This window comes from Triturus cristatus, chromosome 3_1 (genome assembly GCF_964204655.1).
Source record: "Triturus cristatus chromosome 3_1, aTriCri1.1, whole genome shotgun sequence".
NCBI classification, from domain to species: domain Eukaryota; kingdom Metazoa; phylum Chordata; class Amphibia; order Caudata; family Salamandridae; genus Triturus; species Triturus cristatus.
The window spans coordinates 372,453,755-372,597,933 of record NC_140583.1 but is presented as its reverse complement, the minus strand read 5'-3'; positions in this window follow the sequence as shown (position 1 = coordinate 372,597,933).

Here is a 144,179-nt window from a genome sequence, read left to right as displayed (position 1 = left end):
GCACTTGCCTGCACATCTTTGTATTCGACGACCCAGCTGCTGCTACTGATTCCCTGGAACCATGTCAAGGTCTGTGGAGAGGTCACAGCCTTTCACCCTGGAGGAGAACCTGGCTTTGCTGGATGTGATCCTCCCACATACCCCCTGCTGTATGGCCGACCAGGGTATCAGGTGAGTGCAGAGTCTACTAGCACAGACTGTGTCCCTTGTTTGTGACTGTGACTTCTGGCATAGTGTCCAGGTGTGGCACACATGCTATGTACTGTAGAGGGAGTCCCAGGGGGGTAAATGCCTGATGTCTCCCAGCCAGTGCATGCTGTGGTGCATGTCTGCCGTCCTCACTTGCATTGCGTTTACTGTGACAATCACTGCATGGTGCATGCCACATTCTGCCTGTCTTGTCCTCCTGGGAATGTGGCCTCTACAGTCCTCATGTGATTATGTGGTCAGCCCAGTGTGACAGGTGACTGTACCCACAGATGTGTGTTAGTTCTGTGTACCTGTGCTGAGAGTGTCCACATGATGTGTTCGTACCCTGGACATCGGTGTGTGTGTAAGTCCCCTGTCATGTGGGTGGGTGCATATGTGGAGTGTGGCACCCGGGCTGCATGAGGGATGGATATACCCTGCCCATGTGATGTGAGCAGGGAGCAGTGCTGTGTGTCTGATGTGCAGGGCCAGCCCCACACCTGTGAGCCCCCCCCCGTCTAGTGGCACATGTGCAGAGTGAGGTTTGTCGCTGCATTTGGCAATGGCAGGTGAATGTCCTGTGCCTGTGTGTGTCTGTGTACTCTGCTGCGGTAGCGTCAGTGGCCTGAGGCATGTGACTGCTTAGAGGTGCTGCACATTATCCTGGTGTAGCTTGTGATGCACAGTGTGAGCCTGGATCATTGCTTGTGTAGTTGCCCTCATTCCACCCGTGTACTTTCAATGGCACGTACTGCTTTTGCCCTTCCCCAGAGGATCATGTCCCTATGACAATGGTGCAGTGCGTTGGATGCATACTATGCCTTGTTGTAAACAGCAAATTTGTTCTAATATGTCTCTCTGTGACATGTGCCTGGTGTATTGATGTAGTGTCACTTGTTCATCCTCACAGGTAGGCGCCTCTGCCAAGAAGCAGATATGGCTTACCGCCATCAGTGCCGTGAGGAGTGCGGATGGTCGCAAGCGGCGCCTGGCCCAGGTGAGGAAATGCTGGCAGGATATCCGGTGCTGGACGCGGAGGATCGCACGGGTCCTGCTGGGGGACTCACCTGAGACCCATAAGAACCGTGGGCGCCGCCGTCTGACCCACATCCACAAGCGTGTGCTGGCGGTGGTATTTCCAGACTTGAAGAGGCACTTACAGGAGAAGCAGCAGCAGGAAGGGGGTAGGTACATGTGTGTTTGTTGTGTGTCACCAGCATTAGTAAGTGCACAGTTGCATGGATACACTGCAAGGGTTTAAAGGTGCTGTGCAGATCCTGTTACCCACAGTATAGCGGTGTTCTCCTGCCTCCCTTCCCCTCCTTGCAATGTGTTCCCTGGTCTGTGTGTAGTCACTCCTTCACAAGGTAATGTAGGCTGGCGCTTTCTCCACGTGAACTATGCCTGTAGCATCATGTGTGGGGGTGGTGTGTAACAGGTTTTGGGACCTTGCCTGTGCCCTGTCCAGTTCAGTACATGTGGGTTCCATGTCAGTTGGCACTGATGCTGAGTCCAGACATGGGAGTTAGTCTCTCAAGTGTCATGCCTTACAGCACGCATGTCCTATGTTGTGGCCTGTGACATGATGTGCATGAGTGTGCGATACGCATAGTGCAGGGATGGTGGCGTGTGTTGCAGTCATTCCCATTCAGGACCATGGACTTGTGTGGCCACTACTGTCCCCTGGGGCATATTTTCATAGGTGTCATGTGTGTCATCACAAAACGTGGACACTCTCAGTGTCTACAGCATAGGTTGTGCTCTGTGCCATTGTCCCCTGGCACCATGTATATTGACGTAAAATGTAGTACAAGTGTCCACTGTACAGCCTGACCTGATTGACCTTGTTCATACTCACGGTGGCCAGTGCCTGTGTGTCTTGTTACAATCATCTGATGATGGCCATTTGTACATGATTATTTGGACAGGCGCACCTTGGGTATTTGGCGTCCAATCTTGCATTTATGCAGCCCCTGTGTATTTCACCCAGACTAAGAGATGTAAGTGCCACCTGTGTCTCAACAAATTGTCTCATGTAGGGGGTGGTTGGTGCGGGCCAAGCCTACATGTCAGAAACAGAATTCTCCTTGCTAGGTCTGGCCAGTGTGTGATGTTTGTCTGGACATACACTCAAGGTGCAGTGAGCCAGTCATGGTGGGCATGATTTTAGTATTACCTATGCAGCATGTGCCTCAAGTTCATGGATATGGTCCCTGCTCATCCCTATTTTCGGCAACGCTGTGTGGTGCAGATGCAGTGCTGTATTGTCCCCAGGGCCTGGCTCCTATGTCAAACTCCATTTCATGTCATTTGCTATTGTGTCATGCTCTCCATGGATTTTCAGTGGCATGGTGGGTCAACCAACTGTGTGTTGCATGCCCTACATCTGTACCTTGTTTTGTAGATGTTACTGATCTTTCTTTTCAGGCTATGCACTGTAACCTATGTAGATTGGACTCATGTGACATATGTATACAGGTGTGTGATTAATTGCTGTCTCTTCACCTTGCCCACAGCATCGTCGGGGGACACGGAGGGAGACATGAGCACAGACGGAGCGGAGGGACCGAGCCAGCGTTGACATCGTGGCTGGCACTTTGAGTGGTACTGAGGCGGAGGAGAGTGAGGCCGAGGACCTGTCCACTGGCACGACAGAATATGAGGCTGACGGGTCCGAGGATGATCTCTCCAAGTGGGCGGAGGCTGCATCAGCAGCTGACAGCGGCACAACATCTCACCCCGCCCCCTCCATTGCCATTAGCCGCCTTCCACTTGCTCGTGTCCCTTCCCAGCGCGCCCGGTCACCACATGTCTCCTTCCTGCCAGGCACCGCACCCCCTGCCCCTGTCTCCACTGCTTCCGCCAATGCCGAGTCTGTGGACATCCAGCGGCAGTTGCAGGTTGGTCAGGCTGCGATGCTTAATGTCCTCCATGGCCACAGCCAAGTGCTGAACAACATGGAGGCATACTTGGAGGACATTTTTTCATCGCAGGCTGACCAACGCAACTTGCTGAGGTCCATTGACTCAACACTGACTGCAGCAGTGGGTCTCCTGCAGCGCTACGTCCAACCCCCTACCCCTGACCCATCCACACTTCCCACACCCATGCCTGTCCCATGTACACCCAGACGTCAGCATGCACCCACCACAACAGACACAGGCACCACACCAGCAGGGAAGGTCGTACGTACACCTCCTGGCACGCACACACAGGGTGAAGTAGGCACACCCACTGGGTCGGGGGGCAAACGTAAGTCACGCAGACAGAGTGGGAGTCCGCATTCCACTAAATCCACTCCCTCCAAATCCCCTCCCCTCAGCTCTCCTGGCCACATATCCGGCAAGGACTCCTTCATGGCCGCTCTGTCCCTGAGCCCCACTGTGACACCACCCCGCAAGCGGTCAAGGGAGTCCCCGGTCAGGGTGGTTGAGTCCCCCCCCCTGTCCACACCCTCCCCCAGTGGCGCTGCGTCCCATCCCTCCACCCTCTCCCCCTCCTTGGGGCCTGTGGTTCCTTCGGGTGCAGGGGAGTCTCTGGAGGACCTTGCTAATGTGTGCAGCGACATCCTGGCCTCCGCCTTTGGCCCTGCCCCACCCCCTGTGGTGGAGTCCTCCATCCCTGCACCCACGACGCCTACCCTTCGCCCTCATGTCCCTGTGGTGCCTGGTCCTTCGCCCCCACATGATGCCCTCCCCGCTCTGGAAGACGAAGGATTCTGACTGTGCAGGCAAGCTAGGGGACACGCGTCCCACTGTGTCCCCCATCCAGCTGTGACTCATGGACTGCCCTATGGGCTTTGTAAATATTGAACTTTATCCACACACACTTTATTTGGAAATGCTGATTAAAGCCTTTGTTTTTCCTTAGAACACTACTGCTTTTGTGGTATTGCTGTTGGTGGGGGTGCTACATGATTTTGGGTGGTGATCATGTGTTGGGTGTGTGGGAAATGTAGTAGTGTGCTGGTCATAGGGGGTACCCTGGTATCTGTGTGCCATCACAAGGTGTTAGCTAGGTTTCTCTGTTCATGTAAGCAGTTACTGCATGGTGAAATTGTCCCAAGGTGTGTTCCTTCTTCTGTGTACCCTGACATCTTCCCTGCAGGGTGTTCCCAATATTTAGCGCTGAGCTGTGTCTACATTAGCTGGGTGTGTGATGGACCCCTTCAACTTTGGCCATGCATGCAGAGCGATGTCTCCACCTGCATCATTCGTGGCATCCTTGGTGATCACTGTACTTGTGTATGTAGTCTGTTGACATGACTTCATGTGGACATGTTCCCTTTTAGGCTGTATGCATGTGTGTACTCCCAGCCTCGCACACATGTGGTACATGTACTGCAGGGTCTTTGTGCACCTGACTGACAATTGTGGCAATTGGATCTGTGGGCACACCACCCTTTTTTTTCCATGGGCACTGCTGGGAGGACTCTGCACACACCCCTCCTGCATCTGGGCACTGCTGGGAGGACTCTGCACCCACCCCTCCTGTGTCTGGGCACTGCTGGGAGAACTCTGCACACACCCCTCCTGTGTCTGGGCACTGCTGGGAGGACTCTGCACCCACCCCTTCTGTGTCTGGGCACTGCTGGGAGGACTCTGCACACACCCCTCCTGTGTCTGGGCACTGCTGGGAGTGATAGGCACACACCCCTCCTGTGTCTGGGCACTGCTGGGAGTGATAGGCACACACCCCTCCTGTGTCTGGGCACTGCTGGGAGGACTCTGCACACACCCCTCCTGTGTCTGGGCACTGCTGGGAGTGATAGGCACACACCCCTCCTGTGTCTGGGCACTGCTGGGAGTGATAGGCACACACCCCTCCTGTGTCTGGGCACTGCTGGGAACACTCTGCACCCACCCCTCCTGTGTCTGGGCACTCCTGGGAGGACTCTGCACCCACCCCTCCTATGTCTGGGCACTGCTGGGAGGACTCTGCACCCACCCCTCCTGTGTCTGGGCACTGCTGGGAGTGATGGGCACACACCCCTCCTGTGTCTGGGCACTGCTGGGAGGACTCTGCACACACCCCTCCTGTGTCTGGGCACTGCTGGGAGGACTCTGCGCACACCCCTCTTATGACTGGGCACTGCTGGGAGGACTCTGCACACACCCCTCCTGTGTCTAGGCACTGCTGGGAGTGATAGGCACACACCCCTCCTGTGTCTGGGCACTGCTGGGAGTGATAGGCACACACCCCTCCTGTGTCTGGGCACTGCTGGGAGGACTCTGCACACACCCCTCCTGTGTCTGGGCACTGCTGGGAGTGATAGGCACACACCCCTCCTGTGTCTGGGCACTGCTGGGAGGACTCTGCACACACCCCTCCTGTGTCTGGGCACTGCTGGGGGTGATAGGCACACACCCCTCCTGTGTCTGGGCACTGCTGGGAGTGATAGGCACACACTCCTCCTATGTCTGGGCACTGCTGGGAGGACTCTGCACCCACCCTTCCTGTGTCTGGGCACTGCTGGGAGTGATAGGCACACACCCCTCCTGTGTCTGGGCACTGCTGGGAGGACTCTGCACACACCCCTCCTGTGTCTGGGCACTGCTGGGAGGACTCTGCACACACCCCTCCTGTCTCTGGATATGTACGCTTAGAACATACACGGGTGTGGGTTCGCTCCATGCATACGAGGTGGGGGTAGGGTCCGTACATACACTGTTGGGGTGGGGGTACGCTCCATACGTACGCGGGTGAGGGTACGGGTCGTACATACACTGTTGGGGTGGGGGTACGCTCCATACATATGCGGGTGTGGGTACGGGCCGTACATACACGGTTGGGGTGGGGGTACGGTCCGTACATACACTGTTGGAGTGGGGGTACGCTCCATACGTACGCGGGTGAGGGTATGGGTTGTACTTACACTGTTGGGGTGGGGGTACGCTCCATACGTACGCGGGTGAGGGTACGGGTCGTACATACACGGTTGGGGTGGGGGTACGCTCCATGCATACGCGGGTGAGGGTACGGGTCGTACTTACACTGTTGGGGTGGGGGTACGCTCCATACATACGCGGGTGAGGGTACGGGTCGTACATACACGGTTGGGGTGGGGGGTACGCTCCATGCATATGCGGGTGAGGGTACGGATCGTACTTATACTGTTGGGGTGGGGGTACACTCCATACGTCCGCGGGTGAGGGTACGGGTCGTACATGCACGGTTGGGGTGGAGGTACGGGTCGTACTTACACTGTTGGGGGGATATGCTCCATACGTACGCGGGTGAGGGTACGGGTCGTACATACACGGTTGGGGTGGGGGTACGCTCCATGCATACGTGGGTGAGGGTACGGGTTGTACTTACACTGTTGGGGTGGGGGGTACGCTCCATACGTACGCGGGTGAGGGTACGGGTCGTACATACACGGTTGGGGTGGGGGTACGTTCAATGCATACGCGGGTGAGGGTACGGGTCGTACTTACACTGTTGGGGTGGGGGGTACGCTCCATACGTACGCTGGTGAGGGTACGGGTCGTACATACACGGTTGGGGTGGGGGTACGCTCCATGCATACGCGGGTGAGGGTACGGGTCGTACTTACACTGTTGGGGTGGGGGGTACGCTCCATACGTACGCGGGTGAGGGTACTGGTCGTACATACACGGTTGGGGTGGGGGTACGCTCCATGCATATGCGGGTGAGGGTACGGGTCGTACTTACACTGTTGGGGTGGGGGGTACGCTCCATACATACGCGGGTGAGGGTACGGGTCGTACTTACACTGTTGGGGTGGGGGGTACAATCCATACGTACGCGGGTGAGTGTACGGGTCATACTTACACTGTTGGGGTGGGGGGTACGCTCCATACGTACGCGGGTGAGGGTACGGGTCGTACTTACACTGTTGGGGTGGGGGGTACGATCCATACGTACGCGGGTGAGTGTACGGGTCATACTTACACTGTTGGGGTGGGGGTACGCTCCATACGTACGCGGGTGAGGGTACGGGTCGTACTTACACTGTTGGGGTGGGGGGTACGATCCATACGTACGCGGGTGAGGGTACGGGTCATACTTACACTGTTGGGGTGGGCGTACGCTCCATGCATACGGGGGTGGGGGTACGGTCCATACATATCCGTACCCACGCTATGGAATGCTTGTGCTTGCCGTACCTAGGCCTTTGCCACGTGGGTAGAGCCGTCCCGCCATTGCTGGGGTGACGTAGGTGTGGGCGTGGTACGACTCGTACCCACGCTCTAAAGGCATGGGTACGGGACGTACCAGTATTGTTGTGTTGCCGGTTCGCGTCGTCAAGCACTTCCGTTGTGGCGGACGCTGGCTTTGCTGGACACGCCCCTACCCTCTCGTAGTGACCAGGGCCTGGGGGTCAGGTATGTCCAGGGCATGTGTGCTCTGTGACTTTGGTGGGGGTTTTGTGGCCTGCCCCTGCTCCTGCCCCCCCTTTCCCCCCTCCCTTTGTTGTTCTGACCTTCTGCGGCGTCTGCGTCGTAACCTGTAGAGGAGGTCGACTGCTATGAGGGCTGGGATGACACGTAGGTTCGGGTCCATGTCTGTCCGTCGCGTGCAGGTACTCCTTGTTCGCGTCGTCCTGATTTCCCGGCAGTTTTTGGCTGCCGGAAAATATTGTCCGTGCGGGATGACGTCGTTGCGAATCGTAATTCCTGGTTTGTGAACGGCAGGCTGCGTGCGTCCCGACGTCACGTCGGCGCTTTCCCGGATCACATTTGTATGTTTATTTTCGTCGGTCGGGGTTTTGTACGATTCGTACGGAAATGGTGTTTCCGTGCGAATCGTAATTCCATGTTTGTATATTTTTGAGCCCGGGTACGCGTCGGACGGAGAATATGCTCCGTCCGACGGTTCGTACCCGCTTTTTACCGGATCGTGATCGGCACCTTGTCTTCCGAAGAAGTGATAAGGATACTCTAGCTTTTTTATTTTCCCAAGGAATTTGTAAAGGCGAGAATCAATCTTCTTAAAAAAATCAAGATGGAGTGGAAATAAGGAGCATAGAGAGAGTATGAAGTAAAATGGGAGTGATCATCGTTTTAATTGTGTCTATCTGACCCCACCACGAGAGATAAAGGGAATTCCAAGATGAAAATAATTTGTCAATGCTAAATGAAGGCTCTACCATATTTAATTTAACCGAGGAAGAAATGGAGTTAGAGAATCATATTCCTAAGTATTGAATTTTTGATCTGTTCCAAGAAAACCTAGTGGAAGAAAAGGAATGTTGATAACAGGATTTCATCTGAGGGAGAATTTCTGTTTTAAATGAATTGATCTTGTAACGAGACTAGGGAGAATGAAGAGAATTCATGCAGCATGGGAAGAATAGATACTTCAGGGTTGGAGATAAAAGTAAAATGTCATCTGCATATGCAGAAAGTTTTAAATGGTGATCACCGTGAGGAAAACCGGATATAGAGTCATTATTACGGATCGATGACAAAAAGGATTCATGGGCTAGGATTAAGAGAAGGGAAGAAAGAGGACAACCATGACGGACTCCACCTTGTAAAGGAAAGTAGGAAGATGTACAAGCATTAACTTACACCCAGGCTCTAGGGGCAGAATATAATAAGGAAATAAGACAAATCATCTTTGGACCAACACCATGCCACTTCAGAGATTCCAAAAAAAAGGACCAATCTACCCTATAAAATGCTTTTTCAGCATCGACGGAAATTGCCGGTAAGGAGGTGGTTAGAGAAGGGATTGTTTCTAAAACTTTAAGAAATAGACAAGAGTTATCCGAGGTTAGTCTACCGTTGACAAAACCACACTGCTCCTTGCCAACCAAGTAAGGCAGAAGAGGTTCTAGACGTGGAGCAAGTAGTTTAGCGAATATTTTATGGTCTACATTGACCAAGGATATTGGGTAATAATTTTTACGAAACATGGGATCTCTACCCTCTTTATGAGTCAAACAAATCGTGGCTTCTTGAACAGTACCGTACGTCTTACCAGAGAGAAAACATGAATGAAAAAGATCTAAAAGTTTAGGGAGCATTATACTAAAAAATTTAAATAGAATTTGACTGTAAAGCCATCCAGACCGGGGGTCTTACCTTTCTCTAAAACTTATAGGGCATTGGAGATGTTTTAAGGGATAAATCTGTTTCAAGAGTAGAAAAGTTGAGATGACCATTAGAGGGGGCAGGAATTTTGCTGAGATAAGATTGAATAAGGGGACTAGAAGGAGGGGATTCTGAGGTGTATAAATATTTTTTAAATAGCATACATTTGTTGATCATGTCCTGATCTTTATGGATAAGATTTCCATCTGAGAAGTAAATAGAGTCAATTAGAGTGCAGTCTTTCCAGGATTTAAGGCAATTAGCCCGAAGTTTACCAATTTGATTACGTCCACCATAATAGTGAGTGCTGCTCCGGAGAAGTATAGATGATGTGTTATCAGTGGTAGTTTTATTAAAGTTTAATTTAGTACGGACAAGAGCTTGTATGATAGAGTCCAACGGAGAGGATTAAAATGTGTGCTCTAGGGATTTAATATTAGCTAGTGTATCTTTGTGTTGTTGAAGGAAATTTTTCTTTTTTTGGGAGACAAAATCTATGATAAAACCCCTAGCCGTAGCCTTAAAAGAATCCCATAATTTATGGGGAGGAGTACTATGATCATTGTTCAGATCAAAAAATTATTTAGCAAAATAGGAAAATGAAGAAGAGATAAGAGGGTCTAGAAGAAGGGAATTAATAAAACGCCAATGGGAAGATTTAGGATGTGGAGAGAGAAAGCCAAAGTCAGCCACAATCAGTGCGTGATCAGAAATAACAATAGGTTGGATAGAGGAAGAGATAAGGTTTTGAGATAAGGATTGTGAAAGAGAGATATACACTAGACAAGAAAAAGAATTATGAGGTTGGAGAGAAACATGAAGCATTAAAAGCAGAATCAACAATATGAGCACAACTGAGGAAACAATAAAGTCAAGTGTCAGGAGGAGGGCCAGCAATCCCCATCAAAGAAGTAGAATGAAACTGAATGAATTTTCTGAGATCCGCCGGGTCCTCAAATGTAGAAGTCTTGTTTAAGAAGGTGACCTTAGGTAGGCACAGGTGTAATAATTCATATTGTGCACCCAAGGAACGAAGAGCGGGACGAAGATCCAGGAATTCTTTTCGCCGCTTGGCGGTGGCTGTTGAAACATCCTTAGAAATACATACTTTTGTGCCTTGCCAGGACAGCTGTTTCTTGGATTTAGCTGCACTTTGAACTTGTAGGAGGTCTGTGAGCTGTGGAAATAAAACAATTATTCCACCAGGTCTAGAAGGAGCAAATAAGGAAAACAGACGTGGACCCAGTCTATGTGCTCGTTGAATGTTTGTTTTGGTCGAAGTAGGGAGACCCAAGAACTGTGGAAGAAAAGTAGTAAAGTGCGAATCAGGGTCATCCTCCTCGAGGCCTTCAGGAAGACCATAAATGTGCAGGTTATTATTCGGTCGATCTTCTTAGTTGTAGAACCTCTTTCCCGAAAGGTGAAGTTCTGGAAGATGAGTCCCATACATCGATAAGATGTTGTTCCACCATAGTGAGGCGGGAATCTATAGACAACCATTTGTTATCCATAGACTGTAGGCAAGAGTTAGTTTCCTCGATGAATGGTTTAGGGCACGAATTTCCTCCAAAACAATATCCAAAGAAACCAGAGAAACAGATTTAGGAGGAGAAGGAGGGTCATGTTTGATTCTCTTAACGGTAGCTGAAGGTAAATGTGCTTTAGACGCTATGGTCGGTAAAGCTGTGGGGCTAGAACAAGCCTTTTGCGTCTCAGAATGGTGTGCGTAATTATTTGGAGCTGAATATTGGGTAGAGCAAGATGCTGGTTCGTTGGACTTTCATCTTTTATTGCAGAGGAGTAAATATTTGATCCTACCCATAAAACAACACATCCAGAGACCAAGAAAGGGCTTATCTAATAACGCACAAAAAGATGAGGTAAAAAAACCTCACAAACTTCTAAAAATTCTGTTGAATAATTAGACCTCCCAATATAGAAAGTTACTCAATCGACGAGAAGGTGAAAAAAGTAGTGTACATATCCAAAATAGCATTACAGAGCACCATATGTTGAAGATTTGAGGAGAAGAGATGTAGAATGAAATACAAAATGGCGGCCGCAAAGCAGCTGATAAGTCACTTGTAGAAAACTGCTATTTATCTATTAGCATGCTGGGCGGCATAGATATCTTCTAGTAGGGAAGGAGTTCAGACGCAAGAAGGTGCTCAAAATCTGGCGAGATAAGCGCTGAAACCGCCGAAAATCAACCGTGAAGTCCAGTACGGTGCGGAGCTTCGTAGCTAGGTGGCCTTCTTAGGTTGCACCATGCACGTCTCTAACGGCATCTTTCTTTAAACTGTAAGATCAAGCAGTTACTAAGAGAGCCATCAAGTACAATGTGAGTTTAAATATAAAAATGTGTGTTTTTAAGCCCAGAAACAGAGCTTTGCAAGCTTGAGCACACACTTGTTTTACGGATATGAGAGATTCAATACACTCATATAAAGATTATTTATGTGCTTATTTTTTATCTTTTTAAAGGATATCATAATGGTATATTATTGTGCTGTAAAACTAGCAGTTGTTCCAGAGGCTCTCGCCTTGTCGTGTCTGCAGGTCATTTAAATACACTTAAAAAAAAGGTTTGGAAGCACTGCGAAAAGAGGTATTCCTGGGGTATCTGAAAGACAACATTACACCATATGGATGACAGCAGTGCACACCAGTCGCATATACAGTGTCGCAGAAGGCAAGCTATGGAGAGAAAGAAAAAGAGAAAGACCTCCCGGACTCTCAATCGCCCTCCTCTGCCGCAGCTTAGAGCAGCAGGTAAGACTTCAAGTAGCAGAGGGAGTAAACCTAGCACTGCTGCTTGAGAGCCCCAGACAGAAGCCCCGTGCAAAATGACCTCAGGTTGGATGGGCCTCACGCTGTTCCCTGAAATCGATAACTCAGCTAGAATGGGTCCATCAAGCATGTCTCCCTCATCAGGGGCATTTGGGCCCGGAGCACTTTTAAACTCTAGTATGCCGGTTCTCCAGGTGAGGCCCCTATGAACACCAAGGTGGGATCCCCCGCATCGCAGTGACATTGGGGTGATTTGGGTGCTACGCTCCTGTTTCGGGCACTGTATCTTTTTAGACGACATCTAGGCCATGATAACTTTGTACCATGCTCTTACATCCGTCTCTCATCATGCATCATCTTCACCATTTGCTTTCCCACTGCACCCCCATGCTGTCGCTCCTATCATCAACTACCTGCTTCAAATATTAACTGCACTTGTCACCCTGACACAACTGCACTGCTTTCTGTTCTGCTCCTCCCTTTCTCATTCTTTTGCACCTTTCTCTAATTTTGCTGCATCTTCATCTTTATCCATTCTCCTTACACCTCCCATTCAAATGCACCTCTCATCCATGCACTAGGTACCTCACTCATACATCTATTCAACTATTACTCTTACACTCACTCATTCACCCAGCAACACAACTAGCCATGTACAAACTCAGAAACCACTAAAGAAACATTTTCATTGAAAGGCCAGACCTCATTTCATTGCCAATGCTTATTGTGATCTCATTCCTTCACACTAACACTCTCTTGTAATATAAGTAATATTTTCTCTATATTACTGGTTTCGGTAATCTTTTTAAATGTTGTCTGGGATGAGTAGTAAACTAATTTAGCGTACACTGGTTTATTGTTATTATTTAAATTTTTTATGACATACTTCAAATTAAGTTTTAAGTGATTATACGTTTTAGCCCACATACTACACTTATTCATTTTTGCTAAAGCTATTTTTATTTACTCTGTTATTTCTATTTTATTGCAAGCCTTCATAGGGAATGCTCTTGTCAGCCGTTTCAACTTGTTCAGGCAAAAGGCGTACCTACTCTGTTTCATACAGAGGAGATATGAGATTTTAGGTTCGCATCGTAGTTTTGGCTTAAAATACGAATGTGCAATCATAACCTGCGCTGCAAACAACTTTTAATGGATGTATACCATAATGGTTTTAACGGATGTAGCAACTTTAGTTTGTGATGAGCAGTATGACATGTGTGCTAGTTCTTTACTGCAAGTCCCACCCATCCTGAGAGTCTTGTTTACTCGTGTGGTTTTGATCTTAAGATTCATACTACCACAGCTTTTCTTTGTCTCTTACGATGTGTCATGCGTTGCAGACCAAAGATGTGACTTTCTCTTTGTAAATATATTTCCACATTAAAAAGTGTAATCTTTTTATTGTTGTTTCCTTTATTTATCACATTTACTTTGATCTACGAAAAGCACATCCTTTGTAAAAAAACAATCAGATTAGGTGCCCCTGCGTGCTGTGATGTTATAAAATAGCTTACTATTTCCCAACAGACTGCTGCTCAATTTATTGACCTCAGAAGACGCCATAGCGCTCTCCTGGGATTCGACTAATGACCGCCATCTTAATTGCAGACTGCTGCAGCAGGCACTCATCTCAGCATTAGCAAAGATTATTTTCCCCACCTCTGTATTTTTTCCCATTTATGCCCATTATCACTATACGAGTTGTTCCTTTCTGCAAATTTTCTCCCTCTTCATGTCTGTTTATTTTTCTTTTTAAATCATGTGCCTCCTTCATATGTGATTTTCTGTCTCAGGTACTTGCCTCTCCAGAGATCCAATGTTAAGTCCCAGCTCAGTTAGAAACATTGGGGCTGATTTACAAGAAACTGATGCATCAGTAGAGATGCATCAGTTTCCCTGCGCCAGCCTGCGATACCCTTGCGCCACCATTGCATTGAGGCATTGTATTTACAATACGGCACATCATGGGGCAAAGATTGACAGATTAGTCAGACATTCTGGCGCATCTGTTGGCGCAAAAATCACGCATTGCAGGAGTTGTGTCGCAGGCACATCGCAACTCCAGCAATGCATGGGGAGGCATATTCTCAATACATTGCATCACTCCTTACGCCTGCTCCAAGCATGCGTGGAGTTTTGATACAGTAGGGTCCTAGAAGTGACGCAGTGAAATCTTGTAGAACGCCCCCCCACCTGCATACATTACACCTGACAAAGGTATAACGTGATGCAGGGCTTTACAACGTGACGCATCTCCTTAAGGGTGTTAGATGTGTTATGCTGTAAATGTGGCGCATTGTTTACACCACCACTGCATCCCAAAAAGTGACGAAATGGCAGCATAAAAGTGTCGCAAGGGGCTTGTAAATCTTCCCCGTTGTTTCCAGCCAAATCAGAAATTTCAAGAAATGTGGTACTGCGGGATGACATATTCCTGATAATTGATATTTCACCCAGATTGAAGCTTGTGAAATATCTAAGGGAAAGTAGGTTGTAAAATCGGAAATTACCACAGTGACTGGGTCTAGTATTCTCGATTTTAGCACCAGTTCTCCATTTCGAACCAAACTCCCATGGGAATACTTACAATGCCACAGTATTCCTGCATCCTGGAATTAATGATTCCTCATTTCAGGTTTGAGGGACCTGTCCTATGGCTAACATGCCTTCTCATACACGCTTTCTTTTTTCTTTTCCCCTGCTTGTCCCTATCTTTTGTCCACGCAGCATCTGCTTTTTAAGCATTCTATTTCTACTTTGACAACGAATTTGAAGCACACATGCATGCTCTGGTTGAATCATCTTTACTCGGTGCTACTGCAAGGCCATTATGCTTTTTTTCAATTTACACCGATTATCTCATCAAAGTAGTTTAATATAGTCGACGAATATGTATTTTAGCAAAATATTTAGTAACTTTTGTTGAGAGTAGACTTGTCTTCAGGAAACTGGAACAGGGGATACTCGTAATATCATGACCTGTAAAATGTTCCTCTGAGAAAAACAGCTCAATAGAAGCCCTCGCAGGCCCCATCCTTGCAGTCTCGCGCGCCACTTTCAAATGACCTCATTTTTCTGCTGCATTATTGATGAAGTCAGATGGGAGCGTAGTAAATACAGGAAGTGCGGCAATGAGGAGCGAGTTGCAGTCCTGATTGCCTGCCCGCATTCTAAAAGAGAATTTCTCACACCAGACCAATAAGTGGTCTATATATCATGGCCACTGCTGGCTGGTAAGACAAAGGCTCGAACTCTCTGCTCATAGTTCTGGTGCCTTGACATGGTAATTAGATACTATAGGGCTCCTGGGACGTTCGGCTGCATGTTCATTTCACAGTAAGAGGCATTAGTCTGCCCCAGCAGTACCATTCTCCACTGACCGCCATACCATGAGGCTTTCAGGAGCAGCCCTGAATCTGGTCTAATGTTCCATCTGTTGTACATATAATAAAGCATCTTTCGGTCGATGATATGAAGGTATGTGACTTCTAACCTATTAATGATATTGAATAAAGAACGGAAGGGCTCACGGTGCTATTATATGGGAGTGGTTTACCACTACATTACCATTTTGTAACGAAAAACAATCTCTTTGTTTTGAAAACAGTGTTATATTGTTTCAAATAAAATTACACAATTTTGAAAAATCCTCCTGAAAAGCAATATACTCCACTAAGTTTTGTTTTCATTCAACAGCGCTATAAACACTAAGTTATTCAGTAATGGTGGGGATATTTAGCAACATACAATTATTATCTAGTCATGACTGATGGAAGATACAGAGGTCCCATGTTGAAAATGTGTAAGAGTTTCGTGAAAAAAACCTGCATGACGGCCATTTTAAAAATCGCAGCTCTGCTGTGCTGAGTAAATAGAGGCGCGGTTTTCAAAAAGCGATCCTTCTCTGCTAGGGCTGGTAATAGGAGGCACAGAGAGGTGCCCAGGGAGAGGGTCCTCACTTACTCACACCTACTTGCACAGTGGCGTCCTCCGCAGCCCAGGAGCATGCAAATGATTATGCTACACACCAAGCTCTAATTGTACGTCTTTATTCCTCCACATACAATCACACACAATTCTCGGATTTGATAATAACTGTTAAAAAACACACCTTAACACCTCCTAGCCAGTGACGTAGTTCCTCTGTTGAGTCCGCCCAGAATGACAAGGGTTCTAGCACACATAATCTTATGATACAACATCTCCCCCCTTGATAAGTAAAAAGTACAAAAAATAGTTAAATTATATTTCTTTGATAAGTCGTTGAAGTGCTCGCACTAGTCGGCTAGATTGAGTGGCATGAAGTCATTGTGATGCACTCTGTTCATGGACCGATGGTAGAGGATCTTCTGCTTGATTTAGACTATCAGACGGGAGAACCTCATTGGTAAGTGCAGGATGTGATGATTGCAGGGGTAGGTGCTGAAAATGGTACTTGTCCTGTGTTCTGGACTGTCTGAGATGATGGGCTGTCACTATGTGTCCTTTGGACGTCACAGCTCTCAGAGGATCGACTGCAAACAGAGTGTCTGTTTTCTGTTTTCTGCTTTTGCTTCCATTTGACCAGGACTAAGTCACCTTTGTTGAATATGGTGTCTGACAGCAATCGGCATATTTCTTCATTGTAAACTTTTGAGAGGAGTCGGTGACCAGAAAATTGTCAGCACTCACTGTGTTGTCTACTGTCCATTGTGGCAGTTTGGTTCTGATGGCTATCATAAATAGCAGTGGGCGGGGATTCACATATTGTGGAGTCAGGAGTTGAACTAAAAACGCAGAGGGCTTGACATTCGGCTTGCATTAATTCAATCCTCTCCATTGGTGCTCGCTGAACGACCCTCTTGAGGTTATCCATGAATCGTTCCACAACACCATTTGCTTGGGGCAACAGAGGTGTACTCATGATGTTTGATATTCATCCTAACTAGAAAATCTCTGAATTCTCTGATGTTAAATGGCTAACAATTGTCAGATTTAAGAATCGACGGGATCCCCATGCTGCACGGATGTTATAAAGTCACTCAATTGCCTTGTCATGGGTTGTTGATGATTACTCCTCTACCATGGGAAACGTGAATACCTCATCAATGACTACCATGTGATGATGTCCGTTTCCTAGGGACCCAAAGAAATCAACTGCAACTCTTTCCCTGGCCTTGGTTCAATGGATGTTGTGTCAATCACGGGGAAAGGCAATTGCAAATATGGCACTCCTTTATTTCCCTCTTAACTCGCCCATCTAAGTGCAGGGACCATACTCTGTCTCTTAGGGCTCTTTTGCAAGCTACAATACCACAATGTCCTTCATGGACTGGTTCAATGACCCGTTGTCTTAGGCTCTTAGGTATGACAATCCTCGAACCTCTCAGTATAACACATTCCTTGGTCATGGAAAGATTATCTTATACATTTTTTTATTTATTTCGACATCGACAGCAAGACCTTGAACATTCCATTTCCAGGACTGAGTTGAAATGATGTCTTTGAGGATACGCGTGTTCTTGACAACATTGGTAGCAGTAATAATCTGTTCAGTGGATATGGCTGCTGGTGTACAGGACTTCAAAGTGAAGTTAATGTACTCCTCAGCTGTTTTGGACGTTGAACTGTGACAAATTACCAATACTTGGAAAAAGGTATCATCAGGGTTCTGGTCTTTACCCAGCTTGTGTAAAATGCACAGTTGTAGTCTCAAACCCTACCTCTCGATTTGAGAGGGCATCTTGGCTTTTGGATTCCCAAAAACAGTAAGCAGAACTTGATGGACTGTTATGATAGTGAAACGTTTTCCATATAGAAACACATGAAAATGTTTGCAGGCATACACTGCAGCAAGGCTGTCCTTCTCTGGCTGAGAATAGGTATGTTCTGTGTCAGACAAGCTTAGACTTAGAATGTGTCTCTGAGGAGTTGGGTGACCATTATGTTCAGTAAGGATTTCTCCCAACCCAATGGGCTCACTTCTACTGTCATCTCAGTCTGTAGATTGGGGTCAAAGTAGGCCATCTCGGTTGCATTCTTAATTGTATGCTTTATTCTTTTGAAGCTTTGATCACATAATCCGACCATTTGAATGGGACATTTTGTTTTGTTCGTTCTCTCAATAGACCACTTGCAGTGGCAAAATCACACCGGTGTCTTGAACAATAATTGGCCATGCATAAGAAGGATTGCAGCATAGTGACATCTTGCGGGGGGACAAGTAGCTGATAGAACTTTCACTTTATCAACAAGTAATTGGCATACTTAAGTAAGAGCCTTGTCATGTTCCTTTTCCGTTGAGCCAAATACCAATACAACATCACTGTAGTTAAAAGCATTTGTGACAAGTTGTATTATTTAACGTACATCATCCTGAAATATTTCTGCAGCTGACAATACACCGAAACTCAACTTTTTGTATCTGAGCAAACCAACATGAGTGGAAAAAGTAGTGATATACCTGTAATTCTCTTCCAACTCGTGTTGATGGTATCCCTTGTTCAGGTCAAAATGGGAGAAGACTTTGGCACCATTCTGCTGCATGATTGCCCTGTTGTTCAGCAGCACCACAGAGTCACTTTTCACTTGCAAGGAGCTGTTGAGAGAGAACTAGAAATGCTATTGAAACATGACATCATTGAGCGCTCCACTGGTCCTACATCATGGGTGTCGCCCATAGTGGTAGTGCCAAAAAAGGACAGTGAGGGTGCAGTGCACATCTGCTTTGATATGCGTCTGGCCAACACAGCAAACTAGGGAGAAAGACATCCTGGTCCACACATACCGGACATGATCATGCAGCAGAATGGTGCCAAAGTCTTCTCCCATTTTGACCTGAACAAGGGATACCATCAACACGAGTTGGAAGAGAATTACAGGTATATCACTACTTTTTCCACTCATGTTGGTTTGCTCAGATACAAAAAGTTGAGTTTCGGTGTATTGTCGGTTCAGTGACTAAATATCGAGGGACATAATATAGAATGCCCAAAATATCGACTCCAAAATATAGAAGTACAGAATATAGAATTCCTATCTACAAACAGGTAAGTACTAAAATATTGATTCCAAAATATAGAATGTTAAAATATACTTAGCTAAAATATCGAATTTTTAAAATGTATTAAAAATAATATAAAAGTAATTAAATATTAAAAACAATTAAATAAACATACTTAAAATAATATAAAAAAGCTTAAAATGTAAAAATAATAAATGTAATGTAAAAAAAAGTAGAGAATTTGTTGGATAGTGAGAGCGTAAAAATTACTATTCCCGCTCCAGTGTGTGCGACAGTAGGCAAAACGTTGGATAACGTAGGGGTAAAAATTACTATTCCCACTCCAAAGAGTGCAACAGTAGGGAAAGCGTTGGATAGCGGGAGGGTAAAAATTACTATTCCCACTCCATCGAGTGCAACAGTAGGTAAAGCGTTGGATAGCGGGAGGGTACAAATTACTATTCCCACTCCAGAGAGTGCCACAGGTGGGAAAGCATTGGATAGCAGGAAGGTAAACATTAGTATTCACACTCCAGTGAGTGCAACAGTAGGGAAAGCGTTGGATAGAGGGAGGGTAAAAATTACTATTCCCACTCCAAAGAGTGCAACAGTAGGGAAAGCGTTGGATAGCGGGAAGGTAAAAATTACTATTTCCACTCCAGTGAGTGCAACAGTAGGGAAAGCGCCGATAGCTCTGTGGGGGTCTCAACTTGCCGGAATCAGGCTGGGCAACACGTGAAGGGCATCTGCTGAGCCCTACAACTCCTCACCGCCATCCTTTAGCCCACCGAGCGCCGTGAGGGAAACGGCCGGCCACGCAACTCGGACTTCGTTTTCCAGGTGCCCCGGTGGCAGAGGCGCACCTGGGACGTCGCAGCCTGCGCCCAGAGGCGCCTACAAACACCGGAACGCCTCCTGTCCCGCGGGACGCGCGCGGGGAGCGCCGGGGCTAAGCCCGGGCAAAGGGCGGGCCCTCTGTGGCCCTCAGAGGCCTGAGGAGACTGGTCTGGGCCATAGACTCGAGTCCTTTAGCGCCGGACTTCACTTGCAAAGTGAGACCCTATTTGTTTTATCCTGTTATTTGTGTATAGTGCAATTTTTTCTTCTTTTTTGTTTATTAGCCTAATCATACTTGTACAGAATGTCTAAATCGAAAGTTGATAAACCCGCTCCTGTGTTAGGGACCATGGATAATTATTTGGTGAAAAAAGTGAACCGAATAAATAATGATCGTAGGGCCTCCTTGGGACTGGGGAGCACATTAGTGGTACAGGAAGATATGCCCCTGCTTATGGCTGACATAGATGGGCGCACTAACCTGGACATTAGAGATAGGGCTGAGATACCGGTTGTTGCCCAGGTGCATGCAGAGTCACAGGAAGACCTGCCGGATATAGTGGAGGTACCACCAGCCCCAAGGCCGGTGCGATCCTGTAGGAAAACACAAATAAAACGGGGTGGGAAGCATAATAAAAAAAAATAGACCCAATTCAGCCAGTCTGCAATGGCTCAAGATCCTCTACAACCGGCAGAAACAATGAGGGTGATGTTAATCTAAATCTTGAGCAATTTGCTCTACTGATTAACACTTTGGAAGTGAAGATAGAGGCTAAATTAGAGGAGATGTTAAGACCATTGACAACTAAGCTTGACATTTTGGCATTGGAAGTAGATAGACTAGGTGGTCTGTTAACTTCACACTAGGCATCAGCTACCACGGCCAGAGCTAAGGTTGTGGAAATGGGCAGGAAACTATGATAGGGAATGCACAGCAGATTCCACAGCAAGTTGCTGTAGCAGTATCTGTTCCCCCTGTGACACCGGCCATACCTGCTCTGCCTACACATCCCACAATAGCTCCGGAGGGTAGACCTGATCTCATGCACATAAGGAAATGCCGCTATCCTAACCTCCCACCTGATTGCGCACCGTATGTGGTGGTGCTGACAAATGTTCCATCTTGTGATGACCACTCAGCTTTATTATATGGGGAATCCCACGCCTCATTAAAAAATAAAACAGTTGCATGGCTTAGCAAAAACGGTGGTTTTCCAATTGCATATTTGGACCAAATAATAGCAGTAAGAAGGGTGAATTGGGTTGGGCCGTCTAGAAAAAAAAGTAGTGGGGATTGCATTGTTGTCAATTTTAAGCATCCTCAACACGTGGCAACAGTTTTACTAAGAGCATCCTCACTAATGTGCAATATGAACAGTATATGTGTTCGCCCATTGGGCTATTTTTATGCACACCTGAGTAAAGACCCGCCTCCTCAAAAGAAAATTAGGCCAGCAAATCCAACTCAGACCCCTGCCTTGGATGCACCATACGTGTACAATGTTGTTTATCAACGTGGGTATGGGCCTCCTGTAGAAACACAGAATAGATTTAATTTTGTTGGTCATTGTAGTAATGGGTTTAATGTGGATGTACAGAATAGATATGATATTCTGTCTGGCTTGGAGGCGTGCGACTGACGTGAGGCGTTTGTGGGCCAGGGTAATGTAATACCAGCCGAGACGGCACCCATTGAGATCACACAGGCTCAAGCAAGTTGTAATAATGTTATTTCTTGGAACATCGCGGGGCTGGCATCAAAGATGGCGGACGTCAATTGGATTATGTATATTAAGCAATTTATGATCATCTGCTTGCAGGAGACCTGGCTAGAGGATTGTGACTTTTTCCTTGAAGGGTACAAGGCCTTTTATGTTCCTGCAATAGCATCAAGTAGAGGCAGGCCTAAGGGGGGTTTGGTGACTTTTATTTCTGTCACACTCTCTTGTAAAATTCGTAGAATTTTAACAGCAAACTCTGGATTTATGGGTTTAGTATTGAATGGAGAAAATTGTCTGGCTGGTTTGGTGAACTTTTATAATGCTGTCAATGTTAACACAGGTCCTAACCAAATATCTGCACTAAATGTATTTATTAATTCTTCATTGAGGGAATGCCTCCATAACCTTATGATTATGGGAGATTTTAATGTTCATCCTTGTGGCGACCCCCTGTCGAAATGTTTAATGAATCTGCAGTGTGACCGCCTTGGCGGTTTGCATTTGGAACATACGTTGGAAGGGGAACTTTTTAATGATTTATTGAGCAGTTTAGATCTTTCTTTGGCTATGGCACTGAGGGATCCCACAAAGTGCTTTGATACCCCAAATTTTAAAGGTCATGGGAGGGGTACTTTCATTGACTACGTGTTACTCTCTTTGCCTATGCAGTCTTTTGTGGACCCTTTTACCATTGAACAAAGTGAATTCAGTGATCATAATCCACTCACTGTTCATTTGAAGGGTCCCTGGACAATTAAGGAAGACCGGAAATGTATTACTGGCAGGTTGAGCACAACCGATGGGAGACGGCGTCTTAGATGGTCAATGAATACTCCTGACCTATTATACAAAAATATCAGGGATAACTGCACGGAGGATATTAAGAACTGCATTCAAGAAGGGGCAGACCCGTATCAGGTTCTTAGTGCTTTTCAAAGCTTGTCGGAGAAGGTGTCTGACCTGATGATGGTCCCAGTAAAGAACACAGAGAATGGGGGACCGAGATGGTTCAATCACGTTTGTTCCAAGGCGGCACATAATCTAAGGATAGCCTTGGCAGCCAATCCTAGAATAAAAGCGAATGTAAAGTTGTGTCATAAAGATTATAAGTCTGCCATCGCCCTACGCAAGGATCTTTTAAGAGTGGAGGCTTGGGATGAGATTCTTGATCCCTCTATTTTAAAATGCAGCTCTAGATTCTGGGCGGTAGTAAAAAAAACATTTTTGGTCCAGGATCCGGGTGATGGTCTAGAATGCTGCATAAAAAAGGAAGAGTGGGAATCACATTTTAAACAATTGTATAGCTGTGTGGTGACTGAAAATGTTAACTTACTCGCTGGCAATAGTGGTGGAATTATTACGTTTGATAGGGGCGAGGTTTTGGAGGGTATAGAGGGACTCACAGCCAGGAAAGCTCCTGTCCCTGATGGAATCCCACCAGACTTATATAAGTCTGAACCTAGCTTTTGGGCACCCATTTTAGAGTTGGTCTTTAACGCAGCTGCTGAAATTGGCTGTCCCCTATCATGGGAAGTCTCAACGATTGTCCCTGTTTTTAAGAAGGGGGATAGGGGCAGTCCTCTTTGTTATAGGCCAATTTCACTAATAGACTCTATGGTGAAAGTAGTGGGGAGAATTCTGCTGCAGAGACTGACAAACTGGGCGCTGGAAAATAACATCATGTCCATCTCCCAGTATGGCTTCTGCAGTGGACGTTCTACTATAACTCAGTGCCTTAATCTTTTCTTAATACTAAGTAAATGCACTGTTGTTCAGAAGGGCACTGTCCATCTCGCCTTCATGGATCTGTCATCAGCCTTCGACTGTGTCAACAGGGGAAGGCTGTGGCAGTCCATGAGGGAGAAGAGTGTGGATAGTGGGATTGTTAATTTTCTGGTAGACCTACACAGTAACACCAGTGCAAATGTTAGGTATTCATCGGATCTGTGTACTACTGGTAACTTTGATATTAAGAAGGGTGTGCGCCAAGGTTGTATTCTCGCCCCCTTCCTTTTTAATTTTTATATTAATGAGTTAGATACAGTTTTGCAGAAGGTACAGGCCGACTGTCCTAGAGTTGGTAGGTGGGGTATTCCTGTTCTTTTATATGCAGATGATGCGGTTTTAATCTCTAGAACCGAGAAGGGTCTCCAAGCTTTATTAAATGCTTTTAAATCGTTTATGACACAAAGAGACCTAATGGTCAACAATTCTAAATCATTTATTATGCAAGTTGGCCTACAGCCAAGAAGGAACTTTGTATTTAAATTAGATGACGTATCTATCACCATTTCGAAATCGTTCTCGTATCTCGGGGTCCTATTTGATACCAAACTAAGTTGGGGCCCCCTCCTGGCCAAAAAGAAAGGGGAACTGGCAAGGGTCAACACTACCATTTTTAACTTTGCATCGAAATTGGGGAAGAAGCCCAACAATGCCATGATGAAACTCTATAATGCAAAATCAGTGGCAACTGCTGTTTATGGCAGTGAATTATGGGGTTATGTGGCTGGAGAACAGCTACAGGTGGCTGAAAATGCCTTTATGAAGCGTCTTCTATGTTTTCCAATTGGTACATATAATCTGGCAGTACATGAAGAATTGGGGGCACAATATTTATGTGACATTTTTTCCCTGCGCCCTTTGACTTGCTGGGTAAAACTGTGGTTGAACCAGGACATTCCATTAACCCGCTTGATTGTGAGTGATCTTATGTCCCATGATAAGGCAATGTGCATCCCCTGGTTAAAATATCTGACATCCTGTTTCTCTCGACTTGGTTGTCTGGAGTTGTTTGAAAAACCAAGTGGGATCGTAACAGGGGATGTGGAGGCAATTAAGCGTGCTTTTTATATGGGGAGAAAGGTTCAACAAGAAGGAGAGGAGCTCCTGAAACCCAGTATTAGGAAACCAGTCATGTTAAAAACATGCGAGACAATGGAGCCATATCTGACGGGCTCATTTAGCTCCCACGAGAAGTTCCTGCTGACAAGGTTCAGGTTAAATATCTTTCATCATCTGTTAATTAGACATAAAACAGATATTTTCAACAAGGTTGCAGCTCCCTGTGGCTGCGACGGAAAGTCTCCACAGGATATGCTGCATTTTATATTTTTATGTAAATTTTATGAATACCCACGCAAACGCTATCTGGTTGCTCTTTTAAAGAAACTTAATATTAATCAGATCAGACCGGCACTAATGTAATTACAACTTTTGTACAGTGACAGTGTTCTCCATGTAAGTGAATTCTTAAAACTGTCTGTTAAATTGAGAATCTGTATGGACCATTGAGGTTGCCTCTTTACTGTTTGACTGCCTCATCTAATTCAGGAACCTACTACACTATTTAACATTTGTTTTTTAACTGTGATGTTTATATGCATACTTTTATGGTTTCAATCAAAATCGAAATAAAGTTTCTCTACTACTATCTGAGCAAACCAACATGAGAGGAAAAAGTAGTGATATACCTGTAATTCTCTTCCAACTCGTGTTGATGGTATCCATTGTTCAGGTCACAATGGGAGAAGACTTTGGCACCATTTTGCTGCATGATCATGTCCGATATGTGTGGACCAGGATGTCTTTCTCTCTAGTTTGCTGTGTTGGCCAGACGCATATCAAAGCAGATGTGCACTGCACCCTCACTGTTCTTTTTTGGCATAAACACTATGGGCGACACCCATGATGTAGGACCAGTGGAGCGCTCAACGATGTCATGTTTCAATAGCATTTCTAGTTCTCTCTCAACAGCTCCTTGCAAGTGAAAAGTGACTCTGCGGTGCTGCTGAACAACAGGGCAAATGGTTCAGTGACTAAATATCGAGGGACAAAATATAGAATGCCCAAAATATCGACTCCAAAATATAGAAGTACAGAATATAGAATTCCTATCTACAAACAGGTAAGTACTAAAATATTGATTCCAAAATATAGAATGTTAAAATATAGTTAGCTAAAATATCGAATTTTTAAAATGTATTAAAAATAATATAAAAGTAATTACATATTAAAAACAATTAAATAAACATACTTAAAATAATATAAAAAAGCTTAAAATGTAAAAATAATAAATGTAATGTAAAAAAAAGTAGAGATTTTGTTGGATAGTGAGAGCGTAAAAATTACTATTCCCGCTCCAGTGTGTGCGACAGTAGGGAATACGTTGGATAACGTAGGGGTAAAAATTACTATTCCCACTCCAAAGAGTGCAACAGTAGGGAAAGCGTTGGATAGCGGGAGGGTAAAAATTACTATTCCCACTCCAGTGAGTGCAACAGTAGGTAAAGCGTTGGATAGCAGGATGGTAAAAATTACTATTCCCGCTCCAGAGAGTGCCACAGGTGGGAAAGCGTTGGATAGCAGGAAGGTAAACATTAGTATTCACACTCCAGTGAGTGCAACAGTAGGGAAAGCGTTGGATAGAGGGAGGGTAAAAATTACTATTCCCACTCCAAAGAGTGCAACAGTAGGGAAAGCGTTGGATAGCGGGAAGGTAAAAATTACTATTCCCACTCCAGTGAGTGCAACAGTAGGGAAAGCGTTCGATAGCGTAGGGGTAAAAATGTACTATTCCCACTCCAGTGAGTGCAACAGTAGGGAAAGCGTTGGATAGTGGGAGGGTAAAAATTACTATTCCCACTCCAGTGAGTGCAACAGTAGGGAAAGTGTTGGCTAGCGGGAGGGTAAAAATTACAATTAACATAACTATCAATTAATCAATTAATAAAAATTAATTACAATCAATAAAAAGTAATTACCAATGAATACAAAATTATTACCAATTAATAATTAATTATCAATCAATTAATTATCAATACATATCAATAAAAATTAATATTGAATTTACTATAATTAAATTACTTCCCACCCTATTCCCCTATAAACCCACAACCCGCTACGGAATTAAATTACGCAAAAATTAAATTACATAACATTCATTACTTTAAAAAAATTAAACATACATTACAAAAATAATACATAATTTTAACACATATACTACCATATATAACACTAAAAAAAAATGATATTAAGGAAATCTATATTTTTAAATTCGATATTATGGAAATCGATATTTCATACCCCAATTTCGATATTCTGTCCTATCTATATTTTGGTTATTCGATATTCTGTGCTATCTATATTTTAGAGTAGATATTCTGTCCTGTCTATACTTTGAATTCTATATTTTGGTTGTTTACCAGGGCAAATATCCTCATTGATGTGAGGTATCACTTTCATCGTCTTGAGTCTGCCTAGGCCGTTAAATAACAACAGGAACTGACTCACAACTTCAGATCGAGTGTGGAGGTTGTAGTTGAGGGATATTAGTCCCATATTGCCAACGATGGCAAAACTGAGTAGGCAGGCAGTGGATAAAGCTCTTTGAAAAAATGGATTGGTGCTTGCACTGATGCTGCTTTATCTTTCAATGTCGCATTGAATCACCATTGACTCTTGAATGGTTTAGAAGCAGCCCACGTGTATACTTTCCTGTTTGATGGTTTGAGATGTGGCATGGGTGACAGGCTGTTAAACATTTCAACAGGAATGATGTTAATTGACACACCATTGTCTATGTTAAATTTTATAGGGCAACGATTGTTTTTATTGTGATCTCTTAGGGCAATTTTCAAAAGAATTTTGTTTCGCTTCTTGTCCGATTTTGGTCTGGTCCTCCTTTGCAAGCAGCCACACCTATATGTACATGTCTTTCTGTGGTCGAAGCTATCATCGTACATCCATCCTCTTCATCAGCGCTCAATAGTGACATCGAAGTGCCTTGATAGGATGAACTTGATGGTGATCTACTTTGTATGGTTTCTATTTGTCGTAACTGATGTTGCTTGTTAGCCTTGTGGGTGGGGCGAGAATACTTCTGGAACTTGCTGACATCCATTTTCTCTTCTTGGCGTGATTAAGTTGATTTCTCTTTTGACTTGCAAACTGTTATGAAGTGGTTTTGTTTGCTGCAACCTTTTCAGTTTGTCCTATGGCAGTACATTTGCCTTCATGGGTAAATAAAAATCCACATCGGAAACACAACTTTTTCTTCTAAGGAGTCACTGACTTGCATGTATCTACCTTGTATTTGTGCTGGATTTTCACGATCAATGCCGGTTCGTTTATCGCTATTCCAGCTTCAATATCAGCGGCTTGTTGATCTGTCATTTCCTCGACTTTTGCAGCCATTAGTACTTTTTCTAAGCTGAGCGTCTTTCTCAACAATGCATCTTTTGAAAGAGGCTGAAAGAGAGTCATCGATGACTGGAAGCTGTATGGCTTCTTTATCATTAAATTTACTAAACATGCAGTGTTTGATAAGCATATCCAATCTTTCAACAAACTCATCCAGTTTCACCAGCTTGCTATCTTGCTTGATTGAAAATATACCTTTCATAGTTGACATTCTGTATCGCATTGAACTTGGACCCCAGTTCTTCTTTGATCTGATGGTACAATATTACGTCAGCTTGTGATATTTTCTTAATCACTTCTTTCACTCCATCACCAGCAAGATTCTTAATATACGTAATCATTTTCTTATCATCTACTTCTTCTAGGGCATCTATGAAATTATTAAACTTTATCCATGCAGTCCACCTGGTTTCAATATTCTGCAACTTCGTTGTGTCGAATGGTGGTTCAAAAACACAGCACCATCATACTATGGGCTCATTCTACTGCAGTTGAGAGTACATGCTGCTCAGGTGACTGAAGGTGTTCTTCTGGGCCGGTAACGTCTGCAAGCACTGACCTTGTACTTGGGTCATTGCTCTCATTCAGAGGTTGTAAGGTGCCATTATCTTTTTTAGGTTTAAATCCATTTTATTTGATTTTTGAAAAGAGAACATTGCAAGAACATCTCATCTACATCTGCTGGCCGGTGGGAAACAGTAGAAGGTGGGAGAAATATAGAAGGGAAAAATAGCACCAGAACGAGGGGAGAGGAGCACACTAAGTAAAGAGGAGGGAAGGTCAGCGAACTGTCGAAGTTGTGTCAGCAGCCCCCAAGACTGAAAGCAGTCACGATACCTTAGCTGTACCAAGAGGTCTCAGTCAACATTGCGTTCTGATTTTAATTCCCTGAATTCTTGGGAAAGGAACTATATACAGGATCCCCAGTTCTTATTAAAGGGAGGCACCTTCTGGTCTACGATTGCTGTCAATTTTTCAATGCAAAGAAATTCCCAAATTTTATAGAGTCAATCTAGCTGAGTGGGGATTTTAGGCATGCCCCAGTGTGATGATGTGACTCGTTTGATGGCACATAGGGCTAGAGTGATTACCTGTCCCTATGTGGACCTCAAAGGGTAAGCCACTGATTTGGTATGACCCAGTGGAGCATTGAAAAAAGTGTATACATTGGAGAGTAGGCATTTATCTGAATGTCAGGTGAGTGGCCACTTTTCAAAGGGCAATAAGGGTCAACAAGCATAGGGGTAGATGCCCTGTTGTGTAACCCAGTGGTGGATTGTGAAGTATTGCCAATGTGCTCTTCGGGGGAGGCCATAATTAATCTGGATCTGTGCAATGTCCCTTAGCCCTTCTTGGTTGAAGAAATCTCCCAATAATTTTCATTTGTCTTACTGCCCTTGTATGCAGTACCACGGCATATTGGAGAAAAGTCCAGTTCCCTATTATCAGGGGTTGGAGAGAGAAGCAACAGATAATTTTTGTGACAGCTGTACTCTATCCCAGGTGTCCTGTGTCCCTCTAAGTCCTGGGGAGATATACACCCTGGGCGGTCTATGAGCTTTAGGCAGCCAGGGAACCTTCCAGATATGGGCACCAAAGACCCCCTGGTCAATAAAGCATCAGTGCTTCTCTTAACCAGGCCTGGTCCATTCCACTAAGTAACAGAGCTGGACAGCTTGATAATATCTTATGAAACATGGGATGCCTAGGCCACCCAATGCTGGGGATAAATTTGCCTGCTTTTTTGCCATGCACTCATGAATACCTGCACAAATGAAATCCTCCATTAAATGCTGCAGTTTGCTCAAGACTTGTGGCGGGGGCTGCAAGGGCATTTTTTGCATGGATTAGAGTATATTGGGCAGAAGAGTCATTTTGACAGCCACGGGCTGCTCCAGCCATGAAAGATTGGAACATTTCCAAGGCAGGAGATCAAACCAGGCAGTAGATAGGAGTGCTGTATAGGTGCTTTCAGCGGTGCGTGGCAGTGTGGAGTGAATATGTAGGCCTTGGTATACCACCCATAAGTAGCCCATGTAAAAGGGAAGAGGCACATGAGTGTGAGTTGTTCTTATTCAGTCTTTGGAACAGTGAGATTATGTTAAGTGCCTGTGATTTCTGTAGGTTGGCTTTGAACCCTGAGGCTTTCCCAAAGGCATCCAGCTTACCCATAGTTGGAGGTGTTACACTTAACTTTTTTAGTGGGTTTACCATCAGACTTTTTGCTTTTTGGCCTCCTATTGTTGACCTTATTTTTGTTGGTTTTAGGACTCTGGGCACTTTACCACTGCTATTCACTGCTAAAGTGCATTTGCTCTCCAGGTAAATTGTGTTTATGGATTGGTGTTTCCATTATTGGCCTATTTGATTTACTTCTAAGTCCCTAGTAATGTGCTCAGGTGTGCCCAGGGCCTGTAAATCAAATGCTGCCTGTGGTTCCGCAGCACTGATTGTGCCACTCACACATGTAGCCTTTCAAAGAATTCTCAGACCTGCCACTGCAGTGTCTGCACGTAGGTTTTAATGCCATTTCGACCTGGCAAGTGCATCCACTAGCCAGACCGTAACCTTCCCTTTTCTTAAATGTAAGACACCCCCAGGCAGGCCCAAGATACACCCATTGGCAGGGTGCAGTGTCTGTGAAAGGTAGGACATGTGTTGGTGTGTGTTGCATGTCCTGATAGTGAAATACTGTGTATTTTGTTTTCACTGTTGAAAGGGTATTTCTTCCATGGGTTAACCTACGGGCTGCTTGGAAACACCTCACCATGGTAGCCTGCCATTGGGAGCTGATAGAGAAATGGAGTTTATTATGCTTGAACTCAGGATTTTAAAATACATCTTTTTTAGTAAGGTTGATTCTTATATTGTGTGTTTGAAAATACCACTTTCAGAAAGTGGGTATTTTCTTGTCTAACCATCCTGTGTGCCTCTGTCTTTTGTGTATTCCCTGTCTGGGTTTAGAGTGACAGGATCAGGGGATGTAAATTCACACTAGACGGACACAGGAGAGGGGGATTGAGGTGTGTCCTGCCTTTCCTGGACAACTCATAGCCAGGCTGATTAGACCTAGCTGAATTTAGAGTAGTGTGAGGAGCGTCATCAACTTCAGTTCATCAACTGACGCCACTGCCTACACCATGACCTGTGGGCCCTGCACACTGCATTGCCTCATCTGGCACTGCAGCTTTGGGTCTACTGATGACAGCGCTTCAGCAACAATCACGCCACCGCCTGCACCGTGATCTGTCAGCACAGCAATGAGCACCACCTGCTTTGCACTGTAGCACTGGTCTTACCAACTCTGATGGATGACAGTAACCAAGCCGCTGTCCGTACCACGATATGAGGGCACGGCACGTTGTACCGCTCCACTTCAGAATACAGCCCCAACACCTGCTGACGCTGGAGCTCCTGACTCAAAACTCATGGAGTACGACCTGCAATGTGTGTGACTTCAAGGGCCGACGACTCCTGCATTGACTTCCAGAACTGATGCCGGCTGATGCCACTTCTCCAGAGCTCACCGCAAGGTCCGATGCCCTACATCTTCAAAGATACAGTTTTACGGGTCTCCCCGACACCGTTGCTAGCCTGTGATGCTGCAACCGACCGGAACTGTTGGATTTGTTTGTTCACAACACGAACTGTATATAAAGCCTGTTTTTGCATTATTTATATTTTAAAACTTGTGAGGTGGCCTTTTGTAGGGTTTTTTGCAATGTGCAAATGCTTTACACATTGCCTCTAAGATAAGCCTGGCTGTTCATGCCAAGCTACCACAGTGGTAAGCAGGGGTTATTTTAGATGTGTAATCCCCTTATCCTGACTGGAGTGGTGGGTTCTGCCTGGCTTAGGTGCATACTCTACCCAACTTGAAAACCCCATTTCTAACATTGGCTGTCAGCAGTGAGGATAGGACTTTTGTTTGCACTTGACCTACAGTGATTGGTGTACTTCATACCACATACTGGGTTTTTCCTTTTTGGTCAATTTTTGTCTTTCCCTGTTTTGAGCTTGAACTTCCTATTGCATCAAGTCTCAGTCGAGCACATCATCAGTTACAATCCTAGAATTTGTTTTTGAGGAGGATAGGCTGGTAACATATATTGTAAAGGAACTGAAGGCAGTTTGCAAAAACCTCAAAATCCAAGTTAGAGGTCTCACCAAAAAAGGAGAGCTACAAAAGGTGCCAGAGGGCCTGGGTAGTAGCCAGGAATACCAGTGGGCATTCTGAGGATCCTAGTGTGTAGACCGAGGAGATAATTCAAATGGAAGAGGTGCTGAGGGCTCAGGAGCTGTAAGGGGGAGGTACACTCTGGGTCAGACCGCACTTGTCCCTCTCCAGGTCTGTCTCCAAAGGAGCTAGAGAATAGGCAAAGAGCCAGGAGTCTCAGGATGGAGGAGGTAAAAAGGCAATTGGAAATGGAGGAAAGGGAAATGATTTTAGCTTATGAGCTCAAATGAGAGAGCTGGATCTGGACTGGGAAGCCAAAAGGGCTAGGTCCAGCCCAGATGGTGGCAGCAAAAGTGTTATGTCTAGTACTGACAAGGGAGACGTACACATACACAGAGACTTGGTGCCCTGCTTCAAGAGGGGGTTGACATACACCAGGGTGTTCAGGATTGTGAGGTAACTCCAGTGGTGCACAGGGTTCCTGAGGTGAATTTGGGAACTAGGGCAGGGGATCATGTTCCTAGTGGAGGGAAGGACACTCTACTTGCACTAGATGAGAGGTGCAGGGAGGGGGGGCCCCCATGGTAGAAGCCCTGGTAAGTGAGTATGGAGACCACCCAGAAAATGTTTGGTTGAGTGACCGCAACAGTCAGACACTGTCTCACCAGTCTTGCAAGGGTGATATGTTTTTTTTTTTTTGAGACACTGGATGGTTGGGTGAAGTTTGGTTATCATAATTGAGGGGCTGTGTAATTTAGATGCTGGAGAGTATATGTTCAGTCCATCTTTCCAGAGCTATGTCAACACCCAGTGTGAGTTCTCTGATCCCAGGTAGCTTGCACTGGAGGCAGACATTTCAGTGGATTCCAGAGGGCCTGAAGAGGCTTTTGGGAGTGATCCTGAGTGAGGTGGCTCAGGTTTTCCCCAGCCAGGTGGAATAGGAGAGGTTTGGAGTAATCCAGATAGGTCCCAGTATAGTGGGATGGGTGAGGGATCCCATGTGCTGACTCTGGGTAGAGGAAGTAGGTGCGGGCTAAGTATCAAGGTGCCCGAAACCCAGTCCCAGGGCCTGGTTGGTTCTATGAGGTAACACCAAGAGAGGGGCCTAGTCTGTAACGAGAAGACATCCCCTGAGGGGGACCCCAAAGTGTCAGGTGAGCTAGGAGGGGCTGCTGTATCAAGCGTCCATCCAGTTCTGATGTCTGGCATCCCACTCCACTCAGTGTCTCTAAGTGATTTTCTCTACTCATTACATTTTTTAGGGAATACGTCACACTGACTTTTTCCACTGAACTCTTATTTTTTTATTCTTTTTGGTTTATTGAGAGTCAAGAATATCTCCGATTTCTGTTTTAGTCTTAAACTTTGTAAATTGCGATGATTTGTCAGCACCTTGGATCAGACTTTCAGATGACCGTAGAAAACCCACATGAGATGGTAACAGGTGCCAAGTGTGCAAGACCTAGACCTACATAAAAAAATCATATTTGACAGAAGCCTAACACTTCCTGTCTAGCCCAGGTCTCATATTTAATAAACAATGGTTTTAAAAGCATTATATGGGCTGATTTAAAATGCAAACAATCTATCAAAATCTGGCAAATAGTACACTTCTTCTTTAAAGGCAATGGGCACACCCCATTATGCGCTAACCAGCTTTTATACCCTTCTTTTCAGTTTATTAAGATTCAAGAATATCTTCGAATTCTGTTTTAGTCCTAAACTTTGTAAATTGTGATGATTTGTCAGCACCTCGCATGAAACTTTCAGATGACTGTAGAAAAGCCACATGAGAAGGAAACAGGTGCCTAGTTTGACACTAATATGTTTCTCAACATGAAATCCTCTACTTGAAACAGCCTCTCATGAGCAAATAATGAAACATTATTACATAATGCTGAATTTTATCAATTTTGCATAGTGCTATGCAGAGAGAGAGAGAGAGAGAGAGAGAGAGAGAGAGAGAGAGAGAGAGAGAGAGAGAGAGAGAGAGAATGAGTTTATTGGGACAAATGTCCAAAAAACATACTCAAACAATATATAAATCCATAACCCCATGAAATCACCCCTAGTCTTCCTAAAATATTATTAACTAGAATGATATCCCACCCCATTTTTTACAAAAAGTGTGCAAATCCTAGAGCTACATAAAAAAAATCATATTTGACAGAAGCCTAACACTTTCTGTCAAGCCCAGGTCTTATATTTAATAAACAATCGTTTTGAAAACCTAGAATGGGCTGATTTAAGATGCAAACTATCTATCAAAATATGGCAAATTGGCCACTTCTTCTTTAAAGGGAATGGTCACACCCGATTATGTACACAACAGCTTTTATACCATACCATACCATTCGAATTCGAGACGGCCCCAAACGCACGGCAGAATTTTCACCGACAGGGGCATATCATAGCCCTTTGCTCCTTGTATTGATACGGGTTTATTGGCCCTGGATGCTACAAGACTAGGAACCTATTTCCTCTATGATTGACTGCTTTTTAGAATATCAAGGAACTTGGGAGGATTACATTACTTGGTTTCTATATTCCGTGGCCGCACTAGGTATTTCTGACAAAAAATAGTCGGCTGAAATATATGGGCCACCGCTTTGTGATTTGGTTATCCTTATTGTAAGACCTTTTGACGGTTATGGAATATGAATGAACCTTATCCATTGAGTATCTAAGCCTTGAAAAAGTTACTTTGTAACGAAACACGTGTCGGCTGCTGATCCAACACTCAAAGAGGAGGCTCACTGTACTGTGCCCTCCACCTTCGGAATGCAATGCTACTATAATTCTTGCTTCTGAATTTATTGTACTTTTGATATTGCCAAATTTGTATGCTTTTTGTACATTATATAATATTGCATGAGGGTACTCATATAGTGATGGAGTCATTAGTTAGAAGCAGGATGCTGAGTGTAGGGAATTGATCTAGAGTTTTTAGATAGACTTTAAATTCTTTCTAGAGAAAATCTGTCAGAGCACTGGTTGCAGAATAAAGCCAGATGAATTGCAGATGATTGTAGATATGGGGTACAAAACAACAAACCTTAAGAGAATGGCTTTCCTTTCTAGATGGTTAGCATATTATACTCTTCAGAGGATTTGCTCTGCAACATTGGGCCAATGCTTTAAGTGGACAAATGCTCCAGGGGACTGGCCTCATACCTTTTTTAGGTCGAGCCTAGCGTTGCTGCGCTGCGCGCGTTGCAAGGCATGCAGTACTCAGTATTGTGTGGAAGCTTCGTGGAAGCTCTGCCCACTCTCTGCCCATCTTTTTCATTGGCTTAGGTCCTAAATGCTGCCTTCCAATTGGTTTTAGGCTTGTTAGTCCCGACTTATGACGAGCATGTCATCATTTGTATCCTTCCATGGCTACTCTCCCTTTTACTTTCAACACTATTTTCTTCCTGTGTCTCCCCCCTCCCCTCCTGCAGTCCGTGACTTCTCGGCCCGGCGCCCCCCCAAACCCGCACTCCCTTTGTGTCTTTTTGCCCTTCCGCAGTCCCATTTTCAATGCAATAGGTCGTAAATGTGTGTCCTATTGCATTGCAAATGCTTGTTTAAATGCGCTCCGAGTAATTTTACGCAAACAAGCGAAACGGTCACAGGTGGAAAAAATAGATGGAAACAGAAGGTCCACTGAATACAGATGCTTACAGAAATACAGTATAATTTGACAGTTTCACAATGTTATGCATGTGTTTTTGGTGTTCTTCTGTTGTGCGCTCTGCAGCAGGCAGCAGGCAGCAGGCACATTACTATCAGGTTTTTCGGTGCATGTGTCATATTTTTTTCCTTAACGTCACCTTCCTTCCCCCATCATCTATCACGCAGCTGCTGGGATGTTCGATTTAGTTTTTTTCAAAAATTGCCTTTCTCGTTGCTTGGGTGGATTGGCAGCAGGGGATATATTTGCCATTAGTGCCTTGTTGGGCTACGAAGGAGGAGGGTGCGAGCCTGGGAGGCGGCCCCAGATGACGAATGCACAAGCTTGAAAGTCAGGCAGGCAGGCAGGCACAAGTGGTATGGTTGCGCTTTTTCTAATAACCCCTTCAAAGCTGCAAGAGCACTCAGAGACTATTTACTCCAGCCTTGAATACAGGCTGCCTGGAATATCCTACATACGTTTTAGCACCTGCTTGTCATGACTCATGATCCAACGGAGTGATGCCCATTTTTGGAATTTTCTACTGAAAGATGGGTTGCACCTCAATCCAGCTACACACGGATGTCAGGAAAGACAGAGTGTGTCCCATTGTTATGGCTCAGCATCTCTAACAGGGCAACATATAATCTAGCCCAGCCCAATGGCCATCAGCATAGACATGCCTGAATGAATACCCTGATGACAGCTGCCAGATGGTTCAGCTATGTCATTGAAAGATATCTTCCTTCTTTCAGAATTATGTCTGGAAATCCCTCAGCCCAAAATCTCCACAGGAGAAAAGTATTTTTGGGTTCCCTGAGCCCCTAGGTTACTTGTCATGAAATAGAGGGGGTACAGCTCTTCAAAACGCTGTACATGGCCCATCAGGGCTTGGGATACAGTGATCAAAATGGTGCAGCAGCACTCTAAGATTGCTCAGTCCCTTGATCAGTGTAATTTGTGGAGGTAACCTCTGTAGGTCTAGAAGGGTGTCTGAACACAGTTCCATATGTGAATAATTCACACAGGCACCCTAGTTCTGTTAATAGCAGGGGAGGATCTCAGGACATCACCTGTATCACTGTGGTTGACAAGTGTAAGCAAGTAAGTGTACATACAAAGTCAATTCAGAATAAACAAGCAAAATAATAAAACAACTGAACCCCTTTTGAGGGAAGCTGATTTTTCTGGGACTTTTCTATAGACATTTGAAGGAATGCCATATATATTTCTAGTATTCACTTGCTTGTACACCCCTGCATTTGCCAAAGGTTAATGTTCCGACTAGAGGTGGATAATTAAGGATCCTGTACAGTTTGTGTTGGCATCAGGTTATTCACCAGGCTACAGCATAAGCATGGCAGTTAAGCTTGGCGACAACACTTTACTGTGGAATGATGTGATGGGTTTGATACTGGAAGGTTACTCGTGTTGTCTTTTTCTATGCTCAGAGTCGGGATGCACTGTTCCCATTGGAGCAGGGTCAAGAATGATATGCATCTGGCTGGGTACCAACTGAGGTGGCCTGGTGTGCAAAATAACGAGGGAAGGGGATGTGACCAGAGTAATTACCAGTGGCTTAGTTTTAATTTAAGCTTTCCATCCATCACCTTTTGTATACTTCAATATTTTGCTAAGTGGAATGGCTAGGCTCAGACGTGGGCCTCATTCACCCCATGTCACTGGAACCAAGCTATAACTGCTGATGAACCCTAATCAGGGCGAAACCGGTCCTGGGTTGCTTGTGTTCGGGTTCAGGGAGGACCTGGCCTGGCAGTTCCAGCTGGACTGTTCCTATTGGAGCAGGGTCAAGACTGATTTGCGTATAGCTAGGTCCAAACTGAGGTGGCATGGTGTGCAAAGTAATGATGGATTGGGGTGCGGTCTGAGTAATCGCCAGTGGGTGAGATTAATTCAAGCATTCCATCCACCGCACTTGTGTACTTCAGTGTCTTTTTCTAGGTAATGGGAAACTCTCCTCAGATGTTCAGTGTTTGCACATGGGAACGGGTTTCCTGCCTCAGCTGTCTAGATTGTATTGAAGCCAGAAACTCATAAGCAGGGATTGAAATGTTTCTTAAATAACATTTCTTTTTAAACAGTTTCAATATTTACTAAATATTGAATGATTGTTACATAAAGGAGTTTAATATTATAAGTGCAATTTTTCACAATGTTAATGAGTTCTTTTCACCAGCTCTGGTACTGCTGCTTTTATATTTTGTGCAACAGATATGCTTGTGTGGCCGGTTCCAGTTTTCCTGTCCACCCTGGTCGTCTACTGGCCTGGTGTCTTCCTGGCTGCAACACCCTCTGTACTTCGAGGCTGGCCACTCTGACTTGCTGCACTCCTCTAGTACCAAGGCCTTCATCCACTTAAACGGTGCCTGTGTGTACTGCAGAAGCCTGTGGTCTCAATTCCAGTGTGACCTGTTATGTACGTTACTTGTCCACAAGGGTCCAGTGAACTCTAGTTAATTAGTGTCTCCAGTAACCACTCTCTCTAGTGGTCCTGAAAAGGAACAAAGTGGCTTGTGCTACTAGCTGTGACAATAGAGTCCCGAAAGTCCCAGCAGTACACATCAAGGGAGGCTCTGCTCTCAAAGGCAATCTATGGGTTCACATGCATGTGGTCCGTCATCCTCCTTCCGCTCACCTTCTTTGCAGCCACTCTTTCCTGGCAGGAGTGTAAAAATAAATGGATCTGAAGAGTTCTATAATGAGAATCTAGCACTGCCACATCACCCCTGTGCACCTAACTCCCTTCTCACCCCTCCCCGCACTCCTGTTGTCTGTGCTTCCCCCCTCCATTGTCCGTGATGCAATGCAATAGGTCTCGCATAAATGCGAGTCATATTATATTGCAAATGCTTGTTTTTGTTACATCTGGGCGATGCCTAGAGGATCAGCTTCTACTGGACTGGGGTGAGTCGTGGAGCACGGTCTGCTGCCCCTGGGGTCAGCCATGGAGAGGTGAATAGTGAAGCAGGGTGGTGCTTGTTCCAAAAGGGCACGTCTCCACCCTTCAAGGCAGGGCCCTCAGCTATTGCCGTGAATGCCCCCTGTGAGAAGTTGGCCTGGTATATGCTGTCCACTAGTTATTTTGGGCACCCTGTACCAGTCCAAACAACCCCTTATTGGTTATAAGTTAAAGAAAACCTTTATTGAAAGCTATCCTAGTGGTAGCTATGGAGAGCAGCCTGCAGGCTAAGTCTTGAAGGAATGTAAAGCAGCTTGTTTTACCAGTCTATAATCTCTTGAGTGCCTAAATGAAAGATAACCACACCAGGTATATATATAAAATATATGTAACGAATTTCGCATTTTGCGATGCAGGGCGCGCAACGAAATTCGTTTTAATTATTTTATTGTTTACTTACCTCCAATTATCCATATTCCGGTGTTTTGTAGCCCCTACCCTGCCCCTCCCCCGCCCCGCCTTTCTGGCTCACGGAACTCCCTCCACAGGCGGCGGTTGGTGGTAGGCCTCTGGGGTACCTATGCCCTGGGTACATAGTGTACCATATGCTAGGGACTCACAAGGGTACCTCAGGATCCAATATGTGGTGTACCTAATGTACATGCAATCAATTTAGAGAGGAAGCAGCTACGCTGGGTCCCTGAATAGCAGGGTCCCAGCCAGACTAAAGTCGAAAAACAGTGGGGGTAAATACACCCCCTTTACCCATATGCGCCCCTTGTCCCATCCGGAGTAGCACGCCTCCCACATGCAGTCCCTTCCCTGCTTGTGCTCACAGCCCAATTTCCTGAATATGCCAGGACCTCCTATCGGGGTTGTCCGGGAGCTTCCGGCTCTCTCCCCCCAGGGCTTGTCTCTCCTGGCTAGGACGGGAGTGTGCATAAAACGTAACATTTGCATTTTGGGCCACCAAAGGGCTGTTACGCAAAGGGATTAGATATTCCTCAGCCGGAGGCAAACAGAACAATGAAACAGTGCCAAAGTGAGTGATTCTCCCATCCCCACATAAACAGACAGTTGACAGCTGCGAAGGTTAAGAGACCACATCTGGTGTAACTCTCAATTTTCGCAACATGCCTGGCGCACAAGGCAGTCTGTGTGTAGTGCGCAGGTGGTGCGCCCCACTCTGGAGCAGTAGGCCCCTGGTACTCTGCACTTTCTAGCCAAAGCCCCCTTTCACTGATGTGAAGCCCGGTCTGATGTCTCAGTTGGCTAATGAACACACTGCAGGGGTCTGTTTTTTTTTCCCTAGGTTGGAATCTCGGTGGGGACGTCCAGTCGTTCATCCTTACACAGTTAATAAAATGTATGTTTTGTATATATATGTTGGCTCGTGCCACTAAATACTCGGAGTAAACGTGCACTTTGCAAAAGACAGGTGTGGCCACATATTCACATTTACATCCGCATGGTGCAGCGAACATCCCTGCACCTGGAAGTTAAAGGGGGCCCAAGGACCGCGGCTGAAAGTCACTCAGGGTTCAGCGATCTCTCTCTTTCCCTTGCTTGTAAGAGGATCATAGCTTTCGTCCCACTCCTAAGAGCTAACTTTCGTTAAGGTCTACTGGAGATGCTCCCCGTCTCCTGCATTTATTGAAGGTGCCCTGTGTGTTTGCATTAATCCGCACAGCAGGTCCCAGCCCCCTGAGGGCACATGACTTTAATCGGAAACATGGGTGGGGAGGGGGACGCTTAACTCCCTGTATTCCAACTCAGGGGGCTTCTCGGTGCCAAGCAGAGCATAAAAGTGCACCTTATTACCTCCCAGAATGTTCATTGCTTCAGTTTTAGTTGATGTAATTGTATTTTGGTGGGGGCTAGGGGCCTGCAAAAGTATCCAACCTTCCGCCCACATACCTACAAGTCGTTTCTTTCTTCCCTTCTAGTGAAACCTTGTTGCTTCATTATTTGTGATTTATTTTTCGGTTCGGAATGTTGCCACCGCTTTTATATTAACTTTTCATTAATCTGCGCCGCTGTTATTCATTGTTTGCCTTTGTCCAGGAGTTGAATTCTTGTGTGTTTAGCAGGTTAATGTGTCCGGTGTTTGCCGATCAAAAACTTTTCTGTGTCGCCATCCCCATCCCCCAAACAAGGTGTGCTATATCCGCTCCCCCCACCCTCTGCTGTGGCTTTAGCCCCCATCCCACCCACTGCTCTGGCTAAAACCCTCCATCACACTGTGTTGTGGGTATATCCTTCCTCATCCTGCCTGTTTTGGATATATCCTCCCCCATTCCACCAATTCCATGTATGGGCTTTCTGCTTGTATGCCACTTGTTACTTCTGAGCCAGGTGCTTGCCAGTTTCCTTCTGTGCTGTGTGACTTTGAGCCATCTGCGTCCTTGCAGTGTGTGGTTGTTGGGCACCCTGTCTCTATACATTGTGCCTGTTTGCTACCTTTTGTCTTGTCCTTTAGGGATTACTGCTAGATCACTCCTGTGCATGACTCAGCACCAACTAAGCACCTGCATCTCCTCAGCATAACTCAACACCACCACAGTACCACCTCAGCATCACTGAGCAACACCTCAGTATCACTCAGCACCACCGGAGCATCACCTCCGCACAAGCACACCACCACCTAAGCACTATGTCAGTTTAACTCAGCATGACCTGAGCACCAGTGCAGCACCACCTCAGCACCAGTGCAGCACCACCTCAGCATCGGCAGAGCACCACCTCCGTACAAGCACACCCCCACCTTAGCTCTACGTCAGTTTAACTCAGCATTACCTAAGCACCAGCTCAGCACCAGCACAGCACCAGCGCAGCACCATCTGAGCACAGCATCACCTCAGCACAGCACCAGTGCAGCACCACCTCACTACCAGTGCAGCACCACCTCACTACCAGTGCACCACCCCGTCAGCATCGGTGCAGCACCACCACAGCATCACTCAGCACCACCTTAGCACCAGTGCAGAATCTCCTCAGCATCATAGCAACACCTACGTATCAGCACAGCACCACCTCTGCATCAGCGCAACCCCATCACAGCATCGACGCAGCACCACGTCAGCACCAATGCAGCACCACTTGAGCATTAGCACAGCACCAACCCAGCATGACTTAGCACCACTACCGCATCACTGAGCACCACATGAGCACCACCTCTGTACAAGCACACCACCACCTCAGCAACATGTCAGTATAACTCAGCATCACCGGAGCATCAGCACAGCATCACCTCAGCACCAGGACAGACAAACTAGAGGACATTGAATACGTTAATTGTTTATTTAATAGGGTTGTTCAGTTGTACATAATGTTTACTTGGTTATATATAAGGTAACAAAATGCTTATAACTATTTACTATAACTTTTCAACATGCTATACAGCAGTCGCACTGCTCTACAACATAGCTTAAACACATTAGCAAAGCCAATAGCTCTGGCAAAACACTTATAAGGTCCCAAAGGCGAGAACTATTGACTATGCCAATGCTTGTTTTTCATGTCCATGGCTTTTAATAGCAGATTTTTCAAGTTTTAGGCAAAATGCTTGACTTTCATATCCTACCGGAGGCGGAATTAGCTCAGTTTAGATTCTCAAAAAAATATCAATACACGTTCAAGGTCTGGTCAATATTTTATTTCCATAGCGTTGTCGGTTGCAAGTTCCTTGACATTGCAGTGTTGTTAGTAAAAGAAACCTACTACTATGAATCACTGGATTATTAAAATGTCTAGAATTAGATTGTTTGAATATCTATCTATGTACTTTACGAAACAAGGCTTTAGCAACGTTTTATGAAATTGGGAGGGTATTCAATTGTGAGGAGCAATGTGAGGACGAAGAAGTCGAGTAGATAATAGTTTCTTTAAGAACCCAATTAATAAAATACTCTTTTCTGTCATGTCCTCGCACTACCTAGCTGTCTCTAGCAAAAGAGAGTTTAGGAGGAAAATTACGAGATACTCTTAATAATATTGATTCTTATTGAGAAGACTTAATAGGATAGAATTAATCAAAGGAATTCCTTGCTTATGATATGAGCACAAGACACTTTATTGATATTATTTGTTGAGAAAACTCTTTGGAGGTTGGGTGTTTCAATGTTTAAAGTTTACATCAAAGGCACTTTATGCTGTATTTAGTATTTTATCTTCTCTATAGTAGGATGATTAAATTGTCTATGGACAGGGCAGAATGAACTAAAGCCACTTTTTGCCTCTAATATGAGCACAGTGCACTTTACTGATATTATCTGTTGTTGAAACCTTTTGGGGATTTGGTGTTTTAATGTTTTACATGAAAGTCTCTTAATTGTGTACCTAGAATTTGATCTCCTCTAAAGTAGGAGGATTATCGAATTTGGGGGCATATTATCAAGCCAGGCGATAATGGGCTTGATAATATGCTCTATGGAATTCCAATTGAACCCCATGTTAAATGTGAAGGACATCTAACATGGGCATCAATTGGAACCCCATAGAGCATATTATCAAGCCCATTATCGCCGTTTTAGCGGCAGTTTTTGCCGCTAAAGCGGCGATAATTTTATCGCCTGGCTTGATAATATGCCCCTTTGATAATATTTTTTGTTATTTGCACTATTGTTCTTCGCCACTTGAGTCAGGTCTGTGTGGGTTTATGCAGGATGCCATTAATCGAAAATGAACGTTTATCGTTTTTACGTAATTTCCTTCATGTTCTCTGATTTAATATATCTGTCTTTTGATTACTGGCTTACATTGCGCAGTATAAAATACAAACTTTAAAAAAAAAAAAAATTAAAAAAAAATACTTTGTTTTTCACACGTGCTTCAACTATGGTAATTGGAGTACCACGTGGAGACCCCATCCTTTCAAGGATTTTTGCAAAATGTTTCATGGAAATAGGAGTCATTAGTTCCCCAGACAGTATACCTCCACCTAGGTCATACCCCAGGGTACAAAGTGCGCTGCAGCCCTCAACATTTTCGTTCTTCTGCAACCAAGGGCCATATTATCAAGGAACGGCGATAACATTATCGCCGCTTTAGCGGCAGGAAACTGCCGCTAAAGCGGCGAAAATGGGCTTGATAATATGCCCTTGTGAATTCCCATAGAAGTCCAGGTTCACACCAGAACCTGTGCTTCTATGGGAATTCACAAGGGCATATTATCAAGCCCATTATCGCCGCTTTAGCTGCAGTTTCCTGCTGCTAAAGCGGCGATAATGTTATCGCCGTTCCTTGATAATATGGCCCCAAGGGGCATACCATCAAGCAGCAGCGATAATTATCGCTGGCTGCGTGTAGCGTGAACATTTCTATCGCCGTCTATCGCCGGATTCTATCGCCCGGTTAGTGCACAATTAACAACGCGCATCGCCGAGGTGATAGAAATCGCGGCAACAGCAGCGAAAAGCGACAATATCGTTGGATTTCCAGCGATAAAAAACAGCGAAAGGGAAAACATTATTGATAGGGAGATGTGGACTTAGCTTCAAAATCCACCTCCCATGATACATATAGGTAAGTCAGAAAATTAGCAGGTGTTAGAAACCAGCGATATACGTGGTTAGTGCAACTTTTCAGCGGGTTAGCGATATCCTTGTTGATAGAGAGGAGTTGTGTTAGCGATTATTTTCGATGAATTTCAGTCGGGAACGCCTACCTTGCATCTCATTAGCGATGAGATTCAAGGCGTTAGTAAAATGGGTGATAATACAAGGAAACACACGCTAAAGCCTGTTAGCGTGTCCTTGTTGATACCGCGTTACAATTATCGCCGCTTTCCGGCCGAAAACAGCCGCTAAAGCGGCGATAATTGTCTTGATGATATGCCCCCAAGTTTCTTGTAAAACCACAATATGATGTGTTTTTACTATTTCATCAAGATGGCCACTTTTTCTTTTATATTTTTTGAATCCATGTATTTTCCAGCTGACAAGTTTAAGGATGCGGGAGAACGTGTTCTAAGCATCAGCTGCCCAGTTTCCCCAATCCTGAATGTCCCGTTAGCTTATCAGGCGGGCATAATGATTGTAGAAATCCATTTCTTTGACCAAACTGAAAAGCTTGGGGAGTGCATCATTAAAAATACTATTCCTAAGTTGCTATTGTGGTCCTGGGTTATATTCCCAAATGACAGATAAAGCTTTTGGTAGCTTGTCTCCCCAGCTGAGTAAAATAAAATAGCCTCTCTTCATATAAGAGACAGCTCCCCATGGTAACTCAACGCTGACCTAACAAAATGCTCCCTACTGTAGATGGCTCTTCTGATGCTGGCACTTCAGCTGCAATCCGAAGGCCCTGAACTGACATATTTCCCTCTGCCCTACACATATTACTGGATATGAAGGGGGATTTAAAGAGTACCTTGATTGGCTCTCACTACATTCCCTTCGCCTTCCAGAAAATCTCCATGGGCTGAATCCACTCTAGATATTTAAGGGCGGGAATCTGCTTAAACATAGATAGAACTTTGAGCTATTCAGTGGGCGCAGCTTGTTTGCCTTCTTCCCCTTGCGAATGATATCAAAGAAGAGGGAATGAGCAATAGGTTTGGAGGGTCCTGTGCAGCAACAAGATACAAATTGGGGTGGATCATCTCTCCGGGTATTGGGGTTAACGTTTAATGCTGGGAAGGTTGACTTAAACTTATTTTGGGTGAGCCGATGACTATGGGTTGAGACTTCTTAGGGTTCACCTGCCGCACTGCCTTTTGTCATAACTTTGGTGTTTTTATACTGGACAGACCAATTATATCAGAAGGGAGGTTAAGCCCTAACTGAGATTTACTTAGCAAAAGGGTTTCTCCTTCCCTTGACTCTGGTGCCTTAGATTAAATTACCTTGGACATGTGGGGCCACCCGGTTTTAACATGCATTTTTATTCACTTTAATAATTCCAAATACTTTTTTTTAGCCCGCAAATTGGCTCTCTGATGACCAATATTTAAGGTATAATTTTCTAATTAGCGCTGGTTGACTAGAGAGGTACTCAGTGTGATACTGTAGTTTACATATAATCTCTTCACCCTGGGAAAGTGCTAAAGAATGATGACCCTGTATACTTAACTCCTCATTTTCCTGTTTTCCGGAGTGCTCAGTAACTGAGGTTTCATCAACGGCTCCGATTAGGGTTGGTAAACATATATATTTGGGGGCAGATTTAGAAGCCCCTTGCGACGCATTTACGCCGCCGTTGCGTCACTTTTGTGACGCGGCGGCGGCGTAAACCATGCACCACTTTGCAACTTATTTACAACGTGACGCACTTAGGCACATGCGTCGTAAAGCACTGTGCCACATGAAACCTGCGTCAGGTATCATTTGGGCTTTCCGTCGCAGTGTGGGCGTTCGTCGGAGGAAAGCCTCGGAAACGTGACACAGTGAAATCTACAAGATTTCACTCAGTCACTTTTCCGACGCCACTGCGTCAATACCTTGAGCCTGCTTGAAGCAGGCGTAAGGCGTGACGCAGCATGTTGGCGATAGGCCGAGTTGGAACAGTGCTGGAGTTGTGTCTCGCCCGCAACACGACACTCACACTGCGCCAACCTTAAGCCGGCAGATACGTCACGCATCTGCCTATCCGTCTACCAGGGCACGCCGCATTGTAAATGCGGCGCATCCATGGTGGCGCACAGGTAGTTGTGCGTGACACATCTTTCTTGGCGCATCCCTGCTGATTAGCAGGGATGCGCCAGAAGTTGTAAATCTGCCCCATTGTTTGTTGTTCAGATCGAACGTTTATTCAAATAGTTTGTTTACAAGAGCTCATTAGTATTGATCTCAACTAAGGTTTCCATAATCTCTCGTATAGTCTTGTGCATTAGCAAAACGATATCCATAATGATAAAAAAGATGACAGATGGCTATCCAGGGTGTTGCTGATGAGACTTGGGACTGCTAACTAGGCCTGGGCGAAAATTTCGCTCCGTTCGCGGAAATTGCGATAATTTGACATTTTCGCGTTCCGCGGAGAGCGCGAAAATGTCAAAATTTCCGCAGTCCGCGATAATTTGTTTCTTGCTCGCGCTGTAAAATAACACATTCTCGCGCGCGCGCGATCGCCTTACCTGAATCCCTGCGTTCGCCGACAAGTTTTCTTGATCCGGTCGCGTTCTCCATGCGATGTTGTATTGTTTTTAGCCATTTGCGCTGTCTCGCGACAGTTCGCGCCCGCAGTGACGTCATGCATCGCGCGATCACGTCTTTCTTCTCGCGATCATGCACCGCGAGACAACTGAAAACAAGATGGTCGCGCCCGCGAGCAACCACATGGGTAAGTTGGCGAGCCGCAACCATGCAGAAAATCTCGTCAACATGCGGGAAAAAAACTTCTGCATCTTCGCGATATTTCCGCGTGTTTGCGATAATTTTTAAAATTTTCGCGATAATTTGCGAAAGTGGATTTCGCAAATTCCACCCACCCCTACTGCTAACTACTTCAACAGGGAGAGGTTTAACTAAACCAACAAGCACTGACTCTGGCACCTCTCCAAGGGCACATTTAGGATCGTCTGCCGAGGGGCCAGAGGAGCCCCCGACTAGGGAGCTGATGGATGATACTGACTGATTAAGATAGGGAGAAGACGAAAGCCTGGGACCCTCTCCCCTATTTGTAAATAAAAGAACCCGAAAGGAAGTGTCCCATAATTCTTGCTCAGCAACTGTGTCGGCGGTCCCTTGCCTTTCCTTTGAGATATGATTTTCTATTAGTTCCTCAGATGGTGAATTAGTTTTATGTTTAAATGCTTTGAAAGAAAGGTCCAGATTGAGGTGAAAAGGCAAGAAACATTCTTGTATTTTCTCCCAGCTGTTATCCTTATAACTTCTTTGCCTTGATTCTTCCCTTTTTGGCCGGGTTACTTTTGCTCCCTTCAGACACCACTATTGGATTATTCGTGGCATGCTTTTTAGATCACAAGGAGGGAGGAGAGTGATGGACAGGGGCTGCCATTTGTAAACTACCCTATACTGTCTGAGACCAAAGCTCCAATGGAGTAAAGGGTGTTTGTAGGGCACCCTCCTGAAAGGATGATGCATACCAGAATCGACAAGGAACAACCACATGCCTTTTATTGGCAGGGTCACCTGACTGGTGGTGCCTGTGTTGGCTGGTTGTGGGGTGGGGTAGAGACAGCCCTCAAAGGAGTGGCCGGTTAACAGGTAGATGCCGAACACTAGAACATGTCCATGTAATTGATGCAAGATGTAGTTTCTGGCAATCTGGGACATCTTGCGTCTCATGTGGTCTTACACTGTGGGTGGGCACAATCTACGCTGGCTAAATGAGTGAGACGTTGCTGCATGGAGAGCTTGACTTTTCAATGCAATGCAAAATTTACAAATTTCACAAGCGTGATTACAAATCTGCCCAGACCTAGTCACAATGTGCCCCTAATCCTTAGCAGATGAGTTGTTTGATGCAGTGATTTGTCAGGTTTATGCTTTTGGGGTGTATAACGAATTAATGTTTTTTTTAGTTTGTCCAGAGTTTAGATTTTCAAGGAAAGAATAGTGAAGGGGACAGCTAAGTGATCTGGCCAACTATTTTAGTGATAATGAGATCCAGAATAATTTGAGTTTGTAGGAGATGTCAATTTTGAGTATGAATGCTGATTGCTAAGAGGATACAGAATTTACTGCTAAAGTAATATCAGCCAGGAGATAGACTTGAGAGTTCCAGACCAGAGATATTTCATAAGCACAGACTTTCACCACTAATGAAGTAAACGGAGTAGAACCCATAGTTAGAAAGGGTGGAGACCTTTGCAATGATACTTTCAAGGGCACTCTTCTGGGGATTTCAAAATAATGTCTAACTTTCAGATGTCAGGCTGATTTAGATAATGGGCAGGGTTGACATTGGAGAATCCTCATACCGCTATTAATGCTATTAAAAGAGTATAAAAGAGCAATTTCCAGAGAAAGTGGAAAAATCATATATATCAAGGGAAAATTGTTTACCCCATAGATAAAAAACTAATAAATGTGTGTTTCCCACATGCAAGATAAATTAGCTTTACTCTTTGGATGGCAATTTTCCTGCTATGAAGAAACCAGAAGTTTATATGTTGAAACTCAAATAAACTGCCTTCCTTCACCTATACAATCAATTGTCAATAGAGTACAAGGTTCTCACACATCCTATTAAAAACAGGTCATTATCCCAACTGCTAAATAATATGCTTTTAACCAAATAATATTTTTGTAATAATGTGTTATTCACACTGTTTATCATGTTAAGCTTACTAGTTGTGCAAACTAGTTGGAGACCCCTGTTGGACCTGGCCCTTTTTGCAGGGTTATCCCAGAACGTTTTGCCTTCCTCCTGTATTTTTTCTGACCTGGTGTGTTGGTTGTATGACTCTGGGCACCCTACCACTACTGATCAGTGCTTAAGTGCATTGCCTTTCTTCTGTAAACTTGGTAAGATTGGTCTACACCTGTTTGGCATATTTAAGTTACCTGTAAGTCTCTTGTACAGTGGTATCCCCTATACCCAGGGCCTGCAGCTCTGCTTGCACATCCCCCACGAAAGTAGCCTTTCAAACCTGTCTCAGATCTCTGTCACTACAGGGCCTGCATGCACAGTATACTGCCACAGTGATGTGGTATTCAAAGTATTTGCCAATTCTGAAACTCCCCGTTTACTACATATAGGTGACCCCTAAGGTAGGCCCTAAGTAGCCCTGTTGGCAGGGTGCTGTTTGGGCAAAAGGTAGCACATGTGCCATAGCTGTATGGCATGTCCTTTTAGTGACAAACAGCCTATTTCGTTTCTCCTTGCTGTGAGGCTGCTCCTCTCATAGGTTTGCTTTGGAGAGTCCCTGATATGTATTTCAATAATAATTTCTCATATGAATGGTATAGCATCATTTAGCATGGCCATGTTTGGTATGTTTGGAATAGTAGTGATAAATCCTGCTTATTGGTGAAAGTGGATTTGTTATTACTATTTTAGAAATACCACTTTTAGAAGTGGGCATTTCTGTTTGCTTATGATTCTGTGTGCCCTACCTGGTTGCGTATTCAACATCTGGTTTAGACAGGGGATGTGCATCCACTCTAGACAGTCACAAGGGGGTTGAGGTGTGTCTTGCCTTTCCTGGGTGAGTCATAGTTGGCCTGAATAGGCCTGGTCTGCATTTAGAGTGGTGGGAGAAGTTGTCACCTGCACTCGCATAGGGCTGTGCCTGCCTTTCACAATGCTGTCTCTGCCCCCCCGGAGTGTGTCTTGAACCAGAGCTGGGAATTGAATGGAGGTGTTGTGCACTTCGAAAGGTTGTTTCAAGTACCCCCAGAAGAAAGACTTTATGGGTATAATTACAGTGTTTTGACCCCATGTTTTTTAGACACAGCCCGGGGCTTGTAACCAGAAGACTGCTGGACTGCCAGGAGGAACCGCAGTGGGACTGGATTGCTCTGTAGTACTGACGTGCTCTCTTGAGATAAGGACTGCCACTCTGCTTTGAGGACTCCTTGTGCTGGCCTGCCTGTCTGCACCGTGCTGGTGCTCCCCAGTGCTCTCCAAGGAGAGCAGCTTATGCCCCTTGTCCTTGCAAGTAGTGTGCATGGTGAGGGCTGAATTGTCTAGGCCTAGGCGAAAATTTCGTTCCGTCCGCGGAAATTGCGATAATTTGACATTTTCGCGTTCCGCGGAGAGCGCGAAAATGTCAAAAATTCCGGTTTCCGCAGCTTGGCGATAATTTGTTTGTTGCTCGCGCTGTAAAATAATACATTCTCGCGCGCGTGCGATCGCCTTACCTGAATCCCTGCATTCGCCGACAAGTTTTATTGATCCGGTCGCGTTCTCCATGAGATGTTGTATTGTTTTTAGCCATTTGCGCTGTCTCGCGACAGTTCGCGCCAGCAGTGACATCATGTGTCACGCGATCACGTCTTTCTTCTCGCAATCATGCACCGCGAGACAACTCAAAACAAGATGGCCGCGCCCGCAAGCAACCACATGGGTAAGTTGGCGACCCGCAACTATGCAGAAAATCTCGCGAACATGCCGGAAAAAAACGTACGCATCTTCGCAATATTTCCGCTTGTTTGCGATAATTTTAAACATTTTTGCGATAATTTGCGAAAGTTAATTTCGCAAATTCCGCCCACCCCTAGAATTTTCCCCTCGTTTTTTGGTGAAAGCACGTGAGGAGCGATTTTGCCTCCCTGGCAGCACATGCAGCACTGCACTGTTCAAGTTGTTCTGGAGGAAGGGAAGGGGAGAGATGAGGAGGAAGGAGCGATCTCCCTCTCCCTGCTTGTGACTGCCATGTGGTGGTGGGAGGGGCCTTGTGGCCCAATGAAGACGCACAAGCAGAAAGTGCATAGAGAGTGGCACTTCGGAACCTCAGCTGAACTCGCCGTTACTGCAGCATTATACCCTTGTGAGGCGAGGCAGGGGAGAGAGGCATCTGTGGACAGTGGGCGTGGACAGGCCCACATCCGGTATTGAGGTGTTCTACCAGGAGAAGCTCAGATGAGCGCCCCCAGGTCCTGCCTTGCTGACCTCCGGTGCAAGCTGTGGTGCTCCTGAATGCTGGAATACTGTCTGCCACAGAGAAGGGCACTGCAGCCTGAAACCTCTCCCCGCACGTCCAGGTGGAGGCACCTGTGTTCTCGCTCTGCTCCCGATTGGGGTGGCAGAGGGGCTATAGCTGAGCTGCGGCAACCTGAAACTTTACTGGAGAGGGAGCTAGTGAGTTCTCCCCTTTTCCGTTCTCCGTGTTTGGCCCCGCACTTGTTTCTGTGCACATACCTTGGGGCATTTAAATCACAGGGATGGGATAGCTACCCGGGCATGGAAAAACTTGAACCCTACCAATTTTAGTAAAGCACTGACTAGTTCAGTCCCAGACTTCCTCCCTAATATAGAGGAAGCGGCTAGTGCCTATTATGACTGGATTAACTCAGCTTGCCTCAAGCTTGCCCCTGTAAAATGGTGCTTCCCCAAGCGCAGGACACCCTCTGCCCCTTGGTTTTCACAGACCCTCCAAGAGCTGAAATCTGAGTGTAAACGCCTGGAGCGGCTTTGGCGAAACGGCTATCTCTCCATTAACAAAGAGAGGTATAGATCTCGCCTCCTAGATTACAAAAATCAGCTGCTGTCGGAAAAAAAGGCCCACTTTTCTAAAAAAATCAACGAAGCCAAATCCTCTGTAAAGGAACTTTTTAAAACCGTCACAACTCTTATCTCCCCCCCTAAATCCATCATACACAGCAGTGACAAGCTCTGCAACACTTTAGCGCAATTCTTCCTATCTAAAGCGGATGGTATTTTTTCATCCTTTAACAAACCCACTAGACCCCTTTTGGAGGCAAGCTCGTATCAGTTGTCCTTCAATTGCACATCCATCCTTGATAAGTTCACGCCACTTTCTACTCAGATGGTGGCTAATCTGGTGCGGGGTTGCAGATCCGGCTCTCCGAAAGATCCCTGCCCTGCTTCAATAATTAATCTATCCCCTGACATCATTGCAAATACCCTTACTCCCTTACTCAATCAGATATTGGGCTCAGGACACTACCCTCTGGCCTGGAAAACTGCTTCAATCCTTCCTCTCCTAAAAAAAACCAATCTTGATCCCAAGGACCCCACTAATTACAGGCCTATCTCCCGTCTTCCTTTTCCTGCTAAGATTCTGGAGAAGGCGATGAATACCCAACTCAGCCTGTTTCTTAACACTTACAACTTGTTGGACCACTCACAATATGGGTTTCGAGCTGGGCACAGTACCGAGTCGGCCCTGCTGATAGCAACAGAAGAGATTAGGGAAACCGTCGATCAGGGTGGCTCAGCCATCCTGATTCTATTAGACTTATCGGCGGCCTTTGATACTGTGCACCATGAGATACTATTGGAACGCCTATCCCAGATCGGGATTCAGGGCTCTGCCCTAACCCTCCTGAGGTCCTTTTTAACCCACAGAACTCAAAATGTGGAAATGGGGACTTTTTCTTCTAAGTCTTTCGTTTTGCCTTGTGGAGTCCCGCAGGGGTCATCGCTGAGCCCTACGCTCTTTAATGTTTATGTGAAGCCCCTTGCCCCTCTGATACGATCTTTTGGCCTTAGGCTAACATCCTACGCCGACGACACCCAGATCGTGATATCCCTAAACAAAGGGACGGAAGCAATTAAAGCGTCCATCTGCCAGAATTGTATGATTGCCATCACTAGCTGGATGGCCAATAATTGTTTGAAACTGAACGCTGGCAAAACGGAGGTTATCCTGTTGGGAAATAAACCCTGTTTTTGGTCTCCCGCCTGGTGGCCTAGTGATCTGGACCCCCCTCCCCCTCCTACTACCAAAGTAAAGGACCTGGGGGTATTATTGACAATAGGCTTTCTTTTGAGAATCAGGTAAACAGAGTGACCTCTACCTGTTTCCTAACCATCAGGACGCTGAGAAAAATCAAACCCTATCTATCTACTGATAGTTTTAGATCTGTGGTGTCTGCTCTGTCCCACCTGGACTATTGTAATGGTCTCTACCTTACTGTCCATAACAAACATCTTAGTAGACTCCAGATGACCCAGAATGCGGCAGCTAGATTGTTGACTAATACACCCTAGTTTGTATCCGTTAGTAAAGGTCTTCGAGACCTCCACTGGCTTCCCATGAAACATCGGGTGCTCTTCAAGGCCCTCTGTATAGCACATAAATCGCTACACGGAGTGGGACCATACGATCTTAGGAAACGTTTCCAGTGGTATCACCCGCAGAGAGCTCTTCGCTCCAGTGAGGCAAAACTGGCAGTCATGACCAGGATAAAAAAGGCCAACTGGGGCGGTAAAAGCTTTGTGCGGAAGGCATCCTATGCTTGGAACGAACTGCCTCCTTCTCTTAGAGCCACTTCTGACCTACTCTCTTTTAGAAGAGGCTTGAAGACCTGGCTGTTCTCTACCAGGCCTTGACATCGCCCCTGGTATTGAGTCTTGTTCATTTCTCCTTCAGACACTCTGCTACAGCGCCAGGACACCTTCGGGTATTAGCGCGCTCTACAAGCTTACATAACATAACATAACATAACATTTGCTGGAGTGTTGTGACATGGGGCGGAACCTAGACGGAGGGCCTGGTCATGTAGAGAAACTTGCCACAGTTCCCCTTTCTCCACATTACCGTCAGACCTGTAGCAGGTGCACAGGTGCTTCTGTGGCCTACAGGTTATGACTACATAACTGGAAATGCTCTTATGTTTTAGGAGACCTACGTGTTTCTCTTTGCATTCTCCAATTACAGTACTCTCTATTAAAGGCACCCAGGAGTTGTGGTACCCTGTATTGTGTCTGGAGGTTAACAGTAGTACTATGACTATCATGAAGTTATGGTGACTTGGGTGTTGCCGGTGTTTCTGAACTGGCATACGATTACTGAAGTGCTCACTTGGAGGTTCACTGGCGATGTTATATGTGTTTGCCTTTCACCTAACTCCTTCATCCGTAGGCCATGCGGTTGTGGGGTGGGTGTGTTTCCTAAAACTTTTTCAAGAGAAGAGAGGGGCACTCCTAAATTAAAAATTTCTAAATTATATTAAAAACTTGTTTTTGTGTTTGGTGTGCTACGGCGGTAGGTATGCTGTCTAATCATACCATTGCTGTCAGTATAATCATAATGCAAGTTAAAGAAACTTGCCCACTGTGCACCTTAACCTAATGCAGTTGCAAAAATATATCACACAATCCTTATGCCCATTTGTGGAGTTCAACCACGAATGATGATGAAATAAACAAACAAAGAAATTACCTTGAAAGTTTTCCCATATATTTTCAATGCATATAAGAAAATATTTCAATGTGTAATACAAACAGAACTTGATAACAGTCCAGACACTGCGAACATATAAGATCAAATTCGCAAAATCATTCAGTTTGCTTTGCCCGCCCAATGCATTTCGAGCCCTTTTGGCCCTTCTTCAGGGGCGGATTTCTGAAAACGATATAAAAAATTTTTCATGTTTTAAATCACATGGTAACACTTTTCTCAATTACAAAAAAGAAAAAAATCTTGAAATTCTCGCAATAATGACAAATTACTTTCAATCATTGTAGAGAAAACAATACTACTGCCAAGGTATTAAAAAGAAACAGGATAGAACCCATACTCCCGAAGTGTGAAAGTAAAAGACAATAAACTTTAACAAACCCTCGGTCCAATAATAGAAAATAAACCACGTTTGTGATCCTGCTTGACCAACTGTTAAAAATCGTACCTGATAAATAATCTGTTCAAACTATTATCCTGAAAAATAATCAAACAAAATCACTACTACTTCAGCTCTTCTTGAATGTGATCTATGGTGAAGTTTGTTAACCAGGAGAAACGCTACGAAACCCACCTCAAGTGGTTCTGAGAGTCCACAAAATTCAAAAGATTCAAGTTTGTGCTACGGTCCAATACCATCCAACGCCTGCAAGGATCATAAAAAAGCATGATGTGATCTCCATTAAAAACGACTCCAAGTCTACTATCCATTTCGAATTCCATCCTCACCTTAACGGGACTTCTCTTGCTCTACCAGCCGTTATCAGAGTCCACTCTCAAACCGAAATACTCCGCCAGTGAATTACCGAGTGTTCCGCGTCTGACATATAAACACTGCCACAATAATCGAAAACGGTCTACAAATAAACTGCTTCCACACTATAATGGGCGCCATATTGAAACAGACTAAAACCACCACGAAAAGAGAACAGAAACTACTCTATATTCTAGAATCTTCACGTTGTTCATTATTAATACAACTCACAACCACCTGCTGTTATATAAAAAAAAACACAACCTCAGAGTGGAATCCCACCTCGCGCTTAAAATCGTCAGAAAGTGTGCTGAGAGATAAAGAAATAAATCGAGTGGTGAAGGGATGAAAAAGACCAAGTTGTTGAACACATAAAAATAAAGTTAATTAAAAGATAAAAAAATTAAACAAAGGGGCAGTATATTCGTATGGTACAAATTCGTATGTCTCATGTGTGTTACATATTAGATTGAACAGACAAAATGAAGCAACGCCCGTCAGGCCATGTTTCAAAGATAAATCTTATTAAAGAAAACACCCTAAGTCCACCTTGTCATTGATCCCTTTGGGGTCCTGGGTGTCTAACCTCCTTATCCAATAAATTTCCCTTTGTAACAGAGTTTTAGTGAGATTTCTACCACGGGTTGGGACTACCATCTCTATTACTTGGAATTTTATTTGTGCTATTGAATGCCTGCACTTCATCCAATGTGCAGCTAAGCTGCTCTTGGTGTTACAATTGCGAAAGTCACTTTTATGCTCTGAAATACGGGTTTTTATTTTCCGCTCTGTTTTACCTATATAAAGCAATCCGCATGGACACTTTATGGCATATATCAAATGTTTAGAATTGCAGTCTGCATTATGTCTAAGTGTAATCATTTCCCCTGTTAACGGGTGGAGAACCCCGTTACCACAGATCACATTATTGCAATGCACACAATTCTGGCATCGTTGGGTCCCTTTGAATTCTTTTGTATTGTCCAATGGTTTGTAGGTTAACATTTCCTTAAGGTTTCTAGATCGTTTGTAGGCAAAGAAAGGTTTTTCTTTGAAGAGGTCTTTAAAATCTCCCTCATTTTCCAACATCTCACAACGAACGTTGATGATCTTTTGGATTTGTTTCAAATTTGTGGAGTATTTTGATACAAAAACCTGTCTGGTCATTTTCAATCTAGGTTGAACAGTCAAAAGACTTTCACGTGTTTTGAGATCCATATTTTGAACAGCTTTATTTAAAATAAGCTCTGCATGACCTTTTGTCTTGTATCTTTCTTTTAAGAAAGTGATGTTATTTTGTAGAGTTATGTCATCAGAACAAATCCTCTTTGCTCTTAGAAACTGTGAATACGGAAGATTATGAATCCATTTTGGAGAATGGAAACTGGTAAATAATAACGCATTATTTTTATCTGTCTGTTTATGGTACACTTCCATCTTAATAGTACATTCTTGTCTGGTTACAAGCACATCCAAAAATGGTAAAGATTGTCTGTTGATCGTTTTCGTACACTGAATGTGATCATCTTTCAAATTCAGCTGAGTGATCTTGGTTTCCAATAGTTCCAAACTGTTATTCCATAGTATGAAGATGTCATCTATATATTTGCTATAAAGCAGAAGGTTCTCTGTCCATTCCACATCATTGTAGATGTGATGTTCTTCAAAGTTGGCCATATACGTATTTGCATATGCCGGAGCTCCGGCAAAACCCATTGAAGTACCTTTGAGTTGTAAATAAAAACGATTATCCACTCAAAATAGCTGTGGTGAAGACAAAAATGTAGCATCTCTAACACAAACACTTTATCTGCTCTTAAACTTGATTGCTTCAACAGCGCCATTCTACCGCCTCCATTCCCCCTTGGTGCGGAATGGAGGTGTATGGTGCTTTAACATCCAGGGTACACAGGATAGTATTGTCGCTGATCTTGATTGAGCTTAACTTCTGTAGAAAGTATGTAGTGTCTTTAATGTATGAAGGCCACTCCTGGACGAAGGGCTGTAGAAAGTAATCAATATATTGACCAATAGGTTCAAAGATGGTCCCGCACCCTGTTACAATCGGTCTAATTGGTGCATTGAATAGATTTTTATGGATCTTGGGTAGTATGTAAAATCCTGGACTCTTAGGATTCGCTTCTGTGAGGTATGAACGAGTCTTGTTGGTTATCCTTCCCATTTCTATAGCTTTATTAAGGATAATTTCCAATGTAGAGGTCAGTTGTTGGGTGGGATCTTGATCCAATAAAAGATAAGTAGTTGAGTCGGAAATGTGTTCTTCAACCTTCTGGTTATAAAATGCTCTATCCAATATCACTATAGCTCCTCCCTTATCCGCCTTCTGTATACCAATACTGGTATCCTGAGTCAAAGTTTTCAAGGTGTTGTAATCTTGCTTGGTAAAATTTCTAGTTTTAGAATGTTTAATATTCATTTTGAGGAAATCATTTTTGACTAAATTCTCAAAGGCATCTAGAATCTTGTGGGATACTGGGGCTTGAAAAGTGGATTTGCGTTTAAACTCTAAGAATTCCATCTCAGAACGTTCTGATTCAGAATTATCCAATGTAGAAAAAAAATATAGTAAACGTAAAATCTGCATGAATTTGTATAGTGCAATCTCATTCTCAAGAGCGTTAGTGTGATATGTAGGAACAAATCCTAATCCTTTATTCAAGATCCTTTTTTGATGAGAAGTAAGTTCTTTAGATGAAATGTTGACTACTAAATCATCCTTTGGCTTCTCAGGCTTTGCCTTAGTTTTTCTTTTACTTCTCCTTGTTTTTCTCCCGATTTGCCCGGTGGTTGACTTCTGTCCATTTCCTGAGCTAAAAAAAGACTTTGAGGTGGAGGAATTTGCTGTTGATTCTCCTGTGGATGCAACACTACTTTTATCTCTGGTTTTTTCCACTTGTGAGGGAGGTCTATTTATGTTGGTATCTCCTTCTGTTGCTAAACTTTCTACAGATGATGTAGTTGTTTTTTTTAAATTATAAAATACTCTTCTTTGTGCATATACCTCTGCCCACGTGTACACTAGGCCTAGGCTAAATTTCCGTTCCGCTTATATGTGCAGTGATGTTTGTTTTATTATGTGTGCAACTTATAAGTATTTACTGGATTGCACTAACATGTAATGTTATGACAATTGCCTGGTTGGCAGGTGATTTATGATCTATGTGACATTATAACCATAGCCTAGTTGGCAAAGGGATTTTTATGACTGTGGTCTAATTTGTTTGATGTATAAAACAAAGGATATGTTTTATATAACCTTGTGTGGAGTCTCTTTTTGTGGTTTGCCTAGCGTGTCACTGGTATATGTTGAGCACACTCTTCACACATTGCCTCTGGGATAAGCCTGACTGCTCTGCCAAGCTACCAAGTGGTGAGCAGGGGTTATCTTGAGTGTGTAATTCCCTTACCCTGACTAGAGTGTTCGGTTCTGTTATGCTTGGGCGCATACCCTAGCCAACCAAAAACCCCATTTCTAACAATCCCTCAGTCAATCAATCAATCATTCAATAATTTATAGAGCGTGGCAATTCATCTGTGAGGGTCTCAAGGTGCTGGGGGGGGGCTGCTGATCCGACCCCAATCGGCAGATGTGTAGAGTGCTTCTTGTCGCCCGTTTGAGTATCCAGGAGCTTGCAGGGTCCAGATGATTAGCTGAATAGCCAGGTCTTCAGGGAATTCTGGAACTCTGAAAGAGATGTGGAGGTCCGTAGACGAAAGGGTAGCTCATTCCATGTCTTCGCTGCTAGGTAGGGGTAGACCTCCTCATCTGCTATATCGGATGAGTGGGGAGGGATGAGCGTTAGAGAAAGGGACGTAGGGCAAAGGTTTCTGGTGGGCTGATGGAACTTCAGGCGGTGGTTAAAGTAGGTGGGGTCTCTGCTGTGTAGGGTCTTGTATACATGGGTCAGGAGAATGAACTTATATCTTCTCCGCAAAGGTAGCCAGTGGAGTTCCCTGATATAGGGGGTGATGTTTGCTCATCCAGGGAGATCAGGACAAGTCTGGCTGCAATGCTTTGTATGGTATGTAGCTGTCAGAGGAGGTGAGCTGCGATCCCTGCGTAGAGAGAGTTGCTGTAGTCCAGTCGGCTGGAGATGAAGTCCTGGGTGATGGTACGTCTTGAACTTTGGGATTAGCCATTCTAAGATATTATGAAGCATGCAGAGGATGAAGAAGCCGGACACTGAGTTGACCGGATTCATCATAGTTAACTTATTGTTCAGAATGATGCCTAGGTTTTAGCAAAAGAACAATGGATTTTACCCAGATCTCTTTTAACTGGCAGTGAATGTTAGATTTATTCAGCATTCCATTCATCATTTGTTGCTGCAGTACTCTTTGCCCTAAGTGGGATTGGTATCTTCCAACATAGCTCCCTTGCTCGCTGTGCCACTGGATTCAAGCTAGCCTGACTGATATGGGGTGATACCCCAAAACTTGTCCCAGGATGCTTGTTTCTGGTCAATGGAGGACCTGGCTTAACAGTTTGGGCTGGACTGTTTCCATAAGTAAAGTCAAGACTGATTTGCATATGGCTGGGTCCAAACTGGGATGGCGTAATGAGCAAAAGAATGATAGATTCAACCCAGATCTCTTTACTGGGAGAGAATTTTTGATTTTTTCACCCTATCCGTTTATCATTTGTTGCTGCATTATGTTCCTAGTGTGGTCAGTGGGGGTAGGAGTAGGTTCGAGTACCGAGGGCCACCAGGATGCATCCAACGGGTAGCGTTTGTTTCAGAAAATCATTACCTCTGTCTTGTCTGAGTTGAGTTTCAGGCAGTTGTCCTTTATCCAGTTGTTGACATCTATCATACAGTTGTGGAAGTTGGTCTTGGTGGTGTGTTCGGGGAGGGACAGAATGAGTTGCGTGTCGTCTGCATAGGATAGGATGTTGAGTCCGCAGCTTTTGGTGATGCTGTACAGAAGTGTCATATAAGTTTCGAAAAGGTTGGGGCTGAGTGAGGAGCCTTGGGAGACTCCAGAGATGATTTCCTTGGATTCGGAGGTGAAGGTGGGAAGGCAGACCTTTTGCATACTCCCAGTGAAGAAAGAGGTGATCCATCTGAGGGTGACTCCTTTGATTGCTATGTTTTTGAGTCTTGTGATGAGTGTGTGATGGGAGACCATATCAAAGACTGCAGAGAGGTCTAGGAGGATCACAGCTGCAGTCTCTTCTCAGTCGAGTAGGGCTTAGAAGTCGCCGGTAGCCGCGATGAGGGCTTTCTCTGTGCTGTGGTTGCTGCGGAATCCGAATTGTGAACAGTCGAGTAGGAATCAGCTGTCAATGTCAATCTGCTATCAATGTGCAGTGCACCATCCATTAAGGTCAACTCTTACAATATCTAATTACAGATGAGCGCACATCTCACAGACATTCTGCAGTAAGAGGTCAGCAAAGATATCCTGCACTGGTTCTTCTGGATGATCACAACATACTTCTACTTGTATGTCAGCCAGTCAGTCTAATTTAAACCATGGTTGATATAAATTCCTTCTGCAGTTCAATATTGCCATGATCAATTGCATGAAGATTAGAGTCTGTGATCTATACAGTGCTTACTGACCTCTGAAAGAGGCACACCAGTTTCCTAATCTATTATTATTTTGAGATTACTGTCTGTCAGTCTGACCTTGCAGCTTAGACCCACATGTAAGCATCAAACTCATTACCTTTTGAATGTCTTCACTGGGACTAGGTTGTTTGACCCTCTGGTTAATCTCAGAACACTGCAGCAGTTACAATAAGTATCATTGTCAGAAATACTGTCTGGCACAAGATTGTATCGTAAATATTGTTTACAAAAATAGTGTCCCATTAGATATGAGTTTCTATGAATAACTTAAGCCGGACACTATTTTGGACTCAATATTTATGTCATACGATATTTCTGACAAAAATATGTCCGAATGAAGGTGGTTTGTGAAGGCTTTATTGAAGCTCAAAACCCCACTGCTGATGCATGTAAGGATGTGGGGGAATATTATCAAGGCCAGGCGATAATTATTGCTCAGCGCTCTTAGCGCGAGGATAATTATCGCTGGCCAACTCTGAATTTCATCGTGGAGATAGCGTGCTATCAGCAACGCTTATCTCCAAAGCGCTAAAATTCAGAGCGCAAGCTGCCAACTGTGCGATTATCGCTGGAAATACAGCGATAATTGCACAGGGTTTGGCGATAGCTTGCTGATAGGGCAAGGCATACTTAGCCATGATATCCACATTCCATAGGATATCATGGCTAAGTCAGTTTCAAAGCAGGCGTAAGGAAAGTAGCAATAACAGAGGTTATCACTACTTTTGTTGCCGCTATGCTTCTTAGCGTGAGGCTTGATAATAGGAGAAATGTCGCTTAGCAACATTTCTCCTGTTATTCTGGTGAGGAACGCCCACTTTGCATCTCATTACAGATGCAAAGCTGGGCGTTAAGGGAAAGGGCGAAGAAGCATGGATTCACGCGTTAGCGTGTCCGTGCTAATAGGGCGTTAAAATTATCGCTGCTTTTTGTCCGAAAGCGGACGCAAAAGCGGCAATAATTTTTTATCGCCTCATTGATGATATGCCCCGCGGTTTTACTTGTGGGGTAGTAGTTTAGAGTGTTAGTCTGAATTGAGGTGCATTATGAGAACTCTGAGGGGCATAATATCAAGAACGGCGTTAAAATTATCGCTGCTTTAGCAGCAGGAAACTGCCGCTAAATCATAGCGCTAGGTTACCAATGCAGAATCCTGTCAGGGCAGCGCTGCATCACAGAGCCTGGTGAGTGCCACTACTTCAAATGCAGACTCAGCATTCCAAGATTTGCTCTGCACAACCGGCTCTTTTAAGGATCTTCCAGCAAAGGTTTGTGTCGTACAAAGCTTTCCTACAAAGCCTGCTTTCACAGCCAATCACTGCAGTGACAGGGGCACGCAGAAGACAAACGACAACTGAAACATTTTTAAAATACAAGCTAATCACCAGACTCCTGAAAGATTGATTGCATTCGGCCAAGAGAGAACAGGCTCTCATGGGAGTGCCTGCAGCTTGTAAACTGCTGATTGACACAGCTCGTCGGAAAACACACCTTTAAAATCCGAGCATAATTGAAAAGCAAAACGGATGAATTCAGGTTACGCTTCTTTTCTCAAGGGTTTTCTGTGCTGTTCTCAGAATGGCATTCGTCACACGATGGATGTAAGAACGAGAACCAAGAGTTGAAGACAGTCTGCAGTGTTTCAGATAAAACAAAAAGGGAAACAGCCAGAAAAAACTGGGCATTAAGACAAGGAGAAAATTATAAAGTTTTGCTTTAGTTATTTTAAAATGTCTGCATCAGACTGAAGGGAAGCAAAGTTGTGTGGCCATTTGATGCAGTCAAAGAAGTCCAAAGCATGGCTGTTCCATACTTCCCAGGCAAACGATTGCAAAGCACTAACCACCTGGGGGTCTGATTCACAAAGACAGAGGGGCATATTATCAAGCACGGCGTTAAAATTATCGCCGTTTTATCGGCAGAAAACTGCCGCTAAAGCGGCGATAATGGGTTTGATAATATGCCGCAGAGAATTCCAATAGAAGCCCATGTTCACAGCAGAACATGGGGGCATATCAACAAGGGCTTTATCTCTGCTTTTTTGGCTTTAAAAGCCAAAAAAGCAGAGATAAAACTAGCACCCTATCAACAACAGGGTGCTAACATGCAAATTGGCATGTTAGCACCCTTTCACTCTACGCTTCCCCTTGCATCTCTAATGAGATGCAAAGGAGGCGTTCCAGAGTAAAATAATAGAAGAAATGTCGCTAAGCGACATTTCTCCTATTATCAAGAATATCGCTAACCCTGTTAGAGACAAAAAAAAGCAGCGCTGCTTTTTTACTTCTGGTATTTTTCTGATTTAGCCATGATATCCTATGGAAGGAAGATATCATGGCTAAGTTTGTCTGTCCCTATTAACAATCTAACGTGAGATTATCGCTGGGTTTCCTGCGATAATCTCACGTTAGCCACTTAGCGTGAGGATTTTTATCGCTATTGAGATAAGCGTTGCTAATAGCACGCTATCTCAGCGATAAAAATCCACGCTAGCCGGCGATAATTATCCTAGCGCTAAGTGCGCTTAGCGATAATTATCACTGGTTCTTGTTGATATGCCCCATGGACTTCTATTGGAATTCTCAAGGGCATATTATCAAGCCCATTATCGCCGCTTCAGCGGCAGTTTTCTGCCGCTAAACCGGCGATAATTTTTAACGCCGTCCTTGATAATATGCCCCAATGAAAGTGTGGTCTGTAACGAACTGGGGCTCATGCAAAGCGCTCTGATAACCGATACCTTGGGGTCAAGTTTGCGCTATATTATACGCCGAAAAAAATACTAATTATGTAAAGTGGGACATGCTAATAGAGGAAGGCAATCAATTTGGGAAAACGTAGGAATAACGAACATTTAAATTCAAAGAGAACCAAAGTTAACATGAAGTGAATAGTGACAAAACATCAATAGGACTGCATCTACAGAATAAGCACTGTTTCAAGTGATGCTTGGCAACTTCACAGCACCTAATCAAAAATTAATGAGCTCTCACCCTCGTGAGGGAGTTTGAAATTCAGAACAAAGATTTCCAGGCAAGAGCAACAATGAGAGGTGAGGCTGCAGGAAACAGAGGTGGGTGGATGTGGCGATAACAATGGGCATGGATATTTAAAAGACAGGGGGATACGCCTGTATTTGTAACTTTTATCTATTGCTTTCAACTTTGCAGAAAATTTGGTTTATAAACTAATTAACCATCTGTAGTAATGTGAGACCAAACTGCAATCGACAATCCAAATCTCACCGAGATTGATTCAATATTTAATTTTTAAAGACAAAACCAGAGTGCTATCCTGGGGAGATAATATTAGAATACAGAGATTTCCACATAAAGATATGGAAAGGCTAACATGGCTGAGGCTAAATTAATCATATCCAAAGCTGCCTGACTCAGCCTTCCCCGCATCTGTGTTTTTGTGTTATTTTGAAAATGCATATTTTTTAAAGTTTTTATGCTATGTTAGATCGAGCCTTAGGTCAGCAAACATGCGCTTGTGGCATCCTAATAAACAGAGTGGGATGTCATGGAGATGGAATGAGGTCATAGACCATGAGGGGATGAGAAGGCAGTTGATCAATAGCAGCTGTCCTGGACGGATGGGACCTTTATTCTTGGTAATTACACTACTTTCTTCAATTAACTCTAGACTTCTTGGTTTGGTGTAAGCCACCTATGTTACACAGCTGCTCTGCGAGACCTGGAGGTATATTCACAAGAACGTGTGATAACTACCGCAAGAATACCTTAACGCAACTCTCAACATCGCGCCCATCGCAGGAAAATTATGCCGTGCCAACCAAGTATTCACAATGCAGCGGTAGCACGCGATAGTCACCAGATAACGCGTCAAATGGGCTCTCAAAAATCAACGCCACGCCACAAAAATGCGAAACGCGAACGCAAAAAATCATGTGATTAGGCCAATCGCGGTACAAAAAGTAGCGAAAACCAGCCACAGGCCTGCAAATCCCACGTGTCGGGTGGAAAAACGCACCATAAAAACCACAGAAACAACACACCAGAAACAAGCCAAAGCACGTAGCAACATGGATGCACCCTGACCCAGCGCAAAGGTCCAACGCAAACCCCACAACCCCCACAGACCACCAGCAAGGAACAACGGGGAGAGGGACGGCAGAGCAGAAGAGGAAGAGGAAGATGGGGTGCAGTCGGCAGCAAAACCAGATCAGCGTCAGGGAGGTGACAGAACACTACCAGCAACTGACCCACAAGAGACCACCTGGAATGCAGTCGGAGTGCGGAGGACGCCAATCGAGGAGGCCAAGAGGTGCTGGCATGATGTGACAACCTAAACCAGGCACAAACCAGCTGCCAACAGGAAGGCTGCAACGGCGACAGGAGGTGGCGGTCCTGCGCCGCAGGAGGAGCTGGAGGAAACTGAGGCCACGTCATCAGTGTGAAGACGGTGCAAGGAGTAGGGAGTACGGACACAGTTCGTGACGACCTGACACAACATCAACAGGGTGAGTATTGACCAGGGACTGGGGGGACGGGGGGAGATGGGCACAATGGCACGCATGCACAACGAGGTGTAGCACACTGCACACCCACAACTACCCTGGATCATGTCCCACATTCCCTTGGCACACTGCAGCACACACATATAGCAAGAACAGCACACCCACATTGACGACAACGTGGTACAATGCGCAGAGCCGACACTGCAGAACAGAGGACACGACTGGCTCCGCACATGCACAAAAACATGCCTACTACATCTGACAGAGCAGGAAACTGTGAAATGGAAATGTACGCATACGACCTCACATCTGTCATGTAGTCCAAATGTACACTGTCCCTCAGCAGTATTCAGCACCTCCCAAACAGTCACTATGTACATTGTCATACAGGCTGCATGTAACCCAGAGCAATGCGCCAACATACATGTCAACACAATGTCAACATGCATCTCCCCTTCGCATTGCAGAGGGGCACACAACACCTCCAGCAGAGCACAGAAGACAACACATCTGTGATGCCAGAGAGGACCACCACACCTTCGACACCGACGCCCTACAACAGCCCATGGACATTCCACGCAACCCACCCCCAGGACCCGGGCAGCCAAGCTACTTAGGGGAGAACACAGAGCTGGCAACAGACCACAGCAGGAAGCACCCGCAAGCACAGCCGGCTCACGACACTTCACACACCCACACATGGCACCCCAATGCCATTTGTCAGCGCGCCAAATGGAGGTGGCCCAACAGGTGTGGGTGGGCTCTGAACCGATGGAAGGTGAACTAGATCACATACGTTGGTGTCTATTACCCTTCAGGGACCACCTACACCCCACAAAGGAGACCCACACTGCCATAGAGGCACATGCAGATGCACATTCACAGTACACAACTACACCCAGGGGCCCGCACATATCAGTCACACACCCATGTTGGTTCTGCATACGATGGCCCAGGTCACTCCCCTTACAAATTGGGTGGGTGACGACAAAGCTAAATGTCCAAGCTCAAACTCGATGCCTGTGGTGACATGCCTGTATCTGCTGTACACAGCAAAATGTAATGTCGTAGGGCCCTGGTCCGCCATGCATACAACAAGACCACAGGGACACACGCAGACATTATGTTGAACTGGCTACGGGCACATGCGCCTGGCCCCTTCATTGGCAGGGCCACATGTACAGTGACACCTGTGCTGGATGTGTGTGGGGTGGGTGCAAGCCAGCCCTCAGGGAGTTGTTGTTGCTGGCAACAAATACAACAGTTAACACACTGAATATGGAAACAGACAACACCAGCATCACAGGGACAACTGCGGAGCATCATGGAGGTAGCCTTAGCAAGTCCAGAGGCACACAATGAGCAAACAGAAGTGTCCGTGAGTTGCAGTGCACTGAGGATGGGGCACTACAGCTGAGCGCGCCCATGTGAAGAAAAAGTTTTGGATTGTGTCCCTTCGAGATATTCCTGATGCAGATGCAGTAGGGTGGGTTAGACCTGCATCATCTTCCTCATCAACGTCCCATGTCTCCCACACTGCTTGAGGTGACATCACTGCACAACCTCTCCACAGCACAAAACCCTATCAGTAATAGACTATGGCTTGCGGTGCACTGAGTCAGTGGCACCTGGAGTGCCTAGCAGGGTATCAGTCTGATGATGGCATCCACGACAGGTGTGAGCAACTCCGTGAGTCTGTCAGGACCACCGTTTCGACTCTGGCAGATGGCGGTTGGTGGTGATTCTGGCGGTGGTGCTGTGTGCCTCCTGTGGTGATGCATGTCCGGTCCAGTCAGGACTCAATTAGTTGTGTGAGCCCTGTTGGACGGCAGTTGAGTCCAGTGGCAGCGGACAGCGCAGGGCCACAGACACATGGCGTTGATGACCCTAAGGCCATCGCGTCAGAGGCCATCAAATATCTCAGAAGAAGGGGTCCTGGACCTGACCAGCACATAGTTAGTGGCCCTGGATGCACAGCAGCCGGCACAGGCACCCTGCCATTAGACGGTGACTTCCGGTGCACTGAGGTAGGTCCACGCGCAGTGAGCGGCTCCTCATCGATGTTGAAGGTGAATGTGGCGGAGGCTTGCGGGGGACAGGGGAAGGTGTCCTCCAGGGCATGATGCGGAAGGTCTGATGTTATCTGGAAGCAGCAAATGGTGGAGTGGAAAGCAACAGCCTTGTTTTCACCACCAATTCGGTATAAGCTACATGAGGATGAAAACTAGCCTTTAGTACATAGACTCAGATGCCACCAATGTACGACCAGAGAGTGTCCATGAATGTTGGGGAACAGACTTAGTGGCACCGGTGCTGAGAGGGGATGTAGTCTGCGATGATGCCGGTACACTGATATGAACTCCCCCATCACTAAATCAAGACTCTGTGACCTACTGGACCGCAGTGTAGGCCGGAGGCAGTGGTCAGCAGTGGCCCACACCCACCTGTCATTGGGATGCTATGCACATGGTTGCTGCCACATGACCAAAGGGTGTACAGTGAAGTAGAATCTTCCTTTTTGTGCGTACGCAGACAATGTATGATCATTACTCAGTTCCAAATGTGTGACCTACTTGTCCGTAGTGTGGGCCGAAGGCAGTAGTCAGCAGTGGCCCACACCCACCTGTCGTTGGCTCGCGATACACAGAGTTAGTGACACCTGGGCAGTTGTCGGTAGTGTTCGATCACTTCTGTAACAATGATCCTATTCCGTCCGGCCTGCAACACGTCATCCTCTTATGCCTCTCCTTGCGTGAGATGATATGTATTCTGCCTTTGAATAATCGATGTTCAGTTCCAATTCTGTGACCTACTCTTGCGCAGCGTAGGCCGAGGGCAGTAGTCCGTGTAGGCCCACAGACATGTGTGGTTGGAATGCTAGGCACAGACTTGGTGGCACCACATCGAAGTGAGTTTAGTGGCATGAACTCTGCCTTAAATAATGTTCACTGCCATGGTGTAATCAAGACACAGTTCCAAATGTGTGACCCACTTGACCGTGGTGTAGGCTGGAGTCACCAGTAGAGTAAGTCAACGAGAAAGGAGTAAAGCAGGTCTGTTTCGTGGATGGTCTGAGAGGCTGCCAAGGTCGCGGGCCTTGGGCTTGGAGCTTGCGCAGGCACGTGGTGGGCCCTCCTTGACACACGCCGGTGTCGGAAGGTGATCAGTGTGGCCTGACTGACTGATGGGTTTGGGTCCAGCTTGACAGGGTATGGCAGGAGCACAGGATTGCAGGCAACTCCGCTCACGAGGACGGCATCGGCCTCGTGGCATGGTGAGAGGCCCCTCCCTGGCAGAGATGTTGGGCTTTCTGGAAGAGGACCACGCCCAGAGCTATGTGCTTTTTATTCACACCCCTACGCTGGCCTGGCGTATGCGGTGCCATCCCACTCTGCTCACGCTTACGGGGGGGATGTAACAGGCAACATTTCTACAAATTCCCCCATTGGCTGGGGTGACATGGTTGTGTCCACTGTCCACTACACTCCATACACTAGAGGTGTATGTCACCATGGATATGGGTGTGTTCGGCATACTGCGGTCTGTCCGGCACATCTCCGACACTCTTGGCATTGTGTACTTTCCCAATCATGGTTCTCTTGCATCCTTCACACTTGCCTGGTTGCCACATTTTCCCACATTCGGCTAGTCTGTGGCTGAGGTGCCATGCAGTTGATGGCTCATGTTCGCAGATTGCCCAGGTTACTATTGTGAGTTGCTCTGTCGTGTCTGGTGGGTGGGCATGTTGTATTGCATCTTGGTTGTGATTTTGTGATTTTGTGATGTGTGCATTGCCAGGGTTGTGAGTTGCATGGTTGTGGAGTTGAGGTGAGTGGGGTGTTCATTTGGAACTTGCCAAGGGGCTGTGCATTTCCCTTGGTGCCATCCTGGGAACGCTGGTTGCTGATGGACTGTCGGAGGATGAAGGAACCATGCACACTGGCTGGGTATTTGGAGGTGAGATTGGTGGAGGTTCCATGGTGTTCGGATGTTGCCTGCACATTGATTTGAGACGTGTGCTTTCTGTTGCGGTGATTGTGTGCAGTGTCACCAGGGCACACAGGTAGGACATGTGTGCTGTGGATTGCCCCCAACACGTGCGTGCATCCAGCTATGGCGTATGGTCCTTGCTTGGTCTCCAGCGGATCCTGTGCATTGTGTTGGACGTATAGGGGCTGGGGTACCATGCTAATGTTGATGTCCAGGACAGATGTCAGGGACTTGGATGTGGCTGGCTGTGAGACTCATCCGACTCTGGCGGGTGTTGGTTAGGGGGGTACCAGGGTCCAACAGGTGCAGCACAGGCTGCAGCTTTGTGTGGGGTGGGGTGGGTTGTTGGTTGTCCGCTGTGTTGGTGCCATTGGCCTGTTGGGCAATGTTTGTCAGGGATGCGTACAATGGTTGTCCTTTTGTGCCTGTAGTGGGCAATGACATTGTCAAGTGTTGGGCCTGTGAGGCTGGTGAGTTTCCAGGGGGTCCGCTGTCTTTGTCTGCACAACCTCTGTGGTGGTCCAGGGGGGTCCTGGTGGGTGTTGGGGTCCTGGGGTGGTGGTGGTGGGTGCTGTGGCCCACTTGGGTGTCCGGGCCACATGACCAGTGGCTCCGTGACATCTGTTGCCCTTCCGATGTGGATGTGGACTGGGCTCCCTTTTGTGGTGCAAGCTGTTGTCCGACTTTGCACCAGGTCAGAGCAGGTGTTATTTTCCTGCTGCTAACGCGCCTTATCGCCTGTTTTATGTTCTTATCGCAGTTCTGGCTGGTCGTTGTGAAAGTTGTGGAGTGATGTTGATGCGGCTTTTTGCACGGCAACGCCTACTCTGCATCTCATTAGCAATAGTTGCGGGGGTCATCTGTGGTGATGTTTTTTGCAGCTGCTATCGCGGGTAAACTGGTGCTGTGGGATGTTAACACCAGCTTGTGATTGGGGTGATAAGTTTTTCGCAACTTTTGCTGCGATAAAGTGCCATTAACTCGGCTATAGATCGTTGTGAATATCCTCCCTGGTGTCTCTACTGTATGGTCTTATGGAATGTTTCTCGCACGCCCTTAGTTTACATTGGTTCCCTTCAGTGCATTTCTAAATCTGATTGTTTTGTGTAGGTAATAGGTCCCGGTAATCCCTCCTTTCCTGGTTTGGTTCATGCCCATGGCGATTGTCACTCTTACGTGTGTCTGTCATGTGGCCTATAGGGACATTGTCTTTTTTCACTACCATAGTATGAGCACGTTGCAGCTTGCCTGTTCTTTGCACATGTTACTACACGTATTTAATTTCTTGCAATATTTTTGAAGACTGCTTTCAAATGAGAACTCATCGCTGTGTTCGCTCTGTGGTAAATAATTTTCCTTTACCTGGACATAATTTGATACAGAAACATAATTAAATAGCTCAGTAAAATGAGAGGCAGAATCCGTGGTATTAGAGGTTCGGAATGGGCTTTATTCCAATAATCGATTATAATCGGTTGCTCCAAGTTCCATCACCACGGAGGTTCAGGAAGTGAAGTACATACTTTATTGACAAGAAGTAACCTTTATAGTACATACATTACAGTGAAGCGAATGCAATAGGCGTAACAATTGATAAGGAAAATGACGATCTATCTGCGTAACCAAAAAATGGGTGTAATAAGGAGTAAAAAGGAACATAATTGGTTATGATGTCACCTATAGGTGGATCTATAAGATAATACTTGGCATAGATGCGCGCGCAGCAGTATGACGTGTGATTGACGTGCAACTAGGGGGTGAAGGGGACTTGACATTTAGCTCTACATGTGGAGACAAAAAGTCTGGGGGGTCAAGTCAACCTAATCCCAAATCATATCTAACATCCTATGTTTAAAGAACTATGTTATCCATAAAAGAAGGACTCTCGGACAGAATCTATTCTATACTGACTGTGCGTGCGTGTACAAGCGTCTAAATGTCTACACTGAAAGCGAGGGGGTAGGAATATTCCATGGTAACAGGGCTATGAATTACTTGCATGAGGACAGAGAAGTCGAGCCTTTTGCTCGGTAGCTGGAAGAATGTTTACTTAAACTACTAGACAGGAATGCATCGGCTGAGGGGGAAGCAGATAACTCGAAGGCGAAATACAGTTCTTGGCAGAGAATAGGCTGATGTCAGGCTTCGTGAGCCGCGCAGAGAGTGAGACAAAGTTCATGGTCACAGATGCAGGCTCGAACTGGAGTTTTCAGAGGCAGAAAGCAAGAGGAGTTTGATGACAGAATCCGGGCCTACTTGCCTGGACTGTAAAATGGCATAAGTGAACCACACAAAGCCGGTGGCCTTTCATATTTAGGAATGGAATATCCGGCCTATTCATGGCGGATCTGACAGAGGACATGTTGACGGTGGACGCACATGTATTTGCGTCTTCATAACTGGAACTGGAGGGAACATACATGTACTTGTGACATGCACATAGAACCGTTGGGGTCCAAGATAGGGGACATAACTGATCGGGAAAATCCATATTTCCACATTCCCTCCTTGTCCCCTACTTGCCCGTTAAGAGATATCAATCTTCATCAATCCATTGATCTGTTAATATAACATCATTTGTTCTTCTTTCTTCTTCCGGGACGAACGAAATCTTGGTGGTGGAATACACGATGTGGTACACAGACCACAAATCGCTGGTCCACATTGCAGACATAGACAGCAACTGAATAGTATGAGAAGGCCAATACCTAGGAAGAATAAAACTCTCCATCCCCAGGCCGATATCACACTCCAAAACCAACTGGACCAAGTCCAAGTGCCTGGGTTCTGGTGTATCTGGTTTACAATCTTATGAAGGCGAGTGATGGCTTTATATACAGATGGCGAATTTTCTGGTATGAATACGCAGCAGCTCGATCCGATGACCCTACAAGCTCCGCCCCTATCAGCCAGGATGACGTCAAGAACAAGACGATTTTGAAGCACAACAATCCGCATAGCAGACTGCTCTTCCGTTAAATTGCCTAAGGCGGAAATAGTCTCATTCACTACTGCTTCAAGGGTTCTAGTTAGTCTACGTATCAGTTTACTATTAGTAACAGTACCTATATAAGGAAAGATGCCTTTATTGAAATCTGTGTATTTTTCCCATGCTGTTTCAGTGTAATCGACAATTGGGAGATCTCTCCGCTCTCTGTTGTGTACTAAATGAATATTTCTGTAGTAATCAGGAGGAGCTAGGAAAACAGGTGGCAAAAGGAATGCAATGTAGCAGGTACCATCCCAGTCTAGAGGTAGACGCATATATGCAGTCTGACCACATATAAAGTAGGAGTGGCGATAAGCTCTAAATGAAGATTTGCCTTGATCACTGAATTCTACTGTAGTGGTGCATTTACTATGGCCCATATGTATGGAACCAACCTTTCTTACACATAATTCACCCTTCGCTGGGAATACTGACATGGTGGGCAAGACTAGTTCAACTTCAGATACGATATTTAGAATCATGAGATGAGGTGTAAAATTACCTAATCCATATACTTCATTTTCTAGATCAGTTCCTGTTCTCTTGGGGCGACCCTCCTTGTCAGGGTAGCAGACCTTGAGTAAAACTAGGTTCAGATTTCCCCATACCCAATGATCTTGGTAAACTGCTGTGTCTGAGTCTATGGAATTGATTAAACTAAACCATGCTCCACAGGATCCATTATGTGTAAACGGATGTGGAAAGAAAGGCAGGACTCCTTCATAATTCTGATAGGGAGGGAGTCGGCCACACACCCAACAATTAGTGGCATTACTAGTCTGATGGGAATGATGTAACATACTAATGAAAGTGTTATTGCGCAGCGCAAGTCTATAAGACAATTTATGCGGAGGTAAGTCACTAAAAGAATGTTCAGCAGTAACATTATAAACATGTCTAGAAATAGGGTAATATATGTGCAACAATATGCTTGCAGTAATTATTAAAAGACTCAAGAAAAACAAGATTATTAATGTCACTATGCAATGGCTACGCAGTGATTTACAATACGCCTGTCGTTTCATCATTTTTCGCGACTGTCCATAATTCAGGTCTAGAGGATACATGTCAGAGACAGATTCAACCGCTTCACCTAGGAGAGGACTTAAACAATCAAATCGTCTGACGTTCTAGGCCTCAATTTAACTTTGTAGAGTTCAGTTTCAGTCTTTTCAACCAAAGGAAGTTTTGAATCAGTCTGTGAGGGAGTGCAGGGCACAATGTCTATATCCGAGGATTGTCCATGAAATTTCTTGATATGACTTGAATGAATCCAGCCCTTGCGGCCCTCGATCTTCACGGCTGTTCTTGTGGTCAGCAGAACCAACTTGGGTGTCTTCCACCTGGGCTCCAGCTGAGTCTTTCGGTCGAAATTTTTCACAAACACGAAATCACCCGGAACTACGTCATGGGGTTTCACCTCAGTGTTGTCGGGAAATGCTGCAGCAACCTGTGAACGACAAGATTGTAGTGCAGACATCAAGGAAGCCAAGTAATCTGTCAGCATATTACAGTCAATATCAGTTATTTTGCGTGGTATGGGCGTCCCCCACATATTTGGTGGTCTGCCGAAGATCACCTCATACGGGGATAGCCCTGTTCGAGAGTGTGCTACCATTCTCATGTAAAAGAGTGCAACTGGTAATGCTACTATCCAGTCGACACCTTTCTCTCTGCATATTTTGGACAGTCTGATTTTCAGTATCTGATTATGTCTTTCTACGAGACCTGCTGCCTCGGGGTGTCGAACACAGTGGAATTTCCACTGATATCCTAGCAGAAGTGAAACATGTTTCATTAATTCGGATGAGAACGGCTGGCCGTTATCTGAGTAGACAACACGTGGTAAACCGTATCGTGGGAAGAATTCTCGAACCAACTGTTTGGCAGTAGTCGGGGCAGTGTAATCTGAAACCGGGTATGCCTCCGTCCAACGGGACAGAGCGCAGACAACTACGAGAACATATTTGAATCCTCGACATCGTTCCATCTGGATATAATCCATCTGGAGGACTTCAAAAGGGTGGTCAGGAGGATGAAATCCACCCTGTTCTACGGGAACGCTTTTTCCTGGGTTGAACTGGCAACAGATCATACAGGTACGGACTTTTTGCTTTGCTGCTGCTCGTAAATGTTTATTGAACCAAATGTGTTGAATGCTGTCTAGCATAGCTTTTTCTCCTAGATGCGCTGGACTATGTATAGTGTTAATTATAACTTGGACCATTGAATCAGGAAGGAACCATACAGACTTTTCCTTCATCATCCATCCTTGGTCCGTTTGGATCCCTCCTAATTCAGTCCATTTCTTTATTTCGTCTGGTGTAGCATGTGTCTGTATGTCAATTACGTCAAGGGTAGGATCTTTAACTGTCATACAATGTGTTGGTGTCGGGACTATTGTCTTTGTCATGTCGGGGGTTTGAGTTTGAGCAGTCTGTTTAGCTGTTCTGTCGGCTAGATCATTGCCTTGGGAAATGATATCAGTAACTTTCGTATGAGCTTTACATTTCATAATTGATATTGCAGTGGGTAGATGTATTGCATCTAATAAGGCATGAATGAGGGGTCCGTGCTGAATGTGGGCACCGTGGGAAGTTAAATAACCTCTCTCTCGCCACAGCACGCCGAAGTCATGTACAACTCCGAATGCATAACGTGAATCAGTGTATATGTTGACTTTTTTATTAGTGGCTTGAATACAGGCTTGTGTCAGAGCGATGAGCTCTGCGGCTTGAGCTGACAAAGTATTTATACGATTTGTTTCAATGACTTCAGTATCTGTGGTGACTGCGTAAGCAGCCACTAACTCTCCTGTATTTGTTCTCATACATGAACCATCTACATACAACGTCAGGTCTGGATCTGACAATGGGACGTCTGTCAAGTCTTGTCTGGGTTTTGTCGTTATAGTAATAACTTCAATACAGTCATGAGCTAGTGGGTCTGTTCCGGTTACTGGCAAAAGTGTGGCAGGATTCAATGTGTTACGGCGTCTGATTTCTATATGTGGCTGAAACAATGTAAGTTCATACCCTGTAAGTCGCGCTATAGTCAAGTGTTGTGTTTGCGTTCTATTTACAAGGACCTCTACTGTGTGTGGTACTTGAACTGTCAATGGGTGTCCTAACACTATGGCATCGCTTTGTCTGATTGCTAAAGCTGTCGCTGCTACTGATTTCAGGCATGCAGGCAAAGCCTGAGCTACTGGATCTAATGTACTAGAAAAATAAGCACATGGTTTGTGTGCTCCTGCTTGTTCCTGTGTGAGTACTGACAAGGCAGTACCTTCGCGTTCTGTAACAAAACGTGTAAATTGTTTTCTGTAACATGGTGTTGCTAAAACAGGTGCTTGACATAAAGCTTTCTTTAGGCTTTCAAAAGCTTGTGTATGTTCTTGAGTCCAAGGGAGAACAGTCGATGTGGCTGCCTCCTGTGTTGTCAACTGAATGAGTGGTTTTGCTAGAAATGCATACTGAGGGATCCACTGCCTACAATATGAAGTGAGGCCTATGAAAGCCCGTACCTCCTTTTGTGTCTTGGGTATTGGCATGTTAGCTATTAACTGAATGCGGTCGGGTGTAAGCTGCCTTCCCTCCTTGGACAGCGAGTGTCCAAGATAAACAACTCGCTGGACACAGAATTGCAGCTTAGAAGGGGACACCTTGTGCCCCTTTTCGGCTAGAAACTGTAAAACTGTCAGTGATGCTTTTTCACATTCCCGTTCGCTTCTGGCGGTGATCAGCAGATCATCGACGTATTGGAGCAGAGCAGTGTTAACGGGCATGTGGATACTATCGAGTTCTCGTTTCAGTGCTTGGCTATAGATGCTGGGGCTTTCTGTAAATCCTTGAGGTGCGCGTGAGAATTTAAAGCTACGTCCATTTAAACTAAATCCGAACAAATATTGGCTTTCCGGATCTATTGGGACGCTGAAAAAGGCATTCTTGAGATCGATTACAGTAAAGAATGTTGCTTCGGAATCAATAGCTGTCAGTAATGACGAGATATCTGGGACCACAGGAAATTGTGGCACAATGCATTTGTTTAACTCGCGCAGATCAATAACCAATCGATATACTGGCGGGGCCTTAGGATCTGTTCGTTTAAGAATCGGAATTATCGGTGAATTACATACATTGGAGTCTGTTTCTACAACTACTCCTTGGGTAATAAGCTCGTCAATGATTTGTAGTAAAGCCACTACAGCATCTGGTGGTAACTTGTATTGTCGCATTCGTGGTAGCACCACTCCTGCCCTTAACGTGACTCTATATGGTGTAATATTCATGCAACCAACATCAGTAGGGCCTTGTGCCCATAGACGTGTAGGTAAAGTCTGCAGTCGGGGATCCATGTCTCTAGACACATAGTGACCTTTAAAATCTCGTAGAAACAACCTTACTCCTTCCGGAGAACAACATATTATGGCTCCTAGAGCTTTTAATGTTTTTATTCCTAGCAAGTTTTCTGGACATGATTTAGTAAGCAATAAATCTGTAGTTCGGGTCAGAGGTCCTATCGTAAGTGGCAGAGGTTGTGACACTTCATTAACAATAGGTTTTCCTGAAAAACCAAGGGAAATATTCTGTGAGCCTGAGAGGGGTGCCCCTGGAACTTCACTACGTTTTATAGTTGTTCGACTTGCCCCTGTATCGAGTAAAAATTTCCTATCTTGGCCTAATAATTCACTATGTACATAAGGTCCTTCTTGATCTACAGGAATCTCGATAAGGGGTAAATCAACTTCCCTCTCTAGGCTAGTTCATGCGTAGCGCTGATACTCAGGATATTCATACTGTGCGGTCTGATACATTTGTCGTGTTGTTGTCTGTGTGGCAGCAACAGGCAACGGTGGTGCAGCTGGCACAAACTGTATTGGCTGTTGTGCGGCTGGCATGGCCTGGGCATGCTGTAGAGCTCCTTGTTCATTCTGCTCTTGTCTAAATGGCCGTGGTCTTTCTTGTGTTTTACCTATGGCGATATTATGTTTTAAAACTGGACAATCGTGTACATAATGACCTGGCTTTTTACAATAATTGCATGTCCCTTTTACAGGTCCTGCTGAATCGGAATGTGTCATACCCTTTTTATGTCCTTCAGCTGGAACTGTCTGGGAAACTAACATTTTCATTTTCGTGTCTTTCATGCGTCTGTGTTCATGTTCTTGTTCCTCTCTAATTCTATTATGATGGTACTGTAACATTTGTAACATTTGTGATGGAGTGTTACCTTGCCAGGTACTCTCGAATTTTAATACTCTATTCTTTACTGGTGGCAGGGCATTTTCTACTAATTTTGTTACAAACAGATGTGGGTATGATTCGCTACTTGCTTTTATGCCACTATTTATACCAAAACATTTCTCAAATCGGGCATAGTAATCACTAGTGTCTTCATCTTGCTTCTGTTTACAGGCTGAAATTGTACCCCAATCTTCCTTTTTCGTAGTTAATAAACGTGGCAGTACCTGTACTAATAAACCTGGCAGTGCTTTAGTTTTATCCCCAAGTCCTGCTCCTGCAGTTCGGGCCTTTTCTTCCGCTTCTAACACTGACCATTCTATCTTTTGGTCTCCTACCTCCCACTCTTTTTCCTTGAGTTTCTCATAAATACCAGCAGGCATCAATACCTTTAATATTGTCATAATGTCGGGATAGGTATACTCTCCCATGAGTAACATGTCTTTAATTTCTCGGTGAAAACCCGCTGGATCTTTGTCATGACTGGGTACCACTTTCTTCATTTGTAACAATTCTATTTTCGATATGGGCGTATATACAAATACGCGCTTGAACTCGTTGTCCTCGCCTTTTATTGGGTGCACTTCTCGTAAGGGATTCTGTCTATCCATGTGATACGTGGTTCTTTCCTTGACGGGCAATGAGACATGCTCTGCGCATACAAAAAGAATATACTGCTTTCTTGATTCTAGAATTTCTTTAATTAATTTAGTACCTGCACCTCTCCATTTATTCACAAGCAATTCAGTCAGTATGTCAGGTAAGGGACCAGGGTCCGAATGCTGACTTCGATATAGTATAATGAGTTGTTGAATCATATAAATCCCAGCTAACCTCTGTTCATCTGGGGTAAGATTCAAAAATGTGCGTACTACTGTATCATCACTATATTTTCCGGGACTGTCCACCCAATGGACAGCTGCCCTGGCTAAATCTTGTTCATCCATAGAATCGAGAAAATGATAACCCCTTCGTTCTCGGAGTAGTTTGTCGGCGGTTTGGAACGAATGCTCGTTAGACCTTATATTAATTATAGGTATTTGGAAATTCCTGTTATTATCTGGACATATCGGACGTATCGAGTCAGTAAGACGTCTACTATTAATACAAGATCTTCCTCTACCTACATAGGCTATGGTGTCTGACTGTCCCGTGGGCAGTCCTGACCCTTCTTCCTCGCTTTGTTCGAACTCGTCTACCTCTAATCTCTCCTCGTGTAGGCGTTCTATTTCTTTACGGATCTTTCGGCACATGGCTATTATACAATTTTGTTTATCATGTCTCCCTTCTGATATATTCTGGCTCCATCTTGTAAGAATTCTCATTGCTTCCGGGTCTACCCCCGGTCGGTCTTGATTTCTGATCACACAGTTTATGAGGAAACGTAACAGTTCCCCCTGTATCTCTACTTTCTGGTATTCCATAGCTCTGTTAATACATTCTGGATCTCGCCCTGTTTGGACAAAATGATATATTTTATCTAGATGCTCAGTCATTCCTGGTAACTTTCCTAAATACACTGCGGCTCGTCTCATACGCAATGAGGCCAGGGTCATTTCGTCCTCTTTACCGGGCACAGGGTCATATCTGCAATCTATAAGAAGTTCCTTCAGCGTACGGGCACTTATGAGTTTGGGTGTACGTGAATGTGCTGACTCTTGAAAAGTAAGTTTATTTATTCTGGGTGGCGTAGAAAAGATATTGGTAGCACCTCCCGTGGCCCCATCTGGGGTGTCGGGTGTGAAAGGATTCGTCGAACGTGACACAGCAACTACAGGTGTGGACACAGCTATAGAAGTAGCTGTAGGAGCGGATGCAGAAACAGATGTGCTTGCCAGAACTTGTGACTCGATTTGTTGCTGTAGGGATACGGGTGCTGGATCTTGGCGTTGGACCTCCCTGATATGCGGTCTATGCGGGGCGGAATTAGCATATTCGGGAGCTGCGTCATCTAAATATGAGGAAAGAAAAACATCTTCTGCTGTTCTAGGATGCCTCTTAGGATGTACCTTTATTGGGAACAATGGGGGTGGCAAGTCTTTCGGTGTTTCTGGAGTAGCCTTAGGTAATCCTTCGGCCAGAAGGGGATACATACCATTCATAAGGGCGTTTCTTTGTCTGTCTACTTGTTCTGATTTCACTCGGATACCTTCCTCAATTAATAGATTTTCTCGAACTTTATTTGAACTTTCTTTATTCTTTTCTTCCTGTCTACGTGCTTTTTCTGTGCGTCTATGAGATTCTTTACGCCATAACTCAACGGCGTCTTTCTGTGACTGTCTATCTATTCTATACTGACTGTGCGTGCGTGTACAAGCGTCTAAATGTCTACACTGAAAGCGAGGGGGTAGGAATATTCCATGGTAACAGGGCTATGAATTACTTGCATGAGGACAGAGAAGTCGAGCCTTTTGCTCGGTAGCTGGAAGAATGTTTACTTAAACTACTAGACAGGAATGCATCGGCTGAGGGGGAAGCAGATAACTCGAAGGCGAAATACAGTTCTTGGCAGAGAATAGGCTGATGTCAGGCTTCGTGAGCCGCGCAGAGAGTGAGACAAAGTTCATGGTCACAGATGCAGGCTCGAACTGGAGTTTTCAGAGGCAGAAAGCAAGAGGAGTTTGATGACAGAATCCGGGCCTACTTGCCTGGACTGTAAAATGGCATAAGTGAACCACACAAAGCCGGTGGCCTTTCATATTTAGGAATGGAATATCCGGCCTATTCATGGCGGATCTGACAGAGGACATGTTGACGGTGGACGCACATGTATTTGCGTCTTCATAACTGGAACTGGAGGGAACATACATGTACTTGTGACATGCACATAGAACCGTTGGGGTCCAAGATAGGGGACATAACTGATCGGGAAAATCCATATTTCCACATTGCAAGGAGTAGGGAGTACGGACACAGTTCGTGACGACCTGACACAACATCAACAGGGTGAGTATTGACCAGGGACTGGGGGGACGGGGGGAGATGGGCACAATGGCACGCATGCACAACGAGGTGTAGCACACTGCACACCCACAACTACCCTGGATCATGTCCCACATTCCCTTGGCACACTGCAGCACACACATATAGCAAGAACAGCACACCCACATTGACGACAACGTGGTACAATGCGCAGAGCCGACACTGCAGAACAGAGGACACGACTGGCTCCGCACATGCACAAAAACATGCCTACTACATCTGACAGAGCAGGAAACTGTGAAATGGAAATGTACGCATACGACCTCACATCTGTCATGTAGTCCAAATATACACTGTCCCTCAGCAGTATTCAGCACCTCCCAAACAGTCACTATGTACATTGTCATACAGGCTGCATGTAACCCAGAGCAATGCGCCAACATACATGTCAACACAATGTCAACATGCATCTCCCCTTCGCATTGCAGAGGGGCACACAACACCTCCAGCAGAGCACAGAAGACAACACATCTGTGATGCCAGAGAGGACCACCACACCTTCGACACCGACGCCCTACAACAGCCCATGGACATTCCACGCAACCCACCCCCAGGACCCGGGCAGCCAAGCTACTTAGGGGAGAACACAGAGCTGGCAACAGACCACAGCAGGAAGCACCCGCAAGCACAGCCGGCTCACGACACTTCACACACCCACACATGGCACCCCAATGCCATTTGTCAGCGCGCCAAATGGAGGTGGCCCAACAGGTGTGGGTGGGCTCTGAACCGATGGAAGGTGAACTAGATCACATACGTTGGTGTCTATTACCCTTCAGGGACCACCTACACCCCACAAAGGAGACCCACACTGCCATAGAGGCACATGCAGATGCACATTCACAGTACACAACTACACCCAGGGGCCCGCACATATCAGTCACACACCCATGTTGGTTCTGCATACGATGGCCCAGGTCACTCCCCTTACAAATTGGGTGGGTGACGACAAAGCTAAATGTCCAAGCTCAAACTCGATGCCTGTGGTGACATGCCTGTATCTGCTGTACACAGCAAAATGTAATGTCGTAGGGCCCTGGTCCGCCATGCATACAACAAGACCACAGGGACACACGCAGACATTATGTTGAACTGGCTACGGGCACATGCGCCTGGCCCCTTCATTGGCAGGGCCACATGTACAGTGACACCTGTGCTGGATGTGTGTGGGGTGGGTGCAAGCCAGCCCTCAGGGAGTTGTTGTTGCTGGCAACAAATACAACAGTTAACACACTGAATATGGAAACAGACAACACCAGCATCACAGGGACAACTGCGGAGCATCATGGAGGTAGCCTTAGCAAGTCCAGAGGCACACAATGAGCAAACAGAAGTGTCCGTGAGTTGCAGTGCACTGAGGATGGGGCACTACAGCTGAGCGCGCCCATGTGAAGAAAAAGTTTTGGATTGTGTCCCTTCGAGATATTCCTGATGCAGATGCAGTAGGGTGGGTTAGACCTGCATCATCTTCCTCATCAACGTCCCATGTCTCCCACACTGCTTGAGGTGACATCACTGCACAACCTCTCCACAGCACAAAACTCTATCAGTAATAGACTATGGCTTGCGGTGCACTGAGTCAGTGGCACCTGGAGTGCCTAGCAGGGTATCAGTCTGATGATGGCATCCACGACAGGTGTGAGCAACTCCGTGAGTCTGTCAGGACCACCGTTTCGACTCTGGCAGATGGCGGTTGGTGGTGATTCTGGCGGTGGTGCTGTGTGCCTCCTGTGGTGATGCATGTCCGGTCCAGTCAGGACTCAATTAGTTGTGTGAGCCCTGTTGGACGGCAGTTGAGTCCAGTGGCAGCGGACAGCGCAGGGCCACAGACACATGGCGTTGATGACCCTAAGGCCATCGCGTCAGAGGCCATCAAATATCTCAGAAGAAGGGGTCCTGGACCTGACCAGCACATAGTTAGTGGCCCTGGATGCACAGCAGCCGGCACAGGCACCCTGCCATTAGACGGTGACTTCCGGTGCACTGAGGTAGGTCCACGCGCAGTGAGCGGCTCCTCATCGATGTTGAAGGTGAATGTGGCGGAGGCTTGCGGGGGACAGGGGAAGGTGTCCTCCAGGGCATGATGCGGAAGGTCTGATGTTATCTGGAAGCAGCAAATGGTGGAGTGGAAAGCAACAGCCTTGTTTTCACCACCAATTCGGTATAAGCTACATGAGGATGAAAACTAGCCTTTAGTACATAGACTCAGATGCCACCAATGTACGACCAGAGAGTGTCCATGAATGTTGGGGAACAGACTTAGTGGCACCGGTGCTGAGAGGGGATGTAGTCTGCGATGATGCCGGTACACTGATATGAACTCCCCCATCACTAAATCAAGACTCTGTGACCTACTGGACCGCAGTGTAGGCCGGAGGCAGTGGTCAGCAGTGGCCCACACCCACCTGTCATTGGGATGCTATGCACATGGTTGCTGCCACATGACCAAAGGGTGTACAGTGAAGTAGAATCTTCCTTTTTGTGCGTACGCAGACAATGTATGATCATTACTCAGTTCCAAATGTGTGACCTACTTGTCCGTAGTGTGGGCCGAAGGCAGTAGTCAGCAGTGGCCCACACCCACCTGTCGTTGGCTCGCGATACACAGAGTTAGTGACACCTGGGCAGTTGTCGGTAGTGTTCGATCACTTCTGTAACAATGATCCTATTCCGTCCGGCCTGCAACACGTCATCCTCTTATGCCTCTCCTTGCGTGAGATGATATGTATTCTGCCTTTGAATAATCGATGTTCAGTTCCAATTCTGTGACCTACTCTTGCGCAGCGTAGGCCGAGGGCAGTAGTCCGTGTAGGCCCACAGACATGTGTGGTTGGAATGCTAGGCACAGACTTGGTGGCACCACATCGAAGTGAGTTTAGTGGCATGAACTCTGCCTTAAATAATGTTCACTGCCATGGTGTAATCAAGACACAGTTCCAAATGTGTGACCCACTTGACCGTGGTGTAGGCCGGAGTCACCAGTAGAGTAAGTCAACGAGAAAGGAGTAAAGCAGGTCTGTTTCGTGGATGGTCTGAGAGGCTGCCAAGGTCGCGGGCCTTGGGCTTGGAGCTTGCGCAGGCACGTGGTGGGCCCTCCTTGACACACGCCGGTGTCGGAAGGTGATCAGTGTGGCCTGACTGACTGATGGGTTTGGGTCCAGCTTGACAGGGTATGGCAGGAGCACAGGATTGCAGGCAACTCCGCTCACGAGGACGGCATCGGCCTCGTGGCATGGTGAGAGGCCCCTCCCTGGCAGAGATGTTGGGCTTTCTGGAAGAGGACCACGCCCAGAGCTATGTGCTTTTTATTCACACCCCTACGCTGGCCTGGCGTATGCGGTGCCATCCCACTCTGCTCACGCTTACGGGGGGGATGTAACAGGCAACATTTCCACAAATTCCCCCATTGGCTGGGGTGACATGGTTGTGTCCACTGTCCACTACACTCCATACACTAGAGGTGTATGTCACCATGGATATGGGTGTGTTCGGCATACTGCGGTCTGTCCGGCACATCTCCGACACTCTTGGCATTGTGTACTTTCCCAATCATGGTTCTCTTGCATCCTTCACACTTGCCTGGTTGCCACATCTTCCCACATTCGGCTAGTCTGTGGCTGAGGTGCCATGCAGTTGATGGCTCATGTTCGCAGATTGCCCAGGTTACTATTGTGAGTTGCTCTGTCGTGTCTGGTGGGTGGGCATGTTGTATTGCATCTTGGTTGTGATTTTGTGATTTTGTGATGTGTGCATTGCCAGGGTTGTGAGTTGCATGGTTGTGGAGTTGAGGTGAGTGGGGTGTTCATTTGGAACTTGCCAAGGGGCTGTGCATTTCCCTTGGTGCCATCCTGGGAACGCTGGTTGCTGATGGACTGTCGGAGGATGAAGGAACCATGCACACTGGCTGGGTATTTGGAGGTGAGATTGGTGAAGGTTCCATGGTGTTCGGATGTTGCCTGCACATTGATTTGAGACGTGTGCTTTCTGTTGCGGGGATTGTGTGCAGTGTCACCAGGGCACACAGGTAGGACATGTGTGCTGTGGATTGCCCCCAACACGTGCGTGCATCCAGCTATGGCGTATGGTCCTTGCTTGGTCTCCAGCGGATCCTGTGCATTGTGTTGGACGTATAGGGGCTGGGGTACCATGCTAATGTTGATGTCCAGGACAGATGTCAGGGACTTGGATGTGGCTGGCTGTGAGACTCATCCGACTCTGGCGGGTGTTGGTTAGGGGGGTACCAGGGTCCAACAGGTGCAGCACAGGCTGCAGCTTTGTGTGGGGTGGGGTGGGTTGTTGGTTGTCCGCTGTGTTGGTGCCATTGGCCTGTTGGGCAATGTTTGTCAGGGATGCGTACAATGGTTGTCCTTTTGTGCCTGTAGTGGGCAATGACATTGTCAAGTGTTGGGCCTGTGAGGCTGGTGAGTTTCCAGGGGGTCCGCTGTCTTTGTCTGCACAACCTCTGTGGTGGTCCAGGGGGGTCCTGGTGGGTGTTGGGGTCCTGGGGTGGTGGTGGTGGGTGCTGTGGCCCACTTGGGTGTCCGGGCCACATGACCAGTGGCTCCGTGACATCTGTTGCCCTTCCGATGTGGATGTGGACTGGGCTCCCTTTTGTGGTGCAAGCTGTTGTCCGACTTTGCACCAGGTCAGAGCAGGTGTTATTTTCCTGCTGCTAACGCGCCTTATCGCCTGTTTTATGTTCTTATCGCAGTTCTGGCTGGTCGTTGTGAAAGTTGTGGAGTGATGTTGATGCGGCTTTTTGCACGGCAACGCCTACTCTGCATCTCATTAGCAATAGTTGCGGGGGTCATCTGTGGTGATGTTTTTTGCAGCTGCTATCGCGGGTAAACTGGTGCTGTGGGATGTTAACACCAGCTTGTGATTGGGGTGATAAGTTTTTCGCAACTTTTGCTGCGATAAAGTGCCATTAACTCGGCTATAGATCGTTGTGAATATCCTCCCTGGTGTCTCTACTGTATGGTCTTATGGAATGTTTCTCGCACGCCCTTAGTTTACATTGGTTCCCTTCAGTGCATTTCTAAATCTGATTGTTTTGTGTAGGTAATAGGTCCCGGTAATCCCTCCTTTCCTGGTTTGGTTCATGCCCATGGCGATTGTCACTCTTACGTGTGTCTGTCATGTGGCCTATAGGGACATTGTCTTTTTTCACTACCATAGTATGAGCACGTTGCAGCTTGCCTGTTCTTTGCACATGTTACTACACGTATTTAATTTCTTGCAATATTTTTGAAGACTGCTTTCAAATGAGAACTCATCGCTGTGTTCGCTCTGTGGTAAATAATTTTCCTTTACCTGGACATAATTTGATACAGAAACATAATTAAATAGCTCAGTAAAATGAGAGGCAGAATCCGTGGTATTAGAGGTTCGGAATGGGCTTTATTCCAATAATCGATTATAATCGGTTGCTCCAAGTTCCATCACCACGGAGGTTCAGGAAGTGAAGTACATACTTTATTGACAAGAAGTAACCTTTATAGTACATACATTACAGTGAAGCGAATGCAATAGGCGTAACAATTGATAAGGAAAATGACGATCTATCTGCGTAACCAAAAAATGGGTGTAATAAGGAGTAAAAAGGAACATAATTGGTTATGATGTCACCTATAGGTGGATCTATAAGATAATACTTGGCATAGATGCGCGCGCAGCAGTATGACGTGTGATTGACGTGCAACTAGGGGGTGAAGGGGACTTGACATTTAGCTCTACATGTGGAGACAAAAAGTCTGGGGGGTCAAGTCAACCTAATCCCAAATCATATCTAACATCCTATGTTTAAAGAACTATGTTATCCATAAAAGAAGGACTCTCGGACAGAATCTATTCTATACTGACTGTGCGTGCGTGTACAAGCGTCTAAATGTCTACACTGAAAGCGAGGGGGTAGGAATATTCCATGGTAACAGGGCTATGAATTACTTGCATGAGGACAGAGAAGTCGAGCCTTTTGCTCGGTAGCTGGAAGAATGTTTACTTAAACTACTAGACAGGAATGCATCGGCTGAGGGGGAAGCAGATAACTCGAAGGCGAAATACAGTTCTTGGCAGAGAATAGGCTGATGTCAGGCTTCGTGAGCCGCGCAGAGAGTGAGACAAAGTTCATGGTCACAGATGCAGGCTCGAACTGGAGTTTTCAGAGGCAGAAAGCAAGAGGAGTTTGATGACAGAATCCGGGCCTACTTGCCTGGACTGTAAAATGGCATAAGTGAACCACACAAAGCCGGTGGCCTTTCATATTTAGGAATGGAATATCCGGCCTATTCATGGCGGATCTGACAGAGGACATGTTGACGGTGGACGCACATGTATTTGCGTCTTCATAACTGGAACTGGAGGGAACATACATGTACTTGTGACATGCACATAGAACCGTTGGGGTCCAAGATAGGGGACATAACTGATCGGGAAAATCCATATTTCCACATTCCCTCCTTGTCCCCTACTTGCCCGTTAAGAGATATCAATCTTCATCAATCCATTGATCTGTTAATATAACATCATTTGTTCTTCTTTCTTCTTCCGGGACGAACGAAATCTTGGTGGTGGAATACACGATGTGGTACACAGACCACAAATCGCTGGTCCACATTGCAGACATAGACAGCAACTGAATAGTATGAGAAGGCCAATACCTAGGAAGAATAAAACTCTCCATCCCCAGGCCGATATCACACTCCAAAACCAACTGGACCAAGTCCAAGTGCCTGGGTTCTGGTGTATCTGGTTTACAATCTTATGAAGGCGAGTGATGGCTTTATATACAGATGGCGAATTTTCTGGTATGAATACGCAGCAGCTCGATCCGATGACCCTACAAGCTCCGCCCCTATCAGCCAGGATGACGTCAAGAACAAGACGATTTTGAAGCACAACAATCCGCATAGCAGACTGCTCTTCCGTTAAATTGCCTAAGGCGGAAATAGTCTCATTCACTACTGCTTCAAGGGTTCTAGTTAGTCTACGTATCAGTTTACTATTAGTAACAGTACCTATATAAGGAAAGATGCCTTTATTGAAATCTGTGTATTTTTCCCATGCTGTTTCAGTGTAATCGACAATTGGGAGATCTCTCCGCTCTCTGTTGTGTACTAAATGAATATTTCTGTAGTAATCAGGAGGAGCTAGGAAAACAGGTGGCAAAAGGAATGCAATGTAGCAGGTACCATCCCAGTCTAGAGGTAGACGCATATATGCAGTCTGACCACATATAAAGTAGGAGTGGCGATAAGCTCTAAATGAAGATTTGCCTTGATCACTGAATTCTACTGTAGTGGTGCATTTACTATGGCCCATATGTATGGAACCAACCTTTCTTACACATAATTCACCCTTCGCTGGGAATACTGACATGGTGGGCAAGACTAGTTCAACTTCAGATACGATATTTAGAATCATGAGATGAGGTGTAAAATTACCTAATCCATATACTTCATTTTCTAGATCAGTTCCTGTTCTCTTGGGGCGACCCTCCTTGTCAGGGTAGCAGACCTTGAGTAAAACTAGGTTCAGATTTCCCCATACCCAATGATCTTGGTAAACTGCTGTGTCTGAGTCTATGGAATTGATTAAACTAAACCATGCTCCACAGGATCCATTATGTGTAAACGGATGTGGAAAGAAAGGCAGGACTCCTTCATAATTCTGATAGGGAGGGAGTCGGCCACACACCCAACAATTAGTGGCATGATGTAACATACTAATGAAAGTGTTATTGCGCAGCGCAAGTCTATAAGACAAGTCATGCGGAGGTAAGTCACTAAAAGAATGTTCAGCAGTAACATTATAAACATGTCTAGAAATAGGGTAATATATGTGCAACAATATGCTTGCAGTAATTATTAAAAGACTCAAGAAAAACAAGATTATTAATGTCACTATGCAATGGCTACGCAGTGATTTACAATACGCCTGTCGTTTCATCATTTTTCGCGACTGTCCATAATTCAGGTCTAGAGGATACATGTCAGAGACAGATTCAACCGCTTCACCTAGGAGAGGACTTAAACAATCAAATCGTCTGACGTTCTAGGCCTCAATTTAACTTTGTAGAGTTCAGTTTCAGTCTTTTCAACCAAAGGAAGTTTTGAATCAGTCTGTGAGGGAGTGCAGGGCACAATGTCTATATCCGAGGATTGTCCATGAAATTTCTTGATATGACTTGAATGAATCCAGCCCTTGCGGCCCTCGATCTTCACGGCTGTTCTTGTGGTCAGCAGAACCAACTTGGATGTCTTCCACCTGGGCTCCAGCTGAGTCTTTCGGTCGAAATTTTTCACAAACACGAAATCACCCGGAACTACGTCATGGGGTTTCACCTCAGTGTTGTCGGGAAATGCTGCAGCAACCTGTGAACGACAAGATTGTAGTGCAGACATCAAGGAAGCCAAGTAATCTGTCAGCATATTACAGTCAATATCAGTTATTTTGCGTGGTATGGGCGTCCCCCACATATTTGGTGGTCTGCCGAAGATCACCTCATACGGGGATAGCCCTGTTCGAGAGTGTGCTACCATTCTCATGTAAAAGAGTGCAACTGGTAATGCTACTATCCAGTCGACACCTTTCTCTCTGCATATTTTGGACAGTCTGATTTTCAGTATCTGATTATGTCTTTCTACGAGACCTGCTGCCTCGGGGTGTCGAACACAGTGGAATTTCCACTGATATCCTAGCAGAAGTGAAACATGTTTCATTAATTCGGATGAGAACGGCTGGCCGTTATCTGAGTAGACAACACGTGGTAAACCGTATCGTGGGAAGAATTCTCGAACCAACTGTTTGGCAGTAGTCGGGGCAGTGTAATCTGAAACCGGGTATGCCTCCGTCCAACGGGACAGAGCGCAGACAACTACGAGAACATATTTGAATCCTCGACATCGTTCCATCTGGATATAATCCATCTGGAGGACTTCAAAAGGGTGGTCAGGAGGATGAAATCCACCCTGTTCTACGGGAACGCTTTTTCCTGGGTTGAACTGGCAACAGATCATACAGGTACGGACTTTTTGCTTTGCTGCTGCTCGTAAATGTTTATTGAACCAAATGTGTTGAATGCTGTCTAGCATAGCTTTTTCTCCTAGATGCGCTGGACTATGTATAGTGTTAATTATAACTTGGACCATTGAATCAGGAAGGAACCATACAGACTTTTCCTTCATCATCCATCCTTGGTCCGTTTGGATCCCTCCTAATTCAGTCCATTTCTTTATTTCGTCTGGTGTAGCATGTGTCTGTATGTCAATTACGTCAAGGGTAGGATCTTTAACTGTCATACAATGTGTTGGTGTCGGGACTATTGTCTTTGTCATGTCGGGGGTTTGAGTTTGAGCAGTCTGTTTAGCTGTTCTGTCGGCTAGATCATTGCCTTGGGAAATGATATCAGTAACTTTCGTATGAGCTTTACATTTCATAATTGATATTGCAGTGGGTAGATGTATTGCATCTAATAAGGCATGAATGAGGGGTCCGTGCTGAATGTGGGCACCGTGGGAAGTTAAATAACCTCTCTCTCGCCACAGCACGCCGAAGTCATGTACAACTCCGAATGCATAACGTGAATCAGTGTATATGTTGACTTTTTTATTAGTGGCTTGAATACAGGCTTGTGTCAGAGCGATGAGCTCTGCGGCTTGAGCTGACAAAGTATTTATACGATTTGTTTCAATGACTTCAGTATCTGTGGTGACTGCGTAAGCAGCCACTAACTCTCCTGTATTTGTTCTCATACATGAACCATCTACATACAACGTCAGGTCTGGATCTGACAATGGGACGTCTGTCAAGTCTTGTCTGGGGTTTGTCGTTATAGTAATAACTTCAATACAGTCATGAGCTAGTGGGTCTGTTCCGGTTACTGGCAAAAGTGTGGCAGGATTCAATGTGTTACAGCGTCTGATTTCTATATGTGGCTGAAACAATGTAAGTTCATACCCTGTAAGTCGCGCTATAGTCAAGTGTTGTGTTTGCGTTCTATTTACAAGGACCTCTACTGTGTGTGGTACTTGAACTGTCAATGGGTGTCCTAACACTATGGCATCGCTTTGTCTGATTGCTAAAGCTGTCGCTGCTACTGATTTCAGGCATGCAGGCAAAGCCTGAGCTACTGGATCTAATGTACTAGAAAAATAAGCACATGGTTTGTGTGCTCCTGCTTGTTCCTGTGTGAGTACTGACAAGGCAGTACCTTCGCGTTCTGTAACAAAAAGTGTAAATTGTTTTCTGTAACATGGTGTTGCTAAAACAGGTGCTTGACATAAAGCTTTCTTTAGGCTTTCAAAAGCTTGTGTATGTTCTTGAGTCCAAGGGAGAACAGTCGATGTGGCTGCCTCCTGTGTTGTCAACTGAATGAGTGGTTTTGCTAGAAATGCATACTGAGGGATCCACTGCCTACAATATGAAGTGAGGCCTATGAAAGCCCGAACCTCCTTTTGTGTCTTGGGTATTGGCATGTTAGCTATTAACTGAATGCGGTCGGGTGTAAGCTGCCTTCCCTCCTTGGACAGCGAGTGTCCAAGATAAACAACTCGCTGGACACAGAATTGCAGCTTAGAAGGGGACACCTTGTGCCCCTTTTCGGCTAGAAACTGTAAAACTGTCAGTGATGCTTTTTCACATTCCCGTTCGCTTCTGGCGGTGATCAGCAGATCATCGACGTATTGGAGCAGAGCAGTGTTAACGGGCATGTGGATACTATCGAGTTCTCGTTTCAGTGCTTGGCTATAGATGCTGGGGCTTTCTGTAAATCCTTGAGGTGCGCGTGAGAATTTAAAGCTACGTCCATTTAAACTAAATCCGAACAAATATTGGCTTTCCGGATCTATTGGGACGCTGAAAAAGGCATTCTTGAGATCGATTACAGTAAAGAATGTTGCTTCGGAATCAATAGCTGTCAGTAATGACGAGATATCTGGGACCACAGGAAATTGTGGCACAATGCATTTGTTTAACTCGCGCAGATCAATAACCAATCGATATACTGGCGGGGCCTTAGGATCTGTTCGTTTAAGAATCGGAATTATCGGTGAATTACATACATTGGAGTCTGTTTCTACAACTACTCCTTGGGTAATAAGCTCGTCAATGATTTGTAGTAAAGCCACTACAGCATCTGGTGGTAACTTGTATTGTCGCATTCGTGGTAGCACCACTCCTGCCCTTAACGTGACTCTATATGGTGTAATATTCATGCAACCAACATCAGTAGGGCCTTGTGCCCATAGACGTGTAGGTAAAGTCTGCAGTCGGGGATCCATGTCTCTAGACACATAGTGACCTTTAAAATCTCGTAGAAACAACCTTACTCCTTCCGGAGAACAACATATTATGGCTCCTAGAGCTTTTAATGTTTTTATTCCTAGCAAGTTTTCTGGACATGATTTAGTAAGCAATAAATCTGTAGTTCGGGTCAGAGGTCCTATCGTAAGTGGCAGAGGTTGTGACACTTCATTAACAATAGGTTTTCCTGAAAAACCAAGGGAAATATTCTGTGAGCCTGAGAGGGGTGCCCCTGGAACTTCACTACGTTTTATAGTTGTTCGACTTGCCCCTGTATCGAGTAAAAATTTCCTATCTTGGCCTAATAATTCACTATGTACATAAGGTCCTTCTTGATCTACAGGAATCTCGATAAGGGGTAAATCAACTTCCCTCTCTAGGCTAGTTCATGCGTAACGCTGATACTCAGGATATTCATACTGTGCGGTCTGATACATTTGTCGTGTTGTTGTCTGTGTGGCAGCAACAGGCAACGGTGGTGCAGCTGGCACAAACTGTATTGGCTGTTGTGCGGCTGGCATGGCCTGGGCATGCTGTAGAGCTCCTTGTTCATTCTGCTCTTGTCTAAATGGCCGTGGTCTTTCTTGTGTTTTACCTATGGCGATATTATGTTTTAAAACTGGACAATCGTGTACATAATGACCTGGCTTTTTACAATAATTGCATGTCCCTTTTACAGGTCCTGCTGAATCGGAATGTGTCATACCCTTTTTATGTCCTTCAGCTGGAACTGTCTGGGAAACTAACATTTTCATTTTCGTGTCTTTCATGCGTCTGTGTTCATGTTCTTGTTCCTCTCTAATTCTATTATGATGGTACTGTAACATTTGTAACATTTGTGATGGAGTGTTACCTTGCCAGGTACTCTCGAATTTTAATACTCTATTCTTTACTGGTGGCAGGGCATTTTCTACTAATTTTGTTACAAACAGATGTGGGTATGATTCGCTACTTGCTTTTATGCCACTATTTATACCAAAACATTTCTCAAATCGGGCATAGTAATCACTAGTATCTTCATCTTGCTTCTGTTTACAGGCTGAAATTGTACCCCAATCTTCCTTTTTCGTAGTTAATAAACGTGGCAGTACCTGTACTAATAAACCTGGCAGTGCTTTAGTTTTATCCCCAAGTCCTGCTCCTGCAGTTCGGGCCTTTTCTTCCGCTTCTAACACTGACCATTCTATCTTTTGGTCTCCTACCTCCCACTCTTTTTCCTTGAGTTTCTCATAAATACCAGCAGGCATCAATACCTTTAATATTGTCATAATGTCGGGATAGGTATACTCTCCCATGAGTAACATGTCTTTAATTTCTCGGTGAAAACCCGCTGGATCTTTGTCATGACTGGGTACCACTTTCTTCATTTGTAACAATTCTATTTTCGATATGGGCGTATATACAAATACGCGCTTGAACTCGTTGTCCTCGCCTTTTATTGGGTGCACTTCTCGTAAGGGATTCTGTCTATCCATGTGATACGTGGTTCTTTCCTTGACGGGCAATGAGACATGCTCTGCGCATACAAAAAGAATATACTGCTTTCTTGATTCTAGAATTTCTTTAATTAATTTAGTACCTGCACCTCTCCATTTATTCACAAGCAATTCAGTCAGTATGTCAGGTAAGGGACCAGGGTCCGAATGCTGACTTCGATATAGTATAATGAGTTGTTGAATCATATAAATCCCAGCTAACCTCTGTTCAGCTGGGGTAAGATTCAAAAATGTGCGTACTACTGTATCATCACTATATTTTCCGGGACTGTCCACCCAATGGACAGCTGCCCTGGCTAAATCTTGTTCATCCATAGAATCGAGAAAATGATAACCCCTTCGTTCTCGGAGTAGTTTGTCGGCGGTTTGGAACGAATGCTCGTTAGACCTTATATTAATTATAGGTATTTGGAAATTCCTGTTATTATCTGGACATATCGGACGTATCGAGTCAGTAAGACGTCTACTATTAATACAAGATCTTCCTCTACCTACATAGGCTATGGTGTCTGACTGTCCTGTGGGCAGTCCTGACCCTTCTTCCTCGCTTTGTTCGAACTCGTCTACCTCTAATCTCTCCTCGTGTAGGCGTTCTATTTCTTTACGGATCTTTCGGCACATGGCTATTATACAATTTTGTTTATCATGTCTCCCTTCTGATATATTCTGGCTCCATCTTGTAAGAATTCTCATTGCTTCCGGGTCTACCCCCGGTCGGTCTTGATTTCTGATCACACAGTTTATGAGGAAACGTAACAGTTCCCCCTGTATCTCTACTTTCTGGTATTCCATAGCTCCGTTAATACATTCTGGATCTCGCCCTGTTTGGACAAAATGATATATTTTATCTAGATGCTCAGTCATTCCTGGTAACTTTCCTAAATACACTGCGGCTCGTCTGATACGCAATGAGGCCAGGGTCATTTCGTCCTCTTTACCGGGCACAGAGTCATATCTGCAATCTATAAGAAGTTCCTTCAGCGTACGGGCACTTATGAGTTTGGGTGTACGTGAATGTGCTGACTCTTGAAAAGTAAGTTTATTTATTCTGGGTGGCGTAGAAAAGATATTGGTAGCACCTCCCGTGGCCCCATCTGGGGTGTCGGGTGTGAAAGGATTCGTCGAACGTGACACAGCAACTACAGGTGTGGACACAGCTATAGAAGTAGCTGTAGGAGCGCATGCAGAAACAGATGTGCTTGCCAGAACTTGTGACTCGATTTGTTGCTGTAGGGATACGGGTGCTGGATCTTGGCGTTGGACCTCCCTGATATGCGGTCTATGCGGGGCGGAATTAGCATATTCGGGAGCTGCGTCATCTAAATATGAGGAAAGAAAAACATCTTCTGCTGTTCTAGGATGCCTCTTAGGATGTACCTTTATTGGGAACAATGGGGGTGGCAAGTCTTTCGGTGTTTCTGGAGTAGCCTTAGGTAATCCTTCGGCCAGAAGGGGATACATACCATTCATAAGGGCGTTTCTTTGTCTGTCTACTTGTTCTGATTTCACTCGGATACCTTCCTCAATTAATAGATTTTCTCGAACTTTATTTGAACTTTCTTTATTCTTTTCTTCCTGTCTACGTGCTTTTTCTGTGCGTCTATGAGATTCTTTACGCCATAACTCAACGGCGTCTTTCTGTGACTGTCTGACTTTCCTTTTCCATAACTCTTCCTCGACTTTCATGATGCACTCTGCATCCCAGGTTCCCGCTGCGGGCCACCTCTGACTTTCTGGTAATCCCTTGGTGTAGTCTACCCATAAATCAAGAAATAATATAGCGTCTAAGCCATGTTTGTGATACATGAAGTGCCCTGGAGTGTCCCTAGGAGGAATAGGGACGGCTTCTTCGAGAACCCCTTTTCTAGTAGTGATCTGTCTTAATTTCGAAAAGAGCGGCATATTGACTACTGATCCGATACTTAATTTTGAACACACTTAATACAAAAGCACAATAATGAACAACCATTCATACCACAATATGCAGGACGTTTAACACATTAAACATTAAACATTAAAACATTTTTAACCTTTAAAATAACCAACAATGATGATCGTCTGCATAACTAATCACCAAGCTTAATTCTTGACAATAACTAGATACTTCGGAATACTTGATATACTGCTAAACAGTACAGATACACTGCTAAAACAGTGCAGACCGGATTTGTGTACCCAAACCCGTCTTGACCGGCACAACCTGTGTGCACGTCAGAAAATGCCTCCCCAGCAATGGTACTCACCGGGTAGCTTCGGAAACGGAAGGCCTCGGTAACTTGAACTTGAACCGGACTGGACTCGACTCGTCGGACACTGGGCTTGACTTCGAACTGGTGGGTCTCTGTATACCTCGGATCTTGCTCTCTCAGCTAGGCTCTGGTCGGGATACTTCGCACTTCTCACCGCCTCGTCTGGGTGTTGATCGCAGTCTCAGTCGCCCCCGCTTGACCGGAGGGAGATACAGGAAATCCTGCTGGTACGCGTTATTGTCCGTCCAGCTGTGGCAGGAGACCGGGCCTGCAACGCACCGCCGGCGCGTGAGATGAGAAAGTGTCCCTGTTCGGGCGCCATTCATGTGGTAAATAATTTTCTTTGCCTGCACATTGATTTGAGACGTGTGCTTTCTGTTGCGGTGATTGTGTGCAGTGTCACCAGGGCACACAGGTAGGACATGTGTGCTGTGGATTGCCCCCAACACGTGCGTGCATCCAGCTATGGCGTATGGTCCTTGCTTGGTCTCCAGCGGATCCTGTGCATTGTGTTGGACGTATAGGGGCTGGGGTACCATGCTAATGTTGATGTCCAGGACAGATGTCAGGGACTTGGATGTGGCTGGCTGTGAGACTCATCCGACTCTGGCGGGTGTTGGTTAGGGGGGTACCAGGGTCCAACAGGTGCAGCACAGGCTGCAGCTTTGTGTGGGGTGGGGTGGGTTGTTGGTTGTCCGCTGTGTTGGTGCCATTGGCCTGTTGGGCAATGTTTGTCAGGGATGCGTACAATGGTTGTCCTTTTGTGCCTGTAGTGGGCAATGACATTGTCAAGTGTTGGGCCTGTGAGGCTGGTGAGTTTCCAGGGGGTCCGCTGTCTTTGTCTGCACAACCTCTGTGGTGGTCCAGGGGGGTCCTGGTGGGTGTTGGGGTCCTGGGGTGGTGGTGGTGGGTGCTGTGGCCCACTTGGGTGTCCGGGCCACATGACCAGTGGCTCCGTGACATCTGTTGCCCTTCCGATGTGGATGTGGACTGGGCTCCCTTTTGTGGTGCAAGCTGTTGTCCGACTTTGCACCAGGTCAGAGCAGGTGTTATTTTCCTGCTGCTAACGCGCCTTATCGCCTGTTTTATGTTCTTATCGCAGTTCTGGCTGGTCGTTGTGAAAGTTGTGGAGTGATGTTGATGCGGCTTTTTGCACGGCAACGCCTACTCTGCATCTCATTAGCAATAGTTGCGGGGGTCATCTGTGGTGATGTTTTTTGCAGCTGCTATCGCGGGTAAACTGGTGCTGTGGGATGTTAACACCAGCTTGTGATTGGGGTGATAAGTTTTTCGCAACTTTTGCTGCGATAAAGTGCCATTAACTCGGCTATAGATCGTTGTGAATATCCTCCCTGGTGTCTCTACTGTATGGTCTTATGGAATGTTTCTCGCACGCCCTTAGTTTACATTGGTTCCCTTCAGTGCATTTCTAAATCTGATTGTTTTGTGTAGGTAATAGGTCCCGGTAATCCCTCCTTTCCTGGTTTGGTTCATGCCCATGGCGATTGTCACTCTTACGTGTGTCTGTCATGTGGCCTATAGGGACATTGTCTTTTTTCACTACCATAGTATGAGCACGTTGCAGCTTGCCTGTTCTTTGCACATGTTACTACACGTATTTAATTTCTTGCAATATTTTTGAAGACTGCTTTCAAATGAGAACTCATCGCTGTGTTCGCTCTCTGCATGTTCCTGGGATTTTGACTGAACATTATGTGAAAAGTCGAACAATAATGCCCCATGGTATTTTGTTCTGGCCAGTTCTTAGCAAGTAGACAAAACATACCGATGCAGCTGTTGTATGGACAGTGTACTTGGGTTTTTGGTAGGGGGCACAAATAGGTAACTTGGAGAGTGACCTTGTCAGGGAGAAGAGCATCCATGATGTAGATCCACCATCTATAGTGTTAGAAATGGGCGTCTCTAGTTGGCAGAGGTAGGTACCTTTGTCTAAATAGGGACTCTTGCTCCTAGGCCTCTGATCTAGGTCGACTCTCTCCCCAGTAGCTCCACAGTGCCGTCACCACTCCTCAGACCTTCGGCTTCCTGATGCGAGGTTCATGCCTGCCACCCCCTCCGCGTCCCAATCCTGCCTGCCTCCTCAACTTGTGCATCTCCCTGCACCTCCCGCATTATTGTATGTATTTAAGTGTTATTCTGTTTTCCCTGCAGTTTTGGTTTTATTCCTGCAGCCTTTGTCCTTCCGTTCCCACCGCCCGCTGCTGCCCATGTGGCCCCTCCCCCCAGACAGCCCCTGCTCCCGCCTCCCAGCCTCTCATCCCTCCCCCTCCCCTACTTAATGGCGGATGCTGCGGGGAAGTAAGACCTGGCCTAGGTTGACTCTCTCCCTGGCAGCTCCGCAATGGCACAACCGCTCCTCAGACCTTCAGCCTCTTGACCGAGGTTCACACCTGCTGCCCACTCTGCTGCCCAATCCAGCCTGCCTCCTCAATTCGCACATCTCCCTGACCTCCCACATTATTTTATTTATTTAAGTTTTATTCTGTTTTCCCCACAGTTTTGGTTTTATTCCTTTAGCCTTCCTCCTTGATTTCCTGCCGCTGCTGCCCCTGCAGCCCCTCCCCCGGACAGACCCCAACTCCCAGCTTCTCGTCCCTCTCCCCTCCCCTACTTAATGGTGGCTGCTGCACCCATTTGCGATCTGACCGCGACCAGTGCCAGGGAACGTGGATCTCCTACTATCCACCGCTATGACCCAGCCACCCTCCTCACACTCAACCTTGGAAGAAACAACAACTGCCAGCCGGCCACACCTAACATGACCCACGAGCAGTTCTCCTGCCACCACTACCGCCAGACCTTCACCACCACCCTGGCCGCCAACACCCTGACGCCCTAAGATGCATCCTCCTCAACGTGCGTTCCTTGCACTGACACACCGTGGAAATCTGGATCCTCCTGGACTCACTCTCACCCGACGTCACCTTCTTCACAGAAAGCTGGACAAACACTGCATCAACCCCTGACATCGCCATTGCCATCCCGGATGGGTGCAATTTCCAGAGGAAGGACTGCCCCAAGCGCCCAGGAGGAGGCATCATCATTGCGCACAAAAGCTCCCTCCCCCTCTCCACCTCCAGCAAAAACGTCCCCGCCGGCGAACACCTGCACTTCCAGGTCCAGACCAGCCCTAACTCCACACTCCGTGGACACCATCACCGACCTCATTGCACCCCACACCATCGCCGCCACAGGCTACATACTCATCGGAGACCTGATCTTCCACCTCGACAACCTCAATGATGCCAACTCCACCACCCTCCTGGACAACCTCGCCAACATTGGAGTGAAACAACTCATCACCACACGACCCACAAGGCAGGACACACTATTGCCCCCATCTTCGCTGGAGATGGCAGCGTCCACTTCAGCCACACAACACAGCCCACATGGACTGACCACCATTGCATACACTTCATAGTCAACAAACCCAAGCCACCCGAACTGGTTCGGCGGCTCCCACACAGGAACTGAGGCAGAGTCACCAAAGAACAACTCAACTCCATCCTCAACTACAAAACCCCCTTTGCTGCAACAGACGCCAACCTCGCGGCCATGGAATTCCACACTTTGATTGCCAACTGCACAGACATACTTGCCACGCTGCGCAACCCTGACAAGCAACGCCCCATAAAAGCCGCCTGGTTAACCACCGAGCTCCAAGAAGCCAGACGCACCTGCATACTCCTAGAAAAGAACTGGAGAAACAACAAGACACCCGACAACCTCACCAACTACAAGGACGCTATGACGGAATACCACCAATGCATCAGAACCACCAAAAGGACTTTCATCTACAACCGACTACTAGCCAACTCTGGCAACTCCAAGAACTTTTAAGCGTCATCGAGGAATTCACCAAGCCCCTCAGCGAAGCCACCAACCTCACCCCTTCCCAAGACAAACTTGGCTCCTACCTCCCCCTGAAGATAAAGAACCTCTACAACAAGTTCAACAACCACACGCCTGACCCTGCAGTCAGCCTGCCTGGCGACAATGCCAGCCAGACCACCATCTACGCATGGACAGCAATCACAACGAGGAGACCGCTACGACAATGAAATGCATCTACTTTGGGGCCCATACAGACCCCTGCCCACTGCACATATTCCACAGAGCCGCCACCACCATCACACCCATACTACAACGCGCCATCAACACCACATTCAAGACCAGCTCCTTCCCGATGACTTGAAATGTGCAGAAGCCAGGCCCCTGCTCAAGAAGCCATCAGCATAACCAATGGACCTCAAAAACTACCGCCCCATCTCGTCATCCCTTTTGCAGTTAAAGTCACCGAAAAATCCGTCAATGCAGAACTATCAAGATTCATCGAAGACAACGCCATTCTTGGCCCCTCCCAATCCGGATTCTGAAGCAACCACAGCACCAAGCGCGTCCTACTCGCCGCTACTGACATCATCAGCGCCCTCTTCGACCAAGGCCACACCACGGCCCTGATTCTACTCGACCTGTCACCGCACACTAACAGACAGACTCCACGATGCCGGCATACAAGGAGCCACCCTCAGCTGGATCAGATCATTCCTCACTGGCAGAAGCCAAAGAACCAGACTGCCACACTTCATCTCCCAACCAGAACAATCAAGATAGGGATCATCACCCAGGCCTATCCTCTTCAACGTCTACATGGCAACCATCGCCACCATCATCCGATGGCAGGGCCTCAGCATTTTCTCCTACGCCGATGACACGCAGCTCATCCTCTCCCTCCCCAAGGACCCCACCACCACCAGACTCAACTTCCATGAAGGAATGCAGGATATCGCAGACTGGATGAACAACAGCTGCTTAAAACTCAACTCATCCTCAGAACCACCCCCTTGGCATGGAACAACACCTGGAGCCCACCACCCTCGGCAGCTCCCTGACCCTCACAGACCACGCCAAGAACCTCAGCATTGTACTCGACTCCTCCCTCTCCATGAATCTCCAGGTCAACACCATCACCTCCAGCTGCTTCAACACCCTCCACATCCTTTGAGCAAACAATGATGGCCAGGGGAACTTGCTATTGGACAGTCATGTGTAGTACAAAAATATTTTGAAGAGCACAGAAACTACTTTGCCGTTTCCCACCTCAAATTATGGTTTGCCACCATAAAACCACAAATATTCGAACATGAAAGAAAGGCTCTGAGAGGCAACATGGACAAACTTTCAAGTATTGAAAGCACAAATGCTGGGCATATACACATAGAACAAGAGGAAATCTTAGAGTATTCAATCCTTTATTTCTGATTTTGTAATTGAAAGCCAAATACAGCCAACACGTTTCACCCGTGGCAGGCTTCTTCATGGCTGCAATATTTACTAATACAACATGTATTATAAGAAAGAAACTCACTAAAGACATAAATTAAACATGAAAGAAATACCAACAAGCAAAACTTAAACATTGCAAAAAAACGTCAGGCAACAAAGATTCAGATAAAGGTATCTAGTACAAAAGACATTACTACACAATCAAATTATTTACTAAAAGATGGAACTAACTGTTCAGGCTGCACAGTCCAATGCTCAGGTAAGACTAAAAAATAGTGACTCATAATGCTAAGAAAGAATGTAACAACATTTTTGTATTTTTTAACCCCTTCAGTGCCACGCCCTTTCCCCCTCCTGTGCCGGGCGTTACATTAGCGGGCGGGGTTTATGACGAGATAGTCTCGTCATGGGCACAGCGCAACCGTGCTCCATGATGAGACTATCTCGTCATGGGCACAGAAGAGGTTAATAAAACATACCAAACATCAGTATTAAACAAATATTGGATATCATAAGCAAACATAAAAAGTTAAAAAAATTGCCTGTAGTTCGTCATAACCCATTTAATTCCGGATATAGATACCCTCCACTTACCATCTAAAAAGGAGAAGAGCTTGTCTGGAGAAGAGTTATTCAGATTCAGCGTAGATAGTTGGAGATAAAGGAGGGGGAAGAACCACAAGCTGAAAATAGTAAAAAAAGGAAACGAAAGAAGATTTTTTTTTTTTGAACAATTCAAAATAGAACCAACCTTGACATGAATCAACAAGATTTAACGCCTCACCGCAGGACTATTTAAGTTAAAAAACAACTACACAAACAAACAGATATGAGTCGCTCAGCATACCTGTATATATCTTATGTGTAGTCCAGTGTTGGCAGAAAGAATTTTATGGAATAGTATTTTTCAGCGACAAGTTTGAATAAAATGCAGCACCAACAGCGATCACAAAATCCAATAGAAAAAAAGGGAAAGGAAAAAAAGAATATATATATATGGTTAGAACTTTTTTTTGTGTTACTATATAGTTAGAAATTCCCCAGTCTTTCATTATTTTAATGTTGCTCAAATGAGTTTGGGCCGATATACATTTTTATTAGTAAAGACAACCCCCAACCACTGGGTATGCTTTAAATCCCTTTCCCAACCCAAACCCTCTTAAAATATACTGCCCAACAGTATGGATGACATTTAATTCCTACACCTTGTAATCCTCATTGACTTATTTGACATTCCCTATAGACTGAATGACATACTTGTATGATTCATTGTCTCTGTATATTGTGTGTGTGATGTAAAGTACTGTGAGTGACACCCTACACTGATATGAATAGCGCTATACAACAAATGAAATGCATATGATAGGGGGCTACAGAGACATGAAGGCACTGTTGGAGGTTGGTAGCAATGGTATCTGCTGAAAAAGAGGTCATTGATGAGGCGCAAAGAAAGACTTTCGCACTAGCGCTAAACACGATTGTGTCATGATGTCTCACTGTCACTTACCTGGTCGCTGGTGAGTCACGCGGTCACCGGTGGTGGGTGGCTGGCAGACTGAACTGGAAACTAACGCTGCCTGGCAGGCTGGCAGCAGGCACGGTGGCAATGGCTGGGCCTGGGCCCGTGGCTGGGCCTGGGCGCTGGCGGGCCTGGGGGCTGGAGTGACTGCTGGGGCTGGAGTGACTGGGGCTGGAGTGACTGGGGGCTGGGCTGGAGTGACTGGGGCTGGAGCTGGAGCGAGGTGGGCCTGGGCCTGGACCCGGGCGGCTGGGCCTGGGCCTGCTGATGAGTGCACTAGTCGGAGCCGGAGGAGTCTCGGTCTCTCGGACTCATCGTTGTCTCTCCAGTCCTACTCCTCCTCAGTCACACACAGTAGACGTGACGTCACGTCTTCACTGCCTGCGCTATGCGCTGTGTGACTATTGCCTGTGCTGCACGCTGCACTCTGCACTCGTCGTCGTCATCATCAGCAGCATCAGCAAGCATGAAGCAAGCAGACACTGTCACTCTCATAGATCGCCGCCGCGCCGCCGAAAAGACCGTGCTCCTCCGGTCAGCCCCCGCATTATATGGGAACCGCGGGGGCTAACCTGAAATTAATTCCCAGGGCCGTTATTGGTAGCGTTTTTGCGTGCTACAACATGACGGCCCTGGAGACCCCCCACATTGGCTAATTATTTGCCACGGCCCACGAGGGGTACGGTAAAGTTAGGTGGTGCCTGCAGCCTGCATGGTCTGGCTGATGTCAGGGGCTCTTCTCGGTGTGACGTCACGTAGTGTGTGTGCATTGTGCTGCTGTGCAGACTTGGCAGGCAGCAGGTGCCGCGCCCGGCCCAGGGCCCGGCAGGCAGCAAGTGCAACAATGTAACAACTAGTCAAGTCAACTTAGCCAATGGCAATGGCAACTGCAACATCGACCAATGACTTGTTGCGTTGCCGACCGTTGCCTGGCTTGGTTCGTTGTTGCTTGACTTGAGTTGCTAGTTGTGGCTGGCTGCTGGCTGGCCTGAAGAAGACGTCACGTGCTGCCTCTCTCTGGGTAGGGGGGTGGGTGGTGGGGGGCTGGGCGGTCGCGGGATTCAGGAATGATGATTGCTAAATGCTAATGCTGACTGTTGCTGGCCTGGGGCTGGGCCGCTGGGCGGGGCCCGGGAGGATTAAACAACTTTGATTGAATTGAATGACCACCGCCGGCGCCACCGTGTGGCGCGCAGTTTAGGCAGAGGCAGGCGCAGGAGCGATCTCATGCATGTTGTGGCGATGGTGGGCGTGGGCGCCCGCCCCAGGCCAGTATTTCCCAAACAACTACATAAATCCAGCCCAAAAAGTAGCCCCCCGCCAGGCATGGGTTTTTCCCGCACAACTGGGGAAAAAGTCGCCCAATTGTGCGGGAAATAGCCCAATCTGGCAACCTTGCTGAGGAGACTGCAGTAAATGAGGAAATTAGGAAACTTCATAACAAATAAATCTTCCAAGATGGCCACCAGAGACAAAAGAGCCCAAATGTAGCCCAAATATCACCCAGATGTAGCCCAATGACAGCATGTCCCAGAATGTTCTTAAGAACAACTAGAGCGCTTACTGTCTTACAAAAGTATGGCACACCTGAAGCCATCTTGATTGGAATAAACTGGTAACACTTAAAACATTTAATTTAAAAAGGAACACAATGAGGGGGTTCATTTTGCCATAGAAATTATGATTAGTGCTGAAGAAAGAAAAATTAGGGCACATTTTGAGTGACTTCTCAAATTCTCTTCTATTTCATTAAAAAATTCTGATATGCAGACTGAAACATGCACTTTTAATACCAGCAGCAGACTTCCGTGGTGAGCAGTAGCTTTACTACAGTGATCTAATGAGCAACTAGAGTGCTAACATTCAGAATTTCTGACAAATGTGTGACATATCTGAATACCTTCTTGATGGAATCAAAGTAAAAAACTGAAAGCATTTCCTACTGAGGAGACGGCAGTAAATGAGGAAATGAGGAAACTTCATAACAAATAAATCTCCCAAGAGACAAAAGAGCCCAAATGCAGCACAAATATCACCCAGATGTAGCCCACATGTAGCCCAATGACAGAAGTGTGCAAAACACTTATTTTTTGTGTATTTGCAGTTTTATATAGTGCAGACTTGTCAGGTATTGGAGTGCTTTACATGAGCATTGGTTACATCACACAAGATCAAATTCATTTTGGTTGTAGACATGGGTAGATTAAGTGATTTGACCAGAATCACAGAATGTTGAGCTGAAGCAGAAACTCCAACCTGGTTCCACAGTTGCAAAGTCTGCAGCTCTGGAAGTAACACCACATCCTCTCCCCTAGGTGCAACATTTAATCAAGTGGTCAACTGGATAAAAAAACAAAGATTACAAATAATTTAAAAGTTCTTTGTCGCTATTTGAACACTCAGAAAATGTGTCCTCATTTTAGTTTTTTAGAGCACTAACCATAATTTTGATGCAAATAAGACCCTCTCATATATGTAATTTCTAAAGGAAATACTCTAGGTATTACAGTTTTAATTACATCAAGATGACGTCAGGCGTTCCACACTTTTGTAATAAATATAGAATGTTAGCAATCTAGTTGTTCATTGGGATACTGTTGAGAGGCAGAGGCCAGGGGCACGGATTCTGAAAATTGAAGGCAGGTAGGAGAGTGCAGAGGCAACAATTTGACCACACTGGGCAGGCAGGAAGGGCAGTGGCAGCACAACAGACTATGGAGGGCAGTGGAAAGGGGGGCAGGGGCAACAAACCAACAATACAGGACTGGCAAGAGAGGCTGTGGCAATATAATAGACCATTGTGGGCAGAAGGAAGAGGCAGTGGTAGTACAACCATACATGCCAACAGACCCGTTTCAGCCAGGAAACGTCCAATGTTTTTAAGCTCAAATGGGCTTTATTTGATCTATCTCCTGTCTACAGTCTCCTCTTTTTCAATGTAATTCAAAGGGAAAAATCAATACCACCGTTTTTTCAAAATCTCCCTCTCACCAAGTTCAAAATGTTTGCAAGTATGGTACATTGGATCACGGTACGCAGGAGGAATTGGGGTAGGGACATGGACTCGGATAACAGAGGACAGGTGGGACATGGAGAGGTGTACCAAACTGACCCTACAGGGCAGGCATCAGGGTTTGCAGCAGCACAATACACCACACAGCGCATGCGGGACGGGAGTGCAGCACAACAATCCATAGAAAGCAATAGGGAGGGGACAGGACCATGCACATGGACAACAGAGAACAGAGGAGAAAGAGGCAAAGGTAGCTAGCTGACCATAATGGACAGACAGGAGAGAAAGCTGCAGCATAACAGACCATAAAGGGCAGGAGGGACGGATCAGGGGCATTACAATGGAACAGACAAGCCAGGAGGGAGGGAATAGGGGTCTGCACATGGAAACAGAGGGCTAGGGGCAAGGGGGCAGGGCAGGAGCAGCAAGATGACCATGGAGGTCAGGCAGGATGGGCACTAGAAACAAGACACACCATGGAGAGCAACAATGAGACTATGATGGCATACACACAGACCATGGAGGGAAGGTGGGAGGGGGTCAGGGGCAGATAGCTGACCACACAGGGAAGGTGGGAGGAGCCATGGCAGCACAGAAGACCATGCATGGCAAGCTGGAGGGTTAGTGGCAGCACAATGGCTATGATGGGCAAGAAGGAGGGTGCAGGGGCATGCACAAAGGACCATGGAGGATAGAAGGGAGGGTCAGGACCTGGGCACAGAAAAGAGAGTTCAGGGGAAGGGGCCTCACAACAGACCGCGCGGGGCAGGCAGGAGGAGCAGTTGCAACACAACAGACCAGGGAGGGCAGAAGGGTGTGGCAGTAAAATGGACCATTGAGGACAGGATGAAGGGGATAGGGGCATGGCTTGTAGACAGGCAGGGTGGAGGTGGCAGTGGCAGTGGCAGGTTACAGTCATCTGACAATGCTAGGCAGGTGGGAGGGGAGTGGCAGCTCAACAGAACACGCAAAGTAGATAGGAGTGGCAGGTCCATGGAACATGGTGGGCAAAAAGGATGGAGCAGGGGGAAGGAGAATAGGGGCAGCAAGCTAAGCACAGAGGCTAAGCAGGAGGTCAATGATGGGCCATAGAATTGGGCAATGGAGGGCAGGAGGAGTGGACTGGTACATCATGCTAAGGAGGGTGGAGGCTAGTCCATGGATTCAGACAACAGAGGATAGGGAGAAGGTGGATGGGGCAGCAAGCTATTTGTTCAGAGAAGGTGGGAATTAGGAACTTTATTGTTTTTAAAATGTGTGTCTGTGCGAACTACTTAAAATATGAACAAGTATGCAGCATAATCTCACTTTTATTGAGGAAGAAGAGGACGTTTGTGACTGTGACTCCGGGCTCACTTGGCAGAAACACCCCCTGACCCTCCACCCCCCATCGCAAAATGTAATGCCTGTGAAAAGGGTAGGTGGACGTGGATTCAAGGGGACGTGGATTCAAGGGGACTTAATCTCTCAACTTAGAACGGCCAAAGGGCGCGTTTACACAGTGGTGAAGTGAGGGGATGGGGCCTGAGGTGACGTGGGCAAACACGCCCTGTGGCGCGTTTTAAGTTGGGGAAATAATTCCCTTTCAATCCTGAGGGACCCTGGGGGCCAACTAGCCCACCAGGTGCTTCCAGTAAGCGCCACTGCTCTGTGTTACAGAGAGGTGGTGCAGTCCATGCCCCTTTTTACACCTCTCTGCAATGGCACTTACTGGACGTACCTAGTGGGCTATTTTGCCCCTAGGGATCCTCAGGATTCAAGGGGACTTAATCTCCCAACTTAAAATAAGTCCACAGGGCGTGTTTACACAGTGGGGAAGGGAGGGGACGGGGCCTGAGGTGACGTGTGCAAACACTCCCCATGGCGTGTTTTAAGTTAGGGAAATAATTCCCCTTCAATCCTGAGGGCCCCTGGGGGCTAACTAGCCCACCAGGTGCTTCCAGTAAGCGCCCCTGAGCTGCGTTGCAGAGAGGTGGTCCAGGCCGTGCCACTTTTTACACCTCTCTGCAACGCAGCTCTGTGGTGCTTACTGGAGGTATCTAGTGGGCTAGTTGGACCCTAGGGACCCTCAGGATTCAAATGAACTTAATCTCCCAACTAAAAACGGCCACAGGGCGTGTTTACACAGTGGTGAAGGGAGGGGACTGGTCCTGAGTTAACATGTGCAAACAAGCCCTGTGGCGCGTTTTAAGTTGGGGAAATAATTCCCCTTCAATCCTGAGGGACCCAGGGGCCAACTAGCCCACCAGATGCTTCCAGTAAGCGCCACTGCGCTGCGTTGCAGAGAGGTGGTCTAGGCCGTGCCCCTTTTTACATCACTCTGCAACGCAGCTCTGTGGCACTTACTGGAGGTACCTAGTGGTCTAGTTGGACCCTAGGGACCCTCAGGATTCAAGGGGACTTAATCTCCGAACGTAAAACGGCCACAGGGCGTGTTTACACAGTGGGGAAGTGAGGGGACGGGGCCTGAGGTGACGTGTGCAAACACGCCCTGTGGCGCGTTTTTTAGAGGTAGTTTTAACACCCTGCCCTATTATATACTAGGGGCTTACAGAGGAGGTCATGCTGATCACAGGGGGACCCCAACGCATAGTGTTCCCTAGTGTATGTAGGTGTTTTCACTGTATTCTGAGTGTCTTTTAACATAGCACTGGCTCTAGGACTGGTTAGTCACCAGTATCCATCTGAGAAAGTTGAGGGTACAGGATGATTTTGCAACAAGGCTTCTTTCTGCTCTTTTGTTTGTTCTTTCTGCACGTTATCCTTCTTCCTGCACTTTTCTTCTTCTTTGAGGACTTCTGTTGCTTCTTTCTGCATTTCTTTTTTTTCTTTCTGTGCGTTTTTTCTTCTTTCTTCACATGTCCTATCTCTGTAGGCATAGTTAGAAATTAGCCTTTTTGATAACGGCGGATGAATCTCATCTAAGAAAGGTTCAAAAGATGCTACGTCTTTAAACAATAAAAAAAATTCAGTTAGTGGTCCATGGATTTTTATGTACACTGACTCGTAGCTCACGTGTGACCAAAATGATAATTTAACAATTTTCCTAGAGCACGAGTTCATAGCCTCAGGATCATTCCAAAAATGGGCTAATCCAATCATGCCCAGCCAAGTTCTAACATGCTTGAACCAATAAACTTTATTGCAACTATCGAGATCCATAACTTCTTTCAGGCCTTTCTTGTAGTCAAGTAATTCTGGAGTCGTCCACAGTCTGACCCACAGCAATAATGGTCTTAATATTGCATGTTGATCTGTTTGTTTCATGTTTAGATCCAGAAGGAGGGGTGTCAATGGGGTATTAGTAGATAGTTTTAACAACCCCCTAAGGAACTTGTTTTCAAGGCTTTCAAATGTACTTCTACATGCGGGTCCCCATAGTTCTGCCCCATATAATACCGCTAGTTGAACTTTGTACTTGAAAATCTCTAGGGCAGGGGTTGCTGCCTTGTTCAAGCATTTTTTATGTCTCTTAAGGATTGGGAGACAGTTTTGTTTAAAGACTATCTTAGTCCTTTCTAGCTGTGATCTCCATGCTAAGGATGAGTCTATAGAGACACCTAAATAAATAAAGTTCTGCACATAATCAAGCTTCTGTCCATTTAACATTAGATTTTTCTTAACATTTTTATGTGGGCTCAGTGCCATGTATTTCGTTTTTTTAGTATTAATTTCTAAGCCTTTCGAAAAACAATAGGACTGAAACCTTTCTAGTAGATTTTGAAGGCCCCGTGGTGTTTGGGAAATAAGAATGGTATCGTCTGCGAACAGAAGGGATGAGACCCGTTCGCCCCCCAGTCTTGGTGAATCATTATCACTGCTCTCCATATAAGACGGAATGTCATTAACAAACAGGGAGAATAAAGTCGGGGCCAGTACACACCCCTGGCGTACTCCCCTGTTTATCGGAATAGCTTTTGTAAGTTCCCCAGTTGGACCCCACCTAACCTTGGCATAATTGTCCGTATGTAACCCAATGACCAATTTTAATAAATCTACTGGAAGTCCCTGAGTTTTCAATGATTCCCACAAAAGTTCTCGGGGGATAAGGTCAAATGCCGCCCGTAACTCAACAAATGCCACATACAAGTGGCCTTTGCGAAGGGTGACATATTTCCAATACTAACAACAAAGCCTTAGGACTAGATCAATGGTTCCTGTTTTTGCTCTGAACCCGGCTTGATATTTCGTTAAAATTAATTCATCTTCCAACCATGTATTAATACGATTTAATATATGCCTAGCATATATTTTTTGGGTTATGTCTAAAAGGCTTATAGGGCGGTAGTTAGCAGGATTGCTTCTATCGCCCTTTTTAAAAACAGTAATAATTTCCGCTCCATTCCATGTGTCCGGAATTGCTTCCCCAGCCGCAACAGTATTGCACAAATTATTAAGGTATGGTACCCAGACGTCCAATTCATGCTTGAATAGGTCGCCTGGTACTTTGTCCAGCCCTGGAGCTTTCCTGTATTTGACTAAACTAATAGCTAATTCTGTTTCCTGTACGTCAAAAACTATATGTGTGGGTTCGGCATCTACAGGCGACAAAGCATACTCTTCCTGTACTGCACTTTCGGCCCCTTGAGCGACATACAAATTCGGGAAATGGTCTATCCAAGTTGCCTCATCAAGAAAAACCTCTCTTGAGCCCTCCTCCCTTTTGTTACCCCTGGCCACTGTTTCCCAAAATAACTTTTGGTCCTTCATTTTAGCTGCAATCAGCATACAGGACCATAATTCCTCGTCCCATAAATACTTTACGTTGGCCAGCACCTTATTGTATAATTTCCTCCTTTCCTTAACTGCCAGTGGGTTTTTGGTTTTAACCGAATCAATCAGAGCTGATTTTGCTATTCGGCATTCTTTATTAAACCATAATTTACCTATAGGCTGTAAATTCACAGCACCCGTCCCTTTTTTTGGTCTTTTAGTCATAAGTTCTAATAATTCTTTAAAGAACTCTTTGTGTAGTTTAAGAAATTGACCAGGTTCGCTTTTAAAGGGATTATAGGTATCAAATGTATTGGTAAGGCAGCTATAAATATTTGCCACTAACTCTTCTTGTTCCAGGATATATGCCCATTTAACAGACCGTCGATTGTTGCTTAATATAACATTATCTGGGGCTGCTTGGTATCCTCCCTCTTTGGCTTCCAACCCCATTATTAAGCTCTTTACAAAACTAATTTTGAGGGAATGATGATCACTGTCAGATCTTACTTTGACTATCAGGTCTTTTGTATATGGCCACAGGTCCACGGAAACAATAACATAGTCAATTATACTTTGACAATTGCGTCTCAAAAAAGTAGGTGCCTTGGGACTATCAGATGGAAAACGCCCATTGCATGCCCTCAGTCCATGGCTTGCCAGTACCCTTGTGATTTGAAAGGCTAGGGTAGTACCAGCAACCACCCCATTACTAGATAAGGATGGTATACCATTAACATTATCTTCATCCTCATACAAATTATTCATTCCAACAATGGGCTCAAAATTGCAGTTCAAGTCCCCACATATAATCATGCTTGTTTCCGGGTCCAGAGTATCCAGTATTGACTCTAGTTTGTCAATACATAGTGACTCCTTGTAAGATGGGCACGGTCGATTATATACGTTAAAAAGATGGATCACCCATTTATCAACGGTAACCATTTCCAGTCCAAGTATATCTAAAGAGTCAATTCTTAGTTGCTGGATGGCTATATTAATAGACACACTAACCCATATTATTAACCCTCCTGAGGGACGGCCTCTTACTGATGGAACTGCATCCAACTGGTAAGTTCTATACCCAACTCTGTGCATGGATTTCGTAGCCCATGTTTCTTGTAGAAAACACATATCAAAAGAATTTATGTAATGGTTCCAATCAGGGTCACTTATTTTTTAGCCCACTCCTGCAACATTCCATGACACAATTTTAGCTAAAGAGGGGCCTTGAGTTAAGCTACAGCTAACGGCTGATGAGGTTTTACTTGGCCTCTTAAGTACTCCTGACCTGGTACTGTTCTGTTCATTCAGCTCTCGTTGCTCTATTCGATATCTCTGTAGGCATAGTTAGAAATTAGCATTTAAAAAACCTTTGAAATTCACTGAAAAAACCATAGGTTTCAGGCACGTTATAGTTAGGAATTAGCATTTAAACAACCTTAGAAATTCACTGAAAAAACCACAGGTTTCAGGGGCGTTATAGTTAGCTGGACTTTTCACTCGTACAAAACCATTGAAATTCCCCCATTATAGTTAGTTCAGCTAACTATAACTCGCGCGCCCGCAATGCACTGCTGATGACGTCACATATTACATCACTCATGACATGGTCAGTGACATCACTCATGACATCACTCATGACATCTCAAATGACATCACTGATGACATCATCCTTGTGATAGAGTGGCAGACCTCCTCTCCCCCTAATATAACCTTTGATACACACATTCAAAATTAGAAATTAAAATTTTCAAAACAATGGATATACCAATATCAGTTACAACAACCTGTTCAGTAATTCTAAGATCCACATACACATCCACTCATTCACCAACAGTCCTATACAGTCACTCATACATGTACTCACTCATCATATGTACTCATATACCTATACATCCTGTTACACAACGCCACTCATCCATAGAGTTACTCACACACATAGTCACTCATGCTAATAAAGAATATAACATCCATTTACTTGCATATACAGTTACACACCCACCACCACACTTACTTCTACAGAAACGTACACATACTTAGTCTTTTAAACAATCACTTATAGAAACACATACTTATTCATACAGGCACTCTTTCAATCTCTCACTCTCACATATACTCACTTATATACACCAATAGTCACATATACTAGTTTAAAACATATGTAGTTACTCTTAAAGACACTATTGAGACAGACATTCACTCACTAACACACCCATGTACACACTTATCCACCCATACAGTCCTGCACACATGCTGTGTCCAACACATACAAACAGTGAGTCACTCATTCATGCACCTATGCACTATGTAATACCCCCCACCGAACCACACAGACACTCAGACACTCATACTGATACTCAAAAAACAACTAATAACCTATATAGACACTCATGTAGCTACTCACCAACCCATGCAGCCACTTATACACAAAGTGAGAGACTGATACAGATATTTACATATTTAAACATTACTCACTAAGCCATGTATTCACTAAGATACACTTAATCAGTCAGTTATACAATCAATTTTTCAAACACAAATCATCCATTTAGACACTTATATACCCATTTATTCTTCCATCGACCTTGAGATATACATATATAAAACATATGTAATTTTCAGAAAAACACACATTCACTGGATGATGTCATCAGTGATGTCATTTGAGATGTCATCAGTGATGTCATGAGTGATGTCACTGACCATGTCATGAGTGATGTAATATGTGACGTCATCAGCAGTGCATTGCGGGCGCGCGAGTTATAGTTAGCTGAACTAACTGTAACGGGGGAATTTCAATGGTTTGGTACGAGTGAAAAGTCCAGCTAACTATAACGCCCCTGAAACCTGTGGTTTTTTCAGTGAATATATATATATAGCCTTGAAAACAGAGCAAGAAGCTACAAACCAAAAAAGAAAGCATAAAGCATTATGAAGAATGGAAAATCTCTCCCAGTCCTATTGCAAACACAACAATGGTATAGAGATCTATGATATATTGAAATACAATATAAGAATAGCAAATCTTTAAAGTTAACGATAAAGACCGCCAAGGGCAAGCACCCTGAGATTATTCAGAATATAGTCCTAAAAACAAAGAGGGAGAGTAGCAAGAAAAAAGAAAACTAAAGTTTACAAATCGATACCTGTCTGGCAAGAGTAAAGCCCAAATGACGCTAGTGATGTGGAACCGTTATCCACATCTCAGAATGGAGTTACAGAAAAATATATCCAAGAGGTAACAACCAAAGGTAATCAGTCATTCCTATTGTACAGATACTGAAATGTCAATTACTAAAATTAAACATTAATTCATTTGATAATAACACAAGTAAAGTTAAAACGTGATAAGTGTTTCCAGCAGCTCCAGGGAACAGAAATGGGCTCTAAATTTGCTCCATCCTACGCAAATCTTTTTATGGGCTAGGTGGAACACAGGCACTTATGGGCTACAGCTACAGCACACTGGTGGAAGGATGTCCACTATTGGGGACACACTATAGACGACATTATTATCGTCTGGACAGGAACTATGAGTGACTTTGAAGAGTATTACAAATATCCTAATAACAACCCATACAAGGTCAGATATACTATGAATATGTCACAAGCAAGACTGCAATTCCTGGATGGTGAGTTTTAGGTTAAAGATCCAAAGGTGCATAGCACTCTTTTTCATAAAAAAACTTCTGTGAACAGTATTCTATATTTTCAAAGTGCGCATCCACCGTGCACTAAGCGTGCGATTCCGTATAGAGAATTTATACGTATGCGCAGGAACTGCAGTGAAGATAGGCAGTTTGAAGAACAGGCTGGTCAAGTTGTCACAAGACTAAGAGAGAGGGACTCTAAAGATGAACTTTTAAAACAGGCATTTCAAACAACTTCTAAGATCAATCACAGTGATACTTTGAGGGTTAAAGAGAAGAAAAAACATGAACGTCTATCATTCATTGCTACTTTTGAAAATAATGAACCGACACTGGTCACTTTTAAAAAATGTCCCTGGCGTTAGCCATCTGATAAGGGATAAACCCAGTATCACATATAGGAGGAGCCAGACTATTAAGGATATGATCTGTCCGAGCTATACTTTGAAGAAAACGAAGCCGACTGTTTCATGGCTTCAGCGACCTATTGGCTTCTTTCCCTGTAGCAATTGTAAGGTGTGCCATCTGGGATTCAAAATTACTGAGTTTGATTATAATGCCGAAAAAAGGGCAAAATCAGACAATATATTAGCTGTCAGACTTCATACTATCAAATGCGTATGTGATAAAATATACGTGGGCAGTACCATTCGTTCAATTAAACTATGCATTATGGAACATCGTAGAGCATGCATCAATGGTGATCAAACATACTCATTGGTGTCACATAAATGTACTTCTAGCTTGAATAGAGCAAATTTTAGGTTCCATCATATTGAGGTGGCTCCTGTGGACCTGAGAGTAGGGGACAGGGAACTCTCCTTACGCAAACTAGAGGCAAAATGGATCTATAATTTGAGGTCTGTGTCTGAAGGACTGAATCAGGACCATGAATTACACCATTACTTATGCTGATCTGTGTTTTGCCTGTGGCTAACTAGTGACATTCAATTTGGATGTGTAGCACTCTTTATGTTACGGTTTGGTCTAGTCCTTAGTGCACCTTCAATAGACTATCAGATTTATTGTTTGATATAATGTCCTACCTTTCACATACACTGCACCCTGCCCAGGGTGGTATGTTGGGCCTACCATAGCGGTGTCCAATGTTTAACAGAAGGGAAGAGTAGGGCCTGGCAAGTGGGTGCACTTGCCAAGTCGACATGGCAGTTAACAAACTGCACACAGGCACCGCGGTGGGGGGCCTGAGACATATTTTCAGGGCTACTCGTGTGGGTGGCACAATCAGTGCTGCAGGCCCACTAGTAGCATTTGATTTACCAGCCCTGGTACACTCAGTACACTTTACTAGGGATCAACTGATAAAAAAAAAAATAAGCCAGTCAGGGAGAACCAATCACAATAACAATTTATTCAGAGAGCATATGCACTTTAGCACTGATCAGCATTGGTAAAGTGCCAAGGGTCCTATAGCCAACACACACAGGTCGGGAAAAAATAGGAGGAAGAAGCAAAAGGTTTGGAGATAACCCTGCAAAAAGGGCCAATTCCAACATACTTGCTAAGGTATGGGGTCGGCTGACAAAGCCAAGATATCTTCTAATATATAATAATACTTCTTCTTAGCAAGGGGAGGGAGGTTAGGCACTATAGTAATTTCTCCATTGTCTTTTTATGATGACTTCTCCCTTCATGGTTTATGGACTGACTGCTATGCTGACAATATTTGCACTATGTATTTTCCTGCATGTTAGGGCATGTTAGTTAAAATAACTATTTTAAATAGGTTTGTGTCCCCATCAGACCTTATTGTTGAAGAGTACAAGAGAGCGAGCAAAAAGGTGTGTCTTATTACCGTGATTCCTAAGAGATCTGGCAGTGTTGTATTCTGGGGTGTCTAATCATTTATTTCTCTGTGAGTGAGTAAGAGAGAAAGTGAGACACTATAGCTAGCCGGTCCTGGGTCTGTAGGTACTTAGGTGGTAGGAAGATTCAGTACCTGTACACCAAGGTCCCATTTCCAGCGCATAGGTCTGTATTTGTGCAGAATCCCTGCAACATGGTGCCACCAACGATTGGTCTGGTATTTATTCACGAGACCCCTGAGTACTGCTTGTGCTTGTCCACAATACCCTCACACCGGTTTCTGAAGACATCCGTGGAGTGAGGGCGTAGGCTCCTATATTTAAGTTTTATAGATTTTTCAAGCTTGAAATTTAAAAGGTTTAGTTTCTGTCTCTGACCCGCTTTTGCGCTACTGTTCTTGTGATTTGTTAATCTGCATTTAGTATGGCGGCCGCCATTGCGGCTCCTAACTGCGCTGCAGTCACAGCCCATTTGACTCAACATGGAGTCCTAATGCGGGGACTCCTATTGTCTTTGTAGTTGAGGCGGATGTAGCTTACCGCTTCAAGGTTCTCTTTTCCTGGGTTACATTTCTAGCTGTGGATGGGAATGATAACTTGTTTCATGAACATACCGTGGCCAATGTTATGCCTAATTATTCATCCTTATCGATTACTTGAAGTTCCGTTGACAGTCTGGGAGCATACCATATGGTTCAATGGAGCTCTTCCTCACCCTGTTTCTGTGGCCTGTTAAGGCCCCTTATCAGTCGATGGGGCCACGTGGCCTGTTTCGGCTGGTTTTGCACCAGACCCAAATTATCCTAATATTCCTATCGCAGAGCTACGTCAATTACATACGACGTTGATTCATATGCATAGAGTTGTCATACAGTTTATGTCATGTAATATTCAAGTAACTCCGGCATTATAATGCCTTTTGCGGACTTGGGATACAAATTCAACTTTGCCAAGTCGCATATTGACTGTTTGACTTACAAACTCACCAATGAAGGTAGCGGGTTGGCCTCCCACTTTCTGGAAAAACGTGCTCAATTGCAACTTCGTTCTACTCTTAAAAAGTTACAATCTTTGCTGTTTTTTTTTAATTTTTGGAGGACATACATTCCTGATTATGCCCAGCATATCAAACCACTTTACCCTTTGAAACAACCTTCTTTTTCTCCTTCCTGTTGGCATCCAGAACATACTGCAATTCTTCGGTCTTTGCAGTCTGATCTGCTTGCGACCATCTTCTTATTAACACGTGACAACTCTACAAATTTGGTCATAAGGATGGTAACAGGTACGTTCGGTTTCACATACTTGACGTTCAATGCAGGGGACACGGTCCCCATGCCTATAAATCGCATTTATACTAACCCTGGGCGTAGTTCACGTAGTAGCGCTGTAGTGCGCTAGGAAATGCTGTTCGCGATGATTGCACAGTGCCAGATGCTTGCCCACACTGTGCAATCATTGCAAACGGCATCTTGCACAGTGCAAGCGGTCGTTTTCTGCCTCTCGAGTCGATTTGTACTCGAGAGGCAGTTTTCTCAATGTGGACTGGTAGTTTCTCATCGCGAACGGTCGCGAGCATACACGACCACTCGCAATGAGAAACTTGACCTCCCCACATTGAGAATCTCGCCGGAAGGTTTATTTTCCACGCTCGCATTCGCCAACTTGATGTTGCTGATCGTGAACGAGAAAAAAGTCTCACCGAGATGTCATTTTGCTCGTTCGCGGTAGCCAACTTGACATTGAGGACCGTGAGCAAGCAAAAAATGCTCGCTACGCTACGCGTTTTTGCACTGTGATACATGCAATTCGCGGAGTAGCGCAAACTTCGAAAACTACATGAGCGTAGCATAGTGCTTTGCCCAGGGTTAATTTATACACTTTGGCAGAAATGCGTTTCTCTTCTATAGAAAAATGCTGGCAGCAGTCCAGATGGGGAATCTGAAAGAACAATCTCTGGCTCAGGGTAAACAAATTTTCATGGTCTTACCAGTGCCTGCTTTAGAAGCAGTTACGAAGGCTAGTGTCCCGAACTCTAAAGCCTTGCATCCATGCTGGATACAATGGGATAGTTATTTGACATCTGCTGATGTCAAGTTTATTTTTGATCCTTTTTTGCAGACACAGGAGTTTTTACAATATGAACATGTTCATCCTCCTCCTCTGTCATTGCTTCCTCTTGATCAGTACAAATGCATTGTTTAACCTGATGGATCTGCGCAGCCAGACGTAGGTTCTAAACATGCTTATTTGGCAGCAGGCCCGATTGTGGTGGGAAAAAATTGTAGATAAGGATTTTGAATCCTCCTTGGCACACACACAGTCTCTAGGTGACTACATGGCTCAGTTAGCAGAGCTACGTGCTTTGGTTTTGGCTCTTGAATTTCCTTATCCAGATATTCCTACGCTTATTGTGTGTGATTTGTTTTTCTGCATGCAATCCTTCAATTAGAACGTATTCTTTTGGAAACAAAATGAGTCCCGTGATTCTAAAGATAGCGCAATTAAGCATAAAACGTTTTGGCTCCGAGGGACCGCTCTTAAGGAATGCTTGTCCCTCACACATGTTATCCATACTTTGGGCCACACTGGCTGATGAGGCAGCCAAATCTGCAGTAACCACTTATTATTGAATGGTATACACCTAACATTATAAAATGATGAAAACTACTTTGACATACTTTTTTTGATAGACAAGCTAGTGAGTGTCCGTGCAAATTAGTATGCTTTCTTAATTTGCATGGCTCTAATCCTTGTAAAGTACATATTTTCTGGTTTAAACTTCTGGAAGCAAACATACGGAGGACATTTCTCATATCAATTGATTCTTTACGAATACTACAAACTCGACTACAATTCAATTTGTACACAGAGGCCTGTCTATGCCTTCCATGCATCTCCTCAGCTATCTCTTCCTCAACATTTCTCGGTACCAATACTTCGTTTGGAACATTAATGCCATTTTTGTCAAATATATTTTTATTGGTTTTGAAGATAAAACAATACACAGAAAATCACACTGTGGAAGGAGACCCCAATGCATCGTAGATGCAGAGAGTTACAGAAAGATAAAGTATCACATACAGTTTGTGAACTAGGACTCGGCAATCCCTAAATATGCTCAGCTTATACCTCCCAGGTGTCCAATGGACCCCACACATTTCAGACATCAACAAGATCTTGTGATAGGTCAGAAAAGTCCTTGGCAATCAACCTTCCCAACTCCCTCCCCCTCATAACTCATAACAATAGACCACGTAGCCGCAACAGCCATCTTAGCGGTTCCAAGGCACAGCCACATCATGGATCGATCTCCCTGCATTTGGCGCTTCAGGTTGGGATCCCAGATCCCCAAGAGAGTGTGTTCTAGTGTGTTTGGAATCGGATAGCCCAGAATCAGTTTGATTTGGGCAAGTACCTCCTTCCAAAAGGGCTTGATGCATGGACAGTCTCACCAGATATGTCTGAAGTCACCCAGCATCCCACAGCCTCTCCAGCACCTATCTGACGAGTTAGGGAAGATATTGTGTAGCTTCTGGGGGTGCAGGTACCATTCGTACATCATTTTATAATGAGCCTCCCTTAAAAGATGGAGCGATTAAACTTGGAAATATCCCTATATAGTGAGGTCCATTGTCTCCTCTCCAATGAGGTGTCCAATAGTGTATCCCAGATCCTTTGGTGTCTAGGGGTGTGGTGAGATCCCAAAGACCGTATGAGTGAATAAAGGAAAGAGATGGTCCCCCTTGTAGAGGATCCTGACTGTGCAAATTTCTTGATGGGAAGTATGTGTCTAGTGGTGGCCTGCCTTATCTGTGGTTGTAGGGCCAAATGCTTAAGTTGCACGTAGTGAAATTCTTCAGATGGCTGGAGGTGAAGGCTTGAACACATTCTGTAAAGCTCAATAATGTCCCCTGTTCAACAGATGAGAGAGCATAAGAGAGCCACCTTCCTGCCAAGCCTCATATGGCCCCTCCCTCCCACAGCGCCAGAGGAAACTCGGGGTTGAAATGGGTGTGTAAGGGGAAGGGAAGGTGTTAGGAGGAGTGGATCTAGTTAACTCATCCCAAACCCTTAAGGTGGTTGCCGTAGGGGTACTGATATAGGCATTAAATGGTTGATTGTGTTTTTGTTCCCACAGGAGGTCCCAGATTATTTTCCCTGTTATTTGTCGGTCAATGTGGAGCCAAGGTTTTTCCAGTTCTCGGAGGGACCATTCAGTTATCACCCTAATTTGAGCTGCCCTATAGTAACCCAGGAAGTCCGGCAAGGCCAAACCCCTCTCCTCTCTCGATTTAGTTAACAAGCGGTTGGTAAGCCGCGCCTTTTGCCCCTGCCATATAAACTTGGTAATCATTGTTTTCAGTTCAGAAAAAAGCGTCTTGTGTACTGGGATAGGTAGACCCTGAAAGAGATATAATAAGCATGGGAGAACGTTAATTTTGATGGCGTTGAACCGCCCTAACCTTGAAAAATAGGTCATCCTCCATCTAGGCAGATCAGCTTTAAGCTGGTGCAGCAGAGGAGGGTGGTTAGCTCTGTAAAGGTGTTCCAGCTTGGGGGTGAGTTTTATGCTGAGATATGCGTTGTCTTTGTGCGCGCTCTAGAAAGGGGTCACACCTTCAATAGCCCGCATGGACTCCTTAGGGTGAGAAAGCAAAAGACACACAATTGATGGACGGAATGCAGCACAAATCAAAACATTCTTCCCCAGTCAAAATATCTGGGTTAAATCCATCATTCTTTTGCTCACCATGCCACCCCAGTTTAGACCTGGCCATATGCAAATCAGTCTTGACCCTGTGCCTCATGGGTCCTGAAGAGGGGTGAAACCCCGACACCGGTCCTAGGATGCTTGTTTCCGGTCCCGGGAGTACCTGACTTGGCAGTTCAGGCTGGACTGTTCCCATGAGGAACAGGGTCAAGACTGATTTGCATATGGCTGGGTTCAAACTGGAATGGCATGGTGAGGAAAAAACTATGGGTGTAGGCCCAGATCTCTGTACTGGGGTGAATGTATGACATTGTTCTGCATTCTGTCCATCAACTGCTGTTTTCGCATGGACTCCTTAGGCACAGTTAAGGTTAAGAAGGAAGGATTTTGAGAGGTTCAGATTAAATCCTGAGGCCTGTTCATAGGAGGGATGTTCAGATTGGATCGCTGGGCGAGAAGATTGCAGCCTCGTGACTGGAAGAAGCACATCATCCGCAAAGAGGGAAATTTAATGTTCGTCTGTGCCAAATGGGCCCCCCCATATGTCTGGGTTGGACCTAATGAGCTCTGCAAAAGGTTTGATGCTGAGGGCAAATAGTAGGGGGGACAAAGGGCACCCCTGCCAGGTTCCCCCGATTTAGGTGAAAAGGTTCCAAAGCGATACCAATTACCACGACCCTGGAACTCGGCGCGCAATAATTTGCTGCACCATTCCAGTGAAGGCCTCATCAAAAAGTGTATGAACCCGGTTAAAGGCCTTCTCCGCGTCAAGCAAGAGAAGGACTGCCAGTATGGCCTTCCTCTGTGCTTTCTCAATAATGTGGATTACTCTCCGGAGGTTATAATGGGTTTGCCTCCCCTTGATGAAACCTGCCTGGTATGGCTGCACAAGTAGCGGCATAACGTGCTCCAGGCGTGAGGCCAGCATTTTAGACTATAACTTAGCGTCCATATTCAGGTGCGCTATAGGTCTGTAAGAGGTGCAGCTAGAGGGGTCTTTCCCCGGTTTGGGGATGACGGAGTTCAGAGCCTCACCCACCGAAGGGGTCACATGCTGCGTGTCAGCGATATTGTTGAAGAGCGTCACTAGACGGGGTACTAATTCAGGTGCAAACGTGCGACAGAAGTGGGCATTGAGACCATCAGGGCCAGGCAATTTTTGGAGCTTAAGAGAGTCTATCGCCTTTTGGAATTCTTCTGCGGAAATGGGTCTACTTTAGTCTTCATTGGTGGAGTCCGGAACCTGGGGCAGGTCCAGAGGCTCTAGGTATTGGTCCTGAACTTGTGCGTCTAATCGATCTGCGGTATAAAAGGAGTGATAAAATTCCCCAAACGCTTTGGCTTTCCCTACCTCTCTTTGAAATGAGACCCCTTTCCCATCGACTATGTGGTTAATGTACTCCTTCTCCTGCCTCACTCGTAGTTGACGTGCTAATAGAGAACCCACCTTGTCCCCTCCCTCATCCCTGCATGCCTGTAAGCGAAGGAGGGTCCTTTCTACCCCATTGTTGTAAAGATCTTGAAGCTTCCCCTTGTCCTGGGTAACCTTATGGAGGGATTGGAATGAGGGATTAGTCTTGTGGTCATTCTCGGCTGTTCAAAGCTCCCCCTCAAGGAGAAGGCCTTCCCCCTTGCGTTGTTCCCTAAGAGTGGTGTCTAGCTCGATACACTTCCCCTGAATAACTGCCTTGAAGGCATCCCAATTGTTGGCTAGGGAGGAAGGCTTCGGGTAATTAAGATCAAAGAATTCTATGATTGCCTTTCTTAACTCATTCCTAAGAAGCGGATCTCTACAAACGAAGTTGGGAAAAAAACACCTGACAAGTTTGGAGCTCGGGGAAGGCCAATTAAGGACCAACTCTAAGGGAGCATGATCAGAGAGGCAAATCGGGTGGAAGTGGCAATCCGCTATTGTGTGAAGGAGGGACTGACTTATGAATGCATGATTTATCCTGGAGTATGTCCTATGCGAGTGTGAGAAGGAGTAATCCCGGGTCATGGGGTGGTCCGCCCTCCAAGTGTCTAGTAATCCCAACCCCTGTAAGTCAGCTTTAAGTGGTTTGCTGAAGACCCCCTGCCGCCCTATGGGAGTTTGAAGTGTCAAGGGCCGAGTCCTATATCAGATTAAAGTCTCCGACCAATAAGAGGTCGCCCCTTGCGAATCCCTCTAGTGTGACAAGGAATGAGTTCAGGAAATCATGCTGCCCTGTGTTGGGTGCATAAATCGTGGCTATAGTGCATGATCGGCCCCGTATCTCACCCCTAACCATCAAGAATCTCCCTTCTTTGTGCGTTTTAGTGTCATAGTGGAGAAACGGGACCGATGTATGAAAGAGAAGCGCCACCCCATTGTGTTTAGTGTGTGCCGAGAAACGAAAGATCTGCGGGTAGGCCCTATGTTTCAATCGTTGTTCCTCCTTGCGTAGAAGATGTGCCTGCAGGGCAGCAATTTTAATCTGGTGGTCATTTAGGAATTTCCAGACCCGGTTCCTTTTTTTAGGGTAGTTTGGGCCTTTCACGTTCCAAGTTAGGCAATGAATCCCCATCAGTTAACATTAAACCCTCCAGCCTGTGTCTTCAGCTGCACTCTGGGGAGCACCACCCACAATACCATTCCCCTTCCCTCCCACCGTACCAATGTTGTAAATTGAAACCACGATGTGATTAAGCATTTACTGAAGACATGAATTCTCCTTCTTTAGAACACGTCTCTTTCGTTATGTTGACTAAAGTCTGGACTCCATTTTGTATTGTCATGTCTCCACGTGCTCAACACGAGAAGAGTCCTATCTTCGTGTTAGTTGCTCTTGTAATCTGCCTAGTAACAGTCTATAAATAGTTCCTTTGTCCGCCTGGCGCATGCCCAGGCTTGACCACATCTGTTATCAGTTAGTCCTTGCTTGACCATGTTTTCGCGGGCTCAAGGAGTATGTCAGCTCCGCCCACATATTGATCTTGTATCGAAAATGTCCATAAAAGGTAACATTCCTTGCCTCATGTTGTATCCACCCACTTATGAGCCCCTCTGTTGTGTATAAAAGGGGACCGTGTACGCAAGTTCTTTGTGCTACTCTATGCAATACTGAAGGGTGTTGTATGGATTGTAGGACCACCCTTAAGGGTTAATAAACTTTGTCTTTGTACTTTGCAGTTTCCGTGCCAACTTCCTTATAGATTCCATTGCAGGAGAGCGAACCCTTGTGTCCTGCGGGCCTAGCTGGGGCCTGTATTCATCACCAAAGCAACCTAAAATAAAAGCAGAAAGTACTGTGACACCAAAACAATATAAACATTAACAAATACAAACCATAACTGTGAGCTCTGGGATTCTCTGTCACAGAGGAGAACCACAATTCGAGCATTATCAGGGGCGGTCCAAATTCTGCCTCTAAGGCCCATAGAACTGCTACGTAGGCACAAGTAAGATAATAGCTAGAGATAACAACAAGTGTTGTCAATGGTCATGACAACTTCGAACCCTTCTCCCCCTCAGCGTCACCCTTAAGAGTCAGAGTGATTGATGTCCGAATGGCATGAGTCTAAGGCCCCTCCAAAGGCCCACAAACTGCAAGTCCAACCGGCACCTTCATAAGAAACACAGCTTGTGGATGGCAGAGAGCAGATACCTCATCATCACGTATTGTTCTTGCCTGCTCTCCACTGCTGTAGCCAGGACCCGCCACCGAGATTCTTTGAGCCTGCTGCTTCCTCCACAACTCTCGATTCTGGCACTCGGGCCAGGACCGACATCTCGATACCCAGAATAGTTGTTGCCTCCTCCAAATCAGTGCAGTGGTAGCTCTTATTGGCAAGTGAGAAAGCTAGGCCAAAGGGTAGGTCCATCTGCATTTCACCTTGTGGTCTCTGAAGGCTGACCTGACTGGGCTGAACAACTGGGGTCAAACAAGTGTGGCTTGGGCTACATCCTGGTACAGAGAGCAGGTTGCGCTTTGGAAGGACATCTTATTGAGTGCTCGTGCCTTCTGAAGGACCAACTCCTTAGTTTTGAAAGAGATGAATTTTGCCAGCACATATCTGGGTTTCCTGGAATTACCCAGGATGCAGGGCTCCACCCTGTGGACCCTCTCAAGACGAACCTCCGACCCAGAGTCTCCCAGCACAGTCGAGAAAATTCCCACCATGAAGGCCTCTAAATCTGGGCCTTCGCAGCCTTCTTCCAGGCACCCTCACATGAATGTTATCCCGCCAGGAGCGATTTTCGAGGTCTTCGCATCTGAGCACTGTGCATTTCAGCTGAGTTTGTAATTCACTGGAGTGGGCTTCTGAAGGACGTACGCGGTCTTCCAGCTCCTGGTATTTTGCCTCAAGATCGAGAGCTCGGGCCCAAATGGAGTCAACATCTGATTGCAGGGACACCAGCCGGCCCCCCATTTCGGCCTTAAACACATCAAAAGAGACTACCATATCAGCCTTGATATCGTCTCTGAGCTCTTGTTCAAATTCTCATAATGAGGCCATGAGATATTCCAGTGTGAGCACCATAGTGCCATCTGGTTGCGTTGTCCCTACACTGCCCGATCCTTTGGTTGCGTGGGTGATGAAGCTGGAGACCTTTGTGGGCTGTGCTTTTTTGGGTGGCATAAGGACCTAAGCCTACCGCTTGGTCGGGGCCATTCCGCAACAGAAAAAACAAAATTGGGGGGGGGGGGGCCCTGTCGCCCCCACCCTGCACCCTTGAGTAGACGGGAAGACCACTCTGGGTTGGATTATTGATGCTCAGCAGTGTTGGTGCGGAGTTCTGGTACCGCCTTGCTGTAGAGGCAGACTCTCGGCCCTAGCCCACTGCAACCACTATAGATGCCATTTTTTATCTCATAACATCATTCAGATTCCTCAACTGCTTGCACGAATGTCTTGTCTTGGAAAAGGCCTTCTTCATTAAAGAAGGGCTCAGTACATGAAGTATGTATCCATTCACCACTAAGTACTTTGCAAAAGTTACTTCTATAAACAAGTCTTTTCTTTTGGCTGTGTCCCCTCATAGACATCACTATTTTGTCCAGTGACTTCATTCTATTTAAAACCTAGATAAATAGTTTTCTCTCCAACATATTCCTTCTGTCTGATTGCTTGTGTTCTTCTATTATACTTTTTCATAGATTATACCAAATTGCGAACTACTCTACTTCTGATTTCTTTGAACTGCTTCTGCCTTCTGGTTAAAGTCTCTACTCTTATCAATGATTTCTTACTTTTTACATCAGAGACTTGTTGTGCTTTAGTACTAGGTATAATAGTTTTCTTTTTCTTGATGCCTTTTTGCACTTTTTCTAGTTGTGCACAAACAATTCTAAGAAATGTCTTGGTCCTCTTACCAGCAAGCCTTTTCTCTTTCACCATCGTTTCTGCATTTTGCCCTTTTGTTTCTTAGTTCTAAGGAGACGCTGTATTTGCTGTTGCTTCTTTCTTCTCTGAGTTTTTGTTGGCATAGTAATTCTTTGTAGATAACTAGATATTGATGTCTGAAAAGAAAAACAGAAAACTACGTTCATCACTAAATTATATAGTATCACATTATATAATAGAACTACTTAAACATTTAGTTTATATGAGGATATTTAGCTTAGGCAACCTTCAGACTAGATTTGTTCACTTTTGAGTACGTAGTACCCATCCTATTCACAACTGACAGCCTACGTTATTGCTATTTGTATGGGTGAGTAAGAGGTTGCTCATATAGCTACTGACACACATATTTACTCACCACTAGAGTTATCACACACCCTCTCACTCACCCATAAACCTACTTGCACAAACACTAACTTAAAGAAGCATACAGTATTTACTGCTACAACCTACCTCGGGGACAGTCATATGTTGTAGAAGAGTAGCGTAAAACTTGAGAAAGGCTTCACATGTTAGACTTAAATATCTCACATATTTCACATATATGTCAATAACTGTGTGAGTCTCTATCAGGAGCTCATATTTCATGAGTATATAGGTGTGTTCATAAATCTATGTCTATCTTTGTGATATCAATGGTCCTCTAAATATGTCAGTAAAACATTGGGCTATTTAAGCATGTGAAACTGCGTTTATTAGAACATATAATTAAGTTGTGCCTGTATGTGTGAATGAATCTTTGCATGTTTCCTTAACTACCTCACTGGGTGTTTCAGTGTCTGTCTGCTTTTTTACTTAGGTATGTCAGATTTAAGTCTGGATGAAGTCTGTATGATATGCACATATGTTTCTATGACTGCATATAGCTCTTTGAAACATCAAAGAGCATCTTTTACCTTTTAAGGGAATAGCTCCCTGTGCTATAGCGCACCTACAGCCTACCTTAGTATTCACTCATAATTGGTAAAGGAACAGTTTACACCTTTTCTAGCAGTATGAAATGATAGGACAGCTCTACCAGTATAATTACATCCCCAAGTTCAACTATACCAGGCCTGAAACATATTACAAGGGCTACTTGTCTGCATGGTAAACTTGAAAGTGTCAGTTGTTTAGCAGATATCTGAATGAGTTTTTCAGTTCCTATCTGAGGCTGTGATTCCGTATGTATTTTTTTAAAACATACTTTATTGAATTTCATGCATAACCATCTGACATGTCGAAAAAATATGCAGATATAGGGTACATACCTTTGGTCCAGGCTGGAATAAACCAAGCACAATATCATGTATATACTGCAGTAGATAAAACGTCAAAATAGAACGTGGTTAGTGGTAGGGGTGTCACAATAACAGTACTTACATAGAAGGTATATTTACAGTCTGCATGTCAGAAAAACATTCGCCCCCTTCCTCCTGAGCTTTGATACTGTACTCCCTCCCGTCCTTCCCGCCGGTGCCGCCTCCCTGACTCACTCCTATCCTCTCGTAGGCCAATAAGATGCATAGTACTATTGTATTTGTGTATGTATTCCTGACTGCATGGCATAGAGCTGTGCTTATTCCTACAGTGTTAGTACTGGAGTGGTTCTGTTTCTATATACCCAACTTTAGTATGAACAGTATATTTATGCAATATGGCGTATCATGTTGATAGGGGTTCAGAGGCTATGAATAGTTCTAGCATTGCATCCCTTTCCAGTAAGATTGACATCTTCAATAGGCCCCTAATTTCCTCCCTCCTTATCGCCATGATTTCGACCCTCCAACATCTGACCACCTCCCCATGCCAGTTGAGCGGCGCAGGGGGTTCTGCAGACTTCCACCTCATGGTTATGAATCGTTTTGCTAGCATCAAGGCTAAATTAGCAATTCTAGATTGGACTTTCTGTTTCTTATGGTCTCGAGGCAGCCCAAGTTTGCAGTATTCTGCTGTGTCACCCTGATAATACTTGTTACAGTCCCTAGGACCTTTATAACAGTTGCCCCGAAGGTAGCCAGGCCCACAGAATATGCATCAGGTCAGCTGCCTGCCTGAGATATCGTGGGCAGTGGTCCTTCACCTCTGGATACATTTTACTAAATCGGTGCGGTGTAAGATAGGCCCTGCGCAGTACCATGTATTGAATAAATTTAAATTTGGCATTACCAAATACCTTCCTGGGATGCTCAAGGTGAGAGTCCCATTCCATGTCCGACAGGTCTCTGCCAATGTCAGCACTCCATTTTTCTCTAAGCACTGCTGTGGAGGTTGCCGCATGGGAACGAATACCCCTACACAGCCACCGGATCCAGTGAAGCCTGTTACCCATTAGGTATAGTGTGTATACTAACTTGTGTGTGGGGGGTTCCTTATTGTCTGCCACCCAGTTCCGTTCTCAGGTGATTAGGGTGTTTTGACTCTTCGCCCACGAGGTCCAGGAGGCATCGACGATGACCAGCAGCTGGATTCGGAGTGTCGCACAATTTCTGCAGCTTACTGAGGTGTTGGCATCCGGGTTGGAGCCAAGAAGTTTTGGCAACAGCAAGTCTTGTGGAAAGTGAATAAAGTCAGTGGTGCAGACCAGCAAGGTCTGAGGGACTCACCCGGCAAGGGTGAGTGAGGGCAGGCCTGGAGCAACCAGGGGAGTCCTTTGGTTTGATCAGAAAGTCTTCAGGGGACCCACAAGCAAATGGGCAAGGGATCGTGAAGATGCCTAGTGAGGAAATGCTTTACAGGAGCCCACGGTCACTCTGGACGGGGAAGGCCTCTGATTATTGGTGCACAACCTGCTGGAGGCTTGGGCCACAAATGGTCCAATGCACAAGTTTGTAGAACGTCGTGAAGGGGTTGCACTTGACAATAGTGCACGGTACCCGGGTATTGCTGTTCCTCGTCACTCATGGGGTCCACTCACCTCAGCTCTGCTAGGGACTTACAATGGCCCTCGAGAAGTCAGGAAATCCACTTCCGGGGCTGCAGGGACTTCGGACTCCGGCGGGAGCGGGATAGTTTGCGACCGTTGATTAGAGTTTTTGGTGCCTGCCAAGCAGGGGAGTCACTCCTTGACTCCAAGGGAGATTCTTCCGTCTTCCAAAGGTAGTGGAATGTCGAAGGGCCAGGATTCTTCTTGTAAAGCGTCATCCAGGGATATCTAGTTTGCAATGGCAAGGGTTCCCTATCTTATACTAAAAGAAAGGGAGGGACTAGCTTTATGACCACTCCTCTGGGAGGGTCAGGGTAGGGGGTGGTTACACCCATTTCCCCTTGTCCAGTTTCACGCCAGAGCAGGGAAAGTTAGCCCCTGAACCGGTTTGAGCTGGCCTATGCACAGAGGAGCCTACTGCTCCTCTGTGCATAGACCGGATCAAGTGAAGCCTGTTACCCATTAGGTATAGTGTATGTACTAACTCGTGTGTAGAGGGTTCCTTATTGTCTGGTACCCAGTTCCGTTTAATGTATCTGGTAATGTTTGCATGTAAAAGATAAAAGGATCGGGGAACACCCTGTTGCCTGGCAAAGGTTTTGTGATCAAGTAGCATACTTTCCCAGAACAGCATCCCCATAGTGTTTTCTTCCTCCCGTGTCCATCTGGATATGCTTCTAGCTGTGATCACTCCTGTAGGTGTGGGAATCCCTACTAGTGGAACGTTGGGGGCATAGAGGAGTAGCTGATTAGTGTATTATAATGCTCCTTTCCAGTAGGTAAGGGTTGCTTTCAGTAGTGTTTGAGCCGTGGGTGGAGTCTGTCCCCTGGGCAACATCAGGGTATGAATGATACCTCGATCTGATATTTGCTACATCATCCCTATCTCGTGGAGGTTATGCCCCGCATTCCAGTATGATAACCACAGCAGTTGACTCGCATAGCAGTATGCTTTGAAGTCCGGGAGTCCCATGCCCCCTTTGTCTGTTCTCAGCTGGAGTTTCAAGAGCCCCACCGTCCTGCGACCCTTTCCCCATATTCCCCATATTTCCCCAGTGGGGGTGTGTTCAGGGTTTTAAAGATAGTAGTTGGGATCACTATTGGTAAATTAGTAAAGTAATAGAGCATTCTCAGAAGCATGACCATTTTTGTGATGGAGACTCTGCCTGCCACTGAGAGTGGCAGTGAAGTCCAGAAGGTTATGTGAGCTTTAAGTGTCTTGATTTCCCTTATGAGATTTCCATCCAGCAGTTCCTGTGGACCCCCGTATATTTGTATAACTAGGCATTTGAAAGTGGGGGGCGCAATCAGAAGTACCATGGGTTAAAGTGTATAGTCTCTTCTTGCTCCTTGGCATGGAAATAAAAGACATAAGATTTGGTTTCATTGATGGTGAGGCCCGAGATGCTTTGAAACTGAGTAAAAATACCAGGAATGGGCCCAAGACCACCCTGGAGGCTGTCTAAGTAGGGAATTATGTCAGCTGTGTATAATGAGAGGGTGTGCGTGGTATTGCCAATCTTAATGCCTTATCTTACTGCATCCTTCCGAAGTTTAATAGCTAGTGGTTCAAGTGCTAACACAAACAGGAGTGGCGAGAGCGAGCAGCCTTGACGCATGCCGTAGCCTATTGGGTAGGACTGAGAAATATGGACTCCTATGCGGGCTCTTGCTGTGGGCGCTGTATATAGTAATTTAACCCAGCGTATAAAGGCTTGAGGCATACCAAATTTCCGGAGGGTAGCTAGCATGTAACTTCAGCTAAGAGTGTCAAAAGCTTGCCCCAGGTCTAGGGGTGGTCCAAGGCTGTGGAAGTCAGCACATGATATAGCCGTCTAATATTCAGAGAGGTGCCACGGACGGGTACAAATCTGCTTTGATCTATGTGTATCAACTGTAGCAGGTAGGGAAGTAGTCGGGGGACAGTATTTTACTTAAGACTTTTTATTTGGTGTTTAGTAATGAGAGATGCCTGTATCCAGATATATCCGTTAAGTCCCACCTGGCTTTGGGAGGGAAGCAACCAGTGCCTCATCGTGGTGGTGGGGATAAATCCTGAATCTAATGCTGCCTGGTATAGGCGCTCTAAGTGGGGGACCAGCACTGTCAAAGAGGTGTCATAAAACTCTACTTGGAGACCATCCAGTCCTGGGGTTTTGTTGCGTGGGAGTACATTGATCGCTTCCTTGATTTCACTTGGAAATTGGTTCAACTAGGTCTTGTTGGTGAGCTTTTAATAAATAGTAACATTTTAGGTCACCCAGAAATGCATCTATTGCTTCCTTCCCCAAGCCCTCTGAGGCCACGTATAGTGCTTTATAGTAATCCCTGAATGCCATGTTTATGCCCGATTGAGTATTAACTGTTGTGCCTTCAATCTCGGTAACCTTGTGTATAGCAGTGGATGATGGCGCATCTCGCAAGATTCCCACCAGGAGAGTTCCCGGAACTATCGGCTTCCGAATGCTGCAGTTGTGTGTATATTTCATAATCTATGACCCGCAGCTGCTCCAGGGGTTCGGCATGCATGACACGTACTTCTCGTAGTGCCGCCTCCTTAGTACTAGTAGTATCTGAGGCTGCAGCCTGCTCTAATCTGCCCAGTTTGTCTTTTACTTCTTGTAATTCTTTATAAATCTTTTGTCCGGCACCCACTATTGTACTGATAGCAACCCCTCTCACAACTGTATTAACTGCCTCCCATTCTCTCTGGCATCAGGATGTGGTATCTGTATTTTCAAAAAAATAATTGGAGATAGTTTTGGTCAGAGTATTGAGAAACACGGAGTCCTGGAGCAACTGCGGCTGCAGCCTTCATGTTGGAATTGGGGTGGGGATTTTCCTCCAGGAGAACGTAATCTCCAGGGGGTTGTGGTCGGATAGCATTTTTCCCAGGTATGTGGTGTGTACAATTTGAGCGGCAAGGGGCGGAGAGCAGAACATCCTATCTATTCGTGTGTGTAGCATATGAGGGGGAGATTAAAATGAATATTCACGGCAGTCCAGATTTTTGATGCGCCACGCATCGGTTAGTGGCCAGCCTGCTGCCCAACCACGTAGTGTGGCTTCCTGTTTCTTGGCGCCACTCCCCTGTAGTGGTGGGTGAGAACGATCAAGGTCTATATCAATGACTGCATTGTAATCTCCCCTAAAAAGCCAGGGGTAGTCCACCCAGTCAGCTAATACTGTGTTAAGGGCACTTAGGAACTTATCCTGCTCATCATTTTTGGCTTACACGCTGCCAAGTACTATGTGTGTGCCATCCACTGTACCATGGATCAAAACGTATCTGCCATTCACATGAAATCTCATTTCATTTCATTTCATGTGCCTTTCTTCTATTTAGCTGAGTATATATTCTATGTTGCTTATGTACAGATCCCATGCCCGTACATTCCAAGTTGTTATTGTTTACTTTCCTGCCGTAGTCATACCTAGGAACTTATCCTGCTCATAATTCTGGGCGTATACGCTACCAAGTACTATGTGTTTGCCATCCACTGTACCATAGATCAAAATGTATCTGCCATTCACATGAAATTTCATTTAATTTCATTTCATTTCATGTGCCTTTCTTCTATTTAGCTGAGCATATATTCTATGTCGCTTATGTACCGATCCCATGCCCCGTACATTCCAAGTTGTTATTGTGTACTTTCCTGCTGTAGTCATACCTGTATACATATTGTCTTGCGTCCTATCCTTCTTAGATAGTCTGGATTCCTGAAGGGCAAAATTAGGAGTGAGTCAGATAAGTAATTACCCTTTACGTAACCCAATACTAAGTCTACCCAAGAAACTGCGGTGGACCAAACTAGTCAGCAATGCTGAAAACAATACAACTTTAAACTTATAGAAGTCGCTATGGGGGAAGTGGGAACCATGCTCCGCAGAGCTTCTGAGACTGGGGTTGTCATGGTTACAGTGCAGTTGGCCGGGTCATGGCCATTCGGGGAATCATGAATGCAGTGCGAGGCCTGGAGGCCATACAAATCAGTGTTCCATCTACCTCAGGGTACCGTGGGATCCATTTCGATATCTAAGTATAGTACTTATCCCTAGTAGTTGTTCACCAATTACGGGGTTATGGAGGGGAAGAGAGCAAGACTGTTCTCCGAGTTCGAATGTAGGTTGATATTTTCAGAGGATTCTGATGAAGATAATGGGTCAGTAGCGCTGAATTTTGGCTTTCCATGACTTGTTCTGGGGATGGACTGAATTTAGTCTCCGTACGGTTCAGTTTCCTTCTGCGTGTTTTCTCTTTTGTGTCTTTTGTGGATTTTGCTTGGTGGTTTGTGTCGACCCCTGTGATATGCCAGTAGAGAACATGAGTACTACCCACTCAGTAACCTCCTCCAGATCTTCAAAGAAATTTGATTTCTGTTCGTGAATAACTTTTAGTCGTGCTTGGAACAGCAGGGCATACGAGGTTGTGAGTTCTAAGCTTCTTTTTGACTACCTGAAAGGAGGCTATTTGATATTGGACCGTCAACATGAAGTCTGGATACTGTGAGAGCCACTGGTTCTCGAACAGGATATGGGCCTTGTAAGGTTTTGCGGTCTTTGTAATTAAGTTTTCACGCTAATATAGGCCGGGGTGGTGCTCAAGCATTCGGTGGTCTCGTGGGAATTCTGTGTACCCTTTCCACACTGAATAACTCAGTTAGGTCCTCTGGGACGATTGTCTCACACAACCACTGTTCCACGAATTGCGTTGGATTTGTTCCCTTGCAGCTTTCCGGCAGGCCCACTATAAGAACGTTGTTTCTGTGTGACCAGCCTTCAACGTCTTCAACCCTTTCCTGAAGGCCAGTCACCTGGCGTTGTACCTGCTCTAGCTGTTCCAAATGGGCTTTGTGGTGTGACAGCATCTCGGTGAGGAGCATTTTGTTGTTTTTCACAGTGGTGGCCAGTTTGTTTGACATGGTTGGCCTTTAAGAGCGTGAAGCCCGTTGTTAGTGTGCCTATTTGTTGTTCAATCGCCTTCAATGATCCGCGGACTTCCTGCAGGATAATGTCCAGTTTATCTGGGGGTCTCCCATGGCCGTTGGTGGAATGCAGTCTGTGGCAGGTACATGTTCTGCACCGTCTTGCTCATTGTGGTCTGTCCCCCAGGTGTAAAAGGGTCTGGTTGCTTTCCTCTTGTGCGGCCCATCCCTGATTCCACAACGGTGCGGTGTCCCTATGTCTGTTGGCTACTGCCCAGGTTTCCTGATTACCGTAGGCAGCAGGAGGTAATTTTCAGTGTTGCGCAGCCCTGCTTATCATGCTATGGTGCTCCTCCACAGAGGAGGTTGTTGGTAGGGTCCTCTCTACATCCGAGTGATGTTCTCTCACCTGTGGCCCCACTCCCCTGAGTTTATGTACTGGTTATTCTGGACAGCCAGCACAGTCCGCTACTTCAAGTCCTCCTTCGTCAGGGAGAAACATAGGCCTTGCCAGTGCCTATTTGTGACTGGGCCTGTTCCCCTCCATCTCCAAATGCCAAAGGAATCGCGTGTTCATTAGAAAGCAATGTTCTAACAGCAGTTCTTTTAGCAATTCAGGTGTCATAAAAATGGGAAAGATCCCAGGAGAGCAAACCAGAGACTCGTGCCGTGGCAAGAGCTTCGTTGGAGAGCGCACTACATTTTGGGTGGTTGGCGCTTACACAGGCCTCTTCCCGGGAGCCTTAGCATTCTCCCTATCTGCTATGGTTGGGTGGAAACCGTCCAATCATGGGCTTCAAGCTCAGTATTCAGGCTTGCAGGCGCGTTGCACTCACCGTTGGTCGGAGCTTGTTGTGGTGCAGCTCCCCGGGTCGTTTCGAGTCTTCTGGCCTGAACTTCTCTCCGCGCCCAGATCCCCGATCCGCCACTCCGCAGGCTATGCTGGGTGCTCCTTGAGCCTTTGTAAGTCACTACGCCTTATTTCGACACCCAGCCACTTCTTGGTGCCGCCACTGAGGTTGTGTGAAAATCTCAGCTACCAGGGCTAAGTCATGTTCTTTGCTCCGGAGCCTCTGTTTCAGAGGACCGTGGCGGCCTATTTCAGCTTGCACCGGCCTCCGCTCCAGTAGTGTGGCCACAGGCTGGGATGTACATCTCAGTCAGCGTGACTCCTTGTGCCTGAGTCCGCGGCTCTTCCAGGAGCTTCACATGGCAAATGGATGGGGTGTAGTCCGGGATGGCCTTGCAATGCCGTTTTATCTCCAGGATGCTTGGCTCGGCCCAGAGCACAGCTAAAACACCTCCCCCATGTTCAGCGGTTAGCCACCCCCACTCTTGATTCCATATGTATATCAATGTTTTACTAAATCACCGTCTTTTTTATGTGATATGTGATTGTGTGAATATGTCTGTAAGGGCCTGCATAGATTGCCACTTGGATGTACTAGTGAATATTGGGTTATTTAAGTGTGTTAGAAACTGCCTTTATCACCAGAAGATACATATCACTTGTGCCTGTCTGAGTGAGTGAATCTTTGTGTGTGCTTCTCAAACTACTTCACTAGGCCTTTCAGTGTCTGTATGGTTTTCTACTTAGGTATCTCAGATTTAAGTCTGTGTGTAGAATGGATGTATAATTAGGCACATATATTTCAATGAGTGAACATTGCTCATTAAAAAATCCAAGTGCATCTTTTACTTTTTTAAGCAAATATCTCCCTATGCTATAGCCTACCTTCAATCCACCTCAGTGTTTATTTAAATGAGGTACAAGCACAGTTTACAGCTAGTCTAGCAGTTTTCTAATGATAAGGCAGCTCTACCAGTGAAACAATTGCCCAAGATCAAGTATACCACGTGTGAGACATAATGCAAGCACTACTTGTCTGCATGATAAACAGGTATATCTGAATAGGTGTTTCATTTCCTATCTGGAGCTGTGATTCCATTTGCATGTAAATGTATTACTAAATCACTGCCTCTCTTTTAGTGATATGTGATTGTCTAAATGTGTTTGTAAGGGCCTGCACAGATTGCCTTCTGGGTTTACTAGTGAATATTAGATTATATGTGTGTGCAAGAAACTGCCTTCATTACCTCAAAATACATATCAGCCTTGTCTGTCTGTGTGATTGAATTTTTGCATGCTTCTATAAAAACCTTACGAGTAGTTTCAGTCTGTCTGCTTTTCTACTTATGTTTCTCGGATTTAAGTCAGGGTGTAGGCTGAATGTATATTTTGGCACATAGGTTTCTATGAGTGCATATAGCTCACTGAAACATTCAACTGTATCTTTTACTTTTTGGGCAAATAGCTCCCAGCAAAAAGGCCTAGCTACAGCCTACCTCACTGTTCAATTATATATGGTTTAAGAAAACTGTATACCTTGTGTAGCAGATTTGAGTGATAAGACATCCCTACCAATAAACCTTCATACACAAATCAATTCAGATTTATCATTCATATACAGCTATAATGCCTAATTTCTACGTTCAAAACTAAGGGCCTGAATATGATGTCAGGTGGACACCGTCTCGGTCCTGGGACAACTTCCATGAAACACATTCTAAACTAATTTGACAAGCACCTGATCTGCATCTGAGACAAACTATGTCTTAGTTACCTATTAATAGATATATAAAAACACTAACAATTTGATTTATATATCATCCTTTCTTTTTTTAACTAATTATATATATTTCACAATCTTTTATTAAAATATGACATCATTATATACCATAAGACTAAGCCACAAGGGTAGTAGTGTTCCCTAATAGGGAAAAATCTGCACATCAATATGAAAAATGTAAATAGAGAAAAGTTAATGGCATGAAACAGTAGATAACACTTTTCTTATGTACATTGGGGTGCTTATCAAGCTTAAAGCACACACTACCCAAGAGTGCTAGATATACAAGTTAAGGAACTTGCATATAAATATCAGATAAACAAAAGCTAATACAGCACACCCTAAAAAGTAGAAGAAGGTCCCACACAACCACCAGTAAAGAGGACCGAATTTGAATCAATATCAAGAATACAATCAAACAAGTAATGAGCTCATGTATGGCAGTCCAAAATCCAGAAAGACAAAAGGAGCAATCCACGTTATTTTTGATAGGTGATGTTCTTTTTATTATTGTTTCTTCCTGAACTCAGCCCGATATTCTTTTTATTGTTGTTTCTTCCTGAACACAGCCAACACGTGTTTCGTCAGTACTTATTGGTACAAAAGACTTTCTCAAGGCTGTAGACATAAATATTTGCATCATCAGAACAGATCATATATGAATACGATCCCACACCCACCATGGTGCAAAGAGGACGTATGTTCTGTAGTGACTCAAATTGGAATGTTCCCAAATACACCGACTCATGTCAAAAAATAAAACTTTCAGAGTGATTAAAGTCAAGAAAAAGAGATAAGGAAAAATCAAAGACAGGTTAGGGGACACAGAGCACTCAGATGTTAGGGATGCATGCTTACAGTGATCCCATGTAGAAACATAGAAACCACATAAATATCCACAACCAAAGCTGGCAAATTAAAGATTCCAGTACACCCAATAAAAATGTCATGACACTCCAAACTTTAAGGATTAGTACTAGAGGGTGAGCCATAAAGTAGCTCATGAGATATAATCACTGGACCCACCTAGTAGAAAGTTATATAAGTTCCAGTAAGTCAATAAAACTGGAGCATCAATAAAAGTTATGTTGCAAATCCAAATCCTATAACAACCAAAAATTTATAATGAATCCAATACACAATGAAAAAGGAAACTAAAAAATCTGAATCAAACCATGAGAAAAATATGAGAAAGCAACAACCTAATTGGTATTGAATAATATAGCTGAACAGATACAGCGTGCTCACTCTACCTGACCAAACGTTGTGATAGGTAATTGGATAAACATCATCTTAATATAATTAGAATTACATCATAACCACACATTAAACAGCAAAACGCCACGAACCTTCAAAATACTATTCGAAATGTTACTGACAGGTATCATAATCATAAAAGTCCGAGGAAGAGGTTTCTACTGAGGGGGATCGAACCAGTGGTTTGGCTGAGGGTGGATGAGCCAGGGGCACGATGACAGTGCTCAGGCGGGGAGAGGTGAGGCATCCCTCCCACAGCAGCCGCAGCTTCGTAAACAACAGTGCCCGACCCCTGTTCCAGAAACAGGCACAAAATGAAGGCACGCTGAAGAGGGCGCTCGGGGGAGATCATAAACGCAGGAATATATCAGGGATAGTCTGGCACCGAGAAAGACAGGAAAGTCCTGCCTATCCAAGATGAAACACCCTTGAGTGCTGCTTCTTTTTCAAGCAGAAAGTCACATGACCTACAAGGCCAAAACTTTAAAGCTCCAGCATCGCCAAATGAATGACACGTCTCACCAGCTTCTCATTGGCACGCTACAGGTACTGAGAGGAGCGTGTTACTGCTGACACTAGGGTTGAGCTCTGAGCACTCCGCTCGACCGGTGGTTGTCGGATTTTGCCGAACTGTGCATTCAAAGCAGAGTAGGCAAAACTACAGAAACTCCGCCGGCGGAGCGGAGTTCACCACCCACCCTTAGACGTAATCACGATGATCACGACAAATTCGCAAAAAAAGCAGGAGTCGGAAAACCCACTTCCCTTAATGCTTTTATATTTCCTATCACTACACTACACTTTCTTGGAAAATCCTCACTAGGGAATCTTACCTACCATATAAAACAAGGAACCTAAACCTCTCCAATTGATAAAAATGAATACTGGTTTCTTTAACACCCTTCCCCCAATACACCCTCTGCAGATTCTACAAAGAAACCCACTACAACAAGTAAGTCACAAGTTTAAAACACATTCCAGCAGGACCATACTAGTATTTAAAGGGCTTCCTATTTTTTTTATCTTTCTTAGTTGTTATGTTTGTTTTGTAAATTGTAAGGTTTTATATTTTCTTCTATTGTTTTGTTAATTATGTTTGTATTTTTATTGGAAATGTATTTTACAGTACATTTTATTGACTACCTTGTGCTTAGTTTGATTTTTTTCAGTTATGGCCTTTTTGGTGCACACTAATGAATGTTTTTGATTTCATTTTAAATGAGTGCATTTGTTGTATTTTATCACTATATGTTTAAAATCAATGTATTATATGTACCTTAATGTGTGTTTTAAAATGTTCATATTGCAATTAAAATGTATGTTTTAAAGTTTTTTATTTATGAGGAGCAGATGTGTGTTTTAGTGTATTAATACCATTTTTGGTGTTGTTTGTTTATTTCATTATATTCTTCATATTATACTTAAATGGAAGGAATTTATGATGTAAAATATTACGTATTGCTAATTTTTAAAGATATTATTATAGACTTTTTCTGTATTTCGAAATGTTTTGATATGTTCTATATGTAGCCATGTATATATTCAGCCCTCCTCAAAAAACCCTCAGCTAAAGTACGCAGCAACTACCGACCCATCTCGCAGCTCCCCTTCCCAGCCAAAGTCATTGAGAAGGCCTCTGACTTCCTAGACCACCTAGAAAGCCACATATTGCTGGAAGACTTGCAATCAAGATTCTAAAGCAACCACAGTACGGAAACAGCCCTCATCATGGCCACAGATGACTTACGCACCATCCTTGACTATGGAGAGACTACGACCCTCATCCTTCTAAACCTCTCAGCCAGTTTCAAGGCCATCTATCACCACACATTCATCGCCATACTACACACACTAGCAATGCAAGGACCAGTACTTAAATGGTTAGCTTCCTTCCTCTCCAGAAGAGCACACTGATTCAGGTTCATGCTGTTCACATCAGAACCCAAGGACCTCATTTGCAAAGTTTCACAGGAATCATCACTCTTCTATCTATTATCATCAGATCACACTGCAAAATTCTACAAACTCCACCAGCAGAGCGGAGTTCGTGCCCAGGGTTAATTATTACTTTACCAAAAATAATTCCTGTTGTATCAAATATTTCTGGTTTAATAAGAATGCTCGTATTGCCTTATCTAAATTTACGAAACCTAAAAATGTTATATCATATATCTCCTAAACTGATGACACACAGCTAATTTTTCCCCTCTCAGAGGACGCCAATCTTTCAACAATGCATGTAGGAAAGTCATAATGTTTGCCCTCATAACTCCCACTTATTAATTCTGGTGGTTACTGACTCTGAAAGTGTCCTGCCCTCTGCTAACCCGGCCCAGGGCCAGTGCTCTTTCCTGTGAAGGTGTATGGGAATTGGTTTAATTCTAATTTATCAAGGCAACCTATCTGTAAGTCCTTAGTATATGGTGGGGCATGTAGATTTAGAGACCTCGGTTGACTTAATACACTAAAGTGAGCATTGCTGTGGTGCCTGGTATCATTTTAAAGCCAGGCATTCTTTGCAGGCTGGTTTTAAAATAAAACTATGTCTAAATTTACTTTGGAATTCAAAGTACTTCCTAAGCCCAAATGTACCTTGTTATACCTTACAAATGACCTCTAAAGTCTGCCCCAGGTGCCCCAATTGTAGGGAATATTGTTATAAAAAAAGCAGGGATAATATAAAAGATGTTTATATTTCCCCGAAGGGAAAACAGCCAAAGTCAGTTTTCCTCATTGTAGTGCAGCTAGTTCCATAAGCTAACTTCAGAAGGCTTAATTAAACTTAATAAAGTCTGTCTTTTGCTTACGTAGTAGCTAGCAATGTCATTCAAAGTATCAACATAATGATTACAATAAATCCAACATCTTGCCATGGTCGAATGTATTATACCTAATAAAGGAAAGTAGTTTTAGAACTTACTAGCCTTTGGTTACCTAAAGCAGCCCTGTAGCAGTCTCTTCTGATTAGTCATCCTGTGACTGCCTGAGCCAAGCTGCTCCCTGGTTAGGTGTGAAGAGGCCTGGGGTAGAAACAACACAGCTATTTAGTTGGAGGAGATTTCCTTCCTGGAGACGCCAGTGAGAGGAAGGGAGCTGGGGAGATAAGCTGGACTTCAAAGGCAGATATCATAGGACCCAGGCCAGCCCTGACTTCCTTGACCCCCAAGCCATATTGGAGCCCCCCCTAATTAAGTTAGCTGGAGGGTACGTGTAGTGAGCTGTTAGTCACCACTTTGGTTTGGGTTACACAGTCACACATACCAAGGAGAGATTTTTTCCATTTTGATTTTTATGAAAAAAGGGCATTCTGGGTCAGAAATATTTCACAGGAAGTGGTCATATCAGAGCGAGGAACCTTTACCCCTATTGGTTGGGATGTGTTCCCGTCCTGCCGGCCTAGAATGGAAGCTAAATATAGGAGAGCAGCATGTACAGCTGAGAACATTGCCTGGAATATAAGAAGAAGATGGACTGCTCTGCTGGACCTCAGGTTTGCACTCAAAAGGTAATGCATCTGCTGCACTCCCAGGGCTGCACAAACAAAGGACTGTGCCTGACTCAAAGAAAAAAGGAGTGGGCTCCTTGATCAGCAAGCCCAAAGAGAGCTTCAACTCAGCTGACAAGTGGCAAATGGATCTTTCCAGAACTGGGCAGGTGCGTTGTGGGAAATTGAATCCTATCCCACAAGAGGAAATCCAGAGTGTCTAAAAGCTTTGACTGAGTTAGTGGACATTTATTTTCCCCAAATGAACCAAGAAACTACAAGATCTGCCTGTTGATGAGAGAAAAGCTCCAAGAAAAAGAGTAATTCTGAAGGTAAACTTTTGACCGGGACCTAGCACCCATCCTATCCGACCCACACTCCATATGCGGTCAGCATAAATCGTTGACTTTGTCCCCATCTAGCATGACCAGATAGCCACGAGTGGTGCTTTTAGCTTTTAACAAGCACAATTTTCTACTAATCTAAAAATTCTATCTGGTGTCATTTTAAAGATATAACATATTCTCTATTTTTATAAATTACTGTTGGATTTTAATTGTGTTGTGTCTTGTAAAATGCTTTACACATACCTGTCTCCCAAGTTAAGCCTAACTGCTCATTTGCCAAGCTGCCAAGGGTTGAGCAAGGATTACATTTTTGAGATTTGAATGGACCTATTAGTGAATGTGGTATTATTGCTAGCTGAAGATGAATAATCTCACCTACTAATGATCCATTTTCCTACAATGCATGACCTGCCTGGCCGATTGAATGAAAGAAAACTACCCCAAGTTCAACACCGAATCCGGGACTCTCTTGATCTTCTGATGTTGGAACTTTGGGCCTGGTCCTGCTATCAACCTAAAACGAGAAGGTGAACTGTGTGAAAGCATTGGCTAATTTTATATGCATTTTTCTGCTTTTTATCATTGACTTCGATGGTGCTTAATTACGCACAAAAGGGATGTATTTTCTGAACTCATAAAAATCATAACCTATAAAGTCCCAACTGTAGATCAAAGTTCTTTGTCCTAAAAATATATAAAAATTTATATTATTTTCATAAATTGTGCTTCAATTTATTCTAAAGTGTGTGTCTCATGTATTGCCTCTGTGAGTACAGCAAATGCTTAGCACTACCTTTTGATAAGCCTAACTGCTCGCCACACTACCATAAAAAGAGCACTATTATTATCTACTTCAAACTCTGTTGCCAGTAAGGGATCCACTGGACTCTCTGCACAGCATACTTTGTTTTACCACACTCCAGAGAGACAGCTTCCTAGACTTAGCCTAACCACACTCCTACTCAGCACCTGGATATCCTCACAGGTGACAAGCAGTGCTCTACAAATCCACTTTACATTAGGTATCTGATGATATTCTTTCTTTTGATATGTGTTTTTGATATTAATTTTATATTTTTTACAGCAATATTTCTTTCATGAAGATTTATGTTATATTTAATTAAGTATAGGAAGACAATATTTCTGAAAATAATATTATTTTTACAGTATTTTTGTCATATTTTGATAAGTCGGTATTGTTGTCCATGATATTTTGCCAAGGAACAGTTTGAGGTAAACTAGAAAAGGCAGTTGTAGAGTTTTGCTGTTGCTTCATCCAGTATCGATTGTTCTAGTGTTACGCCAATTTGTCGAATCTAGTGTTTATCAGTGCTTAAACAATCTGACAACTGAAAACCCATAAGGAGGGGACAGAGTTTCTTTTTATGACGCAATCAGTGGCACTCAATTTCAGATTTTTATATATTGCTAATGTATGTTAGTTTATATTTTTCGCCCAAAACAGGGCCAAGTGTTAGTTTCATATGCTTGTGGCAGAGTAGGCCTCTTTGAAGACAATCAAGTTCCTGAGCACTGGCCAGATGGTCATCCTGCCTGAGGAAAAGGAACATCTCCCCACACCAAAGACCTTTCTGTCAGCTCTGGGAGAAATTTTGCATTTCATCAAGGAGCTCTTCAGTTCCTGAGTGACAGGTGGAAGCCCATCCGACTGGGCTTCTATAAGCTTTAGGTAGGCAACAGATGTCTTTTGTAAAACATTTATTACAAATCTGACTTTACTAATGGATTGGATTTGTAATAAATAATTGAAATAATCCAATATTCAACTTTTTTAGTTAGTTCCTGGACAGAGATAACATTATTTAATTTGAATATTAACTCCTAATGCTTTCCTTTGGAACAGCTAACCCTAATTTAGGGGCCTTGTCAATGTAAGGACATGTTTTACTTTAAAATTTTACTTGTTCTGTGTTTAAATGGCATGCACCCTGCATTACTCTGCATTAACAAAAGAAACAATTGATAGACGGAATGCTGGACAATGCAAGCATTCACCCCGAGTCACAAGGAACTGGGTTAAATCCATCATTCTTTTACTCACCACCCCACCTTGGACCCAGACATATGCAAATCAGTCTTGACCCTGTTCCTTGTGGGAACAGTCCAGCCCGAACTGCCAAGCCAGTTCCTCCCTGGGCCAGAAACAAGCATCCCCGGACCAGTTTCAGGGCCTCACCCTTCATCAGCCAGGTTAGCTTGAATCCAGTGGTGTAGTGAGCACGGGACCCACGCCTGGGCATACTCTTCCCACTTAAGGTGGCATATGCAAAAGAAACAATTGATTGACGGAATGTTGGACAATGCAAGCATTCACCCTCAGTCACAAGGATCTGGGTTAAATCCATTATTCTATTGCTCACCACACCACTCCAGCTTGGACCCAGCCATCTGCAAATCAGTCTTGACCCTGTTCCTTGTGGGAACAGTCCAGCCCGAACTGCCAAGCCAGGTCCTCCCTGGATGGGTAACAAGCATCCTGGGACCGTTTGCTCCGAAGGATGGCAGGTGCAGGAATTGTTGTGCACATTTATCGGATAAAAGGAGAGAGAACACTGAAGTGCAGCTTTGAAAGTCCGCCATTGTTGTGCTTGATTGCTCATGCCCCGCTTTTATCCGCTTTTGATTTATCTCTTAATATTGCTAAACATGCTCATTGCAGATTTAACAACTCCTTTTTAATCTGATCAAGCTTTTATTTTAGAAGCTATTTCTTTTATTAAAGTATTTTCCAATTTAATCAGTCTATTGAAACTTCTGTTCATAACAATTGAGACACTTTTAAAGATTCATTTAGGGCCTTTACTATTGCTTACACTGCCAAAAAAAAACATTGTTTAACTCCCAATACCACTCCACTGTACAACACATTAATACTCTTGAACACACTTACTTTACTTCTAAATCCCCCTCTTATTCATGGAATCTTATTAAAGCCAAATCCACCCCGAATAAACTGGCTACTGTTGATGCATGTATCCTCAAAATTAAATCTAAATATCATAGGGGTCAAAATAAAGCCGGTAAAATGTTGGCCAATTATCTAAAAGTTAAATTGGAAAAGAAAAATATTGGACCTATTCAAATTGACCTTACAATTAC